Source organism: Catharus ustulatus, chromosome 6, assembly GCF_009819885.2.
Source record: "Catharus ustulatus isolate bCatUst1 chromosome 6, bCatUst1.pri.v2, whole genome shotgun sequence".
Taxonomy (NCBI): Eukaryota; Metazoa; Chordata; class Aves; order Passeriformes; family Turdidae; genus Catharus; species Catharus ustulatus.
Window position 1 is genome coordinate 5,391,055 of NC_046226.1, and position 140,208 is coordinate 5,531,262.

General features: G+C 49.2%; 4 protein-coding genes across 6 annotated transcripts; 2 read left to right on the top strand and 2 right to left on the bottom strand.

Moving 5' to 3' along the window:
• The first annotated feature begins 22,219 nt into the window (after nucleotides 1-22,219).
• Nucleotides 22,220-110,548, top strand: DAAM1 (dishevelled associated activator of morphogenesis 1). 3 transcript variants are annotated; one of them, XM_033062835.1, is made up of 27 exons: nucleotides 22,220-22,302; nucleotides 40,180-40,278; nucleotides 59,207-59,429; nucleotides 72,152-72,241; nucleotides 80,900-80,971; nucleotides 82,118-82,212; nucleotides 83,903-84,236; nucleotides 84,623-84,733; nucleotides 84,843-84,946; nucleotides 85,380-85,446; nucleotides 85,773-85,890; nucleotides 85,976-86,114; nucleotides 86,455-86,513; nucleotides 86,842-87,029; nucleotides 87,355-87,660; nucleotides 87,766-87,873; nucleotides 91,916-91,945; nucleotides 93,241-93,344; nucleotides 98,306-98,390; nucleotides 99,175-99,281; nucleotides 101,011-101,099; nucleotides 101,306-101,474; nucleotides 102,196-102,303; nucleotides 104,674-104,734; nucleotides 105,353-105,484; nucleotides 106,983-107,153; nucleotides 107,698-110,548. In XM_033062835.1, exons 3-27 carry the CDS (start codon nucleotides 59,247-59,249, stop codon nucleotides 107,905-107,907), a joined length of 3,240 nt encoding a protein of 1,079 aa, XP_032918726.1. In that variant the 5' UTR covers nucleotides 22,220-22,302; nucleotides 40,180-40,278; nucleotides 59,207-59,246; the 3' UTR covers nucleotides 107,908-110,548. The 3 variants fall into 3 exon arrangements, with proteins under 3 accessions (XP_032918726.1, XP_032918728.1, XP_032918727.1); XM_033062837.1 differs by lacking the exon at nucleotides 91,916-91,945; XM_033062836.2 differs by lacking the exons at nucleotides 22,220-22,302; nucleotides 40,180-40,278 and adding an exon at nucleotides 46,126-46,249.
• An 8,713-nt stretch (nucleotides 110,549-119,261) lies between these two features.
• Nucleotides 119,262-121,800, bottom strand: GPR135 (G protein-coupled receptor 135). The gene has a single exon (XM_033062750.1). The coding sequence runs from the start codon at nucleotides 121,798-121,800 to the stop codon at nucleotides 120,532-120,534; it is 1,269 nt and encodes a 422-aa protein (XP_032918641.1). The 3' UTR covers nucleotides 119,262-120,531.
• Nucleotides 121,801-123,314: 1,514 nt separating this feature from the next.
• On the bottom strand, nucleotides 123,315-126,473 carry L3HYPDH (trans-L-3-hydroxyproline dehydratase). The gene is made up of 5 exons (XM_033062767.1): nucleotides 125,903-126,473; nucleotides 125,495-125,664; nucleotides 125,122-125,244; nucleotides 124,115-124,252; nucleotides 123,315-123,787 (listed from the first exon to the last, which is right to left on the bottom strand). Exons 1-5 carry the CDS (start codon nucleotides 126,444-126,446, stop codon nucleotides 123,662-123,664), a joined length of 1,101 nt encoding a protein of 366 aa, XP_032918658.1. The 5' UTR covers nucleotides 126,447-126,473; the 3' UTR covers nucleotides 123,315-123,661.
• A 163-nt stretch (nucleotides 126,474-126,636) lies between these two features.
• LOC116998266 (JNK1/MAPK8 associated membrane protein) lies at nucleotides 126,637-131,322 on the top strand. The gene is made up of 7 exons (XM_033063785.1): nucleotides 126,637-126,730; nucleotides 126,882-126,973; nucleotides 127,512-127,666; nucleotides 128,653-128,859; nucleotides 129,524-129,705; nucleotides 130,354-130,430; nucleotides 130,743-131,322. Exons 1-7 carry the CDS (start codon nucleotides 126,718-126,720, stop codon nucleotides 130,959-130,961), a joined length of 945 nt encoding a protein of 314 aa, XP_032919676.1. The 5' UTR covers nucleotides 126,637-126,717; the 3' UTR covers nucleotides 130,962-131,322.
• The last annotated feature ends 8,886 nt before the right edge of the window (nucleotides 131,323-140,208 follow it).

A 140,208-nucleotide genomic window follows, 5' to 3' on the forward strand; every position in this document is an offset into this window, starting at 1 on the left:
ATAGATGCTATAGACATGTATTATTATAGTAATAAAATTTATATTTTATAGCATAGGTATATTATACAGCATATATAATATTATTTTTATATACAAGTAATGCCATATCTAGGGTCACTATCTGTTGTGACCCAAATTAATGCCCTATAGTTAGTGCATTTATAAACGGCAACCTAGAAACTGCTTTGATCTTGCTTTAATAAAATGCAATATTACAGAATTGGGATTGTGCAAGTCTCTATTTTCCAGACCTATAGTACTGGTAAAAGTCACTCGCTGTGAATGTGGAGTTGTGAACAGACTCCTTGAACTCAACCAAACTGACAGTGCCCAACTGGTTCTCACCAGAAACTGAGCCCAGCTGCTGCCAGCCCCTGTGATCACAGAATCCCAGAATGGCTTGGCTTGGATGGGTCCTTTGAAATTGTCTTGTTGCAGCCCTGCTGCCAAGGACAGGGACACCTTCCACTAGGCCAGGATGCTCCAAGCCCCACCCAGCCTGGCCTGGAGCACTGCCAGGGACGGGGCAGCCACAGCTTCTGTGGGCAGCGTGGGCCAGGAGCTCAGCAGCCTCAGAGGCCACAATTTCCTGCACATCTGCAGCCTAAGCCCTCCCTGTGGCACTGGGAAGCCACTGGGCCTGGCGCTGTCCCTGCAGGCCCTTGCAAACAGCCCCAGTGCAGGTGTGTGCAGGCCCGGGCAGGCACTGAAAGGCTGCAGGAAGGTGTCCCTGGAGAAGCCCTGGCAGAGCCCTGGGGCCAGGAGTGCCACCATGAGGGCAGCAAGCGGGGCCTGGCACGGCCGGCGGGGCGGGAGGGCACAGGGCGGGCGCCGAGGCCCTGCCAGCTGGAGCAGGAGCTCTGCAGTGCGGGCGGCACAGAGCCGTGGGCTCCCGCAGCTCTGCATCCCTCACGGCTGAGGCAGCTGCCCAGGCACAGCCGGCTGGGGACACGCGGCCACCCCGGGGCCACCCGCAGGGGGACCCTGCTCTGGGGCCAGGCCAGGCCGCAGCAGGGAGCGCCCATGGGGCTGTGCCCGGGGAGGGAACGGCTCTGCCCAGGGACAGGGCTCTGCCAGCAGGGACAGCAGGGACAGCAGGGACAGCAGGGACAGCAGTGCTGGGCACAGGGACAGGGGGACATGTGGCTGCAGTCACTGTCAGCAGCACACAGGAAAAGCTTTTGGGCAGCCTGAAACTCGTTTGCCCTTTGACAACCCATTTTGTCCCACTGGATCATGGGAAGCACAGTGCAAAAGCAGCACCTTTCTCTCCTCTCAGAGGAGCTGGCTTTGCAGTCAGACCTCCTGTGCCCCAGTACTGCAAAAATCAGGCAGCTCCCACATGTCAAAATTGTGTTCCCAACCAAGTTTTGCAGTGGGATTCTTCAGGATGTGTAGTCTTCCAGCGTGTCCTGCCCCTAGTAAGGGTGTTGGACTCTGTGAGGTGGCTGCAGAAGGTCAGTTGAAGAAATGCAGTCAAATGATCTTAAGCTCGTTTTATGGAAATACGTGATGTTCTCCCTTCTCCTCCCTTCCGTGCCATGATGGTAACACAGCTGCTAGCTTGGGATGGAAATTACTTTGTCGCCTCAGTATTCTGGTGAAATGCTTCCCTGAGGGTGGAAAGACCTTTGCACTACTGCAGTGGTCCAGAGCATCAGCACCTGAGTTTAGCATTCTGCTCTGACAGTGGCCTTTGTAAAAAATCTCACTCCTGAGCATTTGAATCTCATCCTCAGCCACCCTGAGCCAGTGGCTTCCGAGGGTGGCTGCCCAGCTCTGCCAGCTGGCAACTTGCTCCTCTGAGCCTACATGTTTCTCCACATCTCAGAGGCATGAGTGTTTCTAGACACACTCCAAAACAGCTGTGAGCTGGACACAGAGCCTACTACAGTATTCACCACTGAGCAAATGCTGAGTGAGGGCTGTAAAGCACTTAACTTTCAGTCAGACAGACATTAGGTTTATGAAATCTGGGCTGTGAACACACTAGTGGTTTTCTAACAAAATGTAATGTTCATTGCTGATGACTCCACCCTCTCAATCAAGATCTCTGCAGACCCAGTCCCAAATTTCCCACTGCCTCCACACGCACCGGTTTTGGCTGAACAAATGCAGCACTTTTCCCCAGAGTGGTGAGACAGCAGCTCCCCTCCCCCTTTCAGCTAAATTCCCACTGCCAGACAGGTTTTCAGCCCTCTCCTTTGGCCCAAAGCATCCACGTGTATTTGTGTTTTGTGACTTTGAAGAAAATGTAAAAGGACTTATTTTATTAACAGCCAAGAGACACTTCAAAGCAAAAATGTAGTTGAGAAATTAATCATTCTGCACTTCCAAAGTGAGATTTATTATGACTCCTAAAATAAGTTTAAAATAAACCAAAAACTAAATGCATGAATCACTCTTTTAAAATAAAATCAGAACTTCAATGGAAGGTATGTGTACTGTGTGTACTGTTAAAATTAAATGCAAGGACATTTAATTTTCTTCATTTAAGATAATATTGTTGTAATGTGTTGTCCCTTAGCATCTCAATGGCTTGGAGAAAGTGTTTCCCTTTAGCAGAAAAGGGTTTTTCTGATAATACTTTAATACTTTCCCAGATTATTGGATTTTTTTTGTGTGTGTATGTGTGGAGGAGTTGTCTAAAAAGCCAAATTAACTTCCTCTGAGAAAATGCCCATTTTCTGTGTTTACCAGGGCAAAGAAGGCCATTGTCTGGGGGAAATAGCTCTGATGAGAATTTTAATTCAGGGGTAGGGCATTAACATTCACTGATCTGGATAACAAGTGGGACAGAGTTTCACCTAAGGGGTTATATTCACAGATTCTTGGTGGATTTTTTCCATACTTTTTCCAACTACACAATTTACTGAAAATTGGCAGGAAAATGTGGCTAGCTCCAGGTGCAGCTTCGAGAGTTTAATTTTAACAACCATCACTGCCAGTTGCTGCTTTGGGAGCCAGTTCCCAGAAGCTCCTGGGAAGAGGGTGAGATACACCCTGCTTGCTGCTGTGATCACAGGCTGTGAACAGGCAGAACCCATTTCACAGCTAGGACTGTGACCAGAGGAGCTCCCTTAATAACCCTGCCATGTTTTCTCACCCCATTTTCTTGCTTCTGTGCCTGGCTGAGCAAGGATGTTGCTTTCCCAGCTGTGGCCACATATTCTGCATTGGCCTCAGATCCCATCAGCTCCTTTTAAGTTATTCTCACTGTGTTACAACTCTGTTTCCACTGATGAGTACATTCTGTGTTTCCTTCATGCTGTATAGAACCAAAAATCTCACTAGGCAAAACAGCTTTGCCTTTTTCTGAATTATTTGTAGGCAAGATATGCTTCGCCCCAAGGGCTGGAAAGACTCAGCTTCCCCTAATTAACACTTGTCTGATGCACTAAAGTGTCTTGGAATACTTTTATTTTCTGTTCGCCCTGGCTTTAATTTCAAAAGCACAAAATCTCTGACTACAAATAAATGACAGCTTTGCGCTGCAGGGATGAAGCGCCTGGACAAAAATGCTGCAGCGATATGAAAGGGAAATTCAAACATCAACATCAAATCCTTAGACACCTTTGAAAGAGTTTCCTGTTTTGCCAATCCTTTAGGGCCAGGCAGTGAGTTCATGCAGAGCTTGCTCAGAGCTTACTGACACGAGCAGGAGAGCTCACGGTGGGGACAGCACGTATGTCAGTGGCACCTCGCTGCTGCAGACAGCCAGCTGAGTTTACAGCAGAAACCCACCCCAAAGCAGGCTTCTAGCTTCGAACCTCTTGCCAAAACTGAGCAAGCGCTTCAATCACCTCAGCTTCCAGAAGATGGGGCTGTCCTTCCTCTCAGTATCGTCCTGCCTGGTGGGATACTCATCTCACTCATCGTGCTCAGCAAAAAACTTAGAATCACGCTATTGTTTAGGTTGGAAAAGATGTCTGAGATAATTGAGTACAACTGTTAGCCCAGCACTATTAAGGTCACCACTAAACCATGTCCCAAAATGCCACACCCACACACCTTTTGAACACCTCCAGGGATAGTGACTCAATCACTGTCCTGGACCGCGTGTTTCCAATGCCTGACTATCCTTTCAGTGAAGGAATTTCACCTAATACCCAATCTAAACCTCCTGTTACACAATGTGAGGCAATTTCCTCTGTTACTTGTTACCTGGGAGAAGACATTCACCTCACTTGGCTCCACCCTCCTGTCAGGGAGTTGTAGAGAGTGAGAAGGTTCCCCCTGAGCTCCTTTTCTTCAGGTTGAATCCTCCCAGCTCCCTCAGCTGCTCCTCATCAGACTTGTTCTCCAGACCCTTCCCCAGCTCCACTGCCCTTCCCTGGACATGCTCCAGCCCCTTAATGTCTTTCTTGCAGTGAGAGGTTCAAAACTGAGCACAGGACTTGAGGGGTACTTTGGTACAGAGATTGTTTGCACATGACTGTCCTTCCCTAGCCCACAAATAACTGTGTCGTGTTTGCATGTCTTGCTGCTCTGGAGCTGGGCTGAGCAAAGATGGTGGTGTCAGCCCAAAGAGAGATTAAATGATTGTGGAGGAATTTCTTTATCACCATCCTGTGTAAATAGAGATTAGAGACAGTACATTTTCCTTACAGCTGTGCTTCTGCAAACAGGAGGGAGTACAGGGCCAGCCAGCATTACAGAGCCAGCTTCAAGTGTGTTGTTGAAAATCCAGGAGGACATGGACTCATTGTAGTATCTGGATAAAGAGAGTGGCAGTGCCACCCTGCCTGTAGTGCATTCCTCCGCTGGCAGTGGAGGGATGGCACTTGGGGAACAGCAAAGCACTGAGTTCGCATTGCCAGGTTTGTGTTAATCCCAGCTGAGCCTCAGTGACCTGCTCCTGGCTGTTTGTCCTCCAGGGAAAGGCCTGTGTAGGCAGTGGAGTTGCAGGATCCCTGAGGAGGTCCCTGTAACAAACACTTCTGTCCCAGGCCAGGCTGGATGGGGCTCTGAGCCTCCTGGTCTAATGGAAGGGGTCTCTGCTCGTGGCAGGGGGGTTTCAACAAAATGGTCTTGAAGGTCCCTTCCAACCCAAACAACTCTGTGATTCTATGACATACAAATGACAGCAAGCAGGAGCTTGAGTTGAAAGTTCAGTATTTGAAGTGTTAGTTGTGATTGCTTTCTCAGATAAATTGCCTTCCTTTGGGGTGGGTGGCTAATTTTGTCCACCAAGCACTCCCTTCTGATCAGAAGAGGTGAGCTATGTGTGATAGAGTGTATAATGCAGCTTTCTGTGTTTCAGTGGCTGCCTCCTTCCTTGCAAGCTGGCCTTGGAAAGCATACAGAGCAAAAATAAACTAGTACTCATCACTGGTAATGAAAAGTGCTCCTACCCCAAAAAGAGAGGAGTAACATTTTTCACGGTTTGAGGTGTGGGCATTCACCAGAGCAGGTCCTGCTGCGTGCTTGGATGGCACCCAGCCCGTCCCACTGCTGTTTAGTCAGTAAATATTGATTTCCCAATGGGAACAACTGTTGTGCAGTACAGCCAGAGTTAAACAACAGCTCTGAAAAAAAGAAGCCAGCCACACGCATGCCTCACTTCTGCAGCATTCCTGAGACAAGGCTGTATTTTTATCATCTGCAAAACCAGCTACATCTGCTGTGCTGAGCTATAACTGGAATCTCAACTCCCTCATTATGACCTCTGTCAGAGAAGCGAGCCAGTTTCTCTGGGGTATAATTTCAATTCTACCCAGTTCCATGGCTTTCCCAAGAAAAAGATAACACCCTGGTGCATGAAATCGGATGAGAGACTAGCACAGCTCAGCTGCTGCAGGAGGACATGCTGTATGCACAACTTTATCTTTCCTAAAAGTCCTTCTAGGCCACAGGTGTCCGTTGCTGCTGTGGATGAACTTTATGGAAAACCATCTCCCACATTTTAGCCTTCTCTGCACACAGCAGCTTTGAATTACAGAGCTTTTTCTCTCCACCTGCCCCCAGCAGCCTGGGGTTTGCTGCTCTCTTGGGTGCTAAGCAAACACCATCCCTCTGCAGCACTGCAGCCACCCAGGCATCTCCTGCAGCTCTCCCAGCTGCCTGCAACTTGTCAGAAATGCCTGGATTCCTCCCTTGCATCTCTTGTGTTGTAGAGCTGTTCCCAGAACACCTCTTAGGCCAGGGCTAGATGCCCTGGCTGTCACAGTTATCTGAGGTTTTGCTCAACTGGTCTGAAAAGCTTCAAAACCCCCAAGAGGAGGGCAAGGCTCCAAGTTGGATGTAAGCCCAAGTCCTCTGCATGCTGAATGAGGGATGCCTCACTCCACAGGGGAAAACTGCAGCAATTCTCCAAGGGTCCCTTCTTACCACCCATCATGGGAGGTTTTTCTCCTGCCAAAGTGTCCTAAAATCAAATATGAAGATAATATACTACTTTGGTGGCATTTTCTCTTTAGGAAGATCATTTCTGCACCCTCTGACTTCAAAGAAGAATTCCTGAAAACAGGGAAATAATGCCAACATGATCTTTGCTTGGCTCCAATGAGGACTCCTAGGAGGAAAAATGTTTCTCAGTTTTGTTGCATCTGTTAACAGGATTCAATTAAACTGCCAGAAATGATAAGCATTTAGAGGGACATCAGCCATCACTCCTCACTACCAGACAAAATCTTTGTCATGTCAGCGGTCATAAATCATTGTGATTGTACTTGGGAAGTGTTAGACACTGTAACTCATCACCAGGGCCCATTCAGCTGCCCTCAGGGCACTCTTTTACCTGGTCTACCAAGGTAAATGCCTTGTGTTATTAGTACACAAGAAAGGAGTATTTGAGTGGTGTAGAAATCACGTCTGTTTGCACTGAAAAAGAAAAAACAAAATGTTCCTTCTAAAACAGACTTAAGATTGCAAGAGGTAGCTTGGTCGAAAATCAAACTTTCCATCCCTGGAGAAAAGTCAGGCTTTTTAAACACTTGGTTTGATACCAAATCAGGGCAATAAAAAGGGAAAATATTCCTTTTCATAGGACAGTATTTGTTTCAAAGTTCAGGGACATTTAAGCCTTCCATCCCTGCTCCGTTTGCAGCATAGAGATCACAAAGCTGATCCCAAGGGGCTTTGGCCCTTGTTTTTCACCCAGGCTTAGGCAATATCTCTCATATGCACCCAGGACAGCATTGTAAGTGAGGGTAGATAAATACAGACCAAAGGGGCATCTCTCTGCACCCAGAGTGCCAGAAGATTTTAGAGCAGAGCCAATAGTGGAGGAGATGAACAGAGAGAAAAACACAAGAATACAGGAGAGTCTACTACCCACAAGGGTACAGCCTCAAAGCCTTGGGTGCCTGGCCCAGCTTCAATATCTGCAACCATCACCAGGCAGGACTCAAAGAGAGTGGTGAGGTATTCATGGGATGAGTAAAAGGTAGCACAGGAGGAAACATGAAGGTGTTGGGATTGAAAGTAGAGCAAGATGGTTATGATTGACCAAATCCATGCTTGGCCAGGACAGCATCTACCAGGCCATGGAGGGGAAGCTGTGGAGAGGCAGAAGACAGCTGCAGAGAGATAAAATGAGTGGGTAGATTGGTGGGGTGGGAAATATCATCTCTCTGTGCCGCTTTTGAGAATTTATGCTCACGATGAGGACGACACAGGCTCAGGTGGCAGCTTTGCTGTATGGATGGGTTGGCAAACAGATGCTAAGAGGAGGGGAGAGTGGTTTGGGCCAAGATGGGGAGCCTCACCAAGAGCTCTGTGGTGTGGCAAGCCTCAGGTTTCCTCAGCATCCTCCTGGTGGGACTTTTCCACCACCTCTTGAATTTCCCAAATTGCCAGGCACTTTTCAAACTCCTGTCAGGAGACGCCAAGCTATGACCTGCTCACAGGTGCTTTTTTTCCCCCTTAGTCTCCTTAGGGGCTGGTTGCAAATTGCTTCCTGAAATCAGGCTCCTTCCTTGCACACTGGCAGGCCAAAACAGCCCCCTGAGCTGATGGAGGCTCTGGAAAATGTTGTTTCACGCTTGGCTCTTTCAGCGCCCTGCACCAGGCGCAGGAGGCAGTTCGGTCCTTGTGCTTCATTTCAACACCACCAATATTGACCTTTTCTTTCCTCAATGAGAAGGGATTCAGGGAGGTAGGAGGGACAGGAAAGGAGGTTTGTTCTTTGCTCCTGCTTTGTGAGCTGAGCAGAGGAAAGACACACTCAGGGTTCACGTGGGGGGCTTTTCACCTTGACGTTGCTTGAAAATAAAAGTGCTGGGCAGGAGGGTTTTACTGTTTCTGCACTCTGGGAAGAGGTTTTGCCACAAGGCAGAGGGAGGCCACATTGAAAATCAGCTGCTCTTTGGGGGTTTTTCCTCCTCAGTCTGCATATCAAATAATGGGTACTCAGCAATGGCAAGTTCAGAATCCACTGCTCAGAGATCAAGGTAAAAAGAACTCGATCCCTGAGAACTGAAATGTCTGCCCCTACCTAGACTGCCCATGTCCAAAGGTCTCAGTGGGGTCTTTAGGAAGGGGATGTTTTTCCAAATTCCTGTTTCTGGGGTCAGACAAATGCAATAGATGTTTTAATTTTTGGGGTAGTTTCTGCTGCTACATGTGTGGGGAAAAAAGTCACATCATGTCCTGAAAGCACAAAACCTCAATAAAAAGAGACAACTTCTCTTTCTTAAAAACAAGCAAGTACAAATCTCATGATTTTGTGGAACCTTAATTTACAATTTATGAAGTCTGAGATAAATGGCACTGCACATCCATGAGATTTGAACAGCAGTTAAATGATTTCCCTGGCTTCATTCAGTACCAAAACCACAAATAAGACGTAAAAAAAAATCAAAACAACTATTTGGCCTCTTGCTCACATAAGTCCAGTCTAAGGTGGAATTCCCAGCAAGGATTTCTAAATGAATTCCCAGTGAGGCAGGTAGGAAAGCACACATCCAGCCTTGAGCCAGTGATTTCCAACCCGTCTCTCCAGTGGTGAGTGCCACAGGCAGTGCAGGATCAGGCTCTCAGCAGGTTCTGGCCCCTGCCCTGTGGCAGCCAGTGGCTCTGGTGCCATCCTTCTGTCCTGCTCCTTATGGGAGTGATGACTCAGGCTTAATTAAGGAGCACACCTTCCTCACAAGCTCTGTGTCATCTTTGCTTTACCATGGCTGGTGATGCATCAGCCTCCAGGCTCAACCAATAATACCAATTCTCTTATTTTGTAAACAGAACGTAAAAAATAATTTCCTTGGAAATCACCAGCGGATTAACAACCTCCAGCTGTAACTTTGATGACTAACTTGGCCTGATCTCACTCAGCTGTGCCAAAGTTCTCATTTGTATAATTTGACATTTTCCTACAGGTTCTCCACAAGATGATGGAGAGGAGATGGGTTTTCAGATGGAGCTGAGGTTTGTTTGAGGCTTCTTTTGAAACTGTGCACTCGATGGGGTGTAAAGATAGTGCAGATCGTGTTAGGATAACCTGCTGCAGACCTGTCTGGAAGGAGAAGGAGAAAGGGCTGATCTAGGAATCAGAAAGACATTTTTGCAATGCTGGAAGCCTGCTTTTGAAAAGCACCGAGTTCAGTTCCACACTCACAAAAATAAGTCTCCAAGTTAAATACTTTTAATATCTAAGTCAATTCCAGCCTGTTTTCAGCATGAAGGCATGTATAAGCTTTTGTATCAGAAAAAAAGCAGGATAAAAAAATGAAATGCGGGTCTGTATTTCTCATGGCCTTCAGATTCTTTGTTTCTCTTCCAGGCTGATTTGCTGTGTTACTGTGGATTTTTTCAAACTAAGAGGATCAGCACTTGAAGAACAGATAGATAAGCCAAAAATGCCCAATCCAATGCATCCATTTTCAGTATTAATTTGAAGCAGCTTGCAGGTTGGGCATGGGTGAGTAGATCCTGGTTGAAGTTAAAAGCAGCAAATTCACCGTGTGAGCTCAGGATACCTTTTACCACACTCCCTCTGCATCACAAAAAGCTGTAATATTCAGGAAAATATGACCTCTGTCTTTCCCGTGGCTGAGTTCATATCTAAGATCAAGTTGTAAAGATACTTTTTGACCATGCAGAGTGTGTCTCTTTGCAGGAAGGGAGAGAGGAGGCTGAGAAACAGCCCAGACACATGAACAAAGGGAACAATAGGAACTATTCTGCAGGCAGAGGCTGCTGCATTCTTGAACACATTCACATGGATAAAGGAGATCAAACAAGAGCTTCCAAAGCTGCACGATGATAAGAGGAAAAATATTACAGTGCTGTTCTGCAGGCTGGACTGTGCAGTGATTATACAGCAGTTTGTCCAACACAGCTCCCCAGGGCCAAAATGCAATCAGTAACCCTTCCCTTAGAATCCTGGCTTCTCTGCAGAGCCACAAGAGCATCTGATAATTCCCTGGCAGCCCCAGCCGTGGCCGGCCTTGTGCAAAGACACGGTAAGTTGAATGTCCGGTTTGTGCGCTTTTCACACACAGCGGGGCTGGGCTGGAGGCACAGCACAGGGAGGCATGTCCACATCCCTCCTCTGACACTGATCCACTCCTTGGGCTTGGCCAAGACATCTAATTGCAGTCCAAGTCCCAGGAGCTGCAGCTGCAGGAGGTATAGAGGGCACCAGGACATCTGCACGCAGGGAAGGTATGTCCCAAAGGAAAGGGATGGGTTTGGGAGAGAGGTGGAGCAGGTGGAGCTGGGCTGGTGGTGGCTGTGGAGTAGAAAAGCCCAAGGTAGGATGTAGGTGGGTGTACCACAGGTGGGGAGAAGGATGGACACACCCCTTCTGTGGTACAAAAGAAGGGACAAATTCATCCCTTCTTGGCTGATTTGAGCTCCAGTTAGAGGCAGTGCCAGGGCAGTACATTGCTAGCAGCTCCAGAAAGCTGGAGCTGGGATTTTGACAAGGAACACACAAGCAAATATTATCCAGAGCTTCTCCCAGACAGCTCTGGTTGATGTGGAGCACAAACAGCAAGCGAGCGAGCAGTTTGTGTTGAAGCTCCATCAGGGCTCCGTGCCTGTGCTCTGGGGCTGGCAGGCTGCCCCTGGGCTGGGCTGGGCTGGGAATGGAGAGGTGCGTCTCCAGATCCCCTGTTTCTCTGCCAGGGCGTTTCCAAGCAGCTACAAATTGCACCACTTCTGACGCAGGACATCTCGTAACTGCGCCGCCTGCTCCGCTCTATCTCTGCCTCTGAACTGTTTATACCAAACCCCAGAGATGTGGCAGTGCTGTGAGAGGCTGGAAAGAGGGATGATGTTAAACATCTCTAAAAGGAGTCCTGGATGTGGAGATGATTTCTGAGCACTTCCAAAAGAGCCCCTTCACCTCTGCTTCCCGCCAGCAGAATCACTCAGGGCATCTGTGATATAAACAGATGGATGGTAGCCCAATAAAAACAGCAGCAGCTTTTATATACAGCCTCCAGTTCAAGCCCTTCCCGGAGACACTGTTTCAAATAGCAAAAAAAAATACACATCAAAGCTGGCCCCCAGCATTTGCCAGGTTTGTTGGGGAGCCACAGCATCTGTGTGGTGGGTACATCACAAGCTGTCACTCCCCAGGTGGGAATCCTTCTTCCAGGAGTGAACTGGGGAGAGCAGGGCCATTTGGGGCTGTCCAGAATGTGCATGTTCAGCTCTGCTTTTGCACCTGCTGAGCTCAGGTGGGTGATGTGACATTCCTGGAGCATCCTCCCTAGGGGTGGATGTCATGATGGGCATGAGGGGCTTTGCTCAGCTCTGGAAGCAATGGGTATCAAGAGCTCACAGGGAGAATGTGGGCCAAAAAAACTCAGCATCGTGTGGGTCCCTATAATCCAGACTGGGAGTGTGCTAATAGGACGGTCAGCAGCTCCGATTGCAAAGAGTCACATGGAAAGAAATGGAGAAAGTCGAGTACCCTGTGCCAGAAAAAATCCTTTGCATCCCAGGGAGGAGCTGGCTGTCTGGAGGGCCAGCTTGTCAGCTCCTGTTTTCCACGACAAGGTCATTAAGGATAGGGCAATTATCCAATGAATGGATACTCAGCTGTCTCCTCCACAGTCATCCTCTGCAGTGACACCAAGTCAGAGGAAAATCTATTGCCAGCACATAGTGCAGGACCTCCCAGGCAGCCCTTCCTGGCAGCTCCTTGCATCCAGGACTGGTTTTCTGGGTACCACAGCTTTGCAGTGGCTCATGTGCTGTCTTGGCTGATGAGCAAGGCCAAAGCCAAGAGCCTATGCATTTACCATTAAATCAGTCTAATTCCTTTTCCAGGAGAGAGAGAGAGGGAGAATGCAATCTTGTTCCAGCCAAAAGAGGATTGTGCCATCCTGGGGCAGGATGGATGGCTGGAGACAGACAGGTCGTGGGAGCTCAACAAAAAGTCCCTGGAGAGCTGTGCCATGAGTGTCAGCTGTCCCTGGGCCAGGAGCAGCCCTGGCAGAGCCAGCACAGCAGGTAACAACAGCCCATTGCCTGTGCTGAAATTCTAGAAAATGACCACACTATTAGCATCTGGGGGGGCACCCATAACACCTACAGCTTCCTTGAGCCAAAAAGACCTCATGGCAAGGGTACTTTTGAAAAGACCTCACTGGAAAGGGTACTTTTGTCCTGGGGTAGCTCCTTATACACAGAATCTTTACTCCTGTAAAAAGCACGGCGTAAAATGTTGTCTGATGAACTGGTGTTACTGTTTCAGTGAAAGCTTTGAGTGTTCTTGACTCAGTGTAAATAAATAATGTAGAAAGAATAATACAGCGCTAATAAAGCTATTATCTGGGAATATTGCAGCCTAATCTCCAGCTCAATGAAGATAATGAGTGTTGAATCATGCCTGGAGCATCCTAAGTAAGCGGCAGCGGTTTTGATAAAGGATGGGAGCCGATTTTTGGTCTCAGCCTGTTGATTGCCTATAAATTTCTGGAGAGGGCTGTGTGGGTCCTTAATCTGGCTATGGGTACAAATTCCTCCTGGTGGCAGAGCTGGCTCAGCCTGTCATCGCCTTTGAACGGGCCACAGCAGTGTGACCAAGCGAGTGGCCCTGGGGCAGGATGGGGATGCCATCCCCAACGACAATGCCATGTCACAGCAGACCCACGTGGCGGCTGTGTGTCACCAAATGGGATCAGCCTTCCCCAAATAACTGATTCCCATAGGGAAGGGACTCATCTATATCCCACGGCTGTGTGGGCTGGCCTTGGCAGCTCAGCCACAGTGAAACACCTTTCCCTGGTGGTGAGCCCATGGCCTGCAAATTCCTGCTTCAAAAATCCTTAATCTTGGCAGCAAGGCAGGCACAGTGCAAAGGGTTTGCAGGGGCGGGACTCAGCGGTGCTTTGGAGTTTACATTGTCGCTGGCAAGGAGCAGAATAGGGCAGGAATGGGCTGCTAAATGCGCAGCTTTGCAGCAAGCAACCGTCCCAAAATAAAACAAAACACCCCCGGACAAGTTGAGGATACACAAAGGAACTGACAGCCTCTGAATCTGGCTTCACATCAAGGAGTCGTAACTTGAAAGCTTTATTTAGACTACTAAAAAAAACAGCTGCAGGAGAGTACTGACGATGTGCTTTAAAGGGGGATTCCTGCAAGGAGAGAAGTGCTGGAGTCCTGCTGGAAGTGGAGCATCTAACCTCTTCAAAAACCCCAGCGTTAGACTGGAGAGCATTGCAGAAGGACAGGATTTGTATTACCTGAAGAAAATAAAAAATATAATAATAATAATTAAATAAAAACCAACCACAAAAAACCCCGCACAACAATTTAAAAAGAATAAAATCCCACCTGGGGGAGAGCTTAGGGAGTCGTGAGCAGGGGATAGGAGTCAGGAGTGGATGCAATGTTTGGCAAGCTTTGGTTTGCGTCTCCCCCACACCAAGCCGAGCTCCCCGGCGCTGGGTGCTGCGGACCTGGGCAGTGTTGGAGGAAAATATTCGCATCTGTCAAACAGAGCGAGCCTGTTACGGCACCCAGCAGGGCTCTATCGCCCGATCCCCTTCTGCACAGCCATAAAAAGCGGGGAGGGGGAGATAACTCCGAGGCGAGATTCTTGTGAGCTCATAAATCTCCGGAGCTGGGTCCCAGGACTGATGGAATCACCGGGCAGCACAGTGCCTGCTTTCCTTAGCGCTGCCCTCCCTGCCTCCACCAACCACGGCATCACCGGGAGAAAAACGGAGCCAAGCTTTTGGGAGAGGGGTGGCTTTTTCCGAGCAACAGGGAAGCTGTTACAGCCCAAGGCTTTCTTGGGATGAAATGATTTAAGCACCTCTCCGGCATCCTGCTGATCTTTTGGAGGCGGGGAGCCTGATAGCTGAGACTCCTCGGGATGATAATTGTGGTGTATTTGTAGAATCAAAGGTTTCCCCTTGGAGCGGGGCCAGCAAGCTTTGGGAAGAAGAATGGACCCAATACAAAGGGGTTTTTTAAAAGCCCATTAAGTCGCCTAGGGGCTGAGCTCAGATTCCCACCGCCTCGGCAGTCGGGGCTGAGGGAGCAAGGTTTGGTTCCCATCGGCTTTGCCCAAGTGGGAAAGTCCTTCTTCCCCATTCCTCCCTTCCCAGAGAGGGAGATCACCCTGGGTTCTGGGTGCAGATCCTGGCCCTGCAGGGAGCTGGGGGCTGCCATCCTCCTCTCCTCTCCTCTCCTCTCCTCTCCTCTCCTCTCCTCTCCTCTCCTCTCCTCTCCTCTCCTCTCCTCTCCTCTCCTCTCCTCTCCTCTCCTCTCCTCTCCTCTCCTCTCCTCTCCTCTCCTCTCCTCTCCTCTCCTCTCCTCTCCTCTCCTCTCCTCTCCTCTCCTCTCCTCTCCTCTCCTCTCCTCTCCTCTCCTCTCCTCTCCTCTCCTCTCCTCTCCTCTCCTCTCCTCTCCTCTCCTCTCCTCTCCTCTCCTCTCCTCTCCTCTCCTCTCCTCTCCTCTCCTCTCCTCTCCTCTCCTCTCCTCTCCTCTCCTCTCCTCTCCTCTCCAAAACAGGGAGAGCCATGGACAGACCAGGTTTGCTGCAGGGGCTGGGGGCTTTTCTCCAAGGCAAGTCCCTGCCCTAAATACAATCTCTGGAGGGACTGAGGTGTTGCAAATAACGTGGAAAACGCTGAAGTGTGCATGCCATTCCCTCCCAGTGACACTGCCTTGGGGGATGCTTGGGGCAGTCCTCAACATCCCAGCCCCCGGGCTGGCTCTGTCCTGTACCTGAGTCACCATCCCACTCCTTGCACAACCGCTCAACATGCCACATGAGGGGATGAAAAGCCAAGCCTGATGGCCCCATCAGCATTTCTCTCCTTAAGGGTTTCTGGAGGCAACAGACATCCCTAGGAGTCAGCTCTTACTCATGCCGCCCCCATGGAAAATGTAAGAACGGGGTTGGTAATCCAGCTGTGACTAAGCAGGTTGCAACTGGGGAGGTCCCTCTTGCTGTTGCTGTGACCATGATTTCCCTCTCTGTTTAGCAACACGCTTTTGTCACCAGTAATCCGAGGCAGTGAAGGCATTTTCAGGGTTCCATCCGCCACAGGGAGGCTGCTGTTACTGCCACACCTCCTGATGCCCCCAGCTGCCTCCTGATGCCCCCAGCTGCCTCCTAATGCCCCCAGCTGCTCATCCCTGCACTCCTCCTGTGCCAGGGAGGTGTTCCTCTCCCAAGGCTGCAGCCTGAGTCTGAGACCTCCGAGCATCACCAGCCAAGGGCAGCTTTTAGATACTGAGGACATCCTGCCGGGATATCAGCCAGAGCGTTGTGCATGGACCTAAAATTACTGCAGATGGAGGAGGAGAGGTTTGTGTGCTTGGGGAGAGAAAAGGCTGAAAGAGAAGATCTTTCCTGCAGAGTTCAACCCCATGCCAAGCCAGGAAAAGCTTCCAGTAGGGCTATTGCTGTGGGTACAGCCTGGATCAGCCAGAGGTGCTGCAATACCTCCCCATCACAAACATTCCGAGCACAGTGGCTCTGACAGCTGATGGAGACCCTGCATGGAGACCCAGGGGTGGAGCAACATCTGGGCACCGTGGAAAAGGGAACATGAGCCTGCAGAAGTCCTTGCAGTAGAGAAATCAGAGACTAACCAGAAGCCCTCTGGGGAAAACCTGTAAGAAAATATAGCCAGTCAAGAGAGATGATCTCATGGTGCTGATGTCACCCCAGGAGTGCCCAGGGATGGAGAAGGGAGGCTGTGCTCCCTCCATCCATGCAGGATGTGATCCCTTGGCAAGGATGCAACAGGACTGCTGCTCTGCTGGCTGCAACATCGTTGTTCAAGTCCTGTAACATGTCCTGAACTCTGCTGATTAGAAAGAAATGCAGCACCAGGACCTGTAAAAGCCACACTGATGCTCTGAGAGATAGCAGGAGCACGTATGTCCAGTTACACAGCTGTCAGGGATGGGAGAAATATTCCTGCCTGCGCTGGTCGCTGAGTCTTCACATTCCAGCCCTTGTGCTGGAAGGAACAAAACCTCTTAGCTCTGCAGTTACTGGAGACAGGAGGCACAAACTTTAAGTCATCTGGAGTCAGGCACTGTAAAAATTTAATGATGCAGGACAAATCAGGGGGACCAAAATAGTGAGCAGGATGGAGAGGGTTTTGTGATTTATTGTGGTCAGCCAGCACTTGGGGTATCTGTGAGCCATTCCCAGGTCAACCACAGACTGAGAGTGACCTTGGCTGAACCACTTTGGGCAAATTCTGCCAAGAATTGGCTTAGGCATCTTGCAAAAGTAACATAGGTATAGAATATTGAATCATGTCAAAAATCATGAGGATTAAGATATTCCAAATGCAGGCAGGCCTTTGACGAGGGCTCCAAATTCCTATGGATAAGTTTCTTTCCTTAATGGGTGGCAGAATTGAGTTGGGACCCACCTGGTGACCTGGGGGTTAAGTGCTTTATGCTCCAGTAAGAGACTGGAGGCTCATCATGGGTGTAAGGTGATTTGGCACTTCCTCACTCTGTCCCTGCTACAGGTCTGCAGTGAAGGATGCTCCACAGATAAAACAACAGCCTCACTCGTCCCCCTGGCTGTTGTAGCCATGTGGATTTGTAGCTCACTCCCCCAAGCAATGGAGCCAGATCTGGTCAGGCCATTTCCACCTCCCTGTTTTCCCTTCCTGCAAAGCCTTAATCTGAGGTTTTAAATGGGATTTAAGTGATGCTCTGGCTTTTTGCTGGCCCCTCTGCAAAAGCAATAAATTCAACCCCTGCTAGATGTGAACAAATAAAAGCAGCTCTCCCTGTAGGCTATGTGTGCACACATCCCTGTTAAACCCTTCTCTGACAGCCCCAGCAACAGCTGGTGGAAATCTGCAGCAGTCTCTGGCCTTGGGAGAGAGGCACTGATTTACACCCCTCTCCCACCCCTTCCCTCCTCTTCCTCCTGCCTCACTTCTTCCCTGGATGCAACCCCTCATCTCACCTCCTTCCCTGCTCTCAGGAGATAAATAACCATGGATGTGAGGAGGAAAACAGGGCACTGAACTTTAATCCATTGAGAATTAGCTCTGTTTGTTGTTTGTTTGGTTGGTTGGTTTTTGTTATTGTTGTTTGTTTGGTACCTTTTCCAGCAATTCAGTACCAGTCGTCTCTAGGAATAGGGAGGAGAAAAAAGACCTGGGCAAAGTTACAGATCCCTAATCAGGAATGGCTTCTTTTCTAGCCATGCTGGGGAATCTAGGGGGGAAGAGATAGAGCCACCCATCCACCCTAACAACACATGTTCCCCCAGACCCTGCCCCTGAGGCTGGCACAGGGCTGTGGGTGAAGCCTGGCACGGGCAGGACAATCCAGGGGGGAAGATTGACCTGTGGCTTTGTGAGCAATCAGGAGCTGAGTGTCAGGAGCCTGCCAAAGACACACCAGGTACCAGCAAGATGGTCCAACCCATGGCATGGCCACAGGCACAGATCTCACAGGAGACAGCCAGGAGGAAGGATGGCAAGGGAAGCACCAGGGGCTGCAGGGACCAGTGGAGAGGGGAGGAAGGCAATGACAGGAGCACAGAGAGGGGTGGGGTGGAGGGTCCTGACCAAGGCACTGAGATAATTTAGGGCTTCCTACACCCCCAGCACACTTCCAAGTGCTTTATATCTCTCTGCCACTCATCTGAGTCATCTGTTTCCCACAGGGCATGGTGTTCTTCCAGGTGAAGCAGCCAGGAGAGGCTGTGTTCTCCCAGCATCACCCAGCAGAGTGGATATAGACAGAGCAGGGCTGGAACAAGACCTTGTTATAGCTGTTTGCAATAAGTCTCACAATCTGCTCTCCAGTTATTTCTTACATTTTGTATTTCTTAGAAAGGCTGGCTGGGTGGGGCCCTGAGCACCCTGGTCTGGTGGAAGGTGTCTTGCCCATGACAGGGGGGTTGGAACTGGATTATCTTCAAGATCCCTTCCAACCCAAACCATTCTATGATTCTGTAATGTGATTTCATTATTTTACCCTTCTCTGAACACACTGGAAAAGAATTTGGTGCTTGGGCTCCCGATATCCCCACCTCCACCAAGGTACACCATAAAGCACTTATGTACATGTGATTAAATGCCACTGAAGCGGATGGGAATTTGCTTACAAGCAAATTACAAATTCCTTACAAGCTTAAGGACTTTGCAGAATCAGGGCCTAAATCCACTGGGTCTTTGCTAACGCTCCCAGCCGGCTGAGTCCTGCCTTGGGAATGCGTTTATTTTCCCTTCTGAGGCTATGAAATGTCACCCTGAAGCTTTGCCTCCCCCTGCCAGCTGCAGGGAGCTGATGTGCATCCCGGGGTGAGATTGGGCTCAGTGCTGTTGGAGATAACACTGCTTTAGGGTGTGGTTTGTTTTCACACAGAACATCCCAGCCCAGATACAGAACTGCTAAAGGTCCTCTGCATACTCTAAAAACCTCACACCAAAGAACAGAAAGCATAATGCTGTCTCCTACCTTTGAGCCAAAACAAGCCCTGATTGCTGAGATGGAAATCTTCCCATAAACTCCAGTGGATTGGGATGGTGGTAGGGGCTCAGATGGTGGTTTTGTCCTTTTGGTGCAAGTCTTCTGTTTAGACCGGAACAACAATGAAATAAAAGCTGTGGCCTGTTTTTCTGCTGAGCAATATCATCTGTGCAGCGTGAAAGACTATAACCTCGAGAGGGCTTTTTTCCCCCCAAATCAATTTTATTTAATTTTTGTAAGGGGATGGGCTCCATATTCCATTACTGTCAGCTGAATCAAGAGTGTTCTTTTAAGTTTCATTGGAACAAACACATAAAAACTCTTCCCCAGGGACAAGACAGTATTGATCTGACATGGATTGGTCTCAAAGAACATTTATTAGGGTCTAGTGAGCATCTAACGATGAACACTACCAAGTATATTCTTACAGATTTAGAACAAGAAACCCATTTTCTTTCCCTCAGCTCTGAGAAAGTCCTGGTTTAGTTTTTCATGCAATGAGCAAACCCTGCCTACCCCCTCCTGTTACAAGGCATTACAGGGATTATTTTCCACGCAGGCTTGGTACCCATGCTCTCCCCTTCTCGGGGCCGGATGCTCACAGTCTCACACGATGACTATTGCATGTGTCCTACTTATCCAGAGAGGCTCTGGGCAGCTGGTTATTGGGTTTTCCTGTCTGAATACAGGAGCTTAATTTAATAGGCGGCTGTTGGAAAAACAAGCAGGAAAGCAACACAATGGGGCTTGATAAGCAGCGTCCAAACAAGCTCCAAGGAGGCAATTACAAGAAAAGGGCTGAGCAGCTTCGATGAGGAAGATGTAATTCCAGATGCCAACCATTAAGCAGATACTTACCCAGGCTGGGAGCTTCCAGATCAAACCATCACTACATGGTTAACCAAAGTCCTTGAGGAGGAGAAGAGTGGGAAGGGGGGTCATGGGAAGGCATTTTATGGAGGAAAAAAAAAGATGAATGGAAGAGGGAAAGAAAAGCTGTGCTGGGTCTGAGGCAGGGACCATCCTGCCCAGCATCCTCTCATGGCCAATGGTGTATGATAAGCCAGGGGTATGAGAAGTGTTCAGGGGTATTTTCCCATAAACTCTCCAAGCCTACAGCAGACTGCATGCAGCTCCAGGACTTCCTGAGCCTGAGGCTTGTATAGAAATACTGGATTGAATAGTCCTGGCCTAACCCTTTACCTCAGTGAAAAATGCTCCCTATCTTTGATCACTAGTTCTTTGGTGAGAACAGAGGCCAGAGCTGCTCACAGTATTCAAGAGGAGAGCAAACCAGGAATTTGTACAGCAGTTTTTCCTCTTACCTCATTAACTCCTATCCGTCTATTTGCTTTCTTGACTGCTGCTCAGCAATGAGTTGATGCTTTCACCAAATTCCTGAGATCCCTTTCCTGAGGGGTTGCAGTCAGTTCAGAGCCCATTGCCATGTGTATGATGTTAGGAGTGCTCCCTGTGAGGCTCATCACTTTTGTGATCACTTTTTCACATTTGGCTACAGAGATTTTCATCTGTCATTTTGTCACTGAGCGTCCCAAGGTCCTGCTGGCAGTTTGGTGCCATTGGCCTTCCCAAGCAGCTCAGTGTCACCAGAAACCCCCACCATGTCCCCACCCACCCCCTCTCCTACATCACTGATGAAGATACTGAGCACAGATCTCTGTGAAACTCCCCATCTCATGGCTCCAGTGCAGACTGACCACCTCAGTCTGGCCTTTGTGGTTTCTGTCTATCAACCACTGAGGTTTTTTTCATGGCTCCTTACTCAATATGTTTTGATGAAGGATTTTGTCAGAACCTTTAGGAAATCAATATCTCCTATATCCATTAGATCTCTGTTTTTCTACCACATATTTGGCTCCATCAAGGACTGTGGTAGATTTTGTGAGTTATAGTTTCTCTTGCCAAAACCTGTGTCCTGGTACAGATGTTTATCCTCTTGTTTCACCAGTTTCACAGCACCATCATTGGGTTTGCTGCCCTTGACACTTTTTATACCAAAACTCCCTCTGTGATTGTTGTTTCAACACCCAACAGGCAAGAAATCAAGTAAGGCAGGCTGGAGACCAGCATGGCTGAGCAAAGACCTGCTTCTCAAACTGAGGAGTGAGAAGGAGAAGACAATGGAAGCAGGGACAGGTGACCTAGGAAGAGTACAGGGATATGATTTTGATGTTTAGGGATGGGGTCAGGAAAGCTAAGGCACAGATGGAAAAGGCCAATGAGAACCTGGTCTAGTGGAAAGTGTCCCTACCCATGGCAGGGGGATTGGAACAACATGATCTTGAAGATCCTTCCAACCCAAACTCTTTTGTGATTCTGTTATTTCACTCCATGTTTTGGTATCAACTCTAAGGATGCTCTTTCTGTTCTTTCCCAACACAGGATTTTCCTTTGTCTCTGTATCAATTTTTGTACTGACTCCATATGAAACACTGTAACAGTAAATCCCTTCCTGCCTTTCAGACCTTCCCATATAGCTGTTGCCAAGAAAGAAAAAGGAATTACACAAGATGTAAATAGCTTGACCTCTTATCCAGAAAAAAAAAAAAAAAAAATAAAGATTACTTAAGGTAAAATGTTCCACGCTATTAATTTGATCTGAGTTTTGATTTGCACCAAGAACTCTAACTGCCCCTTCTGCCATCTCATGCAGCGAGGTTATTCCCATACATGTGGGAACCCAACCGTGTATCCAATTGCTGCTCTGATTCACGTGAAATGGGAACCCCTGGAAAATTGATTTCTTAAATCCAAGTGGAGACTGCCTCATCTTGGGAGGCCTGTGCCAGGCAGCTGCGACACCAGATCCCGCGTGTCCGTGTCCCCCACGTCGCCAGCTGGGTGAAACTTTATCTTCGTCCTCCTGCCTGCCCTCCTCCTCCTCTGCAGCACGGGCAGTGCCGGTGCGGTGTCCCAAGTGCGGTGTCCTTGGTGCGGTACCCCTGGTGCCGTAGAGCCTTTGCAGCATCCCTAGTTCGGTACCCCCAGCAGGGCATCACCGGTGCGGTATCCCCAGATCGGTACCCCTGGTGCGGTACCCTCGGTGCACTACTGCCAGCAGAGCATCCCCAGTGTGGTACCGCCGGGTCAGTACCCCCGGTGCGGTATCCCTGGGTCGGTACCCCCGGTGCGGTACCCCCAGCAGGGCACCCCCGCTGGCGGAGCCCCCGCCCCGCACGTCACTCCCAGTCCCGGCGGCGGGCGGGCGGTGACGCCAGCGCGCCGGGCGGGGCGGGCGCGGCCCATTGTGGGCAGGGGCCGGGCGGGCTCCGCGCCGCGCAGCGCAGCGCCGCGCCGGCAGGTACGGCGGGCGGACCGCGGGCAGCGAGCCCTCCGCCCCGGCAGGAACGGCGGGCGGACCGCGGGCAGCGAGCCCTCCGCCCCGGCAGGAACGGCGGCCGCGCTGCGGTGAGTCCTCCGAGCCCCTGGGCGCTCCTCCCCTCTCGGTTTGGGGGGGATTTTGGCGGAGCGTGTTGCCCTTCTCCCGTAGCCCGCGGCCGTGCTGGGGAGGGGTTCGGGAGCGCCGGCAGCGGGGCGGGGGCCGGGGCTGTGCTGCCTTTTCCCCGCCGTGCGGAGGGAGCCGAGCCCGCGTCCCACTCCGCCCGGGCGCTGCGCGGAGCTGTTGCCCCGGGGGGAGCGCCCGGGCCCCGCCGTGCCCGCCCCGCTGCCGGAGCCCCGGAGTGTGGCGTGTCCCCTCGGAGCACGGGGTGTCCCTCGGAGTGTGGTGTGTCCCCCGGAGCACGGGGTGTCCCTCGGAGTATGGTGTGTCCCCCGGAGCGTGGCGTGTCCCCCGGCCCCCGCGTGTCCCGGGCGGTTCCCAGCCCCGTGGGCGCCGGGCAGGGGGCGCCCACGCGGGGGCGTGGGATGCGGGATGCTGCTGCTGCGCTGCCTTCTCCATGGCAACGCCTCCGGAGGCTGCTGCAGCCCCGGCGCCGGCTGGCACGGCGGCTCCCACCCCTGCGGCGACTCCCACACCACCGCTGTGACCCCCCTCTGATGGGGCTCCCGCGGCTTTTGGGGGGTCTCAGCCTCCTGAGTGCCTCCCCGTAGGCACAGCAGTTTGGGGCTGCCCCATCATCCGTGTGTGCCAAGCCGCTGGTGCCGGTGTCACACATTTTGCTGCAGGCGTGCTCTGGTCCAGCCGATGCTTTGATGTGGAAGCAGGATTTTGGCATGTGCCGGTGTTGGGCTGTGGCTTGGCTACTAGCAGGTGTGCAGCTCAGGCACCAGGTGGGGAGGTCGGGTCTGTCACCGGCTGCACCCACCCAAAAATTCTGGGAGGGAGGATTCTGGTCGAGACTCTGCCTGGATTCTGGTCAAGGGTCTGCCTGGAGGAGGGACAATGCCCTTGCTGCATGGAGCCTTGAGGGTTGGCACCCACTGCCGTTGGTGTGTGATGGCTGTGGTTGGATCCTGGTCTTTTGCTTGGCATGAGGTTTTCAGTGTGAATGGTGAGGTTTTGTCCCTGGGGTCTGCAACGCTCGTGGCTTTTACACCACGCTACCTCTTGCATTGATGCTGGTGTGAAATAGTCTTTCTGCATCTTTAAGAGATCAAGGTGAATTTTAGGCAAGGACAGATGATAGTGTTCCTCCTGACAAAAGCCGCGTGAACCGACAGGGGTGTGCTGCCAAACTGGGGGCGAGGGGCTCCCCGCGGAAATCGGAGGCAGGTGGAAGATCAGGGATTGCCAAGTCCCCTTTTCCAGGTGCTGGGGAGCAGGCAGCCCATGGCACAGGCTGCCTGGTGCCTTTGACCAGGCCTGAGCACTGCAGATGCCCGGCATTGTGCAGCCAGCCTGCTTCTCCAGGCAGCAGGCAGAGGGAGAAGCCAGCAGTTTCCTTTTTTTCCCTCTCTAGAGGTTGATTCTGATACTGCGTACAAAATCAGGTGCTGGTGTGTAGTAATGCCTCAGTGGTGAACGTGGAGCAACCTTGTTATCCTCCCAAAACCAATGTGTTCCAAAGCTGTGGGCATTCCGTGCCCCTCTTTGAGCTCCATTAGGAGTAGATAGGTCCTGCAGCATCTGGACCTTTTTCCACGAGCGCTGGAGTTTGTTTTGGCGTGCATTTCCCCCCAGACCCTGCGGGTCAGACATCCACCTTGCTGTTCCTCGATTAATGAGTGACTCACCCCGCTCTCCCCGTGGCCATATGCCGGGACCTGCCCCTGCTCTCTCAGGAGCAGGAAGCAAAAGCCAAAGTCCACGATCTCCGACCGCCCAATGCTGTGTGACACTGGGACAGGAGGAAGCGGTGACGCTTCCTGGCTCTGGCCAGCGCTCAGCTGGTGTGTGGCTCTGCCGCTGGTGCCCTGACACGGCCCTGGGATTTTTGGGTCCAGCCAGCCAAGCGTGCACCCTGCTCTGTGTCCTGGCCTCTGCCCCGGGGAGGCAAACAGGATGGGTGAGGTGTAAAATCAGCGCTGAATCCGCTCCCCTGGGCTTGAAACGGAGTCAAACCGGTCTTGACCTGAGCTGCCTCCTTATCTGACCCTTTGTTTCTGGCAGGGGTGCAGGAGGGAGCAGGAAAGGGGCAGCCACGGCGGGCTGGCTCCTCCGGTGAGGACAGGCAGGACCTGGGGACAGCCGGTCTAACTGGATCAGGTTTATCTCCCCTGGCTTCTGTGCTTTGTTTTGGTTCCTTCCTCCTCTTTTTCCCGCGCTGTCATGTCACAGCTGAGGATCCCAAGGCAGTGGGGACATGGAGCTGTTGGGGCAGCTGGGCTTCCCACAAATTCTGTTTATCAACCAGCCAGGAGCGTGGCTCCTCTCGCTCCATCTTCCTGCTTTGAACTTTCCATGCACTGACCATCCCTGCTGGGTCCATCCCTGAAGATCTTTAGCTGATGCATTTGGAGCAGCCCACCAGGTGCCCAGGCTGCAAACACACCTGGTGCATTTATAACCTGAACGGGCCGTGCGGGGATCCTGACAGATGCACCGCCCAGAGCGGGTGGTCTGCCCATCCTCCTCCTGCACAGACACCCACCGAGCCGCTCCTACATGGCCACTTTTATCTCTCAAGTATTAATAAATGAAGCCTGCCTATTTCTGTGAGCCTTTTTAAGAGGCTGGCGGGGCTGCCTTGAAGGCTTGCTCAGCACTGCAACTATTCAGAGCTTTTCTCCGTGTGTGCTCTAGCAGTCGATAAGCCAGGGCATCCAGCTGTCAGCTTTGGAGATTGCCAAAGCCTGCTCAACGACATTTCTGCAGGCTTCGCTCACAAATGAGGATTTTGTTGGACGCTTTGGTTTCTGACTTGATGCTGGTAATTAAATATCTTAACTTGGCTTCAGAAAGCTGCCACTGCTGTGGAGTGACTGGTGAGGCCATGTGAAGCAGGATGTGCTTGTTCTGCTGGAATTGAGTGTGACCTAACTATGATTCTTCAACCTGCAATTTATTTTCTTATAAAAATATACTTTTTTATATAAGTAAAACCCTTTTAAAGGGGAAGAAAAACCCTGTGTTTTAGTGCTGTGCTGTTAAGCTTGCATGGACCTGCTGGGACAGCTGTTTATTTGCAAGTTGTGGCAGCTGAATGCCGTAAAATTCAAATCATGTCCACATTGATTTTTTCCCCCCTCTCTCTTTTAAGATAATCATATATGTACTTTTCGTTCATGCAACACAACAGATGTCAGTGCCATGCTGAAAAAAAAGGAGCTGATCTGAGCAAAGGGCCGTAAATTGGGGCAGAAATACTGAATGCCTGATCCTGACTTGTGTGTTGGTTAATTTAGATGCTAAGTCACATAGATTTACTTGCCCTATGTGTTTACCATACTAGGGGATGAGAGAAGCAGATAGTTAAGGGTTGGAAAGCCATTAAATATTCCAGCAGAAGCTCTTCTGAGTATTGCATTCCCTCACTCTTCATGACATATTCTTTGCACAACCTAACCCAGAGGGAGGGGGCTGGAACTAGATGGTCTTTAAGGTCCATTCCAACCCAAACCATTCTGTGATTCTGTGATTTCCAACTTTCTATTTAATGCAGAAATTAGAGGCTGCACAGCCCCTTGCCAGATACATGTTGTAATTTGCTGTTTGCCTTTGATTCTTCTTTTCTTTCTTCCTTAATTGGGAGAAAAGCTGTGCTCGTGCCTGCTTAGCCTCCTGCCCTGTCAGGAGACCATTTGCACTTGGTATCTTCTGTCCTTGTGGCATGTCATAACATTCTGGAATACGCTGAGGAACCAGGAGTTCTGGGGTAGCACAGAAAATCTCAGCTCAATGAGTCATAAAGCTTTCAGATCTTTGTGGCCACTGAGAAGAAAACCAAAGGAGATGGAAATGAGAGAAGTGGCCTGGCACACCATGAGGACGTGGTTAGTTGACTGAAGAGTTTCAGGATCTGAGCTGACAGCGCTTTGTTTTGTGATTGGTGTGGCCTGAACACCAGCCACCTGAATTATAGCAAATTAACCAAATTAATGCCCGAAGTTGTCTGAACATCTGGCCTGTGTTTTCCTCATGGTGGGGTTGGGTGGGGTCATTCCCAAGGGCATCTGTCCCATGCTGTGCCCAGGTCTGGAGCAATCTCTGTGCCCTCACATGAGTCTCTGATTACTCTGTCCTGTCCCTGCTCCCTTCTGTGTTCACCCCCAGCCTTTTGGGGGGAATTTATTGTATTAAATGGAGGAGGTTTGTGCTGCCTGGAGCTCCTGGGCGAGGAGGTTGCTCATGGTCCCTTCCTGAGTCAGCCAGACTGGATGGGGTGGCCCAGCCTAGAGACACTCAGGTGAGTCAATGTGACCATGACTCAGAAAGTTTCTCGATGTTCTGCTCCTCTGACTGAGTTGCCTTGAGAAACTGTTCAAAAACATTGCCGTGATGGGAAGGGCGGTGTTGGACAGGCGTGTTCTTATCCACCAGCCAGCTGCTCATCCTGCCAGTGCTGATGAGTGCTGATGTTGGTTGCTCTTCCTGCAGTACCTACCACTTGCTTTGCTGCTGCTTGGATTTTTATTTTTTGTGTTTGGCGCTCCTTGCAAGCACGGAGGAAGTGCAGCAGTGCGGTGTGGTGTGGTTGGGAAGAGCTGGTGCGTTGCTGGCTGGAGATATCCCCTCTTTCCCAACCAGAGAGACATCCTTGCTTTCCCAACCCAGAGAGACATCCCCTCTTTCCCAACCAGAGAGACATCCTCTCTTTCCCAACGCAGGCAGGGCCTGGTGGATGATTGAAGGGTTATTTGCCGTGCCAGACAAGTGGCTTCATGTTTCCCTTCTGCATTCCTGGGGCTGAGCGCTGCATAGCCAAGTGCTTTGTGCTGCTCACCTGAATCATGTCTGCCCTGTCCACACAGCTGAGTGCAAGTCCTGGCTCTCCCTGTCCAGGCTGCTCTGACCCTGTGCCACCTGTGCTTTTATGGGAAGGTAATAAATAAGGTGTGGAGGGTGTGGTGGAGGAGCTGCAGGAGTGTCCGGCTCTGTCTGCTTTTACCACACCTCCTGAAGGAATGGTTTTCGGAAGCTGAACCCAGTGACCCAATTACCGACCTCTGGGTTTGGACTCTGGCCAGGAATTCTGCACTGAGGCTCCTCGTTCCCTTTTGTGCAGGCCCTGGGTGGAAAGCAGCCCTGCCAAAGCTCAAAACAACTTGGCAACAGGCAGAGATGGGTGAGATAAAGAGAGGGGAAGGACCCAGTTAATCCACCTGAGCTGTGCCCATCAGAGGAGAGCACAATGGGATCTCCTGGTGTTCCTGGCTCCCTGCTGCTCCCTCCCTGGCTTTCACATGGGGCTTTCATCCTGCTTCCCGGAGATGGGCTGGGCTGCTGGCAGATCCTGCCTTGGGGCAGTCTGGCAGGAGGAAGCAATTCAGAGCTGTGCCATTCAGAGGTGCACTCTGCAGGGTGGTGTGTGACACACCGGCAGCTGGGCTCCGTACCAAGATGCAAAACTGAGCCATGGAGCTTGGCAGCTTTTGGGGAAGGCTCTGCAGGGTGTTGGTTCCTAACATGCTTTGCAGGAGTGAGGATCAGTTTGCCTCCCCTTCTGGAGAGCAGGGCATGCTCGGAGGCTGTGGGGTCGAGCATCTGAGGGCAGACTGTCACCAAGCAGGAAAGTCCTCACACTGTTTTTGGGCAGGAACACAACTGTCTGAGACTGCAGGGCAGGGAGCTGGGGCTGTGCTCTGCACCTGGGACCTGTGCTTTGCACCACTTGGGCTGGGAGGAGAGGACAGCACTAAAATTAAAATTAAAAAAAAAAAAAAATAAAAAAAATTAAAATAAAAAAAATTAAAATAAAAAAAACCCTGGAGTGTTAAAATGGAGGATGCAGAAGGGCATTGCTCAGGGGGGGATATGCAGCCACTCAGGTCTGAGGTGTGAAGAGGAGAGTGCAGTGTGTTACAGGGGGGTGTGTAAGGATGTTTTATGTTGCTCAGGTGATTTTCTAGCAGCTTGGTGCCTGTTATAGACAAACTCTGTTGGCATGCTTTCCTCCCAGGTCCAGCAGGGAGGAGGAGGATGGAGGAACACTCCAGGGACCATTTCCCCCACCCCAAACAAGCAGGATTAATTGTGTGCTGTGGCATGGCCATAGAGGCAGCGCAGGGAGATGTTTTCTGTCTCTGATGTGTTACGTGACATAGAGTTCAGCCCGTGGTGGATCTGCCCTGCTGCTGCTCCTGATTGTTTCTTTTGCCCACACCTTTCTAGGGTGCCTCTCTGGAGCTGCACATTCACCTGACTGTTACCTAGCCATGAGGTGTAGGGATTTTTATTTATTTATTTATTATTTATTATTTTAATGAGTGCTTGTTTTTAGCCTCACCATCAACTTAATAAATGGTGCTTAGAGGAGCTGTGAACTCATGTCCCATCCTGGAGAGTCTGTGTCAGCTGTGCTCCGGTGCAGCTGTTTCCTTCAAGGATGCTTGTGTGGATGGAAGCGGTGTAAACCTGTTTGTGTAAAGCTTTCCCTGCCGTGACTCCAGTCATCCTTCATGTTCCTGTTGTTTCATACTGCTGCTCCTGGGAACCACAGCCCTTCTTGCCACAGCTGAGGGTGGGGGAGATGTGTCAGGCAAGGTGGATCCCCTTGTCGTGCCTGGCTTCCTCAGGAATCTCATGCAAAGGACGCTTCACTGGCTGAGGTTTCCTTCCCTCTGCCCCCAAGGCATGAGGAGTGTCTTGGCTTGTGTGCCCAGTGCAGGAAGAGAGGCTGCTCTGTGCCTTAAGCCTTGAGGGTGCCTGGTGTTGTTCAACTGCCCTGTCTGGCTTGGCACCACTCTCCTTGCATATCCCAGGCATTGCTTTCAGCTGCTGTGTCCCTGCAGAGGGACACTGGCCCAGCCTGGTGCTGGATCTCATCCAGCCACGCTGAACAAAGCAGCCCCACGCTGCTGCCTCCTTGGGTTTTCTTCTTCCACCCAGTCCTGTGACAGGTGCAGGGCTCCTGCCCTGTGTCTCAGGCTCCGTGCAGGAGGCAGCAGGGTTAAGGCTGTTGGAGTTGTGGTGCTGGGTGAGCATGAGGCAGGAGAAAAGCTGAACTTGCAGATCTGTTCCTGGGTGCTCTGGTAAGTCATGCCAAGGACTGTTTGAACAGTGCTAATCCCAGGTGCCTCTGGAGCAACCTTGTTTGCAATGCCAGCGCTTCAAATGGGTGTTCTGACAGAAACTTTACGCAAGCCAATTGCTTACCAAAGCTCTGGGAGTTTGGTTTTCAGACCTCAGTGTGCCATCTTGTCTCCCAGCATTTTGGAGACACCCTGCAAAGAGACTGGAACCTTTTTTGGGATCACTCAGATCCATTTATGAGCTACATCAATTTTTCCATGGAGAGTTCTGCTGGCAAATTGCATGTGAAATAGCTGGTGGCTCTGGAGCCATGAGAAATCCTTACCTATTACAAGGAGCAAAAAGATGTTAAAGAAAAATTTTGGAGCATGCTAAATATTGTAATCGCTATAGTCAGTCTGCTTTGGGGACTGGAATTGAGCCTTTATACTCATTGCTTTTTCCCTCATTTACTTCTGTATTAAATGCTGCTCTTCCACTTACCAGGTTCAGCAAAATTTGTCAGTTCTTAATTGATGCAGTGGTGGCCACAGTTGTGCTCAAATGCAGTGATGTGTGACAGGCTGTGATTTGGGTTACCTAGTCATGAAATTGTGCTGTTCCCTTAGCTGGCACACTGGGACATACCTTACATCAGGCTTTTCAAGCCATTCTGTAGCATGACAGCTTTCATCCTGGGAAAAAGAGAGTAAAGAGGGACTTTAGCCTCAAAATTCTCTGAATTGATTTCTAAAGGATTGCTTGTAGTTGCATCACAGGAAGCTTTGTAGGTTTTGCTCTGGGGATGAGGCTGAACTAGGTGAGAGACGTGTGAGACAGTGGTGATGATGTGTCTCACAGCTGTAGCTCAGTTGCCTCATATTCATGTTTTTATTTTACCTTTGCCTTTGTAGATTGGACTGTGTTTTTCATTTTGGCAAAAATCAAACTGAGACTGTGTCTTTGGTGTCTGACATCCTCAGTATGCCATGGGGTGTGGGATAATTAAGGAGGGACCCATCCCTGGGGATGGCAAGACCCGAGCTCCAGCTGTGGTAATGGGCTGTTACAGTGTGTTCTGAAATCCTTGCCCTTACTCTGGGAAAATGACTGCAGGCACCATGGAGGAGGCAAAAAGACCTGTAAAAAATGGGTGCTCATTTTTCCAGGGGGGAAAAAAGCCAAGGAAAACATATCCAACAGTCGCCTTGTCAGATCTGTCACGGGAATGTCCTTATCCAGCCCCTGGGTTGGACTCAGTGCTGCTAATTACAGCTTGTCTTCTGCTGAAAGGGAAAGTTTGAATCCGTTCACCCTGGGTTTCCCACAGCAGCATTTTGGGACAGCACCAACCTCCTATCTCCATGCCTGGAAGCTCTTGTCCAACACCAGAGACTGGGCTGCTGTTTACACCAAGCCTTGGATTTGTGAGCACCCATCGTGGCTGAAGGTCTTGGAAAAACTCCTCAGTCTCTCTGCAATATTCAGAACTCTGCAGAAGGCCCTGCAAAGGTGCTGTGGAGCTCAAGGGATGTTGCTGTGAAGGTCCCAAGCACAGGACTGCCATCCTTTCTGGTGCTGGTTTTTGGCTGTACTGCTGCAGGATCTGCAGCTCAGCTCTCCCTTGGGTGCAGCGCTTCCCACCTAGCAGAACTGGAACTGTTTTCAGGAAAATAAACAGACCTTCTCTGCTGGAGCTGGGAGTCCTGAGCTGCTGCAGGAGGGGAGAAGGTTGTGACCAAACAACCCTTTCACCACCTGCCTCTACCTGTGCTGGAGCTGGGCTGGGGCTGATCCATAACACCTTGCATTCAGGGGACAGCTTTGTGTTCTTGTTTCTAAATTCTCATGTAGCTCCAGGAGGAGAAACCATCCCTGACCTTTCCATTTGCACGTGGCTGTGTTTCTGTTGGGAGTCCAGCCTTACAGAAGCCTGTGGGATGCTGCTGGTGGGGTTGTGGTGTTGTGAGCCCAAGGCACACACCTGGGCAGAGCAGCAGGGCAGGCTCTGACCTGAGCTTGTGGGATACTCAGTGCTTTCCCAGCACCAGCTCCAGGTCATGCAGAGCCCGTACAGATGGATATTCACAGCTTACCAGTGCTGGTCTAACCCCAAGCTTATTAAAAGCTCACAGGACTGTGTCTTCCCCTTCCTCCTCCCGCTTCCTTCCCCCTCCCTTGGCTTTTCAACACCAGGCTTTGAATAAATCATCTAGGATGTGATCACACAGGAAATTCGCGAATTTGATTTTTATTTTTTTTTCTGCAGCCAAGTTCGGAAGTGAATTCAGCTCTCCAGGGTTTCAGTCCTGTGCTTTTTAATCACGAGGTTCCCCATCCTTTCTACTCTGTCACTTGTGACATGACGTCTCCTTGGCTGTGTAAGCTTTACCCCTGCTTCTGCCTGCCCACAGAAACAATAGCTGCTGGAAATGCTCTTCAAGAACCCGGAATGGCTGGGGATTGCCTGTGGAAAATGCAGATTTAATTTATGTTAGGTCTTTTTGTTGTTATTTTGTTGACCGCTTGGTTATCCTTTTCCTTCAAAGAAAAGCAAAGCCCTTGTTCTTGCAGAATTCACCACTCCTGATGTGTTCCTCGCTGGAAGTAACATGCTCAAAATCCTGCATTCCTTTGTGCATCTTTTGCTTTATTTTCTTTTTCTTTGTGGGTGGGAGCTTAGGGAGTATAATGGCCAGATTAGCAACTGTATTTGCGGGGTAACCCATCTTTGTGCAGGTCTGGCTGGAAACCAATTAAGCTTGTCTTGATCTCTAAATGAGATTTTTGTCCAACGCCTCACCCAACCGCCTTGTGCATCCATTAATAGCAGGGTGGGATGGAAATAGCTGAAGGAGCGAAGATCTCGTGTTGGATAAACAGGGAGGCGTTGGCTGCGGGGAGGATGCTGCGAGCTGCTGCCTCTTTGTGTGGCTGTGTTACAGCTCTGCTTCTTGAAACCTGGCATTGGGAGTGTTGGACTGCAGGTGTGCAATCCCCTGTGTTGGCTGGAGTGAGGCTGGAGGGAAAAGCTGCTGAGTAAAGAAGGAGCATCCCATGGACTTCATTACTGCTGTGACATTCCTGCGTGTGTTTGGGAGCTCCTTGTGACTCTCAGCTGCAGGTCCCCCAAAGTGCCTTGGCCTGTCTGGTCTTAGGTTGATTTTTAGCCTGGAAAAGCCCTGTGGCTTCCCAGGGGGACACAGGACCTCGCCAGCCTGGGGGTGTTTGCTGCTGCTGTGATGAAAACCAGTCCGGGAACGGCGCTCAGTGCAGCGTTTTTGAAGAGAACCGATTAAGGAAAGATGCCTTTAATAAGCTGTGCCTCCGGGGAGCCCTTCTATCTCTGTCCCAGACTGCTTCTGCATCAAGATAAGGTTGCAGAGCAGCTGGATCTGTGCTCTGCTATGGGAGGTGTGGGAGGGGGAAGGGCACCAGGATTTCTTCTAGGGTGCGAACATTCATTATGATCACTTTTATTTGTAAAGTAGCTACAGATAAGCCATGCACAGGTGGTGTCTTCTTCCCTGCATGCCTGGCCTCGCTGTTATGGACAAACAATGGTGAGAGTGATCTCAGGGAAAGGGGGAAAGGAAGACACTGGGTACAGTGCTGCAGATGTGCTGTGGCATGCAGCAGACCACCCTTCTGCTCCTCTTTTTTGGTCCTCTCCTAGGGGTGCACAAACCAGCTTTTCCCTGCATGCCTAGAATTTTGCTCTCCATCTCCCCACTCCCTAAATTCCAAAAGCTCTTGGGTTATTCATGGAAGTGCTGCTTTTTTCCTTCTCTCAGTGCAAAAGTGCCCTGTAAGAGACGTGGGTGTAAAGACATGGAATGCTGTGCTGAATCCCGTGTGCCACATCAAGGAGGTCATGTTGTGGACCTTGACATCATGACATGGCCAAACCCAGTCACTTTCTGTGCTGGGAAAATTTGGGTCAACTTGGGAATCCTGAATCCACAAAGATCCGGATCCAAATGATGCAAGTGCCTTCCAGGGTTCCATGACAACTGCAAAAGAAAAATCTAAAACTGGGATGACTGGAAGATGGTTTCAATGCTTGGGTGGGATTTATGGAGAGAGGAGCTGGAACAATCTCAAGGACTGGTGCAGTTTTGCTGTTCTGGGATGCTCTTGACTGAAAAGCTGCTGAGTTTTGATGCCAGTGAGACAGAAAAATACCTGGTGGCAGGGTGTCCCTGCGACTTCATCCTGCTGTCGTGGGGCTGGGGTGGTTTGGTGCAGTGATCTGATGAGGCATGGCAGCCATGCCCCGTGGAGATACCATCTCCTGGGAGGAAAATGTAAAAATAACCACGGCTTTGGCTGCGTCTCTGAGTTGCGTGAGACTGCAGCAAAGGAGGTGGGGGATGAAATTATATCCATGGAAATTAGGCAGGAGAAATGAGCCTTTTCCTGGGAGGCAGATCTGAAGGAAAAGTCCTGAAGACCATGAGGGGAAGGTCCTCACCCTCCTGTACTGTGCTGGGGTGCAGGGGACACACTGGAGCTGGGCTCTGGGGTGGTTTCAGAGGGTTCCCCATTGTTCCCTGTCATCCTCTTCCTCACTGTGGGCTGAAGGAGGTGCAGCCCCGTGTGGGTTCCTGCAGCTCATCCCATGCCGTGGCTCCTGGGTCTAGACAGGTGACACAAACCCTTGTGAGAGGCTGTGTCCTGCCCAAGGCTCTGGAAACCTGTTGGACCCATTCTTCCACCTCTTTGCTTTTCAGAGCTTTCATGGAGCAGTTGTGTTCCTCCATGGGGGACCACTAAAGTGTGGAGCTGGGAATGAATCCGTGGGAGCTGTGATGGACGGCAGACGGGCGCTCCTGGCGTAAGCAGGCTCAGCTAATTTAATCTGCGGTGGACATGATCTCCTTTGTCTTCCAGTTGAGCTAAATATACCCTTTGGGTTGTGGTTATGGAGGCTAACTCCCTTTTTGATTATGGAAAACACACTAACACGGGATGCAGCTGGCTGCATCCGCATGGAGCCAGGAGAAGAGTGGGATTGGGGCATCCCATGGCTGGGACTCTCTCCTGCTTACCTGTGTCTGGACCAGGGCCAAAGTGTGAGATGCTGTGTGCAGGGCCCCAGCTCCAGGTTTTGGAAGCACAAGGAATTCCAGTGTAGCCATAATCTTTCCATTGTCTGACAGGTTTTAAAGTTTAGTGGCTGAGCTGCACCTACCTGGGCATGGCTGGTGGCTTCAGGACAGAGAAAGAATCCCTCTCCATCTCTGCAGAATTCCCAGAGGCAGGAGTTCAGTCTTTGTGGATGCAAAGGAAAATAAAAAGCTGTTGGTCAGCTTGAGCAGCAACTGAAGAAGTTTTAGTCTTGGAAGGCAAAAGGGAAATTAAAGACCAGTGATGAAATTTAATGTGTTATCCCAAACTGGGAATGAATGTGCCTGGGATTAGGCACACAGCACACAAGCTGTGTGCTGGGGGGTGCCTGTTTGCACCCTGTTCTGTCTGTGTGGGTGCTCTGCCAGAGCTGCTGGGTGGGTCTTTGGTTCTGTTATCTCCTGAGGTTTGTCCTGTGTGACAGCATCTCAGACTCCTCTTGTTTGGCCTCACAGGGGTCCTTGAAAGACCAGAAAGTCACAACAACAGGTAAAACGTGCTGCTGCATCTTCCCTGCCATGCTGGCCTCAAAGCCAGTGGTCACTTAATTTGTCACTGTGGCTGGCTTCAGAGGAGCCAGGAAAGCAGTTCATCAGGAGAGCTTCAGTGAAATGTGGCTTCAGGGTCTCTAATATTGGCAGCTTCTGAGTTAAATACCCGCTGTCAGCCATGCAAGTGCCTTGTGCAGGTATTTGCTGGAGGCTGGCAAAGCTATATTCACCCTGTATTTGCTGTCCTGGTGTGTAACCAGCTTATCTCTGAGCAGCTGGATTTAACCCTCTTAGCCACCTCTGTGCCAGCCCTTCACACTTTCCTGCTTCTCTGTCCCTGGATACTGGGAAAAGCCTGGATGACTTCTGTGGAAAATGGGTGTTTGCCCTCTCTGGGATGATTACTTCTGTTATTTAAAAAGAAACAAAACAAAAAATGCACCAGCAAACTCCTGGATTGGGATAATTAAGTAAGATTGAAGTGTTTAAGTAAATGAGTTTCCCTTTAATTAAAAAAAAAAAAAATATATATATATATATATCTGTCTCATCATGGTTTCTAAAATAATGAGCCACTGACCTGCTTTATCGCTGATTTGGCTTACAGATGGAGAGGGGAGGTAAATTGTCATGAAGCACAGAATGTCCTGAGCTGGAAGGGACCCTTAAGGATCACTGAGTCTGACTCTGGCCCTGCACAGCACATCCCAAGAATCACACCATGTGTCTGAGAGTGTTGTCCAAATGTTCCTTGAGCTCTGTCAGATTTGGTACTGTGACCACTGGGGAGCCTGTTCAGTGCCCAAACATCCTCTGGGGGAAGAACCTTTCCCTAATATTCAGCCTAAACCTCCCTGACACACCTTCATCCTGTTCCCTCAGTTTCTATCACAGGCCACCACAGAGAAGAGATGGGTGCCTGCCCCAAATTTTAGATAAAGCTAGAGGAAATCAGCTTCACTCTGGAAAGATCAGCTCCTTCTCTTCCGTGGCAATGCCTGAGTTTGTTAGTTTGGAAAGCAGGGGATTGCTCACCAGGGCAGGGCAGTTTGTCCTTCCTTTCCAGTGTCTCTGGAGCAGAGCAGCACTGTGGGCCAGTTTCCAGCTGGGAGAGGTGAGATCTCACCTCTGCCCCTGCAGGTCCATGAGCAGGAGGATGCTGGGGAGCCAGGAGCTGTGCCCTGGGGCTGGGAGGAGCCAAGGCACCACATCAACCGGAGATGGGGAAAGCCATTAACTTGTGATTCTGCAGAGCCAGTGCCCTGGGAATGGCAACCCCTCCGTGGTGGGGATGTGAGGAGACAGGTTCATTTATCAAAATAGTGATCAGTGCCCAGGGAAACGGGGTGTGTTTGGGGGAAGGGGTGAGGCAGCGTGGCAGGGCGGATCAGCAGGGACCACAAACACAGCTGTGTGTGCCCTGGTAACTTGAACTCATTGCTGCTGGGACTCCCTGCCTCAGACTGCTGCCAGAGATGCTGTCCTGGTTATTAATGTGCTGAGATAATTGTAGATTTAATATTTCCAGCGGGGGAGTTCACAGGAGGGGGAGGCATTCCTAGAAGCCCTCGGTGGGTGCCATCCTGGAGGAATCCAAATGTGACTCAGCACCTTGGCTGGTGGTGGTGTAAAGTGGGCTTTGGGCTGGTGCTGATTAATAGGGAGCACAGGCAGTGATTTGGAGCTGTGGAATAGCATCCTGAGCTGTGATTAGCAAAAGAGGCAGTTTGGGAGTGGGGCTGCTGCTGAACCCATGGTGGAAGGGCAGTGCCTGACCCTGGTTTTACTGATGAGTGTGCAGGGAAGAGCTGCATGGGCATGAAAGCTGGGGAAATGGTTTTGTGCTGGGGAATGGGAATGCTCCTCTTGCCTTTTCATCAAGAAGCTGTAAAATGGCATCCAGCAGCTCTTCAGCCAAAGCCAGGTGCATGTAATCCTGAACAAGGCACGGGGACATCTGGATATTTATTTGTATTTAAGCTGCTTTTAGCCACTGGAACAAACACTTGCAGAAAGTGGCCTTAGCCTTGGCTCAGCATCCTGCATGCAGACCACAGGTAGCCCTGAAGGGGTTTGAGCTTGATGAAAGCACATTAAGCCATCAGCAGCAAGAGAAGCAGATAAGATCAACAAGCTGCAGTGTTTGGGAGCCCCATGCTCCAGGAGAAATCACTTTCACAGCAAACACTTCTAATGTAGCTTCAGCAAGCAGGTGTGGATGGAGTTTCTGCAGCTGTGAAACTGATGTCAAGCAGTGGTTTTTCCTGTTTGCTTGCAAAAAATCATCCACTGGCTCTGCCTGCTGTGGGGCAGAGAGGTGGGGACCAGGTGAGGTGTGACCACATCTGCACTGGCCTCTGTGTTGACCTTTGCCAGCGCTCTGAAAAAGTGATTTCTTCTGGAACATGGGACTGAAATGTCTGCAGTGCAACCTCTCACTGCCGAGGAGAGTCCTGGTTTTGTCTTGTCCCGTTGATCTGAATGAAGTAATTTATAAGGACATTTTCCATGAATCAATAAATCCATGCTTGCTGCTGTGCCTGGGAGGTTTAATTTGCTCTAGATACTGCATGGAGTGTCTCTGTCCTGAATTGCACTGCGAAGTTCTGCTCGTTGGGAGAGGATGAGGATGCAGCTGGATCCTCTGGGAACATGCTGCCAGCATCTGATGGTGCCTGATCCCTGTTAATTGTGCTAAAGAGTTCAGGCACGGTGTCAGAGCAATGGTGTGTGGAATTTGAGGGCTCAGTCTGTTGTGCCAAGCATTTCCTGATGTTACAGATCTTGGGGAAATTGAAGCCAAAGGAAAAAAAAAGGGAGGGATGCACCATTGGTCTTTGAAGGAGACCACGGTGCAGAAATTTGGGTTACAGGTAGGTTTTCTTTCCACATCTCTGAGTGATGCTTCCTCTCAAGAGGAATTGAAGAATTCCTGTTGCTCTGCACCACCTCCCCTTCCAAAAGCTGCTTTTATGAGCCCTTTGGAAGCAATGCACATGTGTTTACAAAGCCTGCCACTGGATCTGCCTGGAAAAAGAGGGCTCAGAAACACAGCTCTGCTACACAAAAAATCAAAGAGAAATCAAAGAGAAATCAAAGGTACCCCCAACCCCCCCAGTCCTGAGCTTGTTTCCCCTGCTTTGTCCAAGCACTGTGGTCTGGTGAGGCTATGGTCATGGAAGGATGAGGGGACCTTGGTTTCTGCTGTACACTGGGAGTTTGGGGTTGTTCCTCACTTGATTTTGTGCTCAGTGGGTGTTTTGAAGGCTTGTGAGCTGCTGGGGCATGGACTGGGTCAGCTGTCCCCATAAGCACCTCTCCTTCCTGTTCCACCTGCCTGGCTGAGCCCCCAGGGACCCCTCCAGAGCAGCTCCAACATCATTTTATATCTCTTGGAGGTCAGAGCTCGAGCTGGAGAATCCAGAAACATTCCCAGAGCCAAAACACGCTGCGGCAAGCGGGTGTGTGCCTGGTCTCTGCTTCTCATTTCCTTCATCGCTGTGGGAGCAGTGGAGCTGCACATGGGGTTTCAGCAGGGTGTCCCCTCTTTTGTTCCTATGTATTAGAAAAGTCTGCACATGTGTTTGTGTTTAAAAACAATCTGTATATATGTCAGCATGGCCATTTGTGAGCTGTGCCCCTCGGGACTGGGCTGGTTGGACAAAGAAGGGGTGTATTTTGTATTTCACAGCTGCCTACCTGTTGCACTGGCAGCTGTGTGATGGTCCTGCTGGTCCAGCCATTCTTGGAAATAACAGGTGTTGGTAAGGAGTGATCCCAAACCTGCTCAGACCTGGCTGGGAAGGCTCCTTTTAAAGTGAGCAGGCTTTGCAGTAAGTCAGTGGAGAGGCTCTATTGCTGTTATTTGTGTCACAGCCTGGGCAGGCCTTTCCATGTGTGCCCATCTTGCATTTTCCATGCCCTCTTCCCCTCTTGCTGGTGTGTTGGAATGAAACAGATGCAGATTCTGTGGCAGGGCTGATGTTGGGCTTGCTGCCCATCCTCTGGGACAGCAAATGCAAGGTCAAACAATGGCTGTGCCAATGGCAGAGTGGAGCAGCCACAGAAAGTTGTCATTTTAAATAATTGCCATAATGGTTTCTCCTCCTTTTCTTCCACCCCTTCCCCATGTTCTTCCCCATCACTGTGTCTTTCCCCACCCACAACCTGGGGGCTGCCTGGATCTCTCCAGGATTTATGTTAAAATGCTATGTACATAATTAAACCATTGCACTGCTGTATGGAAATGGGATTTGGTGCTTACTGCTGTGACTCTTTCTCATGCATGAGGGTGAACTGATTGATTACTGAGGTTTGAGACTAAATATTCCCCTGAGCTCTACTGGCATTTAGTGTGGTGGGGGGAGGGCAGAGGGAAGGGGGTGGAGGAGAATTATGGTTTTCCTGCGAGGCAAGGAGAGTATGGGAATGTCTGCTGAGCACATCCCCTTGTGTTGCTCAGTGACAGGCTCCTGGCACCGGTGTCTTGGGCACCAATAAAGTGCCTCACTGCACACCCACCATGCTGGAGGGGCTGTGCTGGGCTTTGCCAGTCCCTCTCACTGCTGCACTGAGCATCCATCCATCCCATTTCATCCTGCCCAGTCCTTGAGACTCAGCTGCCTCCCCCCTGCCCACATCTCAATCCTGGCTCTCCCTCCCCACCTTGCAGCGGGGTAGACCTGCTGTCCCCTCCTTTCTCCTTAGGAGTGCACCTTGTTTATTTTCGTTAATTCCTTTAAATCCAAAAAGCCCTGTGTGTTTGGTTTCGATGGGAAGGGAGGAAAATCCCCCACGCTCCTCGAGTGCAGGGTGGGTTGGAGACGCCGCCTTCGCCCGCTTCCCTTGAAGTCTAATTTTAGCTGAAGGCAACGGGATCCCTCCAGGGCATGGCAGAGATTTCCCATCAGCTGCCTAGACCTTAAGAAACAACACACACAAACAAAAACAACACAGAAGCACTTAATGTTTATTTGGGTGAATTCTTTCAAAAAAAGGGTGTGACTTTATTTATTATTTTTTTAAATATTTTTTTTACTAGCAGCCCCTGCTGCACGCTGGCTTTGTTCTGCTGCAGTCGGGTATTTCAGGTCTTCCAAGATTTAATCAGAATAATTAGTTACTGTCTGTTTGTACCTTCTGTTTCTGTTGCAGGGTTACCAAAGGGCGTATTTATCTTCCAGAGGGCTGCCTAAGTGTCACTTAATCATTAAAGCATCCGATTTCCTCCAAGTTATCTGTCATGAGGCTTATGTAAGTAAACAAATAAATAAATAAATGAAAGCAGGGAGGGTGGGGATGGTGTTGGTGCATTCAGCTTGGGGGGGTTGTACGGATTTTTCCTGATTGTCACGGGTTTAATTGTGAGTTGCCTGTGGTTCCCAGCCCGTCATGCGGGGATCAGAGGACTGAGTGTTTGGATTGGCAATGAACGACCCAGCCAGTTTAATGAGGCTGCTCTCAGCCAAGCCTTCACCCCGCTGAACTGGCAGGAGCTCTGCTGCTCCCTGTCCTTTCAGGAGCAGGGGGAAAAAAAGGCCTTACAGGAATGAAAGGTTTTTGCTTTCACCCGTACAGTTATGGCTTTGACTCCTTAACACAGTGCTATCCCTTATAAAAATCACAGCTCTGCCTGGAAATAAGTTACTGCTGTAAGTTTGGCAGGATTGGGAATTAGCTGGTTTTCAGTCTGTATTTTCATGTTTGGTTTGGGATGGGGGACTGGTAATGCACAATTTCCCATCTCTGACACAGGAGATGAGAAAGACACGGGAGGTCACTGCAGAGCAAAATCTGTGGGAAATCTCACAGGGAGAGCAGTGAGGTGCTGAACCCAGCCCTGGCTCGTGCCTGAGTGAATTCTGTGATGTTTTCCCTTCAGTGTTTGTCACTGAGAGCAGATGAGTGGCCCTGTTCTGATGGCAGTGCAGGGCTGACAATTTGCTTTTTCCCTTTGGTTTCTCTCTCTTCCTGAGCTGGTGTGGTAGGGTTGGGTTCTGAGGTGCTGACTTGTCAGCTGCCTTTGCTGCATCATGTCCTGTCCAATGTGCAAACCCTGGGAGCAAGGGTTCAGGGTGCATGCTGATTCCTTGATAGGTTGAAGGGTTTACTTTTAAATCCAGAAGCAGTCTTGCCATCAGTTTCTCTGCTTTCCTGTGTGAGAGGGAGCACAAATTTTTGAGGTTGGTAGCTTTGTGTTAGCCCTTCTTGGGGATGCAGATGTGCAGCTGGGCTTGGTCTCCTTCCCTGGGAGAAGCTCATGGAAGGGAAGGGCTTGGAAGGGACAAGGTGGGACCAAAGGGATCTGGTGGGGTTTGGTGGCTTCAGGGAAAATGGCTTGTGTGAAGGTGGAGGTTGAAGTCCATCTTCTCTCTGTGCTTGTTGGGAAGAGTAAAGATGAGCCACAGCAATGGGGCATGTGTTGGACTCTGCTGTGGCAGAGCTGAAGCTGGGCATGATCCCCACATCCCATCCCAGCTCCAGAAGAACAGTTTGGAGAGATGCTGGCAGATCCTCTGTCCCCTCTGGGACTGATGTGGTGGCTGTCACAACCAGCACTGTGTTGCCAGTGGCCTTTGCTCTTTCTGCTCTGGTGTGTGTGGAGGTGGAAGAGTCCTGTTTGATGGAAATACTCTTAAGAAAGCCTGTCAACCAGTTTTTTTCCTTGATGTTTGCCCAGCTGGAAAGCTGGTGGTGTTCAGACAACACCTCCTGAAGCCCTGGGAATGTGTGATGTGCAGCACAGCCACTGCTCCTGCCTGGCACGGTCCCTCCAGCCACAGTGAGGGATGCTGCAGGGGTGGCAGGTCTCTAACCCCATCCTACTGTTTCACTCAGCCTTTCACAGATCTGCTTGGTTTGGGCAGAGGGAGAGGTGGGGAGAAGGAGCAGAGCTGCTGGGAGTGGAGGAGAGGGGAAGAGAGGGGAAGAGAAATGACAGAGTGGTGGAGACGGATGCTGGGAAGAAAAGGAGATGATGTGGCTGAATTGCCTGGTGCTGTAGAAGTTGCTTAGTTAAATTAAGTGCTCACTAGGGAGCCTCATTTGGCTTTTAAATAGCTTTGGAGCATGTGAATGCTCTGTGTTGCTCTCTTCTTTCTGCAGTGTGAGCCCCTCCTGTCCCCATCTCTCTTTGAAGAATATCCCGTTAAAAGTCTGCCTTGGGGTGTGGGAGGGGAAGCTTGGTGGTCATCTGCTTTCAAAAAGCCTTCAGAGTTCTCTCCAAGCTCCTCATCATTCCAGACCATCCATACTTTGTCTTTTTCCAGTCTGGACACTGTGAGCCTTGCTGATTGGGACTGACCTCAGGTTCCCTCTCTTGCAGAAGACACGGCATGCCAGGAGCTCTGGTGTTCATCACACAGCACCAGCTGCTCTGGGATGAGCTGGCTGCTCTTCCATCACCTCTTCTTCAGCATCCACTGAAGGCAGGGGATGATGCCCCCTTGGCTTTCCTGTTCTTTTGCAGGGTTATGTATTTCTTCATTCCTTTGAGCCAGCTGTAAAACTGCTCCAAGAGACTGGAGAATGATTTTGAGTGCCTTGTTTCCCTGGTTGTCCCTTGGTGCAGAGCTGGATGTTATTTGTGTGCTTGGTCATCCTGCTACCTGGTAAAGGAAGTTCATAGTGCTTAGTTTTATTTAATCTCTGTAGAAAATGAAAGGATCTCAAGCTGTTTCCTTTTCTTTGTCTCCAGAGTAACACACAGAGGGTGCCAAAGGCAGAAACAAATCCTGAGGATGGGGATGCAAACAGTGTTTGGTCTCCAAGAAACTCTGTCTCAGTCAGGGATGGGGAATATTCCCCACACCACAGCCACCTTGGGGGGTTCAGCTTTGTCCCCCCATGCCAGCACATCGTGGCCACCAGGTGCCACTGAGGTGTCCCCAGCTGTGGGGCTCCCTCCCTGCTCTGGTTCCCCACCATGTGCCCACCAGCCACTTCCAGACGTGGTGGGGGAAGGTTTGGGAGGAGCACACCCCATTTTCCTCATAAAACTCCAAACAAGAGGCTTGGCCTGGTTTAGATTTTAAAAATAACTTGCACATTTGGAAGCTAAAGTTTCAGAAGGGCTCCGAACGGGATAATGGCTTTGATCGTGACAGTCCGAGATCAAGGGAGGGCTTCTTAGGTTTGCTGCATCAGCTGGAAAATATATTGTAGTGTCTAGACTTTATCATCCTCAAGAAAGGCTCTTTTTTTTTTTTCCCTACTCTACAAAAGGTCTAATCCAAAGCCCGTGTAGAGTTGATAGGAGGGGCTTTGGTTGTGTCCAGGAGTGTGTTGAAAGAGGTGGAGATGAGCTCTGGACTTTGGAGGATTCAGACCCTGCTTTGCAGGCGCTGCTGTTGGTGGAAGTTGTGCAGCAGTGGGATGGGGAGCTGAGGATGGGCACCAGCTGTGTGCCAGTCCCCCTCCCCAGAGCAGCCAGTTCTGCAGATGAGCACTGCTGAGACCTCAGTGCTCATCCTTTGGCTGCTCTGCTTGTGGTCAGCTGCTCTGACCAGAATCTCCCACAGCTGTCTCAGTTTTCTCTGTGTAATAACCATAAACATCCACATTTGATGGTGCATGGAACTTCAGCAATTTTAGCTTGAGTGCAGAAAATATGGTTTTCTCTCCTTACCATCCCTTAAGTGGGCTTTAAACTTTTAAAAATTATTTTATTGAATTATTATTTAATTTTTTTCTGTTAATTCCAAAAGAGATGCAGGGAAGGATCTTCCTAAGTTGCTTGGAATAAACTCAAAAGCCTGCCAAGAATGTGAGGACATCTGGCCACATATGTTTATAGAATCATAAAAGTAGGAAAAGTCCTGCAAGGTGAGGGAGTCCAGTCTTTGATCAAACACCTTGTCAGCCAAACCAAAGCACTGAGTGCCACACAAAGTTGTCTCTTGAACACCTCCAGGGATGGTGACTCCACCACTGCCCTGGGCACTCTGTCCCAATGCTTAACAGCCCTTTCAGTGAAGAAATTCTTCCTGATGTCCTGCCTGAACCTCTCCTGATACAGCTTGAGGCTGTGTATTTTGTGCTGTCCCCATTCCCTGGGAGCAGAACCTGATCCCCACCTGGCTGCACCCTCCTGTCAGGGATGCAGAGTGAGAAATCCCCCCTGAGCCTCCTTTTCTCCAAGCTGAGCCCCCCTCCAGCTGCTCCTCAGCAGATTTGTTCTCCAGACCCCTCTCCAGCTCCCTTCCCTTCTCTCACCCCTCCATGTCCTTCTTGTCACAGGGGCCCAGAGCTGGACACAGCACTGAGCTGTGTCCCCACCAGCACCCAGCACAGATTGACTCTCCTGAAAGCCCAGGTAGCAACCAGGCTCCTCTCACACTGAATATACCCTGTGGAGGAGGCAGAGACAGTTTTTCTCTCAAACATTGTGTTTTCTGTGCAGGGCTCTGGGGTGTGTTTTGACAAAGTCCCCCCCAGCCATCTCCTTGGTGTCTCTGCTGCTACACACCATGGTGCCATGCTCAGTGCCCGAGGCTTTGGAGGGGTTGCAGCCCAGTTATGAAAGCTTCATCTGGAAGCTTTGAGAAACATTTGGAAATGTTTTGGAAAACATTTGGATCGAGGATGCTGTAGCTCTGTGCTTGGTTGTTTTATTTTGCTTTGTCCTTGAGCGAGAAAACTGCTGTTGGGTTTCTGGGTTTTTTTGTTTTTTTCCTTTCCATCAGTTATTCTTTCAGACAAACTTATTTCCAGGAATAAATCAGAGCAAATGCCAGTGTGAAAATAGTTTGTGGTGTAAAATGTTACTGAAATTGTGCTGGAAGGGATCTGGAGAGGTTACCTTGTCCCCAAGGGAAGTTGAATACGCTCATTGGTCTGGAAAGTGATGGTCTTTGCTGGGAGTTGTTTTGTCATAAATTATCTCAGGAGCAGAGGCAAAAATCTACCAAATAATTCTGTCAGTTTGTGTGCACGAGCCTTCCTCAGTTTATTCAAATCATTTGCTGAATAAGTGTTGAAAATTAATGCTGGGTTTGTTCCCAGAGCTATTCAAAGTAATATTCCAGAGTAACCTTTTCCACCTTGGCATTTGCCAGGATACTGAAAGCTTCATGGATGAATTGCAGTTACCCACAGTGTGTATTTAACATGGAGCCAGCCCTGTTTTGCCCCATTTCTGAGATACCCAGTCCCCAGAAGTCCCTGGGGATGAAGAGCAGGTTTTTCTTTGTTTCTTGTGAACTGGTTGTGACTTCTCAGTTTTCCAGGTGGTCACCAGCCCCTGTGGAAATCCACAGCAACCTCTCCCCTTGACATCTGCAGGCTTACATAAAGTTGTGAGATCCTGGGCAAGGATCACTAGAAATCCTCATGTGCTTTGAGACTGAGCCAAGTGATGACTTGCAGTTAATTTCTCCTGCATCTTCCTCCATCCCAGCTTTGTGTCTTGAACGATGAATCAAAAAAACCCCACAAAAAACCCCACAAAAAAACCTAACACATACCCAAAAGCCCTGCTTTAATGCCCCCACCTTTTAAAGGTGCTGCAGAGCTCCATGGGGTTTTTTACCTTGCTTACAGCTCCTCACTTCAGTGATGGAAGGTTCTGAAAGAGGTTCACCTGCAGCCAGCTGGATGCAGGCTTGTTCTCCAGCCAGCATTGCCTTGGTGTTGGAATCCACACAGCCCAGATGGTGACTGGTTTTCCTTCATCTGGTCCTTTCCCCAACCAGTTTACAGTAGGTGAGAGGGGAATTCATCCATCTTTGGCAGTGGGGGAGGCTTGGCAAGCCCCCCATGGCCCATCTGCACATTTAAAGGGAAGATGACTGGCATCAGCGTTATTGTTTGGCCAAATGAATGTGGGGATATCACAGCTTAGATTTGTTACAGATGGGTTTCTGGATATAGTCTAAGGCATTCTGCCAGCCAATTTTATATCTGTGTAAAAGTGATTGGCATCCCTATAAATAAAGCTGCTGTGGGATTATAAATCTAAATATACTTATTCATTAAATTATTTTTATATTTCTACTGGGTTGTCATCCTGGCTCATCATAAGCAAACCATGCTCTCTGCCTGTGTGTTATTCACAGCTCCAGCAATGTGGCTTCTGAGCTTGGGAATACTTTCTCACTTGTGTGTGAGCTGTCCATGAGTGTTTGTGCCATGGATCTCTTCCCCAGGACTTCCTCACAGTCATCACTGGGAATGACCCTGTCCTGGAGACTGCTGTAGAAGTGGCAGTGGCTGTAAATACAGGAATGTGAGTTTTTATTTTTGGTTCACAGGTGAGCATGACTGTGCTGCAGTGTTTAGTACCTGTGAGCTGGTAAATGTTATTTGCATGGCTGCTTTATGCTGGGAATGGAAGGGCTCCTCCATGAGCTCCTCCATCCGTGTCCTGGGGCAGGGAGCCTCACAAAGTTTCTTCCTTCTGTGCTGCATGGAAACAGGGGTCTTTCCACCTGGTTTAACCATCCCTGCTGGTTGTTTTGGCTACAGGAGCAAGGAAGAAAGTCCCCCAGACCAGTTCCAGGTGCAGCTGTGAGCTGGGGAGGTGCTGGAGGGAGAGCCTGGCCAGACACCAGCACAGCAATGCAGGCACTGGTAAATCTGGCTTGCTTTGAACAGGCTGATGAGAACTGAGAGCTGCAGTCTCTGGTTTCTCTGGGGTTATTTTTCTTCTCCTTTCAAAGCATTTGATTATTAATTCAGCAAATGATGAAGCATAGAGAAACATGTGCCTGAGTGGAAGACTATCAGCTGCCTCACTCTTCTCAGTAATAATGGGCACTGTTGAAAGTTAACCCATGATTTTAGTTTAATTTGCTAATGAAGGGAAGCTTTAAACTCGGTCTGTCCATCTGCTCCTCCTCTCGTCAATGACAATTCATTAAGTCCATTGCCTGGTTTTGTCCTTTCTTTCAGATTGGTTTTTCATCTCAAATCTGTGGAGCTGCTGCAATTTTTGTCAAAGCAGCCATCAAGTTAGGAGGGTGTTGTGGAGGTTTTTTATTAAGGGATGCAATGAAACCTCAGCCTGTACTAGACCCCAGGGAATACGCATAAATGTTATGAACATCCAAGCCATAAAGAGTGCTTTAGTTGGATTTGCCATGTTATGAGACACCAGAGAGCCCCCACTGCAGGTCTCTGTGCAGACATGTAGGTGTTGCTGGGGGGATGTTCACCTCAGTGAATTCTCTGATGTCTAATAAATGTAAGTTCATCCTGCTGAGATTCACAGAAGGAAGTACTCCATTCATGTTGGTGTTCCTGGTGCTGCTCACCCCACCAAATGTCATTTTGGTGGCATAACAGGGTCAGCACTGTCTTGTAGGGTCTGCAGAAAATGGTGGCAACATTTGGATGTCTTTGGATGTCCTTGGATGTCTTGACTTCTTGCTGGGGCTGTTTGCCTGTCCATGTGCAGTTTGGCACTGTGGAGGCTGCTGGGATTCAGCATCCTGAAGGAGGGAGCTGGACAATGCTCTGGAAACCTCTCCATGCTGTACAGCAGGAAAGCACAGTCTGGCAGGTGAGCAGCAGATGGAGAGGAGAAGCCTGTGTCCTGCCTCTGGGTTATTTCTGGTGCCCAGTGGCTGAGCTGAGGCTGAATTGTGGAGGTGAGAGGTTGTGGGCTGTGTCCTGCAGGTACCAGGTTTGAGCACAACAAATTTCACAAACTCAAAAATTAAAGGAAACATTTTGCCTGGTGCTGGCTAGGACAGAGGTTACCTTGGCCAGAGCTGTGTGGCTGGTGCCAAACAGGGAGGTGGTTGCCTCTGTGAATGACATTGCCATGGTCCCTGTGTGGTGCTGCAGACCCTAATGCAGTGATGTGCCCCCTTCCTCCCTAAGCCAGCAGCAGCTCCTGCCTGGCACATGTTGCCCAGGCGCTGGAGGTGCTGGGGTGGGTGCTCAGAGCAGCTCTGGAGGTTGTGGTGTGACCAGCTGGGCTTGGTGCTGCTGGTAGATGTGTGAGATGCTTTCATCACCTTGTCTCAGGGGGAAGGGACAGACCCTGAAAGAGCAGACACCAGCTTCCCTGCAGGGATGTGATGGGCTGCAAACAGGACTTGACATTCAGTGTGCTCTTGGTGAGCTGCCAAATGTTTGCATATCAGCCTGGCTTTTACTGCTAGGTGTCAATGCTTATTTCCAGGCCTGGTTTCCACCAAAACCTGGGGTTTTTTTGCAGTACTGGGTTTGGTTTTTTTTTGGTCTTTGTTCCTTTTTTTCTTTCTCCATTCAGTGCCTTAGTAAGAACACAGCTGAAGTCCTGGGAGCCCAAACTAAACCTGGCTATTACACATGACCCGATTAGAGGCCATGGTAATAAGCATTTGAATCTAAAGCTAGATTAGGCAGGGAGCAGTCTGAGGCTGGATTTGCATAGCACACATTCCTTTTCCATAGGACGTGTTGGTAAATCCACTGAAAGCGAATTTAGAAAGTGCTGGCATGTGTCAAGTGCTCCTGTTGATGCATGGGTTGCTCTTCTCACTAGGCACTCAGCTGGGAAAAAAATGCCTGTGATTGCCTGCAAGATGCTTTTTCTCCTCTCTGCCTGCTCTCACGGCTCATGTTGCAGTCCATGGGGATGGGTAACTCTTGCCAGCTCTAAAAATCTGCATTAAGGGCATTTTGAAAGTTTTTGCCTGGAGAGGCAATTATTTCAGGGTGCTTTCTCATCCTCTGACAACTCTGGCAGTAGTGGAGTGAATCTGGAATTTTCAGGTACCTAAATCCAATTTGCAGCTTCTTCAAGCTTTCGCTTCAGTGTTACAAGTCTTGTGCTGGAAAATGCTGCAAACATTTGTTACCCAGAAGCCATTTCATTTCCTTCCCCTGTGAACAGAAGACTGTGGATGATCTGAGGGTCAGTCTGCATTATTTCATTACCATGTGTTTAGGCCATCCAGACTGCAGTGTTAGTTTGGGGCAATGGGATGCAGAGGTCAGACAAGGGGGGAAATGTTTTCCAGTGTTTAGGGTGGTGTCTGGGCAGCAAACCTGCAGGCTGGCTGTTCTGGGAAAGGGTTTGAGATGGAGTCATGGGTTTCAGTCTTGGTGGTTGTTATCCATGGCATTGTCTGGGCTGTGCTGGAAGACCTGGAATTCTGGTGAATGCAAATCTGCCCCCCTGAGTGGCTTCTATCAGCCAACCCCGTTGCCACTTTTGCTGATAGAGGTGTTTCCAAAGCTGCTGAAGGGATGGGAGTGTTTCTGGGTGTTGGGGATGTATTTTCTCTGCAGATCTGGGCAGACCTGGTGTCAGTCAAATGCATTGCCCTGAAGCCAGGAAGGGAGGGGAGCTTGGAAGGAATGCCACAGGTCACTGATTGTTGGATCCCAGAAACCTGGGATTTTTGAGCTTTCTGTGCTTTCTGGCTCTGACCCCCTGGAGAACACTGCTGTGACCTGAGACCTTGGAGAAGGCTCCAAATTTGAGTGGTGGAGTTAAAATCACAGGTGTGTAGTTAAGTAGAAGTGTGTGATTTCACATGAAGGATTTTAAATTTGAGGGTTGTATAATATAGTAATAGGTATGGGACAAGATGGAGGATTTTGGGTGGTGTCTCCTTTTGGTGTTCATCTTCCCTTCTGCTTTCAGGCAGTAATTTCTGGTTGGACAGTGCTGCACTGCTGGTCACTGGAGTTTGGTTATTGGATTAAAAGTGTAAACAATATAGGTGTTAATTCTCTGTTGGACTGTTTGGCTTTGACAGGCCTTGTAGCAGCTGGATTCATCTCCATTTTGCTATTATCTAGCTGGGAGCTGGAAGTGTTGCTGACCTCTTAGCACTTTAAATAAGTTAATAAACAACCAAGCCCGAACATGAGAAAATTTGTTTCCTTTCGTGTTTTTCAAGCCTGGCTCTCTGTAAAGACAAAAAACCTTCAGACAAACCATTAATTAAGTGGTGCAAACACCACCCTGTTACAATGATCAGCAGAGCACCTGAAGCCTTGCCAGGTGTGCAGAGCTCTGCAGGACCCAGCCACCCCCAGGGCTCACCTCTGAAAGTGTGAAATTCTCCATTGGTTTGGGTTCTGGAGAGAAGCAAAGCTCAGCTCTGTATGCTGAGCATGAATCCACCAGTCTGGAGTATCCCTTTGGTCACTTGGGGTCAGCTGTCCTGGCTGTGTCCCCTCCCAGCTCCTTGAGCATCCCCACTCTGGGGTGAGGAGCTGAAAACACCTTCACTCTACCAAACATCTCTGAATTAGCAACACAGTTTCCAGCACAAACTCAAGAAAATTAACCATTCCAGCCACAAACAGCTTGGAAAGGGGCAGGACTGGTTTGGAGAAGTTTGCCCACCTGCTGCAGATGCGATTAAATTAAAAAAAAAAATCAAACATAGTTATGTTCTCTCAGGGTGTCTGAGCCTCTCAGGATCCCCTTGGGTCACTTTTTCAAAGTGGTTCTTTGCAATTGCAAGGCTATTTTTTTAAAAAATAATGATTGTATAAATATCTACAGGGGTGGGAAAGCTTGTGTTTCAATTTGTGCAGTGTGAAAACCTGCAAAGAAGAGAAAAAAGAAGAGAAATCCACTCCCATATGTGGCTGTAGCAGGGATGTGCCCACTGTTGCTGTGATAATATTGCCAGCCAGGGGGTTTCCTCACTGAAATGTTTGCTCAAGTGGGGTGAGAGCTCATTTTTTGAGCACTATCCAGGGGTGAAGGCAGGCAGGGTGCCTGAAGGTTTGAGGTGCTGGGATGCCCTGTTTGGACTCCAAACTCTGTGGGGAAAACCAGATTTGGTTAAATCAATGCACAGAGGAAAAACTTAACAATCCTGTGCATGTACTCAGTGTGTTTAAATTCAGTTTGTATTGACACTGCTGATGCTGATACTTCCCCGGATTAAGCATTAAAATAGCCTCTATTGATTTTTTAATGCATCCCCTTGGGACCTCCCCTGCACTGACATTCCTCTCTGGATGCTGCAGCAGGGGAAGAGGAGCCTTCCTTTGGTCCATCCCCTCGCTCAGAAGCTGGGTAATTAGGCAATTAAAACCATGTGCCCCATTAAGACAGGTCTCTGAATTGCAGGTGGTGGATTTGAGCAGCTGTCCTGGAAAATTTGAGTCCTGCCCTGTGGCTCAGGACGGTGCAGATCCATCCTGGTCAAAGCAGGGCTTGTGCCATAAGCTACATTTTGTTGTAGCCACATGAAATAATGACCAAGCCTTCCAATTAATCTCATTTGCTGTGCTTGTCTGATATTTTTTGTTTTTTTTTTTCTTTAACTGCAAACAGTATTTCAGGGAAATGTGATAAAAGTTGCTCTTTTTTCACAGGCTGGGTGGGAGCTGTTGGGGTCATGTTGTGCCTGATGTGAGCTCACATAACTTGTTTTTTGGTGTTCATCTGCTGGAGCACAGGGAGGTATTAGTGTCATACTGGAAGGAAAAGTGGCCAGCAGGCTTTTTCTGCCATTAGACATATTTACCAAGGAATTCTCAAGCCCACGTTTGTACTTTAGGGGGGAAAATCACTCTGGATTAACATCAGAATTTAAAAACCTCTAAAAGGAAATCAGCATTGCAGATGGGTCGGCCAGCTGAGAGATCTGACAAGTGTGTTTTGTTTGCTCTGGGCACCTTCTGTACCATGAGTTTAATGATATCTTGAAGTTTAATGATGTTTAGCCATCAGGATCCCTGCTGGGAAGGTCTCCTATTTACAGCAGCCTTCATCAAATTCCCATTTTGAGAGAGAAAGAAACCACACCACAAAGTGCCTGAACACCTGTGGTTCCAGTAGCCTCACCTTAAGCATGGAGAGTGCTAAAAAGCTCCAAATACCTCCCCAAAAAAGCCCTCTGGGACTCAGCCAGCAGCTCCTTGCTGCCTTGTTGTGGTGGTGGCCCCAGATGTTGCTGTGCTGATGGACTGGAAGCATCTGCAGCTGAGCAACTTGGAAACTCCACTTTGTGAAGCCAAATTAAGAGGCTTTAAAAGAGGATAAAAACCTGCTGCCTTCAGCCTGTCTTACCCTGGGAATTACTGCTGAAACGGGGAGCAGTGAAATGGAAAGCTCAGCAGTGAGGGTTTGCATATGATAAATCACAGTCACAGCCCAAATATTCATTGGAGGGGCAGGGATGAAAAAAGGGAAGGAATTACAATAAAGGAAGGTTGTTGATTGAACTGTTGTTCTCCAAGAAAAGGCTAATTGGCAAACAAATATCCTCCTCCGGTGGGAAATACAACTCCTTTCTAGCTTGCCAGGCTGCTGAGTTTGTATTAACAGCATTTGCATCCTCAAAGGGAGTAGTCAGAACTTGTGATATCTGGGCTGGGCTTTACAGCTGGTATCAGCACCTTCTGGGGGTGGGTTTGAATGAGCAGTTTTCTCCCAGCTGGGGCTAAAACCAGCGGTGGAAAGAGAGTGGGGCTGGATTGGTGCTTGTGCTGGGATGGAGCCAGGATGGAAGAGGATGCTCATCAGCCCCTGAGCTGCCCAGCTCAGAGCATCCTTCTCTCTGAACTGGTTTTGTCCTTGAGGGCTGCCTGGACAAGGCTTGGCATCACCCAGCCTGGACATTCCCAAAGGGAGACCAGGTTTAAATGGCACAGGAGGAATTCTGGGAGGCTCTTCCCTGCAAGGCTTCATGCTTTCAGGAGAGCCTGGAATGGGTGTGATCCCTCCCTGCACATAACCTTGGCTCTGTCTCTGCCCCTTTGAGCCCCACCACAATGCAGCTGCCCAAAACAAGAGTGGGGTGAGGAGAGCACCAGAACCCATGGCCCCTTTCCTTTCTGCTGGTTTTATTTCTGTGTTACCTTTTGGGCCATGGAGGTCAGGGGAATTCCCCAGCATCCTTCCTGGAGAGCTCCCCTGCCAGCTCTGCCTCCCTGGAAAGTCTCTTGGGCTTGGATCAGTGTTGTGCCTGGGTTTCAGGATGCAGGGAGTACATTTCATATGTGACTTGAAAACTGTTCCTTCCTCCCACCAGTGCCAACCCACCCCATTTTTTAGTTTGATTCTGCAAAAAGAGGACCGTGAATCCGCCTGATTTCTGGGAAAACGGGATGTGTGTGTCTGTAAAACTGGGTCATTCAGCACCCTAGTGAATATCAAGAAATATATATACATATATTTATATAGGTTTGCAAACTGGGTCTTGTCAGTGGCTCCATGTTGTTGTCCTTGTTCCTGAAATAAATTGTATTTGCCTGAGCTGATCTGCTGGTTCTCCTGTAAGAAGTGATCTGTTGTGATTTGGAGGATCTGGCACCAGTGCTCAGCTTGTCACTGATTAAATTCACCTTTTTAGTGAAGAACTCGTGACCTCCAATGTTACTGTGCTGCTCACATCTAGATGGCTGGGAAACTTCCAGCAAGGTTTGGTTTTTAATCCTCAGGAACTAAACAAAGTTTTGCTGCAGCAGCGTCTTTCCTGGTTGGATTAATGCGATCACTGAGCTGTGCACCACGGGGGATGGAGAGCTGTGTGGGGTTCCCTGGGCCAGCTCCTGATGGATGCTCTCTCTGTGGATCCAAGCTTGTCTCCATGCCCTGAACATCCTGCAGCTCACCATCAGCCATCCCCTGCTCCAGATTTTTGCCGGCTTGCCAAAGCGAGCGGCGCTGCTCCGAGGATTGATTTCAGCTGGAGAGCGCTAAGGCAGATCCTGTCTCACCCTGCTGTGCACCACACTCTTCCCCTGAAAAGTGGATTACAGAGTCAGCAGCGTGTGTGCTTCCCTTGGCAGGGACCTCACTGTGTGCTGGGGAGGCAGCAGGCAAGCCAGGCCATGGTATTGTCGCAGCACAGTGAGATTGTTGCTCTTTTCCCTGAATAGCATCAACACCTCCAGGTGGGAGCCCCATGCAGGCACAGAAAAGTCTCTCACAGCACTTTTCTTAGGTGTAAGTTTAAAGTGGAAAAAGGAGGGCTTTTCTGGTGTGTGAAAAATTTGTGGAACTATGTCTTTCCCTCACTGGCTCAGTAATAAACTTGTTCTAATTTGTCTTGCTGCACTCTGGATGTGGCCATCAAGGCCCTGAAGCTCATCTGCCCTTGAGCTGAGCAAAATGTTTTCTTGCGAGACAGCAGGCCCAGATGTATGCTTCAGGATATGACAAATGCCACAATAAAAGGGAAGAATAGAAAGAGGAGGTGACACATTTTAGGCAAGCACTGGGTTTTTGATGATGCTGGCAGATGGGGCTTTGCTGGAGTGAGCAGAGCAAACATCTCCTCCTGGCATCAGGGACTCTGTGCTGGTGGCCTTCAGATACCAGATACCCAAGGAAGGTATAGAGACACAAAACACTCTTTTTGTTGGGTCCACAGAGTATAATAGGATTTCTGGGACAAGGAAAGGCAATCAGGGGTAACTCATGATTTGGCAGATATATTTATAAATCCATGAAACCCAAGTATGAGATTTGCTTGTGTGAGAATCGCAGCTCTTGTGATGCACTAGTGATGAGTCAGGCTCCTCCTGGCAGCTGCATCATGGAAAGGGAACTGTTCCCATCCCTTTTGGGCTGCTGTTTGGGGAGTAGATGGATGGACAAAAAGCAATCAATAATTTAAAGCCTTTTAGCAGAACGTTTTGGGCTTTTTGCCCTCTCCTGATGGCATGCACTGATTTCCACCAAACACAAATATTGCTCCTCTGTACAGCCTATGCCTGAAAACAGCTTTACACTGGAGAAAGGGGGGGGGTTGGAAATCAGCATGAGAATTTGTGGCTGAAAAATCATTCTGGTTGCTTTAAACAGATCTGCTGTGTGCTGGGGATACTGGCACCATGCTCAGCACGGTGGAGGTGCTGGTAATGGGCTCAGACCCTTTAACCTTCTGTGTTGGAAGGAAGGTGATTCTTGCTCAGGGGAAGGCAATCCAATTTCTGAGCACCTTTTATTTTTAAAATTGAATAATACTTAGACCACCCTGCAAGTAAAAAGTGTTTCCATGCACCAGCTTTGGTGAAAATGTGAAATGCAGGAGCACTTCTCTCTCTTGAGAGGGATGTGCTGCTGCCTCTTGGAAGGGCAGAGCACCATGAACACGTTTTGGAGGGCTCACAATCAGAACCAAACCCAAGAAATGGTTGGGTTACTGAGTGGAGCCAAGGAAGGTGATGACTGTCTTGGGTCTGTAAGGTGAAAAATTAAAATGTACCTATGAAGGGCTTTGGTGCTTCTCAGGGAATGCTGCAAATGAAAAATGCTGTGGGAGCATCCAGTTTTTATTGCTGTGAAGGTCTGAATGTGGCTTACAGAGGAGGAAAAATCATCTAGAATTGTTTATTTTAAAAACTGATGCAAGTTATCTTGTGCTGTGCCCTGTTCTGGGTGTTAATGGAGAGAAGCGTGGAGGGAGGATGAGCATTGCTCAGTGGTGGGGTGGGACAGCTGTAGAGTGCACTGTGTGGAATGCCAAATTCCTGCTTCCTAACTGCTGAGAAAAGGGGTCCAGGACACTTGGTTCTAAAACTTGGTGACAGTGATGGTGTCTTCCTAAAGTCCTTTCTGGAGCCAAGTGCCTCCCAACCATCACCAGCCAAGGAAGTCCCTTGGCAGTGATGGATGAGAATTGGAATATTTCCATTGTCTGGGAGCCTCCCAGGCTGTGCTGAAGCTCTTACAGAGTAAAGGCAGGCAAATCCTGACATGGGCCAAGATGCTGAAATTGGTGAGGACATGGCAGGGAGGATCAGTGAGCTCTGTTAAACTCACACCAAACCACTCCCTCCCTGTGCAGGGCGCTGGAATCGAGCTCCACGTTCGGAGAAAGAGCTCACTCAGGATCTTGCATCCTCATTTTGGGAGGGGAGCCAGGAAAACAACAAGCTAATATTCATGTTTGAGGATTTAGCTCCTGGCTCCTGGGTGGGTTTGGAGGAGGCGGGTGTGGAGGGGAGCGTGCGCTCCTTTGCATGTGTTTGTGCCCTTGTTGGGTATTTTTAGGCTGCAGACCGCAATGCTGCAATACCGGTGCTGGCTCCCAACCAGCTGGTTGGGGCATCGGTCACAGACAGGCTTTGGCAGCTCCTTGCTCCACGCAGTTTAATTTAGCTTGCTGAGGAGGCTGTTGAATATGCAAGTGGTAATTGCTGCTCTCCTTTCCTTAAAGCAAAGGAAGCGACACCAGGGTCCAATTTTCTCCTAATGACTGATTTCATTTAAACACTGCTCAGGGCAATGTAGGCTTGGTGCTTTTGTTTTTAGGGCTGGGGAGAGCTAAACCCCTGTCTCTGTGTGTCACTGGGCTGGGTGGCCTCTGTCTCTCCTGGTCCCATACATGAGCTAAGCTCCTTCTCCTCCTTCTCTCCAGTCTGGGTTTCCAGTCTGAGCCCATTACACACACATATTTTCACCCTTGTTTTTATGAAAACTTGAGTTGTTTGGGAATGATTCAGCTCCATCAGTCCTGCCTTGGGCTTGGCTACGAGTTCCCTCAGTGACCCTTCCCAGCCTATCTTCCCTGGCTCTGTTCATCCAGGGACAATTAAGCTTAATTTATTCTGGCCCGCTCAATAGTAGAGGCCAGAAGGCACCATCAGATCACAATTTGACTTAAATGTATTGATCTAATTAGCAGTCAAAGGTACGAGCAGGACACTTAACATATGATGTGGCACAGAACTTGTCCCTTCTGTTCTCCTTAACACAAGCCTCCAGATTGCCAGGGGCTGCTGCTTTTTCTTCTTGAATAACCAATTTCTGCAGGATTTGCAGGGGAGGAGGAGGCTGTGTAGCTGGACTTTGTTCTGACGATGCAGGCTGTGCTGTCTGCAGCTCCCAGTGACCTGCCAGGGAGCTGTGTTTTGATTTTGATCCGTCATGTCAATGAATATTCATCAGCCTTCTGAAGCTTTAATGTTATTTGCCTGGTAGGTAACATATTCTTTCCCTAACCTTTTTTTAGCCTTGGTTGCTAATAACCTACAGCCCACTCAGTCTACATTATAGGGTGGTTTGGTTTTTTGAATTGTTTATAGATGAAAATGAGGAACCTCAATAGCTCCAGAGCTGGAAGCAGCTCAAAAGTACCTGGTATTGGTTGCTACATGGCTGTCTGCTTCAAACCCCAAAATAAAACCTTGTCTTTTGGTCTGTCATTCAGACTTGTCATAAAGCATTGTCAGGGGTGCGTATCTCTGAAGAGCAGGTGTTGTTCTGATGAAAGCTTTCCACACGTTTTTGTAAGCCCAAGTCAGAGCTTGTATGTAGCAGCAGGTTTCAAGGACGAGGCTGACACGGTGTTGAAAAGGGGATGGAAAATGCCCTGTGGAAGAGCTGGGTCTGCTCCAGACCCGCTCCTGGAGCAGGAGCAGGATCAGATGCTGCTTTGGGAACGGTGTGGCTGTACCCATGGACTTGGAATGACCAAATTTTGCACATCTGGGGACTCAGTGTAGGCTGGGACAGAGCTCCTGTGCTGGGTACAAAGCGCTGGGCACCACCAGCATCTCCCTTTGCACCCCGCTCCTTGTGGCTCTTTAAAACCCAAACCTGCAGTGTTCTCTTCCATGTTGGAGTGGACAGAAATCCGTGTGCCTTTGGCTTTTTGTTTCCCTCCCTTCTTTAGGAGAGGAGCTCGGCAGCAGGTCCCCAAGCCCTGCTGACACCGAGGGATGCCAGCAGGCAGCTAATGGATTTGCCGCGGTGCTGGCTGCCGGGGAGCCGTGATGAGAGAGCTTTCATGGCAGCTGAAATTCCTCCAGCGCCTGCATATTTCTACATCCAAGATGTAAAAATGTGAAATGAGATTTGGGGCCCTTCAGGAAGGGGGGGACTCTCCAGGCTGGGCACACAGAGCAGTTGCACAGCCTGGGATTATCCTGCGTGAAGATCCCATCGCTGTTTCCCATCGCTGGTGGTTCAGCAGATGATTACACCATGTGCTAAAAACGTGCCATCGAGATCATTTCAAGGGTCAAATCCTCTGTTCAGGAACTGTGGGTACAGCCTGAATTTTCTGCTTTCAGAGGGCAGTGTTTGCCATGCTGTGGTGGTGCAGGGTCTGACCTCGGGTCTGACCCCAGCCCTGGCTCTCCACAGGGCACAGCAGCTGTTTGTTCTGCTGTATAAATCCATAGATGGAGGGAATGGCAGGCTCCAGGGAGATCAGACACTCCTTTCCAAATGCTGACCTTTGTTCCCCCGAGTCTCTTCATAGCTTTGTTAATAAATCTGAGTCATCCATATTTCAACCTTGGCTGTTTGTCCAGTCTCTTAACATCTCAGTGTCTTGTTTCGCAGAGATAAAATATGTGGGTGTGTAACTTTGTAAGACAAATGTTTAGACTTTCAAAAATTCCCCACTTTGCTGGTTGATTTTTCTCATTAGGGTGTTTCTCCACACTCCTCATTCCTCATAGGTGACCCTGCTCTCGTGTCACTGACTTAAGAGTCCCAATTTTGGGGCAGCTTTTGCCTGGTCCTTGCTGTCATTAGACAGGCAGGTTCCTGCCCTGAGCTTTGCTCCCAACCAGTTTCAGAAATCAGCAAAACCCAAGCAGCCACTCGGGCGAGCGATGCCCGACGTCAGCACTGCTTAGGAAAATCTGAGCTACCGGCACCGTGTGATTTTTATCAGCTGAAATCGCGTCTTGTAAATATTTACTGGAGCTGCAAGTAAGGTTTATCTAATTAAAGCCAAGCAAAACTTTCCATGAAAAAGAGCTGCCGTACTGGTGGATGTTTAGGGACACGTTTAAGAGTTGAGGGAAGCGTGCAGGATATTTTTTTTCAGCTCTGCTGCTGTCTGTAGCTTGGGGCGTGCTGAGCCACATGAGGTCTTCAAGGATTGAATCACCCATGGTGGGGACCTGGTGGCCCCAAACACATCCAGCTGTTCTGACAGCAGTTTCCTGAATTTTCCATACTCCTGGCATGAGGGGGGCTGGCCTGGCTGCCATGGCATGGGGAGATTGGTGGGGATTAGCTGGGATTGGCAGCAGTGGTGGACTCCTCATCCCACAGGGACAGTGGCGTGACCCCTGCCGCTGCCAGCTCCGGCACGAGGCGAAGCAAATGCATCTTTTTAATTTGCGTGGTCGTCAAGGTTGCCAGGACTGTAAACGTCAAATCTGAGCAGAAATATTTGGCATGAAAGCTGTGTCTGCTCTTCCCCTCCGTGCGGAGCGCGTGGGTGGCTCGGTTCCTCCTCCCAGCGCGGGACGGGAGCGCAGCGCTGCGGGGCGGCCGCTCCAGCCTCCGCTCTTCTCTCCCCCGCAGGATCTAGTGCCCAGGAGGGAGGCACACAAGGATTGTGGCCATGGCCCCGAGGAAGAGGAGCGGCCGGGGGATCTCCTTCATCTTCTGCTGCTTCCGCAGCAGCGACCACCCCGAGATCACGTACCGGCTGCGCAATGACAGCAGCTTCGCCCTGCAGACCATGGAGCCCTCGCTGCCCATGCCGCCCGTGGAGGAGCTGGATGCCATGTTCACCGAGCTGGTGGTGAGTAGGATACTTCTTCATGTCAGTTCTACTTTTGGGGTTTCTCCCTCTGTCCCCTCAACCCCCTCGTTGCAGTCTCCCCAGCCTTGGTTTTCAGTTTTCAGGCAAACTTTGGCTGGCGTTGCTGAGCCCTGAGCGCTGCTCCGCCCTGAAGTCCTGCCAGTTTGGGGTGGTCTTTCTCATTAGAAACTCTTAATTTCTTATAGCAAGGTCTTGGGTCCAAGCTGGTAAAGCAGGATGTTCCCTGTAGGTGCAAAGTGACTTTACTTGTTAGGCACTCACAGAAATTGTCAGGTGTGGGCTACACTGAGATTTGGAAAGTCAGGATATTGTTTCTTTATCCGTTGGTGCCAAAACTTGGAAAAACACGGGTTAAGAAAAAAATTGACAGCCAAAAAAAGCTTTAATTTCCTCTAAGCAAAAATATTTTGGTGTGGTATTTTGGATGGTGTTGTACTTTGAGTTCATTCAGCAGTGAAATGAGGTTTTCCTACAGTGCTTGGAGGCACAGAGGGAACTGGGAACTGTGACACTGGTCAGTCTCACCTCAAGGTATAGCACATGCCATTAGATGCCAGGCAGCATGGACCTGTTCAGCCAGGCCTTTTGGTAGAGGAAAGCTCCAGGTTGTGTTGTAAAAACTGGTTTTGCCAAGACATCCTTCTGCAAGGGCAGGATGTGGCAGACCAGGACACCAACACAGCACAGTGGGGATGAAGTGTCCCTGCAGCAGCGCTCTTCTGGTCAGGTTGGGTTTGTTCAGGAGAAGTGGCTGTCTCTGATTTATTCTCCAGTGATAACTTGGCCAAATCAGGTTTTCCTGGGGAATTTTTTTCCCATGGATCACTTTTTCCATGCCCCAACCAAAGGCTTGTTGAGCTGAAGGGGGCATCTCTGGAGGCTCATTTGCTGGAGCCCCACCAAGCCTGTGCACCTCATCTCAGCCCAGGATTTTCAGAACATCCCTTCCAAACTCATCCAGATGCTTTGTGCAGTGGTGGTGCCACAGGGCAGGCAGGAGTGTGCAGGAAGGCAGAATGCAGTTCAGCCTGGGGCACCCTTGGTGTGGCCCTTCTGCTCCCCAGCCCTTCTCCATGCTGTTGAGATTTTTTAGTTATTTTTCCCCAGCCCAGGGTGAGGAGAAGGCCTGAAGGCAGCTGCTGCTCCAGGCTGTGCTGGCAGCAGGAGCCACGCTGGGAGGGGGACAGTGTGTGCCCACCATGCTCCTGTACAGGCAGCTGCAACCCCCTGGCTCCCCAAAAAACCCATCAGGCAGATCTCAACCCAAGCCAGCACTGGGCAGGAGGGAGGGGGAAGCCAAGCTCTGCCTTGTGGGCACAAGCAGGCAGATTCCCATTCAGGGGAGTGAAGTTGCAAATCCCCCCAGCCCGTCCTTACAACAGCTCCTTCTTGCTCTCTGTAACCTGTTGGTGTCGGGTATTAAATTTCAGCATTAGTTAAATGGTTTGGAAAGGATCCCACTGTTCCTGTACAAACCCACAGTGTAACATTTGGAAGGGAGACAGAGAAAGCACTCAGAGGTGCTGGGCTGATCTTTACGCCTGTAGGATCCCAGGGCCATCGTGCTTGGCCCTCCTGGGTGGGATGGCTTGTGCCTGCTCTGGGGGACTCAGACTCCCTCCAGAGTCCTTGTCTGTCTCAGCCCATTGGGTTGAGGGAGGGTAAAGGAGTTGGAGGGGATCTGGAGCCTTTGCCAGCTGGAGTTGGTCCTTTGCCAACTCGTCTTTTGCAACTTAATCATGACTTTTCTGCCCCCCTTGTTTGCATCAGGGATCAGAGTGGGATGGAGGATTTCAGACCTGGCAGGGGGGTATCTCTGAGGACATTGCAGCAGTAGGTTTGGTCCCTTGGCATGGACAATCCTCCCACAGACACAAACAACAGAGTACTCCACAGATCCCAGCCTGTTTACATCGAAGGGTGAAGTCCCTTTCTTTTTGGAGCCATCCTGCAAAATATTCCCTGAGCTTGGTGTGGTTTTAAGTGTGCCTTGTTGATCTGAGGCAGGAAACATCCCTAGTATGAGAAATTGGTGATTGTCCCGTGCCAGCAGTAGAGGATGAGGGCCTGAGCTGCAGAGGGACGTGGAGCAGCTGTGACTTCAAGGTCAACTAAAGGCTTGGGCTGCACTCCCAGTGTCTGTTTTCTGGCCTGTTTTGTGTTAGATGGACACTTTGGATTTTAATTAGGATAGGTAAACAGAATAGATAAATAGTTAGAGGTTTATTCTTTGTCTGTGCAAGTGTTTTTACTTAGTTGCATTAGGAACAACAGGGAAATGGGATTTTTTTTCACTTGGGCACAGATTTCAGCAATAAGAAATGCCTGATCTTCATCCCAGACTGCAGGGATGATGCTCCCTGTCCCAGCCAGCCATATGCAGCAGGCAGGGGCTTTTCCCTGGCTCAGGGCTGATGCAGATGTTGTTGTTATTGTGGTCAATGACTGATCACTGCTTCCTCCCAGAGGAACCTTTTCCCTTTCCCTGCCTCTCCCCCAGCCTGGTCTGAATAGGTTTTGTGGGAGCATTGTTGGGATGTCGCTCAGGCGGGCACCAGCCCTTTCTGAAAGGCTTTTCTTTGTCCCTGTCCTGCCGGGGCTCCGGCCAGGCTCAGCCACCCAGGGAGGAGCAGGTGCTGGCAGAGAGGCACAAACAAAAGCAGAGTATTTCTGCAAGATTTACAGATTTGCAGCTCCTTTGGCTGGGACGATGCTTTATGATTTTGTGCAACTTTCCGTGCATCAGTACCGCTTTGTCCTGCCGGCTTGGGTAGGCAGCGTTCACTTCCTGAGGCTCCTGCAGAGGTGTGGTACCTGCCAGGCAGCATCCTTTGGATTTAAGGAGTTTCAGGAGTTTCAGTCCTCCTGTAGGACACATCAGGATCACTGATCACTGTGTCCCAGAGAGGAGGAAATCTGGGGTTGCACGAACTGCCTGCGCACCAAGAGAACAAAGCTGTGCCATCTGCCACAGCTTCTTTCAAGAGGCTCCTGCCTATCTGGGCTAACAATACAGCATTTCTTCAAAGGCTGAAATCTTGCTTGCACGCTCAGAGAAAGCACTTGCAAAGCTCCACATAATGGTGCCATATGGTAGATCTTGCCATAACAATCCTCTCTATTTTCCGCCAGCAACTAGACTTTGCACCAGATGGGTGAATGACTGATGTCCTTTATATCTGCTTAACACTCCTTGTCACTGTGAGGCTTGTAATGAAACGCTCTGTGTGTGGTGTGTGCACAGGGCAGGGGGCTGGGATGGCTTGGTTTGGAGAGGAGAGGAGGAGCCCCAGCATGACCCAGGACCCCTCAGTGGCTCTCTTCACAGTGGGGTGGGTCACAGTGGCATCTCCATCCCTGCTCTCATGGCTCCTCAGACAGCTTAGATGCTTGGAGGAGCTGCTGAGTCTGGTGTGGCTTTGCATGCCCCTGAGGTACAAGATGCTGCCTCTCCCTGATCCCACACCCTGCTGCCAGCCTGCATCCCCCAGGTGGAGGGATGGCTTCAGAGGAGATGCTGCCCCCGACATTCCTCAGTGCTTGTCTTCCCCAGCCTTTGAGGAAATTCCATTTACTGCTCCTGATGGGGCTTTGCAGCCTTTTCACTTCTGAGTCAGTGATGCAGAAGAAATTAGAGCAGCCTCCATCCAGCCCTGCATCCTGCCTGTGATGTGCAGCAGCCTGTTTTTAACTAGAGCAGGTAGCCTTCCCTGGCTCCCTCTGCCCAGACTCCAGCAGGCAACAAGTTTTTTGGGATTTGGGGAGGTGACACCAGGAGGAGGGTGGCTGTGCAGTGTCCCCAGCCCCCCAGACTCAGGATGGGTGCAGGCTTTTGCCCACTGATGTTGCCTGGTCTTTATCCCTTCCCCTCTAATGGAAGGCGGCTGTATCCCCTCCCTGCTGCTTTATGAAGTAGTGGAAACTTGTGAGCCTGAGGAACAATAAAAAGGTCTCTGGCAGCTTAGAAGATTTATCACAGCATTTGTTTTTGCTGTACTTAGGGCAACTAATGCATTTCATCCGAGCTGCTCTCTGGATGCTATCAGGAGATGGTTAGGAGATAGTATCCCCTGTCACAGACATTAAATCTGTTGCCTTTGAAATGCTTCCTGGTGGTCGATGGGTCTGTGGCTCACGATGTGCAGTGCTGGGGCAGGATTCTCCATGCATAACTGTCCCTTGGAGCTGTGCCTTCCCTTCCTCTTGGCATGCTGGGATGATGGCTGTTTTATGTGCTGCTTGAACAGGGAGCCTATAAACGTGAGGAGAATGGTGGTGTGATCAGTGTGAGCACTGCTGTGTGTCAATAACAGCTCTGGGTTGGGAACTCATTGCTAGTGATATCCAGTTGTACTTAGGAACTTCAGTAATGTGCTTTTCTCCCCGGTTTCTAATCCAATAAGGGGAAAGTATGAGGTTTTGGGCTTTGCAAAACAACACAGCTTTTAAGTAGCAGCTGAGGGATCAGCTGCAAAGCCAAGCTTTGCATTTCATGCTTGCAGGTCAGCTGTTGTATTTTGCAGCCTGGTCCTTGCAGCATTAAGGACTTCAGGATTTTGAGAGCCACTGAATGGTGACCAAATCTATTTCCTCTCTGTCTGCAAAGAAAAGCATGTGGCTGGTGTCTGGGAAAAATTACAATTGCAGTAGCCCTTGTGTCCTGGGCAAGCCACCCCTTTATGCAGAGTCAGTCCAGAGCTCCTGACCCCATCCCACTGCTGTCTCCCAGAACCAAGCTCCCTCGGCTTATGAATGACTTTTGAGAAGGCAAACCAAGTGATTGGTAATACCTGCTTTTAAATTCACTCTGCAGGGACCTGTGTGCCATAAGGACACTTTTACCAGGCTGCCCAATTTCTGTTTTTCAGATATGAACAGCCTGGACCTGCCAGGCTCCCATCCCAGCCCAGCGCTTGTTTTCATCGCCTTGTGTTGTTAACACCCTCCCAGACAATCTCTAAATGCACCTTTTGATAGGCAAGCATCTGATAGAGAAGTCACACACCTACTCAGTCAGAAAATAAGGGTTTTCTGCCTACGTGAGTTCCCTGGACCTGAATGAACCAATCCACCAAGGAACTCTGCGTTTCAGCAGGAACAGCCCTGTAATTCCAGTATCTGTTAGTGCTACAAACCGGCGTGGGGTCTTGCCCAAAAAACATGCTGTTCCCAACCCCTCATTTTACAAAGGAGCCATGTTAAAGCACGATGTGAATCTCAGCTGAAGGCAGAGAGCACATAAGGACCCCCTTTGTTTCCAGAAGTACAAGTGGAGTGGAAAAACTAATACAGTCTACCTGCTAAATGCTTTCCACTTTACACTTGGTAAAAGAGGAGGCCACATCCCTGGGAGATGCTTGGGCAGCTCATTTGGTAGCACATCAGTGACCTTAATTGAGGCATTTAGGTTTTTGGCTTGCACTTGCTCCGGGTATTTCTGGCACAGGTCACCATGCAGGGTACCAGCCTCTTTGGATGGGGAATCTGCTCCAGCAGCAGTCTTCTTCCTGCCTGCTCAGTGCTTGGGTGCTGTTGCTGGACTTATGAGCAGGATAGGACAGCAGATGAGTTGTGCTCTGCCCCCATGCTCAGCTGGAAGCATTCCTGCCAGGAATAGCCTGTCCTGCCTTGTGTCCATTTGCAGATAGCAGTGGAAGCTGTCTGTGCTGCTGTGCTATCTGTTGTTGGCACAGTCTGGGTGCTCCTCAGCGTGGGAACATCACCAAGGTCAGCTTTTTTGGCAGCTGAGGCTTTTGCAGCCCTGCAGGGAGGATCCTGCCTGAGTGCCCAGCCATCCCAATTCCCATGAACTCCAGTGTTCAAATCAATACCATTATTTACAGGGACCAGCTTCCCTTTCCCAACCACACCCAACATCTATAATCCAGTCTGATGGATACCTGCTGGCTTGTGACATCTTGCTGGGTGTCAGACCCTGAAATCACAGAAATCACAGAATGGTTTGGGTTAGAAGGGGCCTCAAAGATCACCTCATTCCAGCCCTCCTGCCATGGACAGGGACACTTTCCACCTGACCAGGTTGCTCCAAGTCTCACCCAGCCTTGGTCAGCAGTAACCTGCTCTCAGGATGACCTTTCTTTGCACCTGAGTAAGTTCTTAAAATGCCATTAGGAAGCCAGGTGTGACTAAAGCCAGGCCTGTGGGGAATGAGGATTTGTCCCATCCAGGCATCCATTTCCATCCTCTGTTGCTCCATCAGCATCAAGCTATAGCTGGCTTCTGCTTCCCATGGCTGCATTCTTTAAGTCCCACAATCAGAGTGGTACCTTTTGGGAAACTTTCAGGATCAAGTTTGTGTGGGGGTTTGTAGCCTCTAATTCCACCCAGTCCCTTTTTGAAACCCTTCTCACAGCATTACCTGGGGAAACCTTGGCACGGTTTAGCCCCAGACCAACCATCCACAGTGTTCCTACCTGAGCATCCCTGTCAGGCAGGGGACATCTGGAGCCACTGTTGGCTTAATTTCCAGCTTGAGCAGCTCCCTGGGGTGCCAGCAGCAGGAGCAGTGTAAAATCTGACTGAAAAGGGAGCTGCTGCTTTGGTTCTGTAAACAGGTGAGAGGTTCACATCTGAAACCTTATTTATTAGCCAGCTCTATGCTTTATTATGGTAGGAGGTTCCCCCACCTAAGGACAGCCATCCCCAGCTCTGGTTGGTTGGACTGAATCCATTTAAGCTGTCACAGTAGTGGATAATAGGCTGAGACATATTTTAGTTGCTTTTTCAGGGTGTATGTTCAACTGTGTGGAAAAAGTGCGTTGGTGATGCACCTGCAGGGTGATCTGAGAGTGCTCTGCAGGGTGGAACTGTGTAGATCAATAACTCAGGCTGGAAATGTTCCCTGGGTTAATTATAGTGGGAGAAAGGTTTTCCAGATGAGGTCGGTGAAAAGGTCACAGGAGGCCAAGCTCAATAAATAACATTAATAAAAAAGTGTATATGAGGTTATAGATATGATAACAAAAAAGAAGAAGAAATTTAAGTGGATACCTCTCTTAAAATACACTAATTAAAATATGAGCACCTTTGAAACCTTCAGCCTATTAAAATAATTAATTGAATTAAAATATTAAAGCATTACATGCTGTCTGCCTCAGTTGGGTGTTTGAACTGATGGGAACATGAATCAACTGCAGCTGGGGTTTATTGGAGGGCTAAATCAGATACTCATGGCCATAATCTTTCCTGCAAAAGAAGGAAGAAATATATATTTTATTTATGTCTATCCAGTGTGTTCAGGTCAATAACTGAGCAGGGTGGACTGGGGTCTTTCTGAGACTAGGACTAGGAAGAATTCATTGTGGGAAGAGGTTAACTAGGCATGAGCACTTTGAAGTGCTTCTGTTATTCCTTGTTGCTGCTACCCATTCTCTTGGCTGTGAGCAATTTCCTTTATTCAGGAAATACATAAAGGCAAAATGCATAATCATCTTTTATCTGTTATGCTTATTCATTAAGAAATATGAATAGTTGATTTTTGCTCGTGTTCTGTAATTGCAGCTGCAGGTTGTCATGGAGAAATTAAAAATACACAGTGATAATATTAGCAGGGGTTGGCTTGTCTGAGGAGTTGTTTTTAAGCTCTCAGGGTACTGTAGCTGAAGTGTGCTGAGGAGGAGGCATTTTTATTAGTGATAATAAAAACAAAAGACTTTTTAAAAGACCCCTGAGATAAATCTGCATACACAGGATTGTAGCTGCCTGAATAAAGCTGCAGCTGGAGGAGCAGCGGAGTGGGTGTGGAGGAGGGGGGTTGTTTGTAACAGCCGCTGATTAGTAAGGATTAATATATCTTTTTTTTTTTTCAAGAAAACAGCTTAAAAAGACAGCAAGGAGCTGAGCAGGGTGTGTTCTGGGGTTTGCTGAAGGCAGGGCAGGCAGTGGAAGCAGCAGCAGCTGCTGCGGCCGCGCGGGCAGCGGAAAAACACGAGATGAGGAAAAATGCTGATTGCCATTTCCCCTGACACCACAGCGTTCTGGGATAAATCAAATTGATGAACTTGGAGAAGAATGCCTGGAAGAGAGTGAATAAGCTGTATGACCCCTGAGAAAGGAAGGCAGTGCAGGCTTCAACAGGCCATTATTTATTGACTTTTTAATTCCCATGCTGGACCCCTTAATGCCAAGCGTTGCCAAAAAATTCACACTTTGTTTTTTCCTTCTATTTTTTTTTTCCTTTTTTTGAATAATCTTGGATCTCTCTCATGCTTCATTTGATGATGCAAGAGATCTCATCTTTACATGCTATAGCCTTGCTTACAGAAGTTTCTAAACTATTTGGATCCATCCACCAGGAGTAAATTCACTTGCTATTTATCATGTTGGTCATTTATTGATCCAGTGACATCTTTCTGTACCTGTGTCTATATATATATATATATGTATGTGTGTATATATATATATATATATATATATATGTGTCTATATGTATATATATGTACACACATATGTATAAGTAAATCCAGAGGAACAGAAGTTATGGATGCCTCATCCCTGGAAGTTTTAAAGCCAGATTGGATGGGACTTGGAGCAACTTAGTCTAGTGGGTGGCATCCCTGCTCAGAGTGAATTGGTTTATGGTTCTGCCCAAAACAAGCTTTTCTATCATTCTATAAACATATATATGTGTATACAAACCCAGCATAAACCAGCAAATTTTCAATAATCATTATTTCAGTTATGGGGACCCCCAGTCTCCTCCATGTACTACACTTACACAATTTATCAGCCAGAAAGGTGCATTGGATTTAAAGGTTTTTCATCTTCTTTTCTTACAATCTGTAAGGATATTTTGGAGTTGCAGTCCCCTCAGTAGGAAATTGTTCCTTATTTAATCTCTGCAGAATGTTTGATTCTGTGGGATGTAGGGGAAAAGCCTATTCTGGTTATGCTGTGGTCTTTGGGACATGGGTGAGCAGCACTTGGGCTCACCCAGCTCCAGGAACCCATCCTGGAAGTCATTCCTGAAGTCAGGAGATTTGCAGCATCCTGCAAATCCTGTGTCCCTCCTGTTGCCCCCATTAGAGCCCGTGGCTCTCAGTGTGTGGAAGATGCTCATTAAAACATGGCATGAGTGGAGTGACAGGGACAGGAGTCTGTCTCAAAGGGCTGTGATGTGAGTCTGAGCCTGGACTTGATGCTTTTCCTGCTGCCAGAACATTTCTTCCAGTGGCTTTTTGGAGAGTGGTGTGAGATCTCACCTTCAGCAGAGCTTGTGCCATGCTCAGAGAGAGGGGGTGAGGTTTGCTTGGCTGGAATGGAGAGCTGTCAGCAGGGCACACAGCATGGAAGTGTTGTTGTACCTCCTGGAAATAGCAAAATACACACTGAGTATAAAAGCTTCCATATGAGGGTTTTTTTAAAAACCATATTCAAATGAAGATTTAATGTGGAAACCTGTTTCCTTGATGTAAAGGTGAATAGTTTAGTATGGGATAAATATTTAAGAGCAGCATATCTCTTTCCAGTAAAAACACTCTGGGCAGAGACTTCCTTTTGGTAGCGAAACGAGGCTGTTATTTTGTGTGCCACTGACCTGATTCCAAAAAAAAAGTATTAAAAATAGTGCAGCTGGCAGATCCTGGAGGCAGTCAGGTGGAAGGGGCAGGACTGTGAAAGGTGAGGCTGAAGCCAAGAGTGAGGATGATGGACACCACTGGTTGTCTTCTCTCTTCAGCAGCTGCCAGCATCACAGGCTGTACTGGGAGTGTGTGGATTGCAAATGGCCCATAAAATGAATTGCCAGTTAGAATCACCTAATTATCAAGCTCGTGGTTATTAATTGAAGGCCCATATGGGTGTGAGTTTCTGCTGTGACTCTGGGTTGTTAAAGGCTTTGTGGGAGCTGCATTTCTGCAGTGGGCTACGAGCCCATGGAAAACAGGTGTTGTTCCTGTCCTTCCTTGGTGTTTTGGAGTTGGAAAGGGCAGATTCTGAGCAGCCTGCACTGAGAGGAACATCAGTGAGCCTGAGCAAAGGGCTGGAGGTGGCTGCAGGAGTCCCCATGCACGTAAAAACCAGCAAAGCCCTGACTCTGCACAGCTGAGTCACTGCTAGGGCTCCGAATAAGTCGTTAGTCACTCTTTGATTATGAGGATTTTCATATTCACTGCTGCCACACAGTATTTATTTAAACACCTCTCCCAAGCATCCTGCAAGATATCATTAGGTAGGTGTCGTTGAGTGATGCAGGGCTGTGATGACTGAACATGTTAGTGCTGGGGCACGATGAAATGTGCTGTGTGAGACTTAGAAGCATTTCTGCACCTTTTTTGGATGTGTTTGCACATTGTCATGTGCCAGCACCTACCTAATATGTTCTTCTGTTTTATCCCTTCTTGCTCCTGCTTAGGCTTCAGCTTGGTTTGATTTTTTTTTTTTCTTGGTTAATAAATCTTCACATTTGCACAAGTTGTCTTTTTAGGGTATGGGCATTTTGAAAGTTTCAGTAAATATTTTTCTAAGGATCTCAGTGCAGATGTGCATGGCTGGTGCTTTCATGCCTGATTATCAGATTCACGTGGCCAGAAAGTGGGGTCACAGTGGAAGCAGTTTCCTGTGCTCACCACAGAGGTAAATACTCATCAAGAGACCCTTGTCCTCCCCCACACTCCCAGATTTACTTTCCCAATGAGCTGAATTTCAGCTGGGTCCCTGTGTGGGTGTCATCCTGTTGGTCACCTTTAGACTTTCAAAAATGTGTTCAAGGCCAGGTTGTATGGACCCTGGGCAACCTGGTTCAGAGGGTAGAGAATGTTGGAGCTAGATGATATTTAAGGTCTCTCCCAGCCCATACCATTCTGTGATTCCTATGAACTGAGGCTGAAGCAGAGCTTGGATGTTTGACTGGCTCATAGCCTGAGGGGACAACGGGAGATGCAATTTTGATTTTGAGGCATGGAAAGGCGACAAGACTTGCCCAAGGCTGGGGTGGAGGTTGGCTGCTTGATAGGAATCTCTGACCTCCCAAACTTTAAGGACATGGGAGTGTTTGAGAATGGCACTTGTTGGAGTAGTCCCAGCCCAGGTTCTCCTCCCTGGGTGCAGGAGGGTGAGATGTGTCTTACACTGGGCTCAGGTTTTCTCAGTCCTCTCTTTTTCCCCAGTCTCTGTTGTAGCAGCAACTTTTTTCTGTTGTAAGGGTGTCCAAGTCTACTTCCAGAACTCCACCAGCATCAGCTGTGTGCAGCATGGTGGTTTGAAGATTTGGGGTAAAAAGGTCAGGGAAGAGGCAAAGCCTCCTCCATGAATATGTAATAGAAAAAGCTCCAGAACACCTTTCCTTTTGAGCAGTAATTTCATCAAGAAGAGAAATCAATACCTGCAGTGGATAGATAAGCCTTTCTGAGATGTTTGGGACTGCCACTGGTTGTTGTGCTGGGGGGCCACTAGGTTTGGGTTACAAGAGAGCTGAAAGCTCCCTTCCTTGGCTGCTGGGTGCAATATGAGCTTGAATTAGAGCAGCTGAATTTTAAGTGGCCTGTGGGCTTGCTGATGCAGGGGCCCATCTTTTAGCAGAGGCATCTTGCTCAGCCTTGCCCAAATGGAGCTTTGATTGGGGTGCAGGAGCTGTCAGTTTGAGTTGGTAAGTGTGATATTGTTCAGGCAGGGAAGCTTTAACAGTTCTCCATATGGGTTTTTTTGCTTGCTGGAATTAAATGTGTAGTTTCTAATGGGGATCCTCTTACTTAAATCCTCTGTCTGGGTGGGATGAGTTGGCCTGGGGCCATGGCAGGGCTTTCCTGTGACCTTTGCAGCCTCTCCAGTTCTCTGCTGCCCCCAAACCCCTCCAGCACGAGCATTGCCACCAGTGGTGGCGATTTCGAGGCACCCGTGGTTCTGAGATCGATGTTGGCTTTAGCAACGAGCCTCCCAGCCCTGCCTGAATGTTTTATTTAGTTGCCTCATAAAAGCTTTGACCTACATGTAGCACCAGGAAGCGATGAGGCTTTGATAATCCTCGGGCATCCCGGCGGAGGGCACGCCGCTAACCGAGCTTCCACGTCGAAAATGGATGTGTACTTTAAAACATCAGATAAACCAATAAAGGCTTCAGTCATAAACAGCTTTATCTCTGCCAGGCACTACGTGATCCAGTTTTGATGGGAGAGGATGTACTGCTTTATGAACTGTGGGTATTAGGAAAAAAGCTTTCTATTTTTAGCTGTAGGAAAACAAAGCAAAAGCCAAAGCACCTACAGTTTTTGATGATGTGAGGGTGTCAGCAATGGAAATGGGCTGGAGCACTCAGGATGAGGTGTTCCAGTGAAGCAATAATGATAAAAAAAGAAAGGTTCTGTTTGAATTTTTTCTTTGCTTTGTGTGTCTTAGATGAGATTGCTCACCTGAAGCTGTCAGTGTGAGTCTTGTGTGTAGCCGTGATGGCTTCATGGGTGTCCTTTCCAAAACACTTCCAGCCTTTAAAAGCAATGGAGGAGATGTCTGGGAGGGACAAGGCAGGGAGGTTTGCAGCCCAGAGTCAGGAGAGGTCAGCAAGAGCAGGATGAGAATTGACATCATTCCCTGGCAAATGGGGAGTCACAGGTGATGCTGTGGGGTCACTGCTGTGCTGTGGTGTGACCCCACATTGATTTACACTGCTTGTCTGGGGGGTTGTGTGTGTGCCATCAGCTGTTTGTGTACTCCTGATGCATGTTTTGTGTTTCTTTCCCCCTTTCCAGGATGAACTTGACCTCACAGACAAGCACAGAGAGGCAATGTTTGCGCTGCCGGCGGAGAAGAAGTGGCAGATCTACTGCAGCAAGAAAAAAGTGAGAGATTTGGGTGCTGAGCCTCTTCCCTCTCATGCAGGGTGGGCAGGAGTTGGGGGGGAAGAGCACAGCTCTCTTGGGATGCCAAGGGGTGTTTGGGGTGTGCCTGTTCCTGGAGTGACCCTGGGAAAACAAGGTCCTTGGTCCTCAGCCCATCCAGGCTGGAGAGGGTGTCCCCCAGCCCACATGGGTGTCCCCAGCCCCCTGCTCATCCCTGCCAGCACATCAGGGCCATGTGGAACTCTGTGGGCACTGAATTGGCCTTGCAGGGGTGAGGGGCTGCTCACCATCTCCTTGGAGCCCCTCCCAGCCCCTAAAGGGGGCTTAAAAACCAAATGAACACAGACTTTGTAGCAGGGGCTGTTGCAGTAGGACAAGGAGTGATGCTTTTAAACTGGAAGTTTATTTAGGTTAGATAAAAGGAAGAAGGTTTTACAGTGAGGGTGCTGAAACACTGGCACAGGTTGCCCAGAGAAGCTGTGGATGCTCCATCCTGGAAGTGTTTCAGACCAGCTTGGTTTGGAACAGCCTGGTCTGGTGGCAGGTGTCCCTGCTGGCAGCAGGGGCATTGGAACCAGCTGATCTTTAAAGTTCCTGCCAACCCAAACCATTCTGGGGTTCTGTGATTCCATTCCCTGATTTGCCACTGTGCCCTCACCTGCTGCAGGGGTGGCTGTGCAGTCACTGCCCCACTCAGAGGGTGCTCACTGCTGTAAATGCCTCTTTTCTCCTGCTCTAGCAATGGCACCAGATTTTCCATCTGCATTTTAGGCCAAGAGCAGGCTTACCTTGCTCATGTAGGATTAAGTTTTAAGCCTCTCATAAATACCCCTGAAATCCCTGTATTATTGTTAGACAGAGGCTTGCCATGCCCGAGATTTAAATTGGAGGGAGAAGGGATGTTAACAAATTACAGGCACTGGTCTGGATCAACAGGAGAATGGGCAGGGGATGCTCACTCCTCACTCCCTGGTGGATAAGCAGAGCCTTGCCCTGGTGTGTCTGGATAATGGGAGAGTTAAATCAAGCAAAGCTGTGTAATTATTATTGTGAGGGGAGATTAGGTGCTATCTAATCTCCTGAGGAAGGGTTTAGATGGAGCTGATGGTGGCTCTTTCCCTTTCCAGAACCTCCTTGCTCTCATGGCTTTTTAAAGGCTGTGCTGTGAAACTCCTTGCTCATGGGGGGAAGGAGGCACAGAAGTGCCTGTGGCATCCTCTGAGCTTCTGGGGGCAGGCACCCATCTGAGGCTGGATCCTGCAAGCTGCTCTCCTCTGCTCCTCGTTCCTCTGGCTGTTCCCAGCCACTCCTTCCCTACTTCCCTGCAGAGCATATGTGCCACTGCTTGCTCTGATGGTGGAGACAATTTTTTTTCTCCTGCTTTTTATTTAAAAATGAGGAAGAACACATCAATGAAGGCTCCAGCCATGGAGGAAATTATGGAATTACATAATATGGAGAACATGTCAGTGCACAGCAGGCTCTAGGCTGTGTAATGATGACCAGTGAGCAGCAGAAACACTGCTGGATATCCTGGCAGCTCGTGGTAAATCTTACTTGTGCTCCTGTGTATTTATGAGGCATTGAGGAGAGGGGCTGGGCTTCTCCAGCTGAGAGCAGTGTCTGTTCTTTGGGCAGGACAGTGGCAGTGATTTGGGAAGTGCAGGATGTGCCCAAAGCCTGTGTTTAACAGCAGGTTGTTGCTTGAGATGCTTTTAACACCCAGTTTGACCTCGTGGGTCCCAGGGCACTGGCAAAGATGGGCATCAGTCTCAGGCAGCCGCCTGATGAACCAACAATCCAAAATTGTTCCCTGAGCAGTTTTTGCTCTTTACTCTGCTGCTTCTGCTTTGCTGTTGTTGTCATCCACCACTCAGCTCTCCAGAGCACATCCCAGATGTTGCTGTTTCATGTGTTCCTGTGATGGGCAAGATTTTGTAAAAGGGAACCAGAAATGAGACATTTTTTGCTGGCTTGTCCTGGAAAGAGACCTGACAGCAGCACCTGGCCTTGGCAGCTCCTGTTGAGAGGAAATAAGGGAAATCCAGCTATTCCCCAGGCATGTTTCTTTGCCTGGAATATTCCCAGAGAAACCTGTGTCCTGGTTTCTCTGCCCTGCTGGCAGCTGGGTTTATCCCAGCCCACAGAACTGTCTTGGCAGGGTGGAAGCTTCGTCCTCCCTGATTCTCCATCCATGGGATTGATCCCATCCCTGGGGATTGCACTGCATGAACTCCTCATGCATCCCCCTGTGTCACTCAGGGAACAGAGACACAAAAAGCATCTTGTGGTGGGGCTGCTGAGCTCTGTCAGCAGCAGCCCGAGGAGGAACTGAAGTCTGCACTAAATCCAGCAGTGCTGGGCTCAGGAGAGAGATTTAAAGATTATTGGAGAGACCTTCTTTGAAGCTCCTCTGTGGCTGGGATAAAGAAGGGAAATGCAAAGGTGGAGATGCATCAGGAGTGGGATTAATCTGCTTTTAGAAGTGGTATTTCTGGATGATGACTCGTTCCATACCTCATCCCAAAATATTTCGCTCCCTGCTGGCCCTGCTCTCCAGGAGAGGATATTGCTCGGAAGTGCAGGGAGGAAGCAGAAGGATTTCCAGATTTGCTGTTTCTTTGGCTGTGGGTTTGCCTCAGTGGAAGAGGGTGACTCAGGATGGCCTTTTTCCAGAGGCAGTTAATGATTAACCCTTTGTGCTTAGTCTGCAGGACCTGTTGAACCACAGGTTTGGCTCCTGACAGCCCATGTGGGTCAAGCTGTTAAAGCAGCTCAAAGGGTGGTTTTTATGAGCCTCAAAATATGGGTGGGTACAGGGTGCTGGGGCAGAAGCTCAGAATAAATAACCAGGTGGGAGAGATGGGTAGTGAAAAACAGCTCATGTGAATGCAGTGTCTGGCTCTGCCCCTCTCCCTTTGGGTCCAGCTGAGCATTTCTAAAGCTGGAGTTGAGGAAAATCAACCTGCAGGGATGTGCCAAGTGATGCTGAGCTCTGTGAGCTTGTGTTGTGAGTGCATCACTCTGAGCTGTGTGAAGCAAATCTAAAATTTCCTCAGGGGTCAGATAAAAACCAGGATCCTTTCACATTAGGAAGAGGCAGCAGTGCTGATTTTTCAGGGGAAATATGTGATAAATAGGGAAGTGAGTGATGTCTCTCCAATAATCCTCTATTTCCCAGCCAGACAGCCTCTTTCCCCTCCAACTGTGCCTTCCACCCACTCCCTCCAGAGAGCTTCACTTTCCAGCTCCTTCTTCCACTTGTCCTGCTCCCTCCTGCAGCTCCTTCGTGGGGCTTGTGCTCCATTTCCTTCATTTAAATCACATCAATTCCCCCTATTTTTGCTGCAGTAGCAGAACTAAGAGCAAAAGCTGACAAAGATGGCATGCAGGGGAGGGGAGGATAAAATAGCTGGGCATTTTGCCATGCTCCAGGGTCACCTGGGATGGATGAGAAGGATTTCATGGCCTCTGAGCATCCAGATATACCTGCTGTTATTGCAGCAGCAGGTTGAAATACCATCTCAGGTGTCATTTGCTCAGGCTGACCGAGAGAACTGGCTGTTTGCATGGCTGGGGGTGTTTTTCACTGGGAAATGTTTATAGTTTTTATCTTTCAAGGTAATTCCCCCTTTAGTTCCAATCACAACACACTTTTGTTTAAGCAAGGTTTTTCTGGCTCTCTGGCCAAGAAATGCATCTGTTAGCAATCTTTTTGGATTTTAAAGTGAAGCTTTTCAAACAATGAACCAGCTGACTACCAAAGGCATCTGGTCATGCTGTATTTGCTTATGGGGAGCATAATTTTTAAACCCTGGGAAAAGTGTATGAGGGCACGTGTGTGTTTGTGGAGGAGAGGGTATAGGAAGTGTTAGCATATGGAAAACCAGAGCAGGCTGGGCTGGGCTGGTTCAGACCCTGAGAGCTCAGCTTGGGGAGAGGCTGATGAAATTCCAGCCCTTTGCAGTTCAGCTCCATGGGGAAGCAGCTTTGTTGAATCATTTAGGGGCTGTTCCAGGGATACCTGGAGGGATGAGGGGTGTGTGGTGGGCTCAAACCTGCACCAGCACACCCCTGGCAAAGGCTGGGCCATGCTGGTGGAGCTGAGCTGGGTTTAAACATCTCTTACAGGCTGCAGACCCCTTGGATTTAAAACCCATCCATGCCACAGCCTGCTTCCTCTCTGACCTTGCAAACAGCATCCAAGAGCATCATCCAGAGCAGTCAGGGAGGGAGGGGCTGCCAAAATGCAGTGAGCTGCCAGCTGCTGCCAGCTTTGCCTTGCTCTGCTGTTATGGAGCAGCAAGGAGGGGTGGGGAACACTGCAGGATAAGTTATCTCAGGACAATGTGTAAAAATGAAGTGGGTGTTTCTGTTTTTGCAGCTGGTGCCAATTGAAGAGGGTTATTTTAATCCCTTCCTGTGACTTTCCTGGGACAGCCTTGGCAGGTGGTGCCAAGAGGGAGGTGAACTACCAGAATCACAGAATTGTTGAGGATGGAAAGACCTCTGAGATCATTGAATCCAGCCATTAACCCAGTGCTGCCATGTCCACCCTTAAACCATGGCCCCAAGTGCCACATCCACATGGGATTTGAGTGCTTCAGGGATGGTGATTGCACCACTCCCTGGGCAGCCTGTTCCAGTGCCTGACCACATTTTCAGTGAAGACATTTTTACTAATATCCAATGTAAGCCTCCTGAGGCACAACCTGAGGCCATTTCCTTTTGTGCTGTCCCTTGCTGCCTTGGAGAAAAGCCACGGCTGTTGTCACTGAGGGGCTCTTTGGGGCTGGCTGCTGTGACCCAGCCCTTTCCTTCCACCCTTGTAGGATGTAGCTTGGTGTGTTGGATGTCAGGTGGGTGGGGAACTCAGCCAGCCACCATCAGTCATCCCAAAGCAGCTCCAGATCCAGTTATCCCAAAGCCCCTCCATGGGCTGTGAGTGTAGGGAGGCAGGCTGCTGCATCAGGTGTGGCATCACCTGCAGACTGAGCATCTAAAGGGTCTTGCCAGAAGTTCAGGAAGCAAAGCAGGTGTGACAAAGCACTGAGGAGCATCACAGGTGTCTTTTTATCCCCATGGGGAATGCTGTGAGGCTGCACTGTCTCAGCAGCTGCATTCCTGCAGGTCAGAGCAGCAGGAGCTTGTGGGGTTGCTCCTTCCAGGTGCTAATAGGCTGAGACCAGCCTTGAAATTGCTTTGAGCCACCACTGGCTGAGCCCCCATCCCCTCTGTGCAGTGGTCATTGGGAAGAGAAGGAATTCTGGCTGTGGAGCTGCTGGTGCTCCAAAGAGAGGCACAAAGGCTGGGGAAGTGTCAGACTCGTTACCAAGACATGACAGGGCTGGGGAGTGTGGGATCTCCCTGGGAAGAGCCAAGGGATGGCTGGAGCTGGCACATTGGTGACCTTCACTTGAGAAAACTCCTGCTAATGAGGCACCAGGACTGGGCACTGCTTTCCCTGCAGTGCTGAGGAGGGGATGGAGCTCGTTTATCAGGTTCACATCACAGCACCCCCTGCCACTGCCACCATGGAACAGAGCAGTGCCTGGCAGCATCCCTCAGCCCCATGCACAGGACAAGGGACAGCAGAGCCTGTGACATGAGAGGGTGACATGTGACACCAGGGATTTGTGGTTTTGGCAGGTCCCTAGAAAGAAGAAGTAGGTGAGGGGAGCAGGTGGAACAAAGCAGGGATGGAGCAAGGTCTGCCCTTGTCTGCACAGCTTTGCCATGTCTTAACTTTTGCAGCTGAGCACGTGTGGTGACACACTGGGGCCTGGAGGACAGTGGGGGATGCTGATGTGCAATTAAATCCATCAGTGTGTCTCTAACAGAGCAGCTCAGTCTGGGTTCCTGCCCTCACATCAGCCCTCACTTCTTTGCTGCTTTGCAGCACACACAGCAAAGACTCAGCCCAGAGAATCAAACTGGGAGATGCTCAGTGATGCAGTGGAACATCCTGGGGATGCTCACATTGGACGTGCTCAGCTCTGTGTCTGGGCATCCCTCCCCAAAGGCAGGCTGCAAAACCCACATCCCCAAAACCCTCCCTGCGTGCTGGGAAACCATTTTACACACTCAGCCTTTCAAACCCTGGTGCTGGAGATGTTCCTCCCTCCTCCTGGCGCTGAGCAGAGCCTTGTGACTCACTTCCCTCCGGGCTGTCGCTTTGTCAGGAGATTTCTTTACCACCAGGACTACACCAAAGGACACTTATCAGTGTGCTGTAGACCATTAGCCCCAGTAATTACCACTGAGCAACATCCTGCAGCGAGCTGAGGGGAGGGAAGCCCCTGCCCTGATCTTTGCCTGCTGTATTGTGCAGTCCCCCTTTGCCTGGGAAGCTGCTTTGGACGAGCCTGCCCAGCTGCTCATCGGAATTAATGAGGTTCTGCTGCACTTAATTGAGAGTGCTCTCTAAATTGGGGGTTTCAGGGAGGAAATGCAAGAGCCCGAGGGAGCCGAGCAAAGGGAAATATTTATAATGCAGCACGTTAATTATAAATGAGCAGTTTAGCCAGTTTTGTTGTTCAGCCTCCCCTCCACCCCCTGGAGACCTTTATTTGCTCCACCGCTTCTTTTCAACCCTAAATGAGCAGCAGGTCCACATCCCTGCCTGCCTCCCAGGTGTTCCCAGCACGTGGGAAGGGGCTGCATGGGGCTGACCCAGCCCTGCTGCTTTCCCTCCCCATTCCTCAGCATGGCTCTCACTCCCTGCCCTGCTCTCCTGGCTGGGCACATCTGGGCACATCTGCTGCTGTGCTGGGTGGGGACCTTGCCACCCTTCCCAGCTGGTGTCTCTGGTAACCAAGGGCTGGGGAGTGTGAGATATCCCTGGGAAGAGCCAAGGGATGGCTGGAGCTGGCACATTGGTGACCTTCACTTGAGAAAACTCCTGCTGATGAGGCACCAGGACTGGGCACTGCTTTCCCTGCAGTGCTGAGGAGGGGATGGAGCTCATTTATCAGGTTCACATCACAGCACCCCCTGCCACTGCCTGCCTGGGAGAGATGCTCCTCATAAGAGGGGCTGTGGCAAAGACCTCCTCTGACACCTCCAGGAGGTGACAGGACCACGTTCACGGCACTGTGAGTGTCCCAGCCCTGCTGTCCCATGCTGGACAGCTGGGAAAATCAGAATGGCCACAGGCTTTGTGCAGAGCCTTCCCTGGCAGGGCACAGGCACTCAGAGGAGGGGTTGGCACAAGTGCCAGGGCTCAGCTGAGGAGCTGAAAACCCCAATGGCCATGTCAGACAGAACTGACACCGAGCAGACAGGTGGCCTGAGCCTCAGCCCAGCTGCTTGCCACCTCTGAGGGACTGTGGGGTCAGGAAAAGTGGTACAGCAAAGGTTTCCAGGCCTCTTGGTGCTCTCAAACTTGTTTTGGAGCCAGGCACAATGAAAAGAAGGGTCAGGTCTGGAGGGACAGACTGTTCTGCCCAGGGGCAAACTGAATGTCATCCAAATTACCTGTCCTTGACTCCTCCTGTCCTCATCTTGGCACGCTGCAGCCTGGGAAGTTTGGATGCACAAATGTTTTCCACATACACCTCTTGAGCCACAGTAAATATTTGGGACTGTGCTGCTCTGCTCACTGGAAGCACAGCCCTGGGGGCAGAGGGGACGTGGTCCAGCTCCCACCATCACAGGGGTTTGTGGTGTGGGAGGAGGTTTACAAACATCTCTTAAAGTTAGGGAAGGGGCAGAGCCATGCAGCAGGTCAGGCTGTGATCAGAAGATGGTTACCAATGGAAAATGTTTGGGATTTGTGCAGTATTTGTTGACTCCAGCTTAGAACTGTGTGGCATTTCTGCTGTGAAATCCTCCTCTCCTTTGGATATATATGTCTTTAGGAAAATAAAGTGGGGGAAAAGGTTAATTATGAAGTATTCCCTAAAATTCTGCCTACTTACTCCCTGCAGCCCCTGGGAATGTGCAGCATTAGTTACCTGAGCTGGGCTCAGGGCTCCTTCAATCATGTCCTACAAGAAGAAAGTAGATCCTGAAAACCCCTGGTGAGCCCTGACAGATGCAGGGCACTGTGGACCAGGATGGCCAAAGGAGGCTCTACATCATTCAGTGTCACAGATCATGGGCCCAGGGGTGACATCCTTCAAGAGGTGACATTGCCAGATACATGTTCCCTCCCAGTGACTTTGGAAGTCCCCAGAGGAGCTGCTGTGCCTGGAGTCTCTCTTAGGATGTTGATAAGTCATGGTTCTGCTCCAGGAGTGCAGCCTAGATCATGTCACATTTAAACACTCTTCATTACTTATAAACATTTTTCCCCCTGAGCATATTCAAGGCTGTGCAGCCAGAGCTTCAAGGGGCTGTAGAGTTGAAACAAGAGAGATTTGGATGTAAAATTTCTGTGTAGTTTCCCTGAAGCTGATAATCACAAGACTGATGCAGTATCAGTGGGGCAGTGTTTGGTTATAGGCAGGTGGTGTAATTTTATTTATGGCAGTTCAATAAACCAGCTAATGTTCCCATAGCTGGGTAAACTCAGAATACAGAAAGTCACACTTAAATTAACATAAAGTAATGTAAGAGCTCAGGGCTGCTTCAGAAGTGGTTGATCATGAAGGGCAGAGGATGTTAATACTATTTCTACTCATCTGGCTTTGTTTCACTCTTTTTGTCCCCTTCCAGGACCAGGAAGAAAATAAAGGAGCCACCAGCTGGCCGGAGTTCTACATCGATCAGCTGAACTCAATGGCTGCTGTGAGTATTCCCCAGAGCTCTGGTGCCTCTGAACCCCGAGAGGGACAGCAGCAGGGTGGGGACAGTCTGGCAGCATTGTGCCTGAGAGGGGACAGCTGTTAACAGAGGCAGTGTCATTGTTAGACCAACAGGTACAGCTGCAGAACGGAGATGTTCCTGCAGCACCTGGGGCATTCTGTGCACAGAGCCATGGATGGGGTTTGGTGGGAAGGGACCTTACAGAACATCCAGTTCCACCCCACTTCCACCAGCCCAGGTTGCTCCAAGCCCCATCCAGCCTGGCCTTGAGCACTTCCAGGGATGGGGCAGCAGGGGCTGTGAGCCAGGAGGGAGTGTGCTGCTTCCCTGTGGGAAAGGCAGGAACACCCAGTGCTGGCCACAGGCTGCCAGCCAGGCAGAGCCCTGAGCCTGAGCAGAGCCTGTGATCAAAGCCTGCCAGATGCCTGGAGGGTGGCTTTGATCTCCCTGACGTGCTGCTGAAGAGGAGCTGGGTTAAATGGAGGGGTCAGCACAGCTCCTCGTATCTGCTGGGACCCTTTCTCTCTGCTTTGGATTAGCCTCAGCTGGGGCTGGCAGGGCTCACCCTGACACCTCTGGGGGCCCAGCACTGCTGGGTGGTGCAGGGGAGCTGCTTGAGCTGTGGCTGTGCCTCATGCATGCCCAGGGAGCAGCCAGCCCTGGTGCAAGAGTCAAATCCCAGCCCCAGCAAAATCCAGTGTGGGAGATGCATCCTGTGCACATCTCCAGCTGAGATTCACACTGAGGACTGCACTTGGCAGTGACACCATCCCCATGGCCTGCTCTGGATGAGCTCCAATAGCCTCATCTCTTTTTGGATGTCTTTTTTTATATTGTGGTGCCCAAAACTGCCCCCAGGGCTCAAGGTGAGGCTGCACCAGTGCAGAACAGAACAGGAACTGTGTGGGGGCTTGGAGACAGTGCCTTCATCCCTCTGTCCCCATCCAGCTGTCTCCTTGCACACCATGCAGTGGTTTTCCTCACTGCTCCTGTTCCCAAGCTCTGTGAGTGCCAAAAGGATTCTGGACATCCAGGATGGGTGTAGGATCCCCATGGGTGCTGGGCACTGCCACTCCTCAGGCACACAGAGAGGTTCCCTTCCTGATTTCTGCCTTCCTGCTTTCACAGAGAAAATCTCTGATTGCCTTGGAAAAAGAAGACGAGGAGGAGAGGAATAAAACAATCGAAAGTTTGAAGACTGCACTGCGGACAAAACCAATGAGGCAATTCCCTTCCCTTTGCTGGCTTTATTGCTGTGGTTGTGGCTTTGGATTTGAGCTCTCTGGCAGAGCAGGGGGTTAAATGGGAATATAAATGGGAGCTGTACAGGGTGAGGGAGGCAAGGACTCTGAAGCACTAATTGCTTCTTTTTTTGTTTCACCAGCTGCTTTTTTTGTGTCATTCTGTTCCTTTATCTTGGTCCTTTTAGTGGCCAAGAGCCACTAGGATCTCCCTGTCTGTTCAGGCAAATCAGGCAATTTTTTTTTTTATTTCTCCAAATTTTCCTTTGTACTGAACATAAGGCAAAAATTCCTTAAAGATTGATTTTTTTTTTCAAGAAAACAATTTTAATTGGTCAGATAGGCCCTTTTTTCAACTTCAACTCTTCTAGCACTTTATAAGGGAATAAACTCACATGAATCTTCAGGCTTTTACGAAATGGGAAAATATTTTTGATGGGGAGGATAAGTGAAGGCTGGGACTCCTGAATGTCTATAGCTTTTCCTAATTTCATTTTCTCTGGACTCTGCATGCACACTTTTGCAACATTTAAGGCTGACATCTTCTGATGGGAATACATTCCACTAGGAAATAAATGCCTGACCTGTTTTGGTTATGGGAGAAACAAATTTACTATTGCTTGCAAATACCTTTCCCTCTTGTACTTGAGGTGATGGTAGACATTCCCAGGGTCCAGGGTGAGCACCTGATTTCTGTGACACCTGCACCTTGTTGCTGCTGGCCCCTGCAGTGAGCAGGGCTGGTGGCCAGCCATGAAACTTTACAGAGTGGAGTTTGAGTGTTTTTTGGGGGATGCAGTAGGCTCCATAGAAAATTTTACCTGCTGCACCTATTTGTGCACCCAGGGAAGTGAACACCAACTTTCCTATTGACTTTGGCTGGAAGAAGAGCAAGCTTTGAAGCAGAGAAGAGAGTTTTCCCCAAGCCTGCAATTACCCCTTTTGTTGCTGCCCATCAGCACGGCTTGTTTAGAATTAAAATCATCCCAGTGCTGGGATGTTCTTGGCTCGTTTGCTTTCCCAGCCCAAGCCTTTTGCCAAACCAGAGGACACCAGCCTGGATGGGCATGGGGGCCCTGAAGTGCCTCAGCAGTGTGCAGTGTTTGTGTGCCTGGGGCACTGCCCTGTGTTTGCTGTCTGCTTTCTGTTCAGTGCTATTGTAAATCAAGGTAGAAATCAGAAATCCCTTAAAACTGGGGAGCTGTTCTGAGGGAGGAGAAGAATGTGGATGGTGAGGCAGGAGAGGTAGCAGAGGGTAGAAAGGCTGACACTGAGGTGTTTGCAGCTGAGGAGGAGGGGATTTCAAGGCTTGGGATCTTCTTCCAGTTCAAAACTGGTCTCAAGACCCAGCTTGGTATTTTTTACAGTGTGACTGCAAACTTCCAGCCTCCATCCTGAGATTTGTGTTGATGGCTGGGTGAGCTGGTTCTCTTTGAAATGTCCTCACTCTGAAGAACCTTGTACAGGTGATGCCTGGCTGCCTATGCCACCAGCCACCAATTAAATTGATTTTTACAGCCCTATCCCTGTGTCTGGGCCACAGGACCCTTCAGGCTTTCTGGTATCCATGAAAAAGCATACAGGAAGATTCTAGGTTTACATCAACAAGTTAGATCTGTTTGAGGGTAAAAGGGACATTTTTGTTTTAAAGTGAAAACCCTTTTTCTGTCAGGTTTGTGACCCGGTTCATCGACCTGGACGGCTTATCATGTATCCTCAACTTTCTCAAAAGCATGGACTATGAGACAGCAGAGTCTCGAATACATACCTCGCTCATTGGATGTATAAAAGCACTAATGAACAACTCCCTGGGCAGGGCCCACGTCCTGGCCCACCTGGAGAGCATTAATGTAATCGCTCAGAGTCTGAGCACAGAGAATATTAAGACAAAGGTGGCAGTGCTGGAAATCATGGGCGCCGTGTGCCTGGTTCCCGGGGGCCACAAGAAGGTACTGGAGGCCATGCTGCACTACCAGAAATATGCCAGTGAAAGGACTCGTTTTCAGGTAGGTGGGACTCCACTCAGCCCTTGAAATTCGGCATTCCTGTCCCTTTCTCCTCCTGAATTTTTAATTCACCTTGCAAATGTTTTGTTATGGCTGAAAAATCTAACCGTGTCTGATGGGATCAGCAGCTGAGTGAAGAGGGAGGAAAAAGTTTTTTAAGGTGACACACACAAAAAAAATAAAAGAAGCAGCCTTGTGCAGGGTGACTGAGATCACAGCTGTGCAGGCTGCAGCATCCTGGATGGGCTGGTGCTGGCCCAGATGGGTGCTGGGTGGCCAGCAGCCGATGGTGCATCACGAGGAGTTGTTCCTGCCTGTGTTCCCTGGCTGTGTGGGCAGCACTGGGGCTGCCACAGGGCATTTAGCTGACACCCTGTGTTTGGCAGACGCTGATCAACGACTTGGACAAGAGCACGGGCCGGTACCGGGATGAAGTGAGCCTCAAGACAGCCATCATGTCCTTCATCAACGCCGTGCTGAGCCAGGGGGCAGGCGTGGTGAGCTCGGGGACTGGGAGCCTTGGGGTGTGCTTGGGGTGCTGTTATTGCAGTGAACTTGCTGAGGATGTGCACCTGGCTGTGCTGAGCCCACAACTGTCCCTTGCAGGAAAGCCTGGATTTCAGACTCCATCTGAGATACGAATTCCTCATGCTCGGCATCCAGCCGGTCATTGATAAGCTAAGACAACACGAAAATTCTACCCTGGACCGGTGAGTAGGGACCCCAGCACACCTGTGATTTTTGTCTGTGCCCTTGTTTTGGGTGTTGGCCTTTGGGGGAATCACATGGCTCTGGAGTCACACCTCTTAGAGAAATTCCTTGCTGTCTCTAGAGGGAGAAAAAAATTCCAGCATGGTTTTGCTGCATTCTGATGATGTAGGGTTGAGCTGGGGAGGATGTGATGTGAATATCAGGGGTTCAGGGGATGCTGTCAGCCCTCATCCACCTCTTCTCATCCCAAAAGGCTCCTTGAACATCCTGCAATGACTAGGAAGGCAAGGCTGAAGGTCCAGTTGGTGTTTCAAGCCCTCACAGTGTCTGGTCCACTGACAGACCAGCTGCCTGTAATTTATTAATTACCACATTTGTACCTGCTTTTAACAGGTTGTTCTGGGTTTTTTTTTTTTCCCTTTCTTTCTTCAGGCACTTAGATTTCTTTGAAATGCTTAGAAATGAAGATGAACTGGAGTTTGCCAAAAGATTTGAGCTGGTGAGTACAAATGCTGCTGATACAGACACTCAGTGTCACAGTTAGTTTTAAAAACACTTGTGTGCCCTGGGATAAAGAGTGGTCTTCTGGATAAAACATGGAGCTTGGAAATCTTTCCTGTTGCCCTGCTCTTTTGCAACATCTGTCCTAGAGCCTGCTTTAGCCCTTTTGTCCTCTGGCTGCCCAGCAGTTTGCCCCTCACAGGGCAGTGGGGCTGGTTGGTTTGTCAGTGTTGGGTGGGGGTCACTCGTGGGCTCTGGAGCTGGGGGAGCAGGCAATGCTGTTGTGGGTGCAGTGGCCTGACCTTGCCTGGCTCCTGCCCACAGGTCCACATTGACACCAAAAGTGCAACGCAGATGTTTGAGCTGACGAGGAAGAGGCTGACGCACAGCGAGGCGTACCCGCACTTTATGTCCATCCTGCACCACTGTCTCCAGATGCCTTGTGAGTGCCAGGACAGCCAGGAAACCCTGCTGGAGGCTGGGCACCCCCTTTGCTCACATCAGTCTCTCCCCTTCCTTCCCTGCAGATAAAAGAAGTGGCAACACTGTCCAGTACTGGCTGCTGCTCGACAGGATCGTGCAGCAGATCGTCATCCAGAGTGACAAAGGGCAGGACCCCGACGCCACTCCCCTGGAAAACTTCAACATTAAAAACGTTGTGCGAATGTGAGTGCTCCAGTGTCCCTGTTGGTGACCCATCACTGTCACACAGTGATGTTCCTGCTCCTCACTGGACATAAACCAGCATCCCTGGAGCTGCTGTCCTCACAGGGCTCGCTCACCCCACCTTAACAATGAGGCCCATCCTTTCTGTTTGGCACTTGCAAGCAGTAGTTGAGATTTAGGAGTTTTTGTGAGTTCCCTGATAAGTTTTGCGTAACCCTGCTGAGGGGAGACACAGCAGAGCTGTTAAGTTTCCCAATTTTGGAGCCTTAAATCCCACTTCTTTAGTCATGTTCCTTGCTGGTGATAGTCTCCTATTATCTCACATCTCCTTTCCTTTTAGGTTAGTCAATGAAAATGAAGTGAAACAGTGGAAAGAGCAAGCAGAGAAAATGAGAAAAGGTGAGTGATGGAGAAATAGACAGTGTCAACTCTAACCTTGGCTAAACAGTTAACATACACATGTTTGTATGTTTATTTATACATGTATCTGCAGGCTTTATTGAAGGGCTGAGGTAGAATCATGCCACGGGGCTGACATGGAAAATGGGCAAAGCAAATAATATTTTTTCATGGACAGGCTCCAGATGGGGTAATAAGGCACAGCACAGGCTCCTTTTGTCAGCTGCAGCCTCTCTGCCAGGGCAGTGTGGAGTTTAGCCCCCCATGGGCTGCTGCTGGCAAAAAGGAGTGTTTGTCACCCAAAAGTGGTCTCCTGGGGCTGTTGCAGAGCACACAGAGCTTCAGCAGAAGCTGGAGAAGAAGGAGCGGGAGTGTGACGCCAAGGCCCAGGAGAAGGAGGAGATGATGCAGACGCTGAACAAGATGAAGGAGAAGCTGGAGAAGGAGTCCAGTGAGCACAAGCAGGTCAAGCAGCAAGTGGCAGATCTGACAGCACAGCTCCACGAGATGAGCAGGGTGAGAGCTCAAACCTGCTCCCTGTTGAGGGCTCAGTCCCTACCCCCCTGCAGGTGGGGTGAGTTCAGGAGGCTGAGCTGCATCAGCTCAGATGGGAGACTGAGAAAGAGGCTTGTTGGAAGAGCCACCCAGGTGTGTGTCCCTAATGATGGGCTGATTCTGCCTCTCAGCTGCACTGAACTGCAGTCAGGAGTGTTGAAGTCTTTGAATGCTTCCTTTGTTCCCAAAATTTTAACCAAATTAATTAAAAATCAGAATGGGGGTGTTTGTTAAGTGGTATCCTCCAGCTCCATATGACCAGTCCCCATTCCTCTTTCTCTCCCAGAGGGCGATCTGTGCTGCCAGTCCTGGAGGACCTCCCATGCCACCAGGAGCACCTGGTGGCCCTTCACCTTCTCCAACTCCTGGCTCTCTTCTTCCCCCTCCACCACCCCCACCACTCCCAGGGGTTTGCCCCCCACCACCTCCCCCACCACCTCCTCCAGGTGGTCCCCCACCTCCCCCTGGCCCCCCACCCCTGGGTGGGATGGTGCCTCCCCCTGGACCACCTCTGGGCATGGCCTTCAAGAAGAAGAGCATCCCCCAGCCAACAAACGCCCTCAAGTCTTTCAACTGGTCCAAGCTTCCAGAGGTAAGCTGGGAAATAATTTGGGCAGTGAGACTGGAGGTGCTGGATGGTGATGTAAGGGCAATGGGCAGGAGACCCCCAACCTGCAATGCTCCCCCTGTCTTGCAGAACAAGCTGGCAGGCACTGTGTGGACCAACATAGATGACACAAAAGTGTTCAAAATCCTGGACCTTGAAGACCTGGAAAGGACATTCTCTGCCTACCAAAGACAGCAGGTAACAGCTGGCCTGGAGTGGGCACACCTGGGCAAGGTGCTGCCGTTCTGGGATCATCTTTGGTGCCAAAACACATCTCCCATCATTGTTTCATACCAAAGCCATGTTTGCCAGATTGACTTCATCTGCTTTGTCCTCTCATTCATGTGCCAGAGCCTCTATGTTGAGGTGGCCTTTCATTGCCTGATTCACACCTGCCCACCTCCACCCTGAAGATGGATCACCAAAAAAAAACCCAAAAAATCACACACAAAAAAATATGAGACAGAGAATGTTATGAAAATAACCCCCAGATGTGGCCACAGTTGGGTAATATTTTTGGATTGCTCCATGTGTCTGTATTGGGTGGAAAATTTCTATCCCTCTCTGGCCAAGAAGGACTAAGTTTTGCCCACATCTACCATGGGTGGGTCTCTTCTTTTATTTTTGTAGTGAGCCAAGAGCAAAATGTGAGCTTTGAACAAATATCCCAGACCAAAATAATATCATTGCAGGCAAAAGTCTCCACTTTCTAATCTCCTGCTCAAGCGTTATAGCCCCAGTTTGGAAGGCATCAAAGCACATGAAGAAAATTAGACACATAGTTTACCCCAGGCAGGATGAAAATGGGCAAAAGCAATGAGTGTTTCAAGAAGGTAGGAGAAAAAGCAAGGAGAGAGGCTGAGAAAGGATGTTCACCTGCTGAACACCTGGCTGTGTTCCTGGAGGAGAGAGCACCTTGTCTCCTTCGTGCCAGGCTCAGTCAGAGGGATGGTGCAGGGAAGGAGTGGACCAAACCCATAAGCTCATTAGGCAGTGTGAGAGTTTAATCTGTTCCAGAGGCTAATTGAGGGAAAGATCAGGGTGGATTAGAGCAGGGCAAATATCAAGAGTAACCCACCAGAAGTACGTGCTGCCTGCCCCAGTGTTTTGGGAATAGGTGACCACAGCAATGTCTCTTCCCCCTGCATTTTTGGAACTTGACTCATGCCTGCTGGAGGGCACGTCTGAGGACAAGCAATGGAAATGGAAGAGGAGCAAGAATAGAAACCTGAGTGTCAGCAGGATGGTTTGCCCTCGGGCTTGCCTGTCCCAGCCCATGAGTCACCTGGTGTGATTCGGATTATTGCCAGGCAGGAATTTAAAAATAATTTGGCTTGGCTGAGGTCCGGCTGGGTGAGGTGGCTGGTTAGGTTTGGGGCCAGGAGGAACAGGGAGATGGTGCAAGGAGAGCTCATACCCCAGATGGGATGAGGACTAAAAGGAGCTGAATGTAGGAGCCAGGGACTGGCAGAAGATGCTGTGAGAACATCTGAAAGGCAGGAGGGAAAGAAAAGGCAAAGTCCCACCTGAGAGATGCTGCTGGGGCTGGAGCTGCCCTTGGGGACGTGATGCACAAGTTGCTTGTGGCTCATTTTGTGTGAGTGGAGCCATGGGACACATCTCCCTGGGCCTGAGGGATGTGGGTGTGTAGCTGGAAGTCCCCAGGGTGCTCCCAGCGTTATTCCCAGGATGGAGAGGGGGTGCAGGCTCTGCTGCACCAGAACAGTGCAGGCACCAGTGTGTGGGGTTAGATGTGCTCCATGAGGTCAGGTGAAGTGTTCCAGGCTGGATGGGGCTCTGAGCAGCCTGGTCCAGTGGAATGTTCCCTGCCCATGGCAGAGGGGTTGGACAGAGGATCTGTACAGTCCCTTCAGCCCAAGCCATTCTGTGGTTCTGTAGCACATGCAAACCATGGGGCACTGTGTGGGGGGCTGGGGGAGTGAACAGCCTGTCCCTGAGCACAGTGAACTCATAATGGTTTAATAACTCACAGCATTTTCAAGCTCTAGCAAAACTTGGTTTCTGTCACGAAGAAGAAGGGAGGGGCAAGGGTTTCTCCTCCCTGTTCCCTGTCTTGAGCCACTTGCTCAGTGATCATGCCTCTCACTTGTCCTGGTCACAATATCCACAGGACATGGAGATCAGGGGCTGCCTGTCTGCCCGTGCCCCCAGACAAACCAGGGCTCTGAAAGTGCATGCTCAGGTGGTGCATCCCTGTGGCCAGCACCCCAGCAGGATTAGGGACAGCAGGCAGAGGTGTGACAGAGCTCTCTGAGCCCCCCAGAGTGCTGCTGTGGGGTTGCCTGTGCTGGGATTTGTCTGGTTTTGTTGCCAGAGTGCCTGGGAATCCCTAAGTGCTGCACAGACCCGGGGCTTAACGATGTATTTAATTTTAAGCATCCCTTTAAATGTTTTTCCCACATCACAGGCTGGGATGTAAATGCAGGCTATTAAGTGAGCTCTGCAGCTTTTGGGAAAGGCCCTTTCCATGTGGGGAGGACAGGAGCCCTCTGGGCTTCCTGGGGCTCAGCCTGGGAGCATCCCTGCCTCACAGTGCTTGAAGCTGTTAGGAGAGCCTGTGTCCTCCCAGCTGAGGCTCTGCAGATGTCCCTGTCCCCAGAGAACATCTCAGCCCTGCAGCTGTACAGAAAACCAGCATTTACAGGAAAACCAACAGAGGATTTGGCTGTGGCATGAGAATTGGTAGAAACTGTGTGAGGGTGTGCATGTAGTGATGGAGAAAAGCAAGTTCAGGACAATCAGGGCTTGAACTACACAGGGGTTTGTGCCTTTGTCAGGGATGTCTTGAGAGTCCTCCTGGGGGTAGAGGCTGGGAGTGATGTTGATAAGTAGCAGTGACACAGGCAGGGCAGTCCTGGCAGGTCCTGCAGCGGTGAGTGATGTAAAAGAGTCAGGGCCAAGTGGAAAAAATATGTGTTGTTGAACCAGGGGCTTAGCAGTGAGCTGGGAAAGAATTCATCTCCCAAAAAAGGATGAAGGAAGTAAAGCCTCCAGCTCCTCTGTGCACGGAAGAGTGACCTGCACAGGGGCCAGGGGCAGCAGGGCTGGGAATTGTTTGTGAGGATGGTGACAGCACATTTAAAGCTGCTCCTCCTTACACCGTGCTGCAGCAGAGGCTGGATCATGGTTCCTGCGAGGGAAAGGGGCAGGGATGAGGCTGGTTTGAGGCAGAGAGGGAGAGTTTTTGTAATGAACCTTTTCTCTACCTTAATGCATGAGGAGCTCTTCTCTCCTAGAGTAGACACTGCAAAGAAAGCACCATGTCCTTCTGCCTCTCCAGCAGCCTGAGGCAAGTCTGAGCATTGTGGGGCAGCTCTGAGGGTTGAAGTGGAAGGGAGAGCTCCTAATTAAGGACCAGTTAAACAAAGATACCCACTGCAGGTTGTGTGTGTGCTTCTCCACAAAGGAGACTGCTGGGAAGAGATTGATTACTGAAACACTGATCCTTAGCCTTAGCTGAACCAGAGACTTCTAGCCACAAGATTCTTGATCAGCACAGCTCAGCAAGGGGATGAGGAAGGAAAACTCCTGAGTGTGTGTGTGTGCACTGTGTGTGGTGCCAGCTTTGCTGCACCTGCTTGCAGTCTGGTGAGGAGAGCCCAGCAGCACAGCCAGGTCTTGGGAGGGACATGGTGCTGGTGGGCACTGGGGTGGCACTTGGCCAGGCTGCCAAGCCCTGGAGAAGCAGGGAGGAGGAGGATGAGAGCTGGAGGGGAAGTGTGTTGCTGTAATGGTGAAGTTTTGCTGCAGCCAGATTTGCTCCAGGATGCGCCTCTCGTTATTTCCACTTAAAAGCCCTGTTTTTCCTGGCAGTCACGTTGGCATTTCAGTCCCTCAGATGTGCAAGAACCAGCAATTTTCCTCCTGGCACGGCAGGCTGAGCAGTGCTGTGCCTTTGGGCCAGCAGCAGGGCTTGGCCAGCATCCTCCCACCTCATCCCGTGTCCCCTCCTCACCTCTGTGCACAGTGTACCTCAGCCTGATCCATTCCTGGAGCCTCCTCTCCCATCAGCTCTCTCCTTCTGCACATCCTGGAACCCACATCTTCACCTGCATGCCTCTGGTTCAGCACTGGCACCTCCAGGTGCCTCCCTGTGCTGCCAACCCCCACCATGTTGCACGTTTCCCTTCTCTGTGCTTCAGTTCCCTCTGGTTTTGCTGAGATCACTGAACTGCATGTGTTTTTACTGCCTTTTTCCATGCTTCTGCTCTGGCTGTAGGACTTCTTTGTCAATGGTAGCTCCAGACAGGTAAGTGAGCACCTGCAGGAGTGTGATGTGGGCAGGGTGAGCATGGGCTGGGCACAGGGACACAGGGCATGTGAGGGGTTAATGTGTGACAGGTGGGGTTGAACCAGAGAGGTGCAGAATCAGAGAAGGAGCAGCTTGAAAGTTGATGCTGGGGAGGCTGGTAAGGCAGAACCCACCCTCTCTGCTGTCTGGCCTGAGGTCAAAGCCACTGTCTGAGGCCAGGAGCTGGATTTTAGATGCAGCTGTACACAGAGAAGCTCCTGCCCCTGAGCAGTTTTCATTTTCAAAGGATGGAAATAAACCTACGGGTTGAGGCTCTGCTTGCTCAGAGCAGCCAAGGCACAGAGAGGGGCAGCTGGTGCTGGTGACTTGGGGCTCATTTTCCATCACCTGCCTCTCTTCCCACTTCTCACATCTGTATGGTTTCTTCATTACAAGAAAATAAGTAAAAAAAAAGGTAATTTCAGTGCTCACTCTCGGCCCTTGCAGTGGCCATGTGCCAGGTCTCCTATGCTCATGGACATTTAGTGTGGATCTATAACGTTCAGGACCTTGCAGCTCCAGATTGTGTTCCTTCTAGAAGGATTGAATAGCCAGCTTTTAATTGATTAACCTTACTAAAATATGCAATATAGTAAATTAAAACCTGGGGCAGCATGAACTCCTCGGGCAGCCCTGCAAAGCTGCTGTTATGTAAATCTGCCCATTTGCCCACAACCACAATATTGTTCCTCATCTGAAGGTAAGGTGTTTAAGCCACTTAGGAGATACGGGTGCTTATGCCACACCAATTCCTGCTTTCAAATCCCTTCTTTTGGGAGGATTTCACTGACAAAGCTGCTGGTTGCTTTTGCAAGCCTGTGTTGGTTAGCTGGCTCGGGAGGACTGATGCATGAAGGGTGATCACAGCTGTTTGGAGCAGGGGTGAGGAACAGGAGCAATGCTGAGTGTGTGCAGCAGCCCATAATGAAATACTCCATGTGAGGGTTTAATGAAGTATCACAAGTATGTATGCTAAGAAAGCCCCCCTTTATTTATTCAGCAGCGCCCGTGTGTTTGCAGATTTTTAAATCTTCCCTGTCTGAGAAAATATTTACATTTCTAACCAGTGGCTTCAAAGCCAGCTCTGGTTTATGAAATGACTTACTGTGTTTGTTTACAGGCGAGGGGTTTCACCCGGGGTGACACTCCTGATTAATGGGGGCTGTGTATCACTGCTGTGTGCTGGGAGTACTGAATGTCCTTGCTGCTCCATGGCTCTTCTCCAGGCTTTTCTCCCTCTTGTTTTCTCGTAGAAGGAAGATGCTATCGATGACACTCTGAGTTCCCGGCACAAAGTCAAGGAGCTTTCAGTCATCGACGGCCGGAGAGCTCAGAACTGCAACATCCTCCTCTCCAGGTATGGCTGATGTTTGTGTCCTCTGGGGAGTGGGGGATGCTCAATACCCTGCCCTGGGCTGCCCTGAGTGTGCTGCTCATCCCTGGAGCAGGGGTTGATGACAGGAGCCGGTGCAGCAGGAGAGCCAGTGACACCTGAACCCAGCTATAGCCTTACATCCTCATGGTGGGGAGGCAATTAACTGGGCCATTAACTGGGCCACTAATTGGGTACATGGCAATTTGGTGTCCCTGGAAAGCCTCCCCCCCGAGGGGCTGAGTACCCAGTGAGCTTTCACAGGAGTGGAAGTGGGTTGATTTCACCTCTTATCTTTCTTTTTGGGTTTTGTTTGCTTTTTGCTGATGGTTGGAGAGGGTCTCTCTGGGCTGGGGAGCTGCTGGGTGTCAGGGAGCAGCAGTAATTCAGCCAGGACCTTGCTGCCCACATCTGAATTTTGGGAAGGCAATGTCCCCCTCTTACAGCTGCCCTGCTGCTCTGCCAGCCTCCCTCACACCCCTCACCAGGCAGGCTCAGCACTGCTATCAGCAACTTAATCTGATCTCCAAATAGCTGCCAAAATGGTAAAAATTATTTTGGCAAGATAAACCACCCCAATAAGGCTGAATACTGCCAAAGGGAAACCAGATTGTGGTGGTCTGAAAGGATGAGCCATCAGTGTAGCTACTTGGAAAAAAACACCCAAAGAGCAGCAAAAAATGTCATTTACTTCTGATTGACCCAGCAAACAAAAAAAAAAATAAAATCCAACATCAGTAAAATTTAAAAATATTCACTTTGCTCTCTGGAGGCCCAGAGGTTTCTGTGCCATCCAGGACTGGCTGGGATGTAGCAGCATCACTGGTGGTGTTGGGTTTGCAGCTGAATTCAGTGTTTTCCCAGACTGTGGGTTCTGTCTGGTTCTTCCAAGTGGAGATGGTGCCTTGTCTGGGCAGCCCAGCTGATTTCCTTCCCTAGAAAGCTTGGAGAGGCTGATGTCTGCAAAAAAAAACCCCTCTGGGTGGGTAACCCAGCCCCTGGTGCTTCTCCCAGAGGTGGTTGGCAGCCTGTGGGCAATGAGTGCCACAGGTTTTGGGGGTAAAACTGCCCTGGTTTTGGCTGGCTCTGCTCTAGGCTGCTTCTGGGGATTTTTGTGCTTCCTAGCAATCCAAATAAAAAAGGATGATGATGAAAGCAGAGTTTAAAGCAGCAGGCAAATGAGTATGTCTGTGGCAGGCAGCTATTAGCAAGTAAAACGATGGGATTTGGGGCACTGGCTGCTGCTCCCGGCACACGTGGGCTGAGCGCCGAGTGGGTTTAGGTGTGATTCAGCCAGAGCTTTAAGGGTGTATTGGGAAGTTAGGCACACAAATAGCTCCTTCAGTGGGAAGGGGAGAGACCCAAGCACTCAACTTCAAAGTCTTACTGAAGGTCTCAATTTCATCTCACCAGCAAACCTTTCTCTTCCAAGAAAGCAATGGCTGGAAACGAATTGCCAGTAAGTGATCCCACAAAAAGGGCAGGATGGAGGCTGCTGCCTGCCTGCCTTTCCCTAGGGCCAGTTCCTAGGGGAGAAGCAGGATCAGACTTGCCCTGCAAGGTGGTCCTCAGGCCTCTGTATGGCTTTTCCCAGGCCCATCCTCTTGCAGGGATGAGTTGCTTTGAAGTTGCAGTGACTTTGCTTCAGATGCTGCTTTGGAAATGGAGTTCATCCCATGGTACTCCCAGGAACACAGTTGAGCTTCCCTCCCCAAAATCTTTTTGGGTGATTTGATCACCTACAGAGGGGGTACAGGGATAAAGCCCAAGCATCCTTTTAGTACTCTCAGGTGCAGCTCCTGCATCTCCTTGAAGCCCTTTGGCCTCTGCCCACCCCAGCTGCCCATCCCAAAGCTGGGCAGAGCAGTGGCTCCCTGGTCCCAGTGTTCCAAAGGGATTGGTCTGGCAGCTGGGTTGCTGCTGTCCCACCTTGCATGGCCACCACGGGGCTGAGCAGACTCTGACATGCAGAAAGACTTTCAGGCTTGGCCCCTGATTTAGCCCAGACATTTGTGAGCTCACCAGGCATTGTCTGGCTCGCAGCATGGAAAGATTACAGCCAGTGAGATACTTTATCTCTCTCTCTAGATTTATTTTTTTGCCTGTTTCCCTTGCTTTGGGAGAAATTACTGCGCAGTGAGATCACTGGATTTTCCTCCAGCTTGTAATGCAGCACAAGAATATTTTTAACGCTTGCTTTTTTCTTCTGTTCTTTGGAGAACGCTTTGCTGATGTCAGTGCCTTACCGTGTCTCCCTCTGTGAACCCACCACGTCCCTGCTTTTGCTCCCTGTGTATGGCTGGGTATTTTTAGTCCTGCATTCTCCCAGATGCAAATCCACCCTTCGCTCCATCATTTTCCGGCTGTGCCGGCAGTGAATGGCTCGTTTGATTCCTCTCTCCCAGCGAGGCGACACGAGGCTTTTTTTAAAATTTTTTTTACATTTTTTTTTTCTCTCAAATGAATGTGGCTTTTCAGGGAGGGCGCGTCCCTTTCCCGGCGGAATTTGTTTTTCCCCTTCACACTTCCCCCGTCCCGCTCGGGCCGCGACAAAGCCGCGCCGCGCTCGCGGGGCTGCCGAGCTGTCACCTCGCATCGCCGGGCCGCTGCCTCTAAATCCCTGTGACAGCCAGTCCTGTGACCCCGCTCCTCCCAGACGGCTCGCCTTCGACAGCTGCTGCCAACAATGATAATTATTGTGGTTATAGATAAGCTTCTAGCTTTCACTGGCCCCTTTCCCATCAAATTGTCTGAGAAGCTGTTTTCTTCTGGCGCCCCGCGCTTGCTCTCTGCTGATGCAGGGGTAGGCTCTTGTTCTTGGCACTGGCTTGTGATGATTCCTGAGAAAAGTTTTGAGTGGTTTTTTTTTTCCCAACCTCTTTCTTTTTAAATGCATTTTTATTGTTGACTTTGCTTTTAATGAGTAAGGGCTTTAAAAAGTCACCCTCATCTTCCCCCGCCCTCCTGGAGATGATCGTGGTGCTTTTCTGGTGTTCACTATGGATGGAGAGTGGCTGCCTGCCCAGCCCCTTCTCCAGGACCATTTTTGCCCAGATCTAGCCAATGTCTGCTTTTCATCAGGGTGGAGGCCGTTGTTGGTGGTCTGAGCGCTCCTGTTTCTGCTTGGGTGTAAAAGGAGTTCTGCAGTGTTCTATCCCACCTCGGATCATGTCCCATCCTGGCCACTGCCACTGTGAGGGACAGGGAGGGTGACCCCAGGATGTGGCTGCTGGTTACTGCAAGCAGCAGAGGGGATATTTTCCAAGGATTCTGGATTTGTTCCTGGCCACTGCTCAGTGCACTCTTTGAGCTTCCTCCCCTGGCTGAGGTAGATTTTAATTCACTCCTTAATTAACAGACCCTCTCTAGGGTGCTCCCTTGAGGAGGAGGAGGTGAGAGAGGACTGAGTGCAGGATGAGAAGCAAGGGCTCATAAGGAGTGAAGATTTACTCACAGGTCTGTAAGGTGCACCTGTCTCAATAAAGCTAATCCTTCATTTCCAGTCTTGAGCAAAATATTCCAAACCAAACCAAGCCCTTGCTCCCCTGGAATTAGAGACCAGCACCCTTCCTGTATCAGCTTTAGCTCCCAAAAGCCAGCTCCAGTCTCAGTCTGCTCCCTGAAGTGAGTGGGGGTGAAAACACCTCCTTGTTTAATTACTCAGAGTGATCAAGTCAGCTCCCGATCTTCTTTTTGATCTGCTGATCAGGTTGACTCCCAAGGTCTCACATCCTGCTGTAGGGTGTGTTTCTGGTTTCAGCTCATTCCTTTGAGCCACATCCAGTGTTTCAGCATCCCTTGGCAGCGCTGATCATCGATACTGGGGTTCCTCAAACAGGTCTTTTCAACTCTGTGGTTTTTCCCTGCGTGCAAGTACAGGGAATTACATTTTTAAAACTGGATATGTTGCAATGGCTTCAACCATGACTGCACGCTGGGTGAGAGAGAGGATGTAGGTAAATGGAGTTGCAGGAATTTCTGGGCTTCCCCTTTGTTTAATTTAGATTATTTTATAGACCACAATGCACAGAATAAGAAAAATACGTGTGGTTTTGCAATCAAAGTCCTTGCAGGGAGCGGTTCCCTGCAGTCCAATTAAACTGTAATTAATGGCTGCTCTAGCCCAGGAGGAGCTGAGGGCGTCTTTCCATCTCTGTGTTGCCTCAGCTCGTTGTGGGCTGCTGGCAGAAAGATCCCTGCCAGGGAAGCCCAGCCTGGTGGGGCTCGCTGTGACACAGTGGTCTGTGGTTTTGGAAATGTCCAATTTGAGGCTGCATCTTCAATTCCTGTTAGGTGAAGTAGAGGAAGAAAAAGGTGGAGGAGAGGCTGGTGTCCAGCTTCTTACACTTCCAAGAGCATTGAATCCCCACCCCTCCAAAGAAAACCAAACAGATGGGGTTCCTGGAATGCTGAACATCCACTTGTCCAAATTTTGGATTTGCTTCTGATTTTTTTTCCTAGAGGAAGACTACAACCGAAGGTAGTCAGGAAAAGTGGGAGAGACAATGTTTGAATCCAAGAACAGCAGTGGAAATTGGCCAGATTTTCCTTCAGGGTTGTGGCAGTGGGTTCAGGGGCAGTGCAGAGCTGCACTCCTGAGCCTGGGCTGGGCTCTGTGGCCAGTGGGAATGTAACCCTGTGGCCTTTGGGGGTGCTGGAACTGCAGGAACAGCATTGCTATGGGCAGGAGTTACATCTGAAAGTTGGATATTTAATGTACTGCTTACAATCCTTACATAAAGTACTTTAAAACAGGGAAACAGGGAATGGCAGCTGCAGTGTGGGGAGGGGGAATTGGCTGGGAGGGTCTGACCCCGTTTGCTGTGCTGAGCCTTGGCAGAGCACAGTCCTACCACATGTCTCACACATCCTCCTCCATAGCATGCTGGATAGAGCTGTTTGTGATGCTGGACTGGGAATAACTCTCCTTTTCCTCCACCTCCCAGGCTGAAACTCTCGAATGAGGAGATCAAACGAGCGATTTTGACGATGGATGAGCAGGAGGACCTCCCAAAAGACATGCTGGAGCAGGTGGGCAATGTGTCTTGTCCTCCTCTGTGGTTGCCTCATGCTGAGACAGCACTGTGCAAAGTTCTTGGGACCAAAGTGCAGCTTTGAGTGTGCTGGGCCCCAAATTATTTACCAACCACGTGTTGAAAAACCACCAGGTGGGCTGGAGCAGCAGGAAAGCAGCTCGGTTGTGGCATCAGTGCTGGGAGCAGCATGGCCCCCAGGTGCCATTCCTGTACCCAGGGCTGCCCTGGGATCCCAAGGTGGGACCATTTCCCCTTTTTGTGGCTGCAGCTTGAGGTTTGTGCTCAGTGGTTGTTAATTTTTGAAAGGTTAGATGGTGTTTGTGCAGTCCTCAAAAGGGGAATCCCATTTTCACACTCTCTGCATCCATTTGGAAGCACATTATTGACCTGTCCTTAAAGCTGAGCTGGTAATTGCACTTTGAGCAGAGGTGTGGGAGGATTCATTGCACACAATTTCCATCTGCTAGTAAGTAGAGTTGCAGCAAATTGGAGTCCTGACTGACATCTCTGGCAGAACTGATGTTGAAACCTCCTTGGAGCAGACTTAATTCATGTGCTGTAAAAGCTGAGTGGTGGCAGGGCAGAGGCAGGAGACACTGATGTGATGGAGTAATGTGAGGAAGGTCACAGGGACAGCAGTAACACTTATTCCACATTGCCTTGGGGTCACTGTCTGTACGTGCTGAAAAGGTGTTAGACTCAAGGAAATAAATCACATTTTAACTCCTGAAAAAGCATGCATGGACCTCATGCCCACTGCTGTGCTTTCTCCTGCTCAGCTGCTGAAGTTTGTCCCTGAGAAGGGTGACATTGACCTGCTGGAGGAGCACAAGCACGAGCTGGACCGCATGGCCAAGGCTGACCGCTTCCTCTTCGAAATGAGCAGGTTGGTGGCTCAGGGACACATTTTGGCTGCACAGGCTGATGGGGAAGTGGCTGTTTCATGGAACCTGCTTGGGAAAGAAGCCTTTCTTACTGGTTTTCACATCAAGAAATGAGTGGCCAAGCAGACAGGAGGGCAAGCAAGGTGCTCCAAATTATAAAGATAATTTGTGATGTTCTGGTCCTACAATCAGATTTGTGCTTCCATAAAAGCAGCAGCTGGACAGAGCAGGGGGAGGGATGGGGAGAAGGGTTTTGTGGTGCTTCTGGGGTGATGGTTGGACTGGATGATCTAGAGGGTCTCTTTGAACCTTGATGATTCTGAGATTCTGTAATTTAACCTAGTCAAATGGGAGGTGTCCATACAATTGCAACTAAATGTTCAGTCCCTTCCAGCCCAAACCATTCTGTTATTCATTGTGGCCCAGGTGGGAAGTGCTGTTAAAATGATAACACTGCTCCTTTCCCTTTCATCCTAATGAATATTCAAGCCTGATGTATGTACATTCTGCCCTGCTGTGTGGATGAGTCCCACTCCTCACCTGAGGATTGATTCATCTCCAGGGCTCCTGAAGCTGTATGAGACTGAAAGGAAATGTCATTTCTTCCTGTTCCTGGTAGCAATCATTTAAAACTTAGGAGTCTTTAGGGATGAATAACCTTATCTATTGCATGCACATCCTCTGGAGGTGCCGGGTTAAAATCTTGAAGCTTCTTATTTAAATTGAACTGAGCATTGAGCTCTTTGAATTTCTTAGCTGAACTTCAAGCCAGTCACTTGTTGGCAAGGTCAGCAAGTTTTACAATTGGAGACTGCATTGGGAGATCAAAAATAGAAATGCTCCCATGTTCCCTGAGAAATGCACCGATGAGCACCGTGGTGATGTGCTGTGTGCTTGCTGAGTGTCAAAGGAGGGAGCTGGGAAGTTCAGACCTGAGCCCTTGGGGCTCAGTGACACTCAGAATTAGCTTTTCTATCACAGGTCACCTTTCTTCTTCACAGACTCTCACCCAAGTGTTGCTCCCATGCCTTCATCCTTTGGAAAGCACAGTGTGCTGGTGTAAATGTTTCTGATTTCCAGCACAGCTTTTTAATTTTTGCCTTGTGGTGTGTAACAGAGTGTGATGTCTTTGTCACCTCTGATTAGTACAACAGTGTAGCTCGTGGCCCTGTGTGTGAGAATGTCTCCTGTGGGTCCTTGGTCCAAGTGACTCCACTCAGACTGCCATGTGCATACAAGTGAGATCTTGGTTAGCATAAACACAACTGACACGAGCAGAGCCATCCCTGCCTGGCCCAGGAAAGGGGCTTTCCAGCCCAGTCCATCATTCTGGTGATCAGAAGGGCCAGTTTCATTAGTTCTGGTTGTAAGTGAGCCTCTCTCCAGCTGCAGCTCATCACAATGGGGAGCCCAGAGCTCATCAGCACCTCTGCTTAGGAGTGGTTGTGAAAGAACTGTTTGTCCATACCAATAGGGTGTAAAACTGCACTTGTTGAACCTGCTGGGTTAAGGGGATAGGCTTAAGTATGTGCTTAAGAACCCACAGGGATCCACCCCAGGACAGCTGTAGCTTCACTTGTCTTTTTTCCCCATCCCAGTTTCAGGGAGAAAAGGGGTTATTATTTTTTAATCACCGTGGCTCAAGCGTGCTTTGTAAGCACAGCTGTGAGCAGTGGAGAGCTCTGCCTGGAGCAAGGAAAGCTCAGCCTGCACCTCCTCTTTGTTTTCCAGGATAAACCATTATCAGCAAAGGCTGCAGTCCCTCTACTTCAAGAAGAAGTTTGCAGAGAGAGTTGCAGAGGTCAAACCCAAGGTGGAAGGCAAGTGGCCAGACCTGCTAAGGGACTCTGTGCCAGCACAGGGATCACTCCCAGGAAGGACATCCTCTGTGCCAGGATGAGCCTGGTCCACGTGGAGCTGGCAGTGGGGAAGGGAAGGGGTTGGTGGTCACTCTTTGGGGGTACTGAAGGGGTTGCTGGGGGGCTGTTGTGGCAGGGAGTGATGTCCCACCCCTCTCTGCTTTCAGCCATCCGTGCTGGCTCCAAGGCAGTGCTGCAGAGCAGCAGCCTCCAGCAGCTCCTGGAGGTGGTCCTGGCCTTTGGGAACTACATGAACAAGGGCCAGAGGGGCAACGCCTTTGGGTTTAAGATCTCCAGCCTCAACAAGATTGCAGACACCAAGTCCAGCATCGACAAGTGAGCAGCCCTTGCCCTTATCCTTGGTAGCATCCATGGGCCCCAGGGGTGTTGGGGGAATGCAGGGGTCATTAGCATTGCCTCTGGGACATGGGTAAGTGGGAGCAGTCCCCTCCTCCTGCTGCCCATTTTGGCACATCCAGTGATGTCAGTGTGCATTTTTTTGAGCAGGAGAGCTTTCAAGGGAAGCCAGGCTGCAAATCAGCACAGCAATTGATGGAGCCTTTCCTTCCTGGGCTGGCTAAAATGCAGCCAAGGCTGATTGGGAGGTCACCGTGCAAATGCTTTTTAACCCCTTTGAAGATGCCAAGAGCCAAAGAAAGGGTTTCCAGGGGCTTTTCTCCACAGGAACTCCCTCTGCCACTCCCCCACGCTGATGCAGCCATTGCCTGGTTTGCTGTGCCCTGCTGAGCTGTGTCCACAGAGCAAGAGGAGCTGGGTCAGGTCTCAAACCTGCCTCATCCATCAGTAAAGACAGTGGAAGACAAGAGCAGTGATGCTCAAGTCAGCTCCCCTGGGTTCCTCCTGTGGCTAACCCTTGCTTGCAGGGACCAGGCTGCTCTGCCCTGCGCATGGGACAGACCCACCCCATGTCCCCAGACAGCAGCATCCTTGCAGAAATCCTCAAACAGTTCATTACTAGGGCTGGGATTTAACCACTGTCTGAACAATGAGCTCCCCAGGGTGCTGCCACCCTGACCTCTCTGCTCCTCTCTCCTAGGAACATCACCCTGCTGCACTATCTCATCACTGTCGTGGAAAAGAAATACCCCAAAGTGCTCCACCTGCACGAGGAGCTGCGAGACATCCCTCAGGCAGCCAAAGTCAAGTAAGCAGGGCTTCAGGTGGCACTTAGGCAGCACTGGGAGCACCTCTCCTCTCATTTCAGCCTCTTCTCCATGTCACCTCACCCCAGCTCACACTCCTGCCTGCTGGGCTGTATCCCGTGCTGTGGCCACGGATATCCCATCCCTGTATCCCATCCCTGGCCCAGAGCAGCAAACATCACCTGGCAGCTTTAAATCACAGCCCTTGCAGCAAAGGCTCTAAACTTCTGAGCTTGGGGGAGGAGAGCTGCTTGGAGCAGCCGCTTCCTGTTGTTATCTCACCGCAAAAACATTTAATTAATTTCTAATGGTGCATTAAGTAATCCGGGAGGAAGCGGTTGCGGTGTGGCTGCAGATAAAGGGCAGCTGTTTATCTTCATGTGCCAGGGAGGCTCTGCCTGCAGCATGGGCAGGACCAGGCAGCTCTGTGAGGGACTCACCTGCATCCAGCTCCTGCCTACCCCTTGTTCTACCAACATGGAGTTTCTGGGGTTTGCAGTGAGTTTTTTAACCCTGCCCAGTGACCTGTTGGGAACAGGCTGCCCCAGTTCAGCAAAGCCCCTAAACAGAGCCTGAACCTTTAAGCTCAGGAGGAATCTGCTGTTGCCCTGCAAAGCCCTCAAGTATGTGCTGAAGTACCTCTGAAATCAATGAGGCTTTGTTTTGTTTTTTTGGTTTTTTTTTTTTGTGAGCAGCAAAGCTCACACGTTTCTGCAGCCATTTGTGTCAGCTGTGGACATGAAAAGGGGCTGAAACTGCACCTCTTTAGCCAGGGTGCAGTTAGAACAGGTTACCCAGAGAAGTTGTGGATGTCCCCTCCCTGGAAGTGTTCCAGGCCAGGTTGGATGGGGCTTGGAGCCCTGGGACGGTGGAAGGTGTCCTGTGGCAGCAGGGCTGGAACTGCATGGGCTTTGAGGTCCCTTCCAACCCAAACCATTCCATAATGCTGTGAAAGACACATGGAGTTAACAGTGGCTCAAGGGTCTTCCAAGCTTCAAAGGGCTCTTGTAGCAGTGGTAGGTTCCCAGGGAAGATATGTGCTGGGCAAAACAAGGATCCTCATGTATAAAATGTACAATAATCATCAGCCATTGGGGTTGAGCACAGTGACAGGACAAATCTTGGCGTGCAGGGAAGAGTGTTCTTCTGCCAGAAGGTGGCTGGGCACTGAAACAGGCTCCCCCAGGACAGCAGTCACAGCTCCAGCCTGACAGAGCTCCAGAAGCATTTGGGCAATGCTCTCAGGCACAGGGTGGGATTCTTGGGACTGTCCTGTGCAGGGCCAGGAGCTGGGCTTGGAGATCCTTGTCAATCCCTTCCAAGTCAGGATATTCCATAGTTCTGTGGGTGTGTGGTGCTGTTTGCAGGCATCAGCTGAGGGATGGCTGAGCAGGACATGCTCCATGCCTGTGGGGACTCTGCCTTTCCCATGCTCCTGATGTGCAGCTGTTGCACAGACACACGTATGGGAAAGAAAACGCCTGCACAGAGGGTTTCTTTACCCCCCTAAACTTTATCATTTCGCTCTAAACTGGACACCATATGTAACATTTGGGTTTGGTCCAATCTAGAGCGAAACCAAGAATTGAAAAACCCTGAATTCCCCCCAGTCCTGCAGCTGTGAAGCAGAAATTGCTGCCTCTGTCAATCCCACCACTAGTAATGAACTGCTGGAGCACAGGGCTCCCAAAACTGCATTTTCCCAGACTAAACCTGCCAGGAATGCTTGCCCCATGACCCAGCGTCAGCATTTCCAGGGACCCCAGCCCTCTGACAGACACCCCTGGAAAGGCATCAAGCCTGTGGTCACCAAGGCTTTGTGAGAAAGCTTCCCCTCAGACAGAGTGGTAGAAACCCATAAGCACTTGAATTTGAAGCTCATCAGGGGCTTGAGCCTTGTGTAAACAAAGCCAGCGCCAGACGTGGTGATGTATTTTTATTTCTCTATATTTGGGCTGTCTCCCTTTGTGCAGGCCTGGCTGCTCCTTGGAAGGATGCTCTGCCTGGTGTTCACCCAACCATGGTATCCTAAAAAAATGTCCTCTGTGCACTGGGACAATGATCCCATCTGCTGCTGGACTTGGAGAGAAATCTCTGCCTTTCTCTTGGAGAGGGCTGGAGGCTGCTGAGCTTACTAAACCTGTGCAGTCCCATTGATTTGTCTTTGAAACAAGCAGCTGCAGCCACTTTGAGATAGTCCCTGCTCAGAGGCTGTCAGCCTGATCTGCTGCTTGAAACACACTGATCTGCAAAAAGGAGGCAAAGTGGGCAGGGTTGGAGTCTTTCAGTGGGAAAACCATGGTGAAGTTGGTTGGAAAGCTGTAGATTTTGCTGGTAAAAGCTGAAAATCAACATCCTGCTATTTCCAACAGCATGACTGAGCTGGAGAAAGAAATAAACACTCTGAGAAGCGGCCTGAGAGCAGTGGAGACTGTAAGTATTCTTTAAATCAAGTATAGTCCAGCCTGGCTCCCAGCAGCATTGCATCCCTCCCTGGGGAGGCTGGCCAGGGAGCTCCCAGTGGAGCTGCTTTTATCTCACATCCTGGAGATCTGTTTGCCTTTCCATCCTACCCTGCACGTGTGCCTGTCCTCCCAGAGCTGTTTTGGCACTGAAGTTACCATTGTGTTCAGGCACATGCATGGCTTATGTCTGATTCATCAAGGGAGCCTGAGTAAGCCTAGTGGTGATGCCCAGGGAGGACCTGTGATGTGCAGAGGAGTCTTCCTTGGCTGTAAAACCACTGAGGGTTGGGGAGCACTGCAGCACAGCTGGAGTGGTGATGAAATGGTGGAGCTATCCCAAAGGAGTCACTGTCTTGCTGAATTATCCTGCTTCCACAAGCTTTCCTGCAGGATTTGGCTTAAAAGCTTAGTTCGGGCAGGGTAATCCAGGGTGTCCTGCATGGCAGGGGAGCAGCAGTGGTGGTGCTGGCAGAACCCCTGGCAGTGATTCAGGCACACTCCCAATGACATTACCAGAGGCCAGTGGTATTTTTGTCCCTCATCACACAGGGCCTGACCAGATTTACCTTTTTTTTTTCCCCCAAAGGAGTTGGACTTCCAGAAGTCTCAGGTTCAGCAAGCAGGTGACAAGTTTGTGTCTGTGGTCAGCCAGTTCATCACACTGGCCAGCTTCAGCTTCTCGGATGTCGAAGATCTCCTGACAGAAGCAAAAGATCTGGTAAGGCCACCAATGTCCTTGAGATCTGAGCAGCTTTTCAGCCTCACCTCCTTCTCCCTGGCTGTACCCACTGTGCAGTTGGCATTGTCCTTCTGACCCATGCTTGGGCATTATGATGGACCTCCCTGAGCCATGGCTCACCTGTTGATGGTCACCTGGCAGAGATGCTCTCTGCAGTGAGTTAGGACTGGTGACAAATGCTCTGCAGACTGTGTCATCTTCTGCTGCCTTGGCTGGATCTGGAGGAGGAGATCTGCTCATGGTCCCCAGCACCTGTGGAAGTCCACTCTGAAGCAATTTTTCATGGCTGTTGGAAGGGATGGGCTGTGTGGAGTGCTCTAGCTCTTTGCTTTTTAAACACATGTCCAGATTCAAGTTGTGTTCCTGTTTTCTCTTAGGAAAGCAGAAACATTTATAAACTTTATATCACATGAGGAGAGCATTTTCAGCCTTCCCTCCCCCACCAGAATCTCTTGTAACATGGCAGAGAATGGTAATATCTCGATTAAAATCAGCAAGATTAACCTCAATTATATTGACTTATATAGTGGCACTTCTCAGATTCCTCCCTGCATCTTGAAGTGTTAAGTCTCTTAAGTAAACAAAGAAATAAAAATGCACTAAATGTCTTTTGAAGAGCCTGGGGCACCCCTGCAAATAAAACTAAATCATACAGGCAGGCTTTAAAAATGTTCCTCTTGGTCTACCCTGCAATATCAAAGCAACTAATAAATCTGTTGGTGCTTTGATTTTGTTTTCCTTTTCTTTTAAGCATGCTTATCTCCAGAATGTGCCTTCACAATTTTAACAAACTTGCTCTGCACAAAGAGTCTCCTTCAGACTGGAAGTGAGAACAAAGAGTGTCAGTCCCAAAGGACAGCTTGGGGGCTGCTTGGGGACCAGGACATGTTGGCAGATTGTGGATGTCCTGTCCTGACCTCTGCTACGGCCTCATTCGACTCCCTCACATTAATGGTGTGCAAACAGCACAAGAGGCTGGAAAACTCCCTATTTCCCTGCCCAGGGCTGTGCCTGAGCCTGGGCAGAAATCTCTTTCAGAAGTTTCACCAACACATTTGGTTTCAATAGCAGAGCATGTGGCAGTGATAAATAATACCCCAAAAATACTTCAAAGAAAAACTTAAAAGTGCAAGTTTCCCTTCCCCTGCCGTGTTTACTATTAGTTTTATGTCTTCAGTCCCGCAATATTTTGCTTCCTTGTTTTTACTGCTGCTTAGTTAATAAAGTGGAGCTGGGGCAGGGGAGGCTCAGCAGAGCCAGAGGCAAGATGGGGAGAGGGGGCTTGATAGTGATCCAGGTCTTGCAGGGCAGCAGGTAACACATCAAGTGATTTATTTCAGGTTTAAATCAAGGCTTGATGAGGCAAAGCCCTGCTGTGTGCTATGGCTGCTGGAAGTGTTTCACTCTGTTCTATCAGGCTGAAAGTTTCACCAGTGGATTTATCCAAGACTGATGCACCCTGTCTTCTCTCTTCCAGTTTTCCAAGGCTGTGAAGCACTTTGGGGAAGACACAGACAAAATGCAGCCTGATGAATTCTTCGGCATCTTTGACCAGTTCCTTCAAGCTGTGACTGAGGCCAAGCAGGAGAATGAGAACATGAGGAAGAGGAAGGAGGAGGAGGAGCGCCGGGCACGCATGGAGGCACAGGTGAGCACACACCAAGTCTGGCAGCACCCCCAGGACACCTGGGAGTGGCACCCATGTCATGATGTCCCCATGGTGGCCACGGTGGCATGGGCAGCACTGAAGATTTGGAAGGGAGCTTCTGTGCTCTTAGACCCAATGGCTTTTAGCTTTTGATTATTTGATTAATGACCTTGGGTTGGTGAGGTCATGCAGCAGAGCTGGTGCTGTGAGCAGTGGCCATGGGGCTGTGACCCTCAGCCCGTGGCTTGTATCACAGAGTCTCAGAATCATAGAATGGTTTGGATTTTCTAGTTCCAGCCCCCTCCCTGGGCTTGGACACCTTTCCTCTAGACAAGGTTGCTCCAAGCCCTGTCCAGCCTGGCCTTGGAGCACTTCCAGGGATGTGCTCTTTCAATAACCCTGCCCAGCTCTCCCATGCTAAGCACTGGGGTGGGGAACCATGGTTGTTCCATAACTTTGGGGTCCATCACGCATGCATTGGGCATTCCCACAACCACCTGTGAGACTGAGATGCCTTCTTTTCTCCCTCCACCACGACCTGCAGCTGAAGGAGCAGCGGGAGCGGGAGCGCAAGGCCAGGAAGGCGAAGGAGACGGGCGAGGAGAGCGGCGAGTTCGATGACCTGGTGTCAGCCCTGCGCTCGGGGGAAGTCTTCGACAAGGACCTGACCAAGCTGAAGCGCAACCGCAAGCGCATCACCAACCAGCTGGCGGAGAGCGGCCGCGAGAGGCCCGTCACCAAGCTCAACTTCTGAGATACAAACTGTCAACAGAACCCAGCTAAGGACACGTGGGTCTGTTCCTGAAGTGGCTGTGGTTTTGGGATATTTTTTTTTTTAGTTTCCAATGACATTGCCTTGCGATTGGAAGCGGAACAGTGGCACGCTCTTTGTCCCCGCGGGCGAGTGTGTGTGTGTATATACTGTGTACATAGTCGGGTCGGGGGGTGTGGAGGGGGGGGTGTGGGCAGCTCAGGTTGGTGAGTGCCAGCACCGCCTCCTCCCCACTCCAAAAAGTAGTTCTCCCCATGCACAAGCACAATGCCGCGTCCGTGGAGCAAGAGAGGACCCAGCCCCAAGCCGCCGGTTGTGTCCGCGTGGTCCCAGAGCCAGCGGGGAGCTGCCTCCTGCTGCTCTCCTGCTGCTCTCCTGCTCAGAACCCCCGGGCCATTTGCAGGGGACGCCTTGCACACAAAGAAGAAGAAGAAAAAAAAAGTTGACTGAACTTTAGTCCGTTGTTTGTTTGTTTGTTTTCTCTCATTGTTGTGATGATGCTGAGAAACTCGCAGATCCGTTCGCGCCGGTTCCCGAGCTCGGCGCCGCGGGTGCTCCCGGCGATGCTCTTCCCGTCATCCTTGGGAAACGCTCGTTTTCCTCCTGCTGCCACCTTGCTAAAGGACAAACTTTACCCCAAAGTGCTTCTTGCTGTAACGCCACACTGATGTATTTATACTTTTGCAACGTTTTCTGGCCCAAGACGGTGGGAAAGGTTCGGTTCTCGGAGGAGACGAAGAGCATAAACTTTTGTGTTGTAATTTTTGTTCTTGCTTTCTGTTCAATGGGACAAACTGTATCCTCTGTCAAGGTGGGTCAGGACCAAAGGTCCCTGAAATACAAAGGGGTTGGGGTAAAACCCACCAGCTTTCACCCGCCTTCTTTTCCTTTTTCTTTCTCGGACACACAGAAGCAGCGATGCCAAGAAACACTCGTCTCTTAGCCAGGTCCTTTTTTTGACTGGTTTGCTGTTCATTGTCATTGCAAATTTGTAAGCAGAACTACCTGTCAAATGTCAGTCCAAAAAAAAAACAAAAAGACAAAAAAAACCAATAATAAAAGTAATTCAGAGCTCTCAGGGAGTAATAATTTAAGGGTTTAGAAAATTAAGAATTGGAGAATAAAAAATAACCACCATTAACATATTAACATTTCTATTCTTAAATTATGCTGAGTATATAGAGGACTGTTACTTTTTACTTTTATTTATTTGTGGTATGTTTTTTAAGAAAGCAAAACAAAACCTTTTTATACCACCAATACTTTTGTGATCTTTTTTTTTTTGTTTGTTTGTTCTTTTTCCTGTGGAGAGATGAGTTTGTCCCTGTTGCACTAGATATTAACACTATTTGAAATAAGGTTGGTTGTTCCTTTTTTTTTTTGGTCAGATAATCGGTATTACTGGTGGGGTATGGGATGTCAGTTAACTATATGTACTGTATAGCAAAAGTGCTGTTTAAACTAATTTGTATAAAAAAAAAAATGGTTCTAAGCACCTGGAGGCCGCGGGGTCTGTGTGCTGAGTGAAAGCTGTGAAATCTCTCTCAAAGCAGAGTTGTCAAGAGCTGTGGTTTTACCATTTGTTCTTTTCTTCATTGCAACGTTTAACGCACTGTAGATTAAAAAAAAAAAAAGAAGAAAAAAAAAAGAAAAAAAAAAAGACTTTCTGAGTAGCATTTAAAGCAGTAATAAATAAAGCAGGTAAGTGCAAAAATCAAGTCCAGCACCTCATATCCAAGCAGCTGCAAAACCTGCAGATTATGTTCAAAGGTGGAGTTAAGCACTTTGCTTTAAGAAGGAGGGGGAAATAAAGACAAAAGGTAATGATAATACTATTCCTTAACTAAAGTGCCTCTATTTATATTTTTTATTTATGGCTGAAAAAAATGGGGCTGATACAATTGAGGGAATGGACTGTGGGGGGAATTGAAAAATATATAAAATAAGAAGGAAAAAAAAAAGGTTTTTAAAAAAAAAAAGTTTGGCTTCTGATGGTTTAAGGAATGGTTGGTCACACGTGTTTAATTGGACAGGTGGTGGGGGTCAGAAAGGGCGATCTCCTCCCGGGGTCCCTGGGTGCCAGCACCCTCTCCTGCCTCTGCAACCCCAGTGCCACATCAGGACCTTTCCTGACAGATTTCCTCTTGCCCTTCCAAACCTCTTGGGTTGTTTTATTTTTTAATTGTTTTACAACAGCCTGATTGTTAGGCTGACTTTGCCATTTCTTTGTTTTCTTTCAAAAAAAAAATAGAAAAAAGAAAAAATATTATATCTCTATAAATAAACACAAAGGCTGTGTGCAGGTAATTCCATGTGCCATTGTCGAAAACTACTTTTAGATTGGTGCTGGTGTAAGTAGCCACTCTTTTCTCTTGGGTGTGTATTTTAAAGATGATTTTTTTTTTAATAATGCCAAAAACAAAACAACAAAAAAAAATCCATAATAATTTGTAAACGAAAGTTTATGTCTTGGACCTTATTAGCTTCGTAGTGACTAAGGTAGTCTGTTAGGTGCAAGGATGTTAGTAGTTCTAGCTAGTGGGAAATGCTGTGTATTGTTATGAGACTGTACATTTTCTAAGATGGCAATATGCAATAAAGCAAAACGATTTCGGTGAGTGTACACGGCAGAGGCGTGAGTTATTTTTTAGGGGAAAAAATGGGATAATTAGGAATTGAGGCAGTTTTTGAAAATAAGGCTCTCTGAGGGTTGCTTTTTTTCAGGTGTATTTGCAGGTATTTCTGGGGTCAGGTGATAACCCCTTTACCCTTTCCCTGAGTGCTGGGTTTAAGGAGTTGGGTTTTTTCCACCCTCCAGAATTGCAGCATCCACATTGTCACCCACATGTGGGTTCTGAAATGCCTCCCTGTTGCTGAGCCTGTTCCTTTCTCCTCATTTTGTTGTTGCTGATTCCTGTTCCCACCTTGGTGGGAATTTTTCCAAAAGCCCACTGGGGCTTTTCCAGGATCCTGCATTGAGGCAGCAGCCAGTTTTACATCATGGGATTGTATCCTGTCCTTTTTTCCTGGCTGAGGCTGGCCACTGTGCCTCTAGCAACCCTATCTGGTGATGTTTCCTTGGCAGTAACCCAAACCCTGTTGGCTAATTCCTGCTCACCTTTTCCTTTCCCACACACCTTTCCATCCAGGCTCTGTGTTACTTTTTTTCCAGTGCTCTTGAATGATTTTTGCAGCACCCAAGGACACCCCCAGGCCCCACTGCCTGTGCCCCTGGGAGCATCTGCATTGTGCCTGACCCATGGGCCTCCCATTTTGGATTGGGGCTGGCAGGGAGCACAGATTCCATCACCACCTCTGGAAGTCATGGGCTGGTGATGCCATGGGAAAACAGCCAGGGCTGTGTGGTGACAGGACCCAAGGAAAACAGGAATGGCTTCAGCTCCTCTTCCCATCATAAATCCCCAGCATAGGGCTGGTCTGGCTTTGTCCATAAGTAGATGTGAACAAGCTGAACAAACCCCACAAACCAATGGGGACTGAAATCCTCGTTTATGGCAGATTGCAGGTTTCCTGGGCCACACTAGTGTGACACAGGATGGTCCCCAGGACGGGGCAGGGTGGCTGTGGGAGATGTGATGTCAGGACACAGGTTTTTATTCAACCACAATACTTGATGGGAAAAAATGTCCTAGTACTTTAAAGTTTCCTGGACTTCAAACCCTTCCAGGTGACTGGATTAGCAGCGTCTCTTGTTTAAGAATACAGATTTCAGACAAAATGTTTGTCATCCCAGAGGAAAGGGGACCAAGGTGGGCACTGTGCTGGCCTAGCACACCTGTGCTGTGTGAGCCATGTCCATTGATGTCCTGGCTGTCTGGGTCTAAAAAAAGGCTCCTGTGCCCCAGATCCTGGCAGTTCCAGGATGATCCAAACCTGCCCAGACCTGCTGGTGCCAGGGACGCTGCTGGGCACGGTGCTCCTGGAGGAATTGTCCCATGGGGCCACCCGGGCTGGTGGCACCAAACCTGCTGAGCCAGCCCTGACTGTGCTCTGCTCCTGCTGCCACAGGCTGGCGTGACTGGGAGCAGTGTCGGGTGTCACCTCCTGCTGTCACTCAGCCTGTTCCCCTCGGAAAAGATGAGTCAAGGGCTCGTGGCAATGGCCTGATGCAGGCACGGCTGCATTGCAGCATTGCATGCAAAGCTCAGCTCGGCAAGTAGGGCAGGCAGGGCTAGATGGGGAGACACAGCCAACTCCCATCCCTCTGGCAGCCACTCTGTGCCACTGGCAGGAGCTGCTGGACTTCTGGACTATTTATTTAATCCCAAAGAAAGGGGACCGTGGGCCCAATGGACCTGTCAGACTTTGATATCCCTGCTGGAAGCCCTCAGGAAAGGACAAGCAAAGCAGGGATGTTGCCAGTTCTGCTCACAGGTCTATGGGACCTGTCCCCACTGCCCCCATGTCACACCTCAAGCAGATGCTCTGGGGTAAAACTGCATTTTGCCATCATCACTATCAGCCTGATCAAATCTGCTGGACTGCCACAGGAATAGGCACAAGGCTGATGAGGAGCAACTGGGAGAACTGGAGGGGGGCTCACCTGGAGAAAAGGAGGCTCAGGTGGGACCTTCTCACTCTGCATCTCCCTGACAGGATGGTGGAGCCAGGTAGGGGTTGATCTCCCAGGTAACAAACAAAACAACAGGACAAGAGAAAACAGCCTCAAGTTACACTAGGGCAGGTTTAGATTGGATATTCGAGTAAAGTTCTTTGTCCAAAGAGTTACCAAACATTAGAACAGGCTGCTCAGGGCAGTGGTGGAGTCACCATCTCTGGAGGTATCCAAAAGCCATCTAGATATTGCATTTGGGACATGGTTAATGGTGAGCTTGGCAGTGCTGGGGGAATGGTTGGATTCAATGATCTCAGAGATCTTTCCCAATCCAAATGATTCTGTGATTCCAAACAATTCTATGATTCTGTGATTCCCAGCTCCCATAAAAGCTGGTTATTTCACCAACCAATGCTTTGGGTGAACACACTCTCCCAGCTTTACTTCTGGGGGAAGCAGGAGAGACCAGGAGGACACAAAGGATGCAGGAAGGTGAGGATGAGTCCCATCTCCACTCCATCTCCTGCAGCAAATCCTGCAGACATCTCTCCTGTGAACTCTCTCCCTGGCATTGTTCAGAGTCCTCCAACAGAGGCATGTAAAAAGGAGAGCTCTCTGTTTGAATCAGGAGTGCTTTGACCTGCAACCTCTGAGCATTTTGTTTCATTTTTAGCCTTAAACCAGGCTTGATGAGACTGTGCAGGTAAGCCAGGGAGAAATCCCAGGCCCCACTGGAGCCTCAGCAAAGGCTGAGGGAAGTGCCATCTGCTGGCACTTCCCAATTTCAGCACTTTAGAGCTGTCAAGTACAAAATCAATTCTGCTTCTTGTTTTCCTCTGCGATCTCTATTGCGGTCTGAAAAGTTCTCATGCTAAATTTTCTGTGTAAGCTTCCCTCAGTATGGTTGAGGAGGGATAATTTTAATTGTCTCCATTGTAATTCGAGTCAAATAGCCAAAGGTCTCAGCCTGTGCTTTCTCTGTGACTTTTGGCAATGCCCAACCTTCAGGTCAGTGCATTGTGTGTGACATGCAGGCACCAAAAATGCACCTGTGTGTAAGATAAAATAACTCAAAACAGTTTCATGGGTCATCTGAACTTACTTCTACGGTTTTGGAAATTACCACAGACTGCCCCACTCCACTAGAGTGTCCCCAGAGCCTGCCCCAGTGCCAGGGTTTGTGCTGGCCAGTTTGTATCCAGCTTTCCTGACATTTTGTGTGAACTCTGCTGTCACACTGCAAAAAACTTGAAATTAAGCTGGAGTTCCAGTTCTCAGAGCCACTTTCCCATTACTTTCTTTACTGGCCCATATTCAGTATTTGCTCCTGTGCTCTCAGCTCAGAGGTGGCTCTGCAGGAGGGGCAGGACACTTTGGTTTTGGGCAACAGCAAGCAGAGCTGCTCCAAACCAGGATTATCCTGGGCACCACCACAGCAAATCTGGAGGACACAGCTTTGTTCCTGCTGCCTAACCCACACCTTTGGCCTGCCAGGACACTGCTGTAAGCAGGGCTGGGACAGTGCCCCTGGGCTTTGGGTGCTGAGGGGCACCAGCAGCTTTTCCATCTGCTTGAATTTGTGCCTGTGTGCTTTGACATGGTATTACTTTGCCAGCTCTATGCAGAGCATCCCCTGGGCTCAAGGAAAAGTAAGGAAGGCCCAGCTTTGTGCTTTGGCCAGCTCCTGATAATTGCCTAAACCCCTTTTTGCTATGAAATCAGGGAGAAGCACTCAGGCAAGAACTAGTTTCTATGGCAAATATTTCCAATTTAATAGCAGGAGGCGATCACCACTTGAGTTAGGTTTTCTGTAAAGACTCCACAACTCAGATGCTGTATTCAGAACTTGACATGACCTCAGGGATGCTATATTACCAAATGTTCTGTAAAATGCACCAGACTGAGCACAGAAGCCACAGGCACAGATCAGGCACAAGTGCTGCAGCACATTAGATTCCACTGGAAAAAAATAAGTGACCTGGTTACTCAGAGCATTTTTTATCTCTGATGCTGAGATTAGTTCAGAGTATGTTGCTAAATCAGGTAAGCAAATTACACTTATGGGGTCGTGAGGGAATTGCTGGGAGGGCGAGATGAATTTCAGAGAAATTTATTTTGGTGTGTTTATCCACATCTACCCTGAGGATAGATGTGTTAATTTATAGGGCCCATCCAGAGGGGTTTTGAAGCATCAGCATCCTCCCAGCTGCTCTCTGATGGAGTGGGGTGGGCTGTGCTAGCCTGGTGTTTTCCATAATCTCACATAGGAGCCAGCCTAGTGTCCCTGTGCAGCCCCAACATGGGACAAGTTTGCTCTGCTCTGAGTGTGAATCCCTCTGGCCAAGCCCCCAAGCATTACCTAAAGTGTTTAAGCCTCTGCATCAGAGCTGCTGGCAGAAGCAAGAGGAAATATCCCTGCTGCCTTCAGCCAGGCTTGCTCTGGCTTCTGGGAGAAACATGGAAGTTCCTCCAGATGTGGAAGGTTGATCAACACTATTTCCACTCCTAATCTCCATCCCAGGAATTGAGGAATATCACTTTGCTAAGTGATTTCTCCAAAGTCATCGTGGCTGCATCTTTCTATTTTTCTTTATGGTGGCAAGGAGGTGTCCCCATGTCTGAAGGGAAAGCAAATGTGTGGAGCACTGCAGTTTGCAAACAAACACCTTAAACTCTTCAGTGCACACAACAAAAGACCCCTGAGGAAAAGCAAAATCCTCTGGTCTAAACAAAACTTTTAAAAATACTTTGTTACCTTTTCAATTACCTTTCAATTTTCCCTTGGCTTCTGAACTGACTATGTGAGAGATAAGATTAAAAATAAAAGTGAGAATAATGGATGTATAAAATTAACGACCCCAAGTACTTGGAAATTGCTCCCCAGTTGCTTTTGTGGGTTTCTGGCAGCGCTTGCCTATGTGAAACTAACTGAACCTTGAGGAGCTCAGTGTCAGCAGCTCAAGAAATAACACAAATAACAAGCAATTCCTCTCAAGGTGAATTTACTTCCTCTGCTGAATCACAGCCAGATCCTGCTCATCTCTTATGATCACCCAGGAGCCTGTGGGCACATAGGTGTGCTCTGCCCCTAGTACAAACAGCCCCAGCAAACAGCCCCCCTTGTTAAATTTCCTTCTGTCACAGCCTCCTGTGTCTTCTTGGCTGAGATCACCCCTAACTCCCCAGACAGATTTATGCTGTGCCCTGGGGTTTCTGCTGCTTTCACTTTGATTTCCCCTGTGACTCATCCATTTCATGCCACTGACAGGGATTCACTGCCTGTCTCTCTCCACATCACTTTTCCCCCTGCTTCTTGCAGAGGTGATTTCCTAGGGGAAAAAAACCTAGAAATGCTGAGCTGCTGCCCAAGCCCTTTGGCTGTGGTGAGTGTAGATGCTTCAGGACTCAGGCAGTGGCCTGCCAGCAGCATGGCATGGAAAACCCATCACTCCTCTGCAAACTGGGAACAGCAGGAGGGCTGGCCATGCTGCAGGAGAGGGCTGGCTTTGTCCTCCCACGTTCAGCCCCACTGAAGCCCCTGGTCACAGAAACCCAAAGCTGGGAGCAGCAAAGCAGCACTGTGCAGTTGGGCATGAGGCCCCCAAGACTGGATCTTATTGTGGGTTATTCCTCCTGGAGGACTTGGGACCTTTTCTTTCTAGCTCTTACTCTGTGGCTCTGTAATGCTTTGCAAGCAGACCAAGATGTGCACCCTTTATTATTAATAACTGGAGTCATCATGTGAAAATACAAAAGCATCCAGAGGCAGATGAAGAGCAGAGGTAGCTGTGTTGCTGAACAAAGCACCCTGCCAGCACTAGGACTGATCTCACCAGCCCTCCAGGCTACAGTTTTGCAGCTCTGGACTGCATGCACAAAAAGCCACTTTTCTGATGTGCTTTCCAAATTACTCATTTCAGCCCATACAACAAACTTCCCAAAGAGCAGCACGTGTTGAATCTGTCTTTCAAACTAGGTTTTGGTGAGGTGCTCTTTGGGCATCAGTCACAACCCCTACCCTGAGTGCTCAAATTTGGGAAGCAGCAGTTCTGAGGGAGCGGTTGATCTCATTAACAGAAAGAGGATTTTCTCAGGATCACGATCGGCACAGCTGTGCTGGCTGCTTAGGTCTCTGCTGGCATCTGCTGGATACAGGAATCAACACCAGTGCTGAAAGAGAAACAGCAATGGGGTATTTTGTACTCCTGAGCTCTCCCAGTTCTGGTGATTGATGGCAGCTATTACAGCCCATCTGGCTGTCACTTATAAATACTGCTAATTGGACTGCTAATTGTTCACACTTCGTAAGGTATGCACACAGCATTTGCTTTGAACGGTGGTTTCATCCACAGATTAGGAAGGGAGTGGAAAATAACTACTTGAATGAATCTGATGATTAAATCAGCAGGAAAACTACCACTGCATGCAGCTAGAGCAGTATGTTCTAAAATGCTTGTCATTCATCAAGACTTAATGTTTTCCTTCTAAGATAGAATGCATTAGTTCTGTCAGTGGCATGTTATCATTGCCAAATAGTAAGGTACTCTTAAACTGAGGGTTTAAGTATGCTGGAAAGTCAACAAGAGACTAAAGAGCCCCAAGATTCATTTTTAATTTGCCTTTGACTGAAGTTGTCTCCGGTATCCAGAGCTGAACTGGCCTTCAAATCACTTGAACTCCTCTTTCTCTTATGCTGAATATCTTGTACAGAATAATCCATGTGATTTTTGGTGCTCTAAAATATGTTCAAATATGCTTGAGCAAATAAGATTTGTGCAATTTGCTTTGTCCAGGCTTGTCTCAAGAAGGAAAAAGGAAAGAGGCTGGAGGGTTGGAGACTCAGAGCCAGTTTTGTAGTGTCTAAAACATCAGTGTCTTCCTGCCTTCTGAGCTTTTCAGCCCAAAGAAAGGAGATCTCTAAGTGGGGTGACACCAGCATGGGCATGTGGGAGATGTGGGGGTGATGTCTCATAGTGGCTTGGCTGCAATGTTTTCTCACCCAAAAACAAGCAGCTGAAACCACAGGCAAAGTTTTCAGAGCTAGAGTAAAACAGCAGCTCAATCCACTGGTTTCTTTCTCCCTGATGAACACATGGAGCCATTGCGAGGTGCAGACCTTCTCACCCACTCTGTGATGCTGGGTGAGAGGCAGCAGCCTTCAGCAGAGCTGGGACACAGCAGCATCTCAAACACTGTTTCAGCAGGCAGCCTGCAGCCTTCAGTGTGGTTTGTGCTGTTTGTGGTACAGTTGTGTTTTTTAAAACATATATTTAAAAATGTGTCTGTAGAGACCTGTGTACCTGACTTGCTCAACAGTGACGTGATATGAGGAGTGGCTGAAGGAGTGTTTAGCCAGGAGAAAAGGAGGTTTGGAAGGGACCTCTCTACAACTACCTGAAGGGAGGTTGTAGCCAGGTGGGGTTGGTCTCTTCTCCCACGTAACAAATGAACAGGATCAGATTAAAATGCTTCAAGTCACACCAAAAGAAGTTTAAATTTGATATTAGGGAAAATTTCTTCACAGACAATGTTGCCAAACACTGGAACAGGCTGCCAGGGAAGTGGTAAAGTCACAGTCCCTGGAGGCATTGAAAAGACATGTAGATGTGGCACTTATGGGTTAGTGGTAGATTTGGCAGTGCTGGAATTTGACGACCCAAGGGGCCTTTTTCAACTGAAACGATTCCATGATTCTGTGATTCTGAGAAACACAAGCCAGGCACGGCTTTAAAACACAAGCTGACTCTCTGCTGGAGCTGCAGCAGGTCCATGTCAAAGAGGATCAGGTCAAGAATCTCCCCTTGCTACTGCCCAAGTTAGCATTTCACAGAAATGTGCCGATTTGTGATGCCTCCGTGACCACAGCCAGCTGCCCTCGTTCAACTCCTCACATGCAAGACTAACATGCACCAGCCTGAGCTTGTTAAAAATATGCTGAAACCTATGTTATATCAGCTTCACTGCCACTTTCCTAGAAAACTGTGTTAGCTCCACTCCTAGAGCAGCTCCCAATCCTTCCCTTGCCTCAACTGATTGTCACAGAGATGTTTCCCTGGCCTGTGGTGCATTGGTCAGGACAACAAATCAGTAGAAAAGGAAACCAGTATGAAAAAGAGGGGATCAGTGGTTGTTCAGTGCCTGAGTGACTGGGCTGGTGGGGACAGGGAAGGTGGCCAGAGCCAGGCACTGAGGAGAGCAGGACACCCTTTTTAGGGGCTTTCAGCTACAAGCTCTGCATGATCAATTATCCCCCCCTCCAATCTCCCTGGTACCACCTGCAGCTACCCAGGTCAGAGTTAAATCCAATCTCATCACTCACAACCACCCCTTTTCCATTTACACTTAGCCACACATTGCTGAGGAAGGGCAGGTGTGCCAAAAATGCTTTGTTTCAATTCAAAAACTGTTGCCCTTCTAACAAGCCACCCGTGTTCACTCACTGTCAATCAGCTCCTGTGAAGAGCTGGGGCTTTCTGCACAGCTTCTTTCTGAAACAACAAAAAGACACTGCTCACCCTGCAAAACCCAGTAGTTGCAGGGCAAATTAGCAGTGCTGAGTTGTCCAGGATCAGATCTTTTCCTCATGGGCTTCAGGAGCATCAGAGAAGAAAGCTACAGCAATGCTTACAGGATGGAAACCAGCTGCATTAAAATTTCACAAAAATTATGTCTCTCTGCTATCATTCATCTGGCAATTTTTTACAGGAGTTCCCCTCCCAAGACCAGCCTGAGAATGATGCCAGGCTGAAACACTTCCATATCCTGCATAAAAGACAATTTATTTCTCATCTCACAAAATAATGGTACTCTGTTCACCTGCATCACAAACAGCTGAAAAATCCGGTAAAACCAAAACACTGTAGTTTTAAAGCCTGTACAAGGAAAAATACTGTCTCACACTTAATTCTGGAAAAGACAAAGGCCAAGTCTCAATTTCTGATTCAAAATACTAATTTAAGGCTTTGGGACCTTGAAGAAAAAGATTACACTGATAAATTCATTTGAATTTATACTGTGCAATCGCACTTCCATGATGTCATTTTCCTTTTTTTTTTTTTTTCAATAGCAAACAGCTGGTTTTGAAATATTGTATTCCAATGGATTGCTGCTACCAATACAATATCTTTTCTATGCATATACACAATTTCACATGCTGCAGAGCACACAGGGAACACGTGGTATTGCTTTACCTCTCCTTTCAGACACTTTTCTCACACAGCTCCTCTAATTATGGTAAAAACCTTGGAGATGTGAGACACTTCGATGAGTTCAAAAAGAAAACATACATCTTGTGCACACCACAGTTTACACCCACACACTTTTCAGTCTGTCTGAGGAACTCATGTTTCTCATATTCGTTGTATTTTGACTGTACCTGCAAAATAAGAGAAAAGGCTGCTGAAATTCCAACACCTGAGGTATTACCTTCCTTTCCTTCCCTCCCACTATCATACATCTTCCCCTTCACAATTACTTTTCTTGGTATGCTTCAGAGTTTAGACTAAAAAAAAATAATACAAATAGATCACTTTTTCAGCCTGTCCTACAGTCTGTGACTTGATGACTATCGGCACTTCCACATGTAACAGGGTAAAAGCAACATTTTCCTGCCATGAAGCGTTTTTCACAGTGTGGTGTTTTCAGAGTGGCTTCCAGCTGCCAGTGCTCAGCTTTCAATCGCGTTTTGGGCACTTAGCAAACAGCTCACACAGTCACTCAGTCAGTTTGGGATGCTTTGGTGTGTCAGCCTCGGAGCTTCACAGTGGCACATTCTGCAGGTCTGGAGCCAACACTGTCCTGTTCTTGCAGTTGAGCTCCATGTCATCAGGATGCTGAAAAGGAAGGAGCATTTCCCTTCCCAGCTCTTGCTGCTTGGAGATTGGGTCACCAAACCAGAGCTCACACAGAGGAGGAGAAACACAATCCCATCGCAGTTTCCTGGTTATCCGGCTGCAAAGGGCTCCAAGCACCAGGCCCTTCCTCAGGGAGGCAGCCCCAGGGCCAGGTGCCTCCGTGCCGCTCCCATCCCTTCAGAGGCTGGTGTCGATGGTGCCTGCTTTGGCCTTCAGGGTGGCCTCCGACACGGTGTCGGGCTGCCCATCCCGACAGAAGAGCACGGCGGGAGTCTTGCAGGCCCACATGGCGAGCTCTCCGCCGCTGGCCGGGCTGGAGGAGGACAGGGCGCTGCCCGGAGCGCCGCTGTGCCGGTTGATGTAGCGCTCCCGGACGCGCTCGGCCCGGCTCCGCGGCTCCGGCTGGCGGCCCGGCACCGACAGGTAGGCCACCATGTTGTTCCTAGTCCTGTAGCCACCCTCCCGGCTGCGCCGCAGCAGCACCGAGATGTTGGGGTTCCGGGCGGCGTAGATGAGCGGGTTGATGGCGCCGTTGGCCCAGGCCATCCCGCTGGCCACCGCGTCCATGGTGGGCGAGAAGGGCAGGCGGCCGGCGGCGGCGGCCAGCCCCAGGATGCAGTAGGGCCCCCAGCAGCAGATGATGGAGACGATCATGATGAGCACCGTGGTGGCCGTGCGCATCTCCCCGTAGGCGCGCAGCAGGTGCCCGTAGGTGGTGAGCGGCCTGACGCGGCTCTCGGCCAGCCGCACCGCCCGGCAGATGTTGAAGTGGCAGAAGCACATGACGGCGAAGGGCAGCAGGTAGCACAGCACGATGAGGGCAGCGCCGTAGGGCGGCCCGAGCCGCGAGGAGCCCCAGGGCAGCACGTAGACACAGCGGTAGGCACCGGGCCGGGCTTCGCCGTGCGCCTCGCCCGCTAGCCCGTACCAGGGCCCGGCCAGCGCCAGCGCCGCCAGCCAGACCGCGGCCAGCAGCTGCGCGGCGCGGCGCCGGCCCATCTTGTGCCGGGGCTGCCGCACGATGGCACAGTAGCGGTCGAAGGAGAGCAGGGCCATGGTGAGCGTGGCGGCGATGCCCAGCCCGGCGTGCAGGGCGGCGCTGGCCAGGCACAGGCGCTGCCCGAAGAGCCAAGCGCCGGGCGGGCGGCTGAGCAGGCTGAGGAAGGCCAGCGGCAGGCACAGCAGGGCGCCCAGCAGCTCCGACAGCGACAGCGACAGCACGAAGGCGTTGGTGACCGTGCGGAGCTGCCGGTGCCGGGCGATCACCAGCACCACCGCCCCGTTGCCCAGCGCCGACAGGGCGAAGATGAGCAGCAGCGCGGCCGCTTGCGAGGCCAGCGCCGCCGCCGACCAGCCCGCCCCCGGCCCCGCCGCCGCCGCCGCCCCGCCGCTCTCGTTGCCGCCGCCGCGGGAGAGGTTGCCCGGCACGGCCGCCGCCGGCTCCATGCGCAGCCTCATGCCCCGGCCCCGCCGCGGCTGCAGAGGCCCCGCCGCTCCCGGCCCCCCCGGCCGCTGACGTCGCTCGGCCGCCGTTGCCCGGGGAACCGGCCCGGCCCGGCCCGGCTGGACCCGGAGACGGCGGAGCGGAGCCGCTACAGGCGAGCAGAGGGGCTGTTGGATCCCACCCCACAGCGGAGCCGGCGGTGGGTCCGCACAGATGCGCTCCCTGGCAGCTCCTCTCCCCGCACAGCCCAGCACGAAGCACCGGCTACCCCGAGACACTCAGGTGGAGGCCGGGACCACCACCCCGGCTCAGCGGGCTGGGGCTTGAGCGATCAGCAGCTGCAGGATTGAGGGATCAGGCCAGGGACCCCCACATGGGCAGCAAGAGCCTTTTCCCCTACTATTATCCCTGATAGAGCTGCCTGCCCCTACCTGAACATTTTCTTATGTATGGGGGGTAGAGAATAGGTAATGAAGGATGCATCCCAGTTAATGCCTGAAGAACCTCCAAACATCCTGTGCTGGGCTTCGTGACTTGCTGTCCCAGCTCTTTCTCAAGCTGAGGGGCTGATCAGAAGGGAGATGTCCAGAAGATGAAAACACATGGAAGAGTGTGCTCATGCAAGCACAGAGGATGTGTGTGTCAGTTCCTGCTCTCCTGGACCAGAGGCTGTATGGGACTTACAAGGGGGTTACAGGAAAGCTGGGAGCAAGAGCCCCAGATACCATCCAAAAAAAACCTCTATTGGCAGCACAAGGGATTTTTGTTTTCTCCTGCTACAAAGTTATTTTCACGCTGACAGAAGAAATTCCTCCCAGGTTTTCTGTGCCAGCCTTATCTAAGTTTACCAGTCTGACTTTTTCCCTTCCGCTGCAAGAGCTTCTGTGAGATGATCATTCTCAGTTTCATGTTCATTTTAAGAAATGCCAGTTCCTCCCACGAGTGTCTTTATTTAACAAGCACCATTTCGACCAGAGACACAGTGGAAGTGACAGGCCACCAGAGGTCTGAAGCTCTGTTCCTGCCACTGCAAATGCTTGGGTTTTTCCCTGGAGGGACTCCAGCAAAGCAAGCATTGACTGCACTCTGCTGCACGAGCTGCCCCTGGACTGGGACAAAAATCAGTAAATAATTAGCAAAGGTCGTAATGGCTCAGACCTTCAAACACAGCTGCTCCTGTTGAAAGTTAACCATAGGGTATTTGCAGCCAGTGGTCCAAGATAAGCAAGAGAGGAAGGCTAAGGGAAGCAGCACAGCATGGACACACAGCAGGAACATAGGAAATTCTGATCAAATACCTGCATCCAGCCCCAGGATGCTGGAGAGCCCTGGTGGGGTGAAATGAGTGTGGAATGGGTTGTCTGGACAAGCTGAGCAGGGAAGCTGTGGCATGAGACAGAGCAGCACAGCTGGCTGAGCAGGAGACAACAAGAGCTAGCAACTGGAACCCAGAGTCATGACATACTCAGCAGAATCCTGCAAATGAGCTCTGTGAGTGAAAACAAGGAAAATGGCAGAGTTTTCAGCTGGCATTTAATAGAAATCTAACTTTGAAATTTCTAATTTGCAGACATAGAGAAGGCACGTAAATTTGAAGGAAGCTCTGCAAGACCAACTCTGTTTTCTGTGAATTATTGGGAAGAAGAAAAATACTGCAGCTTCTCAGAGCAGCTTGTATATGCTAATCACAGTGCTCCTGCTAATCACAAGAGGGCAACAAGCCTGTTATCCTGAAATGTGACAAATGCTGTCACACCACCCAAGGCTGTTCCTGTTGCAACGTGTGGAGAAGCAAAACAGAAATTCCTGGGCAGGAGAAGCCCAGCACCATCAGTGAGACTCTGCCACCACCCGTGGCTTGGGTCACTTGAAGAAGAAGCCGTGTTTCAGTGGGTCCTCCTCTTCGACAGTGAAGGTGGCTGTACCCGTGTAAAAGGCTTCTCCTGAGACTTCCACAATGACAGCATTGTAATTCCCAAATTTGGTTTCCTGCAGAGGGATTAGGATGAGGATAGGGGCAACAGAAGGCTCTCCACTTTCCCAACCCCACAGAATTCCAGTGCTACCTGGCATTTATGCAGACATCCCTCTCTAAACACTCTGCCCTGCCCTGGTACATCCCAAAGTGTGCAGCAGCCATGCAACACAACAAGGTCCTAAAAATCCTTGAAGTGCCAGGTTTGTGAGAGGGCAAGACCACAGGCACATCCCTCCTTCCTACACCTTCCCCAGGCACAGAAAGGCTTTTCTGCTTCCCCACTCCCCCATTTCCAGCAGCCCTTGAGGCAGGGGGAGAGCCCAGCAGAAGCCACTTGCCTTCTCTGCCTTCCCAGTGAACAAGGAGCCCGTGGTGCTGCTCCGGAAGGTTCTGGTCTGGCCCAGCTGGATGAGTCCCTTGTGGTACTGCAGGGCAATGCGAGCTGTCACTCCTGAACCTGTTGGACTTCGGTCAACCTGCAGCAGAGAGATGAACCTAAAGCAGCTCAAGATTTTGGGGTTTAATACAAAATGAGATGGCTCTCAGTTCTCTCTGCCACCTTTACACTGCACTCGGGGGGGAACCCCTCCAACCCAGGGTTTTGTAGAGAATCATACACATTGCAACTGAGAAGGAGAAAAGAAGCAGGTTTGGGGTAATTGTGGACTGTGTGATTGGCTTTGGCACAATCAGGGATGAATGATGTAATAAACACTGAGGCTTTTTAGGAGCACTCGCAATCTTCCCAGCATCACCTCAAAAGGACTGAGAAGGGCTGAGACCACCTGCCCCATTATCACATCTCAAGGCCAGATTGGTTCTCTTCATGCTCAGGGGGCTCCTGACCAGCTTTTAACAGTTTTTAACATCTTAGCCAGGTTCTGAGGTAACCTGTACCAGTGCTCCATGCTCCTTACTGCTGGAAACTCCAACTTCCCCTGCCATTTATGTGACACCTTGTGCACTGCAGACAAGAACAGAATTTTAACACCTCATTTCTCTCCTGTTGTTCATCCCCAGCAGATGTTCCCTGGATTAGGACTTTAGGGACATGTACTATGCTGGGATCCTGTCTCAGCTCCTGAACTCCTGGAAAATTACAATCAACAGGTTTTGAGTATGAACCTTTCTAAAATACCACCATCAAAGTTGTGTAGAGGTATGTCTGCTATTAGGAACAAAACTAGAATGTGTGCATCGACACTCAGCTCTCCAGAGACACAACAGCACAAGCAATCACTGTCCAAACCAAGAATCAGAACAGTCTCTCTTCTTTGCAGTGGATCTAAGGGTCAGAGTTAAAATTATGGTGCCTCTTGTGCCTGAGAAGAGCCTGTTTCTGTACCTGTTCATCTGCAAACACACAGATGTTGGTGGTGGGCTCCTCGCTAAAGGCATCTTTCCCATCTGTCAGTATGGTGCCATAGAGGAAAGCCAGGTCTTCACTCTCAGGGTGATGAAGCTTGAACTGGGAACAGCACAGAGAGGGTCACAAACACACACAACAGCAGAATGTGTGCAGTGCAGCTTCTGTGAGAGACCAGAGGAAGGGGATAAGGACACATTGCTGTGTTTCCATCTCTGCTTCGCAGATAACAGAGTCTCCTGTCCTTGTAAGGACTCTGAAATTCAGCATGGGGCCAGGAGGATGGGACTCTCCCACCATCCTGAGTCACAGCAAAGGGAACATGCTGGGATGCCCCAGTGCTCCCCCATACCTGTTTCTTCACCGCTTCTGTCACTGCACTGGCTGCACTGACAAGGTCTCTGGTCTTTGAAGAGCACACATCAAGGCCCAGCTGCTCGGCACTGAGGAAGGCGTAGAAAGTGCCACCATAGCCAATGTCAACCATCACCTTCCCATGGCCAGGGACATCAATGGCCAAGTCTGAGCAGAGAAAGGGAGGAAAGTGAGGAGGCAAAACTGTGCTGAGCCTTGGGCTTGCACAGAGTGAAGGAACCCAGCCGCATGCGAGGGCAGTGGATGGGGATAATAATTTGAGTACTCCCATGGCACCTTACAGCACCCCTGATGATTTCTGAAGAACAGTGGAACTAGGAACATAACTACCAGATGCCCCTCAGCCCAGCCACCACCAACCCCCCACAAACCCACTGGTCCCCACCGGTGGCGGCAGCGAAGGCGGGCACGCTGTGGAAGCGCACGGGGTTGCCGCTGCGGCGGCCGTCCCAGGGCACGAAGGCGGTGACGGGCCCGCAGGGGCAGCGCAGGAGGACGGCGGTCTCGGGGCGGGTGGGCGCTGGCACCAGCCCGTAGTCGAGGGCGAAGCGGCCGAGGGCCATGACGGCGTGGCCGCACATGGCGCTGTAGCCGGCGCAGTGCAGGAACAGGGCCGCCAGGTGCGCGCCCTCCGCGGCCGCCGCGCCGCGCACCACCACGGCCCCGTACATGCCGGCGTGGCCGCGCGGCTCGTGCATCAGCGCCCGCCGCACGTGGTCCTGCCTGGCCGCCACCTCCCGCCGCAGCGACAGCAGCGACAGCCCCGCCGCCGCCGCCTGCTCCGCCGCCTCCAGCCGCGGGATGATGCGCAGCGGCTCGCCGCCCGTGTGCATCTCCACCGTCTGCAGCACCACGCCCGAGGGCGAGTGGGGCGGCAGCGCCCGTCCCGCTCCGTCACCGCCACTGTCACCGCTGCCCTGCTCCGCCATCGCGCCCGCACCGCCGGGTCCACACCCCCGAGAGACCACGCCCACAGACGGGAGACCGCGCTCCATTGGACTCTCACTGCCTGAGGCCACGCCCACACCCCACCCTCCAAATTGAGGTTCCGCCCCACGACCACGCCTATCGCAATAGCCGCGCCCCCAATGCCCCGCCCCCTGCGTGTTCCCGCGCCCGCGTTCCCGGGCGGAGCCGACCCGCGCCGGAAGCGGAAGTGCCGCGGCGGAAGGAGCGGGGCGCGGTTGCTGGGTTACCGCGATGTTCCGCGCCGGTAGCACGGGCCGGGATGGGGCACCGGGACGGGGCTGGGGATGGGGTGGAGGGGGATGTGGATGGGGTTGAGGGTGTTGTCAGCGGCTGGAGCGGGCCGGGACTGGCGTTCGGTGCCTCTCCCGGTAACGCGGCCCGCGCTCTCCCCACAGCTGTGGAGATCCAGCCCGCCTGCCTCGGGCTGTACTGCGGCAGGACCGTGCTGTCGGTGAATGGCTCCGTGGAGACGTACGGGGACTGCGGGGTGAGTGCGGGGCTCGGCGGGTGCGGGATGGCTCAGGGCAGGAAGAGCTCCCCGAGCCAAACGGGAGCTGCTGGGGGCTCGGTGATGAACCCGAGCTGAGGAGGGGCTGGAAAAGCTGGAGCAGAAGGCGATGGTGTGGAGAGCTGCGCTGGAATAAGTCACTGTGCACGCCGATTTTGTTGGAGTGCTAAGGGAGAGCGAGATCCAGGAACAGTGGGATGAAAGGGAAACAAGAAATGAGAACAGTGGTTGTGAGCAGCCTGGTGAGGGAGCTGTGATGAAAGGGAGTGGTGTGACAGCAGGAGAGGAAAATGGAGGCTTGCATGAAGGCTTTTAATCATGCTTCACCCTTGTTTGTATAAAAAAAGGCAGAGAGAGCAAGTGTAAATTGAGAAATTATTTGGGTCATTGTTTTGCCTCTTTAAAAATCTGCTCTGTTTCTTTATCTGTTGATGACAATCTTCAAGCTGTTTTTCCATTAACTGCAGTGATTTGCTGTTGGTGATGGGATTGTAAATACAACCTCTGCTTTCTGTAGGTGTGTCCTAGAGGCCAAAGAACCGATGACAACAAAATCTGCCGGGAATGTACGGGATCTCCAGACCGCTATGACTGGCTGTACCTCGGCTTCATGGCCATGTTGCCCCTGGTTTTACACTGGTTCTTTATTGAGTGGTATTCTGGAAAGAAGAGGTTTGTGTACCCTTTCTCTAGATGAGTTGTTTAAAATTGGAAATTTTTTGTCCACGAGTGATCTGTCTGAGATACTGAACTGAACTGTCCGGCAGTTCTTAGAATCCTAGATTGGTTTTATTGAGGGGGAACCTTAAAGATCATCCAGTTCCAGTTCTCTCTCGTGGGTGGGGACACCAGGTTCCTCAGAGCCACTCTTGTTGTTGGTTGATATGGTAGCATGTAGGTTTTGAGCAGCTTTAGGAGAATTTATTTACAAAGTGTCCTGCAGGGCCCCCTTTCCAGTCACTGCCCTCAGGGCAATGTCTGTACGCCTTTAATGTGGTGGTGTGCAGTCCATCTGGCAGTTTGGGCTGAAGCAGCAGGTTGTATCATCCCCTCTTTCCTGGGTCAGTGTCAGCAGGGCTGCATAAGTGCAATGAGAGGATGGGTTTGAGTTTTCTCTTTAGGAACATGTATTCTGGCTTTGGGTCTTGATAGCAGAGCTGCTGTGGCCTTTACATCAGAGAAGTTCTGTTAAAAAGAGGTTTAAATACACAGCTGCATGTGGCCATTAGGTGTTAGACTGGAGTTTTTTAGGAAGTGATGGCTCTGGAGTGTAGTGAACTGTCCCTGTCCGTGGCAGGGAGTTGGAGCTGGATAATCTTTAAACTTCCTGGTAACCTGAATTATTCTGTGATTCTATGAGCACTGAAAAGATAGGGGACTGGGAATGTTTAAGATATGAATATTTACCATCTTGCAGCTTTGGAAATGCTACTCATACCACGTGTAGCAATGTCACCCCTTCTGAGATGTGTGGTGCGTTATGCTCACTGTGCTTTTCTTTTACACGCTAAATCACCTGAGATTGTCACAGAGTCTCCACACTCAGCAGGTTTTAACTCTGCTGGGTTAAGGGAAGGCTCTGCCCTGCCCAGCCCCCTGGCTGCTGGGATTTGCCAGGAGCTGGCAGTGTGGCAGTGACAGTGTGTGTTGTCCCGCAGCTCCAGCGCGCTGCTGCAGCACCTGACGGCGCTGCTGGAGTGCAGCGTGGCGGCCGTGGTGACGCTGCTGCTCAGCGACCCCGTGGGCTCCCTGCACATCCGCTCCTGCAGGGTGAAGAAGCTCTCAGACTGGTACACCATGCTCTACAACCCCAGCCCTGACTACATCACCACAGTGCACTGCACCCACGAGGCCGTGTACCCCCTGTGAGTGTGGAGGGTTCCTGCTGCTGCCTGCCCCTGCCCTTTGTACAGCTGGGTTTCTGTCCCTTGAAGCTGCCAAAAGTGTTCAAGTAGAGCTGGGGTCAGTGACAATCCCCTGAATCTTTCATGTATTGGGCTGTTTTACACAGATTTAGCAGCACTTAATGACTTTCTGAGTAATCAGACAAAGTGGCATAGCCTAGGCTATCACACAGTTTAGTTGGTAAAGACCCCTGGGATCATTGAGTCCAACCTATGGCCCAACACCACCCTGGCACTGAGTGCCAATTCCAGTTTTTCCTTAAACATCTCTAGGGATGGTGACTCCATCACCTTCCTGGTCAGCCCATTCCAGTGTCTGATCACCCCTTCTGTGAAGAAATTCCTCCTGATGTCCAACCTGAACCTCCCCATGTGCAGTTTGAGACTATGTCCTCTCATCCTGTCACTATGTAACTTAAAACTTTTTTTCTTTTTGTTTTCCTTTCCTTGGAAGGAAAACATCTTGACTGTTTCCCCTAAGGAAAAGTGAGCCCATCATTCTGTGTTTACACCTTTTGCCTGTAAAGTCTAGAGTTCACTGACTAACCCTAAATTCCTTTGTTGTGACCCGAATCTCTATGAGAAAACTGCACATTTTAAGGAACTTTTATTTTTTTTTCCCTAGGTACACCATTGTGTTTATCTATTATGCCTTCTGTCTTGTGTTGATGATGCTGCTTCGGCCTCTCCTGGTTAAGAAGATTGCCTGTGGTTTGGGAAGGTCTGACCGATTTAAAAGCATTTATGCAGCACTCTACTTCTTCCCCATCCTCACTGTGCTGCAGGCCGTGGGAGGAGGCCTCCTCTGTGAGTTCTCTCCTAAAAACACTCCTGAACACATTATAAATGCACTCTGAGAAAGGACTTCAGGGAGAGAAGGAAGGGACACTTCTTGCTTTGGGAATAAGGATATTGTTTAGGGTTATTTTGAGGGATTTCACCTGAAAAGATTGCTCTGTCCTTACCAGGCTCCTGACCAACACTGCTTTGCCTCAGCCAGTGCTGCTAGAGACTGTCCCTTTCCCAAAAAAGGAATGGAGGGGGTGTCAGAGGAAAGTACTTCAGAGTTTGTCTGATTTGGGAGATGGATTTCAGTGTAAATTGGGAGATGGATTTCAGTGTAAATTTGGGGAGATTGGCTATTTTTGGTTTTGCTTCCAGCATTCCTGTCACATTTGGAGAGGTGCCACAAAATCCCCACTCAGGCTGACTACTTTTCTCGTTATGTGCCTTTTTCAGTTCCTGGTGTAAATGTTGAGTTGCTCCACTGAGAGATAACAGAAAAGCTCAGAGGGAACAGCTGAAGGGTTGTGCTTGGCTGACCCTCACTGCTGTGCATGTGTGGTGCCATGCTAAGAGGCAGCTCAGTTTGCTTCACACCTGTGGAAAAACTCTCTCTGTGGAAGGATAAGCTGCCATTTTTTGCCTGCTAATGTGTTGCATGTTTGCCTTTAGATTATGCCTTCCCATACATCATCCTGGTGCTCTCTTTGGTCACACTGGCTGTGTACATGTCTGCTTCTGAAGTGGAGGTGGGTAAACACATTTCCTATGTTAAAACTCAGAGTAAAACAGTTGAATGAGCAGAGACCACTTTGTCTCTTGCCTTTTCTCAGTGGTATATTTTACATTTGAGACTCTTCCTTTATCCCTTCTCCTTTTGGCTGGAGGAATCTCATGTGAGAATTCCCTCTGATGGTGCACTGAAAAACTGGGTGCATGTTGGAAGGGCTCAAACCCAGGAGGCTTCACATGGTTTTTGTGCTCTACCTGTCACACCTCTTAAATTTCAGGTGCTGGGTAACAGGCTGAATGCTAACAGGATATTGTGTTTATTTTGCAAGTTTTTCAAGGATCTGCTCGTGAGGAAGAAAAGGCTTGTTGTCCTCTTCAGCCACTGGCTACTTCATGCCTATGGAATCATCTCCATTTCCAAACTGGATAAGCTTGAGCAGGACCTGCCTTTGCTTGCCTTGGTACCTGCCCCTGCCCTCTTCTACTTGATGACAGCAAAGTACACAGAGCCCTCACGCATCCTCTCCGAAGGTGGGAATGGACATTAAAAGGAGCCTGAGCCAACAACTCTGTCCCACTGATCTGGATGAAGCAATTTTAGTGCTTGTCCTGCTTTGGAAACTTGTGTTTTCAAAAGGAAGTTGTTTATGTGCCAGTCTTCTGGTGAAACACCTCTGGGTGAGACTGTATAATATTAAAAAGCTGCACTTTGTATTCTTCCTGAGTATCTGGTATAGATCAAAAGCAATGTCTTTTTATCTATGTATCACTGTGAATCTGTATAAAAAGCTTGTGACACATCCTAGTACAATGGTTTGTTTGTGTATTGTTCATTTCCTAACACAATCTTTGAATAAAAAAATAGAGCCTGGTTTTGAATAGACTTTAATAAAAAAAATAAAGCTTGAATATACCAGAGAACTTGATTTTTTCATCACATACTCTAGTTTCTATCCCCCACCAGTGGAAACAGACTGTCTTCTTCCTTTCATCAAAAGATAAACCATGTGCATGATTCCTCATGATGTTTGAGTCTGACTGCTAGAGAAGAAATGCACTGTAAAATTCTTTACAAAGTAGAGTTTATGCTCTTGTGTGCTTCATATATGGAGACCTTCCTGGAGAGCATTAAGTAGATCAGATTAAAGATTTTCTTTTTTTGATAGCTGAGTGTATTGATCACCAAACTTGATGCTGTAGAGGGTCTAGAGGAAGATGCAGAGCAGTACTTAAGGGCCAAAACAGAACCAAGAGTAAGAAAATCCTCTCAAATTAAACTTTTCACTGTATGGATCATTGGCTACATATTTTTATGTGTCTGTGACAATGCTTTTTTCATTCTCCCACCTGCCAACACTGCTAAGGACAGAATCTGCCAGCAGCTCAGAGGCTTTGAAAGGTGTCACCTCAGCCAGGCTGCCTTGAGCTGTCACTCTCCTCCACAGAAAGTTTGTTTTTGTTATTCTGATATGTCCTTCCTCAGAGCTTTATGTGATTTTTTCATTTTAATGTGAAATGCCACTTGACAGGTTCACTCACCTAAAAACTGTGTGCAAGCAAACTCACTCCTGCATGCAGAAGTGAGGGTTTATTTAGGAATTAAGGAGGTAATTGTTCTTAAATACTACCTGTACTGCTGTGTACAATGTTTAATTTGCAGACACAGTGATCTAGAGGAGAGTTCCAAAAGTATGGGATTAAGATTTGTGTTAAAATACCTCATCTAAGGACTTCACTCTTTCTTGTGTATTTCTGTGTGGGCTATGTGTATTGGGTTTAAATGTGCTAGATCTTGATTTTGAAAAGAAAAGTAACAAGTTCCAGGTAGAGAGTACATATTTTGCTAGGTCTGGAAAACTTGATTTTGAAAGCAGAATGAGAGATTCTATTAAAAGCAAAGTTTATAGGAAGGCAGTGCTCCCCAGCTGGCACCCCAACCACTGACCTTTCTGCTGGACTCCAGTGCTTTAACCTTCAGCAAAACCTGGAATGTGAAATACAATAATAAAATATTTTATCATCTTCTCTCAGTAGCATGAAAAGAATTATATATATATTTATATGTATACATGGCAGCCATAGAAACAGCAGTGCAAATTGCTCTCATGAAAATTCTAAAGGACATAAACATTAATTAACAACCTGTCCTGCAGTGGTAACCACCCAGCCACAAGCTGCAGGAGCTGGGGTCTGTTAGTTTTATTTATCCTTTGTGGAAAAGCAAACACACAGTTCTGGGGAGATCAGTGATGCTCAGACCATTTCACAGCCCCCTCACTGCTACACCACAGCTCTTCATGGAGTGGAAGTTCTGAGAATTCCTTGCATTTTGAATTCCTTGCACCCTGGAAGAAATTCTTCCTTTCAGGAAAGGGAATGAAATCCTGAAATCAGAGGACAAATTTAACAAACCCTCTGGAAAGGAGATATGATGAAATAAAATGTGATGGAAAAAAAAACCCCAGAAATTTCGAAATGGAGTGACTACAATGAAATGGACAGTGATGACAAGAGGGACAGTGACATGGACCAAAACTTGCTGAAATTACTCCAAATAAAATCCTGAAACCACAGAATAAAGGAAAAAAAAAAGGAGTGTGGAGTGGAGAGAAGATACAAAGGAAATGAAATGCTAATAAAAATAAAGGGAAAATTCTGAAACCAAGTGAAAACACTAAAAGGGAATGGGATGACAAGAAGAGCAGGGATATGAACCAAAACTTGCCCAAATAACCCCCACTGAAATCTCAAGATTTCATTCCCTTTCCTGAAAGGAAATTCTTCCTTTTCTTCCTTCCTGATGACACCTGCTAAGAATTAATATTCTGTGGGATTTTGAAGGAAAAAAAGAAGTGTGGGCGAAAAAAAAGTTCAGTATATCTTAGAGTGATCACCCTTTCAGGATTTTTTGACAACCAGAGTATCCAGTCCTTCCAATTTGAACTGTTATAAAAACCACTAATCTTTTCCTCTCATTGCTGAGTTACTGTTGTTAGAGCTGGCACTGTGTTCAGTATTTCCCATTCATTTTCCAGAAATTAGTGTAGCCACACAGAGTACAATTTATTTTTTTTCTTAAAATGAAAAAAACCCTCACAAAATGTTAAGAAACTTATTTTGCTTATTTTGTTTTTCCACAGCTTGACTGTCCACCAGACCTGTAGCCCTGCAGGAACTTTTTCAATACCCAATCCTTGCATAAAAAAACCCAAAGTTTGCTTTTCTGACATGATAACTGTTAAAAAAACTTACTTGATAGTTTATTTGAATTTCTGTTAAAAATTAAAGCCACACCCAACTATAAAAACATTATAAAGGTGATGAGCTGAATGAGAGCAGCAGGAACGTTCTGAGTTACAGATTTAAGATAAGCTTGAGTATCAGATCAACAAAAGGAATAACAGCAGGAAAAATAATAATAAATAAAAATAAAAAACCAATTTGTCTCATATGACTTCAAAGGTGGTACAGCCTTATTTGAAAAATGCAGTTTTGTTTTTTACATGGTAAGTGATTTTTGCAAGCCAGTACACCAGAAAATTTAAGTTCATCTTTTTAATAAAGATCTCTTCTGACCATCCCTTCAGAAGATTTACAACAGAGTTAAGAGTTAAAATGGTGTAGATGGTGTAGATTGCTGTGCAAAAAAAAAAAAAAAAAAAAAAAAAAAAAAGGACTGAAAGATAGTAACTTTTTCTTTGTTTTGAAGTAGTTATTAACATGTTACCATGAAGCACTGTCAGATCATTCAGGCTTTTGCCTATTGCTGGCTGGAGTTCACTGCAAAAATATCTTCTTTTATTATTGCTCTGTGAAAAAAATAATTTTAAATAATTACAACTGAATATTACCACAGCTTTCTAAATATTTTCCAAAGAGTTTCACTGTTTCTAGAGAGATCAGGAAGAATAAAATGAGTTTTAGCTTATGGAAATACAAAGGCTAATGTATTCCTCTGATATTAAAAAGACAGTTTTTCTTTCAACATCATCCATTTCACCCCATTGAACAAATGTTAGGAGTTTCCAAAATCAGCACAAACCACTTGTGTCCATGGCACCAAATAAAATGGATGAGAACAGCCAGAGCAGCCAGGGCATGCTCAAGCAGGGAAACTCTTCCTCCTTTGCTCCCACAAAATTGTGTTGACTCAATAATGTTGGATCAGCTCTACCCAGCCAAATTTCACCTTGAGGGTAGCCTTTGTTTCCAGACAGGTATGATCAGATAGAGCTGATAGCCAAGGGCCTGAAAGGTGCAGAATAACTTCAAAAAGCATAAATTCCACATTTCACATTTCCTGTGCCACCCCTCACCTGCATCCCAGCCCCTTCCATGTGCCAGGGAAGCCTTTTCCTAAAATCCCTGAGTGCAGACAAATATGCCTCAAGCCTTAGATACTCCTCTTTGTTTCCTTCCACATTTCATCTCTCTTTTCTGCAGAGCATAGAAATGGTTTTTAGACAGTGTAAAACATTAGACTTATGCTGTTATGAATAAAAGCAGGGTCTATCAGTAACTGATTGGCTTAATGGGTCTCTCTCTTTTTTATTTTTTTTTATTTTAAATTCTGGGCTTCTCCCAAGGTTAGCTTGCTTATGGTTTAATTCTTCTTTTTACAGCCGAAGAAAGAATACTGACAGTAATCTCAAAAGGTCATCTTAGTCCATCTCTGCTGTGCAGCAGAATCAATTAGACCTAAGTACCCCTGACAGATGTTTGATTTGTCCTTAAAAACCTTCAAATACTCTGTCTCTGCAAAACTCAGACAACTGGTTCCAGTGTGATTGCAGGGGCTTCCTCTGTGTGCTGTCAGTGCTTTCTAAGGCTTTCTTCTTATGTTAAATCTCTTCTGTCCCCTGTTACTTGTCTGAAAAAGTGGACAAGGAGAAAAGCTTATTGTCTTGCTAGGAATTTTTATTTGCTTGATAGTTCCTACCATGTCTTCTCTTGGACTTGCCTGTTTTAAATGGAAAAGTTGCACATTTCTTCGATCTATTTTAATCGTCTTTATTGAATTCCTCTTCAATCTCAAAATAATCTGCATCCTCCTTAACACACACCTTAAACTTTGCCAGGCCACCTTTTCACACACACTGCTCTGACTGTTGCCTTTTTCATTGCTGCAAATCTTTGTTCACTTATTAATTCTGTTTATCACTGCTTAAATATCTCCCTCATGATGGATTTGCACAAACAACTGTTTTGACCTAAATGCAAAAACATGGATTTCTAAAAATTATTATGAACCTTTTTTTCCCTTAAATAATTTTCTGGCTTGCTAAAGTAATTCTTAATTCTAGTTGTGCCCTGCAGAGGGTGCTCCCACTCTTATCATGTTTGTTATCAGTCCTGATAAGCATTTGTTCTATTCTATCATCTGAATCCTTCAGGAAAAAAACATTAATTCCAGTATGAAGCCAGACCTCCTGCAAACTAACATGAATCATATTCTATTCAGTCAGTAAAGTATGGATAACAATTATTTTTCAGCTGTTTTTGCTCAGCCTGAAAAAGAGGCAGTTGAAGGGACAGAGTAAAGATGTGTAAAAATCACACTCACCTTTGCTGAAGAAGCTGGTGAGATGAGCTTCTGTTTCTCCTTACACAAGAACTGCAGGATGCCAATAAACTTTTAAGACAGCAGGTTTAAAACATCCTTATTAAATAAATTATATAAGTTATTAGGGAGGATGAATGTATATGTGAGCTAAAAGAATCAATCAGTGATAGTAGAATTGCACTGAAGATCCAGCATAGCATAAAATTCCATCAAAAGCTATTAAAATGCAGATACCATCCTCATCCAGAGCAGTTCCTGACACTCCATTTGTCATGGAGATTATACAGAAGGGTCATTCTATATTTGACTGTTCTTGCATTACTTCTCCAAGGAGGACTATTGATCACTGCAGAAGACAGGACCAGCACTGAGCCTTACCCAGCGTGGCTATTTTGGGAACTGAAGCTGATTTGAGCTTCACTCACCTACTTCTGATGAGCACTTAAATATAATCAAGAGTAGCTCTGGCCAAAAAAAAGTCTAATTTGATGTATGTGCATCTCTCAGCACAGCAGAACCTCATCTTGGTTAAGGCCAAAGAAACACAAGTCACAAGTTAAATGACTTTTCAGTGGGAAAACACATCCCTTCTGTTTTGCTGCAGTAGGTAAAAGCACAGAAAGGGGGGACAGGAACAATCTAGGCAGGCTGGGAGACTTGGAGAACAGAGAGACAAGATGATACCCAGGAAATAAAGCCAAACAAAGGAATGAAACTGGGCCCAGGATGTGAAGCAGCACAGGACTCTGAACTCAGTTCTGTGCAGGATTTCAATGTCAAGTGCTGCACTGTCTGGTTTTGTTCCCTCTGAGACTCTGAAGTCAGGTAAACCTGTCGTATCCTATGATCAAAGACAAGAAACATCAGATAAACTCAAAGTAGAGATGTTTGGATATTCTCATGAGCTTTAAATTTTTTTTAATAAAGGACTATAGCAGAAAAATCAGCATTAAAAAAAAATAAAAAAGGAGAACAGAGGAAATGGCTCCCTTGGCAGAAACAGGTATGTGAGGAAGGCAGAGAAAGGTGAGCTGAGTTTCATTCCTGTGAACTACTTTGATATTTCACATCACTGTAAATGCTCCAAACAGACAAAAATGGGTTTGATCTGACAGGTTCCTACAAAGGAATTCATTCCCCTCACACACATCACCTCCATAACACAGCATGCAGACTGAGGCATTTTGCAGATGAAAATAGTGGAGGGCAAGTGCAAGAAACACTGGAAGGCCCCAAAAGAAAAACAGAGGAGAAAAGGAAGCAACTTCCGTTGTTTCATCAAAAAAGGATGAAATAAAGCAAAATAGGGAAATTTAAAAAAGGAGAGAGTGTTACCAGTGTGTCACTGAGTGAAAATAAACAATTTCTTTTTATACCTAGTTGTGTTCAGGGCACAAAAGCAAGGGCAATCCTGCTAAGTCTCATCAGCGCTGTATTAGATGAGGGAGGAAGATCTTTTTGAATTGATCATATTAAGGAAAAGACAGAGTAGGAAAGTATCAAGGTGTATTTGACAACTCTTTTGTATGTTCTGCTTAGCTCAGCTGCCAGAAACAGCCTGAGAACAAACCCAGCACAGTGGTTTACTCTGCAGTGACAACCTCAGCCCTGATTTTTGGGGAGGCTTGAGGATTTACACGACCATGGCTCTCCTTTGTGATGTGGGAGCACAACCTCTCCACCAGCAGAACGAGAACAACCCTCAAGCCAGCTGTAAATCCACCTTCCTAAGGTCAGCCGTGCAAAGAGGATATTCCTGCACTCCTGGCCTCTGATTTATCCTGTCTCAGATCAGGCTGCTGACCAAGAGTCAGACAATTTCCCTGGGGACAGAGCATCTGCTACAGACCAAAGGAGCTCTTGGAATCTCTGAAAGCTGCACAGCTCACGTTCAGCATTTCAGTGCCCTACTTTCTTTTGGAAAGAAGCTCCTCATTGTTCTGAGGAACAGTGACAGTCAGTAGCCTTGGGGGATGTCTTGACCACCATCACTCACTCCAAGAGATTTACTGCAATAATTCAGGGAAAACTTCGACCTAAATTGGGGAAGTCTTGACAATGAAGGATAGGATGGCAAGCATGAAATATCAGTGGAGGCAGGCAGGAGCCCTGGCTAATGGAGAAAAGTGCAGGAAAATGGAAGAGACACAGGAAATAGGAGTGTGGGTGATTGGGGTCATGGCTGTGAATGAAGAGCAGGTGGAGTGGCCGTGGGATGGGGACAGTGGGGCAGAGCTGGCATGGCCAGACCCAGCATGGCAGAGTTTCAATGCCCAGCCTCCTGTTTGATGAGCACACTCTGGAGGAGAAGCTATGGGCACAGCCAGCAGAGCCCCATGGGCAGATGTGTGTAGAGACCCCACCAGATTTAAATTTTTCCCCCACACACATTAAAAGTCAGTGATAACACACAAAAAGCACAGAGCAAATCAGGCAGGATGACTGTGAAAACTGCACACCCAGTTTTGCAGAGCAGGAGCCTCATCCTTGCTGACAAATCTCCCCACACCCATCTGTGTGCCCCATATTCTCAGTGCACCTTCAGTCCCTCCCAAATCAGCATCCTAACCTCATCACCCTCTCTTCCCTTGCATCCCAGCACACAAAACCTCTCCTTCCAGACCTCTCAATGCCTCTCAAGTCTTTCAACATTGGCCCATGGCCTCAGTAGTAAAAACTCTGAGCCAGGATAAGAATATCTCTCTTACCTTTCCAGGTTCTTTATTGAAATCCTTCTTTTCCTGAGCAATTTTGATTGTAAAAGCAGTAACTCAGAATTAAGCTGAATCCTAATAAACAAAACCAATGTAGACATTTTTAGAAGGTTGTTAACAACAACAAAAACAACAAAAACTAAACAACAACAAAACTAAAAAATTAAGAAAAAGTAATGCATTCTAATTTTCAGGTCACTCATGTGAATACAAGGTATGTCTACATGCTTTTGAGCTCTATTTCATTCCATCTTTATTAATTAATTCCCTCTGATGAGAATAAAACTGGCAAAGAAGGCAAGGACACACAGAACCAGTAGGGTTTCTACTACAAGGTCTTAAATTACAAGGCAGTTTTGTGGGGAGAGGCAATATTTTCCATAGAAAAAATACTCAGAGAGAAAACAGATGCTTTCAGGTAGGCAAGTCCAACCTGCAGGTCTGCAGGATAAAAGTTTGAGCACAGATTTGTACTTCTCTCTTGAGTGAATTGTGCATTTGTGTGTTTTACAGGATGCACTCAGAACAAGGGATAATTGCTTTCTTTTTAAATTTCCTATAAAACAGGAGTTGTGCAAGAAGCACAAACCTACCCAAAGAAGTGTCTGAGGAAAGAAATCTGATACAGAGGAGGAGAGGATAAACCAAAGGGGGAAAAGAGGAATAAGAAACCCCAGCAGCCTAGCAATCTTACAGCAAACAAAACCAGAAATCCATCTTGAGCAGGCTTGGGGAGCATGTGGCAAAAAAATGTGAAGGGAAAAATACATTGATGAGATATTTTCTTTAACTCAACTCAACTGAGCAGCTGTAAAAATGCAGCACAAAGGAAAAAACAAACAAGAAAAAGAAAAAAAGAAACAAAAATAGCTTCTGTTCCACTCAGGCTGTGAAATTCCTGCAGCTCTCTGGTCATCATCAGATCATAACTCCTTGGACCCTCAAAATAACTTGGTCAACTTCCCCAGCAAAAATATTTCTGCTGAAGTTAATGCTGAGAAGAGTAAAGATAAGACATTTATAACTGCCTGCAAGATCAAGGGCTGGATGCTGCCTGCAGCTCATTTTTTACAGTAATTACATTGTTAATTAATGGCAGCATTCATTTCATGAGGACATTAATGAAATAGTTCTGCCACCAAGAAAAATCGTAGAGCTCTGAGCAATGGTTTCACACAAGTTTCCAGGAACTCTTATTTCCTTCTCTGGAGGGATTCTTAGCTCACATTGTACAGGGGAGGGGGTTCAGAAGCAGGGATTGGCTCACCAGGAAGGGTCTCAGCTTTTCCTCCTTTAGTTTTGTCCTACAACCCTTCAAAAAGCAGATCTAGGGAGAAGCAACTAATATATTAATAATAAATATTATATTATATTATATTATATTATATTATATTATATTATATTATATTATATTATATTATATTATATTATATTATATTATATTATATTATATTATATTATATTATATTATATTATATTATATTATATTATATTATATTATATTATATTATATTATAT

Coding starts and splice junctions, on each gene's coding strand:
- DAAM1 (XM_033062835.1), top strand. CDS start 59,247: ATGGCCCCGAGGAAGAGGAGCGGCCGGGGGATCTCCTTCATCTTCTGC. Junction 86,514..86,841: donor AGCAGAGAAAATGAGAAAAG/GTGAGTGATGGA, acceptor GGGCTGTTGCAG/AGCACACAGAGCTTCAGCAG. Junction 87,030..87,354: donor AGCTCCACGAGATGAGCAGG/GTGAGAGCTCAA, acceptor TTTCTCTCCCAG/AGGGCGATCTGTGCTGCCAG.
- GPR135 (XM_033062750.1), bottom strand. CDS start 121,800: ATGGAGCCGGCGGCGGCCGTGCCGGGCAACCTCTCCCGCGGCGGCGGC.
- L3HYPDH (XM_033062767.1), bottom strand. CDS start 126,446: ATGGCGGAGCAGGGCAGCGGTGACAGTGGCGGTGACGGAGCGGGACGG. Junction 125,245..125,494: donor CAGAAGCGGTGAAGAAACAG/GTATGGGGGAGC, acceptor TGCTGTTCCCAG/TTCAAGCTTCATCACCCTGA. Junction 124,253..125,121: donor GTGTGTTTGCAGATGAACAG/GTACAGAAACAG, acceptor TCTCTGCTGCAG/GTTGACCGAAGTCCAACAGG.
- LOC116998266 (XM_033063785.1), top strand. Junction 126,974..127,511: donor AGACGTACGGGGACTGCGGG/GTGAGTGCGGGG, acceptor TGCTTTCTGTAG/GTGTGTCCTAGAGGCCAAAG. Junction 130,431..130,742: donor TGTCTGCTTCTGAAGTGGAG/GTGGGTAAACAC, acceptor TTATTTTGCAAG/TTTTTCAAGGATCTGCTCGT.